Here is a 141,263-nt window from a genome sequence, read left to right on the forward strand (position 1 = left end):
CATAAGACCATTTTATACCGACTGCACTGAGATGTTGCCCCAGTTGTAAATCAGATTATTATTAATACATAGTCTGGATTCAGTATCTTGTTGGATTGATCAGTTTACCTATCCTTGGAACAAATGTATACTGCTTTATTACTATAGATTTATAACAGGGGATTGATATCTGCTAGTGTATCTATTATCTGCCTATAGTAGGTCTTTTATATTTTCAATAGCCAAACTGTGAAAGGAGCTGAAATGCCCTTGAACAGACGAATGGATAAAGAAGATGTGGTCCATTTATACAATGGAATATTACTCAGCCATCAGAGAGGATGAATACCTATCACTTGCATCGACATGGATGGAACTAGAGGTTACTATGCCAAGTGAACTAAGTCAATCAGAGGAAAACAACTATCATATGGTTTTACTCATATGTGGAAGATAAAAATTAGCACAGAGGATCATAGAGGAAGGGAGGGAAAGCTATAATGGGAAGCAATCAGGGAGGGAGACAAACCATGACAGACTCTTGACTCTGGGAAACAAACTGAGGGTTGCGAAAGACGAGGTGGGTTGAGGGATGGGGTAACTGGGTAACGGCCATTAAAGGGGGCATGTGACGTGATGAGCACTGGGTGTTATAAGCAACGAATGCATCATTGAACACTACACCAAAAACTAATGATGTACTACTGTATGTTGGCAAATTGAATTTATTTTTTATTTTTTTAAAGACTTTATTTATTTATTTGACAGAGATCACAAGTAGGCAGAGAGGCAGGCAGAGAGAGAGAGAGGGGGAAGCAGGCTCCCCACCGAGCAGAGAGCCCGATGTGGGGCTCGATCCCAGCACCTTGGGATCATGACCAGAGCCGAAGGCAGAGGCCTTAACCCACCAGGCGCCCTGGCTAATTGAATTTAAATAAATGTAAACTAAAATAAAATAGATAAGTTATTTTCTGCCCAGAAAGCAAAAGCTCTTTTTTATCATGAAAGTTTCTTATTAACTCTCTAGGTTTTGAGATACTCTCAATGATTTTTATTAAAAGCTTCTTATTAAAAACAAAGGTAAAGCTCATTACTCCTTCTTTCTACTGTATTTGAAAGCTGTTCCTGAAATTATGTCGTGCCTATAGATTCTTAAGCCTTATGGTTATGTTTTCTTTTCCCTGATGTCATTTTTGCTGGCCAGATTGAGCATAAAAACGAGCTTAGGATGCCTTTCACAGCTAAACTATCTTTGAATTTCAAGATCCTCTCTAGTCAAAACAAATATATGTTTATGATATAAAAAAGAGGGGTAACTAAAAACAGCTGCATATGCTTGACATTCAGCAGGTATCTGATTAGATCACAACATTATGGAGCTGTCCAACTGGCAGACACACCTTGTTTTATCAAGCTTCACGCTGGCATTTCACAGATACTGTATTTCTTATAAATTGCAGGTTTGTGGCAACCCTTTGTACAGCAAGTCTATTGGCGCCATTTCTCCAACAGCATTTGTTCACCTGTGTCTCTTCACATATTGGCAATTCCCACAATACTTTATACTTCTACCTTATTATTATATTTATTATGGTGATCTGTAATCTGTGATGTTACCAGTGTAATTGTTCTGGGGTGCCAGGAGCTGCACCCATATAAGATGGTGAACTTAATCAATAAATGTGTGTGTTCTGATTGCTCCATCGACTGACCTTTCCCCCATCTCTTTTTTTATCCTCCAGGTTCCTATTCCCTGAGACACAACCATATTGAAATTAGGCCAATTAATAGCCTTACATTGGCCTCAAAGTGGTCAAGTGTTCTGAGAGTTACACATGTCTCATTTTACATCAAAAGCTAGAAATGGTGTAGTATAATGAGGAAGGCATGTCTAAAACCAAGACAGGCTGAAAGACTGGCCTCCTGTGCCAAACTGTTGGCCAAGTTGTAGACAAGAAGGGAAAGTTCTCGAAGGACATGAAAAGTGCTACTCCAGCAAACACATGGATGATAAGAAAGTGAAATGGCGCCATTGCTGATACGGAGAAAGTCTCAGTGGTCTGGAAAGAAGATCAAACCAGACACAATACTCCCTTCAGCTAACACCTCACCAAGAGCAAGATGCCAACGCTCTTCAATACTGTGAAGACTGAGAAAGATACAGAAGGTACAGAAGAAAAGACTGAAACTAGCAGCGGTTGATTGGGTAGGTTAAGGAAAGAGGCCGTCTCCATAACATACAGGAGCAAGGTGAGGCAGCAGGTTCTGATGGGGAAGCTATAGTAAATTCTCCAGAAGATTGAGCTAAGAGAATTAATGATGGTGGCCACCCTAAACAGCAGAATTTCAAAGTAGACAAAGCAGCCTTCTATCTAAAAGATGCCATTTAGGACTTTCCTACCTAGAGAGGAGAAGTCAATGCCTAAGCTTAATGCTTCAAAGTACAGGCTGACTCTCTTGTTGGGGGCTACTGCAGCCAGTGAATTTAAGTTGAAGTCAAGGCTTATTTATAATCCTGAGAATTCTAGGGCTTGTTAAAATTAGGCTAAATCTACTCTGTCTGGGTTTGTAAGCGGTACAAAGCCTGCATCTTTTTACAACATGCTTTACTGAATATTAAAGCCCACTGTTGAGACTTACTGTTTAGAAAAAAATTCCTCTAGGGGCACCTCGTTGGCTCAGTGGGTTAAACCCTCTGCCTTCAGCTCAGGTCATGATCCCAGAGTTCTGGGATCGAGCCCCGCATCAGGCTCTCTGCTCAGCAGGAGCCTGCTTCACCCTCTCTCTCTCTGCCTGCCTCTCTGCCTAGTTGTGATTTCTGTCTGTCAAATAAATAAATAAAATCTTAAAAAAGAAAAAAGAAAAGAATTCCTTTCAAAATATGACTGCTCACTGACAATGCCCCTTGTCACTCAAGAGCTCTGATGGAAGACGACAAGATCAAGCTTGTTTTCAGGCCTGTTGACACAACATCCATTCTGTAGTCCATGGTTGAAGGAAAACGCTTGAATTCAAGTCTTATTATTTTGGAACTACATTTTGTAAAGCTAGAGCTGCCATACATAGTGATTCCTCTGATGGCTCTGGGCAAAGTAAATTGAACACCTTCTGGAAAAGATTCACCATTCTGGGAGCCATTCAGAACATTTGAGTTTCATGGGAAGAGGTCAAAATACTAACATTCACAGAAGTTTGGGAGAAATTAGTTCCAACAAATGGATGACCTCGACGGCTTCAAGACTTCAGTGGTGGTGGAAATGGCAAGAAGAGAAGAATTAGAAGTGGAGCCTTAGCACGTGACTGTGTTCCTGCAATCTCATGACCAAACTGTGACAGACAAGGACTTGCTTCTGAAGGATGAGTCAAAGAAAGTAAGCAGGAACCTACTCCTGAAGAGGATGCTGTGAAGACTGTTGACATGAGAACGAGGGATTGAGAGTCTTACAGTGACTTAGTTAATAAAGCCGTGGCAGGGTTTGCAAGGATTGACTCCAATTGCGACAGAAGTTCTATTGTGGGTAAAATGCTATCAAACAGCATCACATGCTATGGAGAAAGCAATTGTGAGAGGAAGATGGGGCGAACTTTATTGTGGTCTTATCTTAGGAAATGGCCAGAGCCAGCCCAGCCTTGAGCAACTACTACCCTGATTAGTCAGCCGCCGTCAACACCAAAGCAAGACCCTCCCCCAGCAAGAAGATGATGACAGAATTGTGGTCAGCACTGAGTAATGCACAGAAACATTGAATCAGTAGGTTGTACACCTGAACCTACTATAACATTGTTAATTTTACTCTACAGGGGCTCCCAGGGGTTTTCCCAAAGCGGAGTTAAACTGGGGGTAATTGCAGTTCTCGGGGTGTAGGTAGGGCTGCATCTCGACTGGGCTTGACTTTGCCCATAAGTCAACAAGGGCTCAAGAGGTCCCATCACACAAGAAGTGGTTAACCACATTGCAGTTGCTGAGGGTAAATCACCTTTATCCCTGGACTTGCAAGCATCTGGAAGGGAATTTGGGGCTCCTCATCCAGGAATTCAGTTGCCTGGAACTGATGGATGATAAGTTATAGTGCTGAGGTTTGCAGTGTGGGGAGGGTGTCGGCGGGGCAGGTGGAATAGCCCCCGGAATGGAGACCAGCGAACTCAGGGCAGAGAGGAGCCCTGTCTGCAACCACAACACCCACCCTCCTTCGTTAAGGAAAAGGCACCTGAACGGAAGAGGAGGACCTGAACTGCCTTGACAGATCAGAGGGCTGCGACCTGCTGGCCTCCCCTGGTGGCTGAGACTGGAGACAACCAACCTCCCTCCCAACTCCCAAACTCCCGGGCCTCCAGGACCGAACCTGCTGGAGGCCCGGCTCTCCTGCACCTGCTCGGAAAGAGATGAGACCCCAGGGGCACAGGGATCCAGGACCCACAGAGCTCTCCACATAGACCAAGGCCAGCAAGAGCGGAAAGAAGAAACGATTGTTCTTCGCTGTCCTTTCACCCCGGCGAATTGGCCCTGGGAAGCCTCCTGTGAGCGCAGAACCCAAAAGCTCCGCTTTGGGAAAAGGACGGGATACAACACAGCAAGAAGGCTCAGGGCTGCCTTCGCCCTCGGGAGGCAGGTGGGCGCGGGGAACCTGCCTCTGAGCCTGGAGCAGCACCTCCCTCCTGCGGGGGGAGCATCCCCCTTACAGTTTCCCCAGCCCTGGCAGGGGCAGCAGCTGCTTCCCACTCACGTCCTCAGCTCTCTCTGCTCCTCATCTGACGTTTAGCCCCGGGTCCTGGGTCCCCTTGTCCAGGATCAGTCACAGCAGCCCTCGCCCTGTGTCAGCTCCGTGGTGCTTCCCGGCTGTTAGTGCACCAGTCATTCCAGTCTCTTTCTTTGCTCCCTAGGCCTAGGGTTACCAGCTGCTTCCTGGGGTTGCTGCCTCCGCTAATCCTTAACATTGTCATGTTGCCATGTTAATAACCTTGTCATGATGAAGTGATTCTCAATATTAAATTCACCCTGTGCAAGGAACTGGGGTAGTTTCTGCCTCCTAGTTGGACTCTGACCAGCAGACACCATCTGTTAGACTCACTGCACAAACACAGTGCTGGAGAAACAGTGTGTTTCTAGATCATTGTCCCTCGCTCCGCATCTATGTAAGGTGCTGCATAGTCCCACTGGCCTACAGATTAGGGCCTGCCTGGAGAGCCATGAGGAGGCGCAATGTTTGGCAGCGACTGAGGAGGAAATCTCATGCAACAGTTTTACTGAGACTAAGATCTGCTGTAATTTGTAGGTACACAGATGAAGAAGAGAAACATAACCTTGCTTGTCTAGAAAGGAAATGGATTTTAAGTATTTACTTATTACTGATAGCCAAGTGCCTTGGAGACTACAAATTGTTTGGCTTGGATATCTTTATAAGCTAGAGATTCAACTTTAAACACTGGATAATCAATTGAATACATTTTAAATAGGAATAGTTCATGATCAGGTGTTCTCACTTTCCTAATTTCCCTTAGTAATTAGCCGGTGACAGTACTTTCAAAACTGGACAATCCTCACTGGGAAGCATATACTCTGAAAAAGGTCAGTTTTCTCCACCAGAGCCAGACTCTGGCCTATGGCTAACCTATTAACTAGACAAGCAACAAAGGCCAAAGGACAGTCATCACTTCAACCTACATCTTCTAGTTTCAGATTAGAGTGTAAGGAGGAGGCAGAGCGAAGCAATGTGATCAACCAAACATTCTGGGGGTGCCTCTCACGGCAAAACAAACAGTTTCTGAAAAACATATTTCCTTCCAAACAGTGTTTGACCCACAGAAAGTCTGGGAAATCTTCAAAAACATGAAGATGAAGATGAAAAGTAATCAAGAAAATACCATAACTGGGCGCCTGGGCGCCTCAGTTGGTTAGGCAACTGCCTTCAGCTCAGGTCATGATTCTGGAGTCCTGGGATCGAGTCCCACATCGGGCTCCCTGCTCGGCAGGGAGTCTTCTTCTCCCACTGACCTTTCTCCTCTCATGCTCTCTCTCAAATAAATAAATAAAATCTTTTAAAAAAGAAAATACCGTAACCAACAAAATGAAACAAAACAAAACAAAAAACCTCAGATGGTTTCACTAGGGCACTTCACAAAACTGTTGGGGTACAAACAGTTCCAATACTATGTAACTTGTTTCAGTTGATAGGAAATGAGAGAAAACTTCCAAGTTCTTTTAATGAACAGGTATAATATTAATACCCAAACCCAATAAAGTTAGCATATGCACAAAAAGAAAATCTCAGACCAACATGTTCTGAAAACCAATGTAAAAATCTGAAATAAAATGTTAGTCAATATTGAGAAAATAAAACGTTACCCAATATTAACCTGCCACGAAGAAGCAGGGTCTACACTAGAAATAGAACAATGATTCAGTATTAGGAGAGCTATTAATATCACACCAAATTAAGAGTTCCAAGGAGGAAAAAAGCCCCACATGATTACATGATCACCTCCACTGATGCTGAAAACGCCTCGGACAAAATTCACCCATTTTTAAGAAAAACCCTTGAGAAAATAATAGAAGAATTAATTATTCCTTAGCATGATTAAAAAATATGTAATTTAATCCTAATGCCAAGATCTTAATGTGGAAACCCTGAAAGCATTTGCACTAATGGCAGAAACAATGCAAGCATGCCTGTTATTTTCATTACGTATAAAACATCTTCCTGATAGACTAAAGAGAGCAATTATAGGTGTAAGAACTGGAAAAGAAGATAGACAACTATATTTACAGGTGACATAGAGTATATAGGGAAAGCTCTAGAGATACACCAGAACAGAAGCCAACAGCCACCCTTGGCTACTTACATTTAAATTAATTCATCAGATAAAATAAATTTAAAAAAATTCTGTTTCCTCAGTCACACATTTCAGGATATTTCTGCGAAGGAAATTTCCATTATGCAATGCTGCCCTAGTGAATCAATGATAAAACTAATTCAAATAAACCAGAATACAATTCAGCAAGTTAATATAAAATTAACATGTAAAAATAACACCATTTCTGGGATGCCTGGATGCCTCTGTCCGTTGAGCATCCGGCTCTTGGTTTCAGCTCAGATCATGATCTCATGGGTGGTGCGATCAAGCCCCACGTTAGGCTCTGAGCTCAGTGCCTGTTCTGCTTGAAAGATTCTCTCCTTCTGTCCCTCCCACTCCTTGCTTGCTCTCTCTCTCTCAAATCAGTCAATAAATCTTTTAAGAAATTTAAAAAAATATCATTTCTATACCCAAATAATTACTAGTTAGGGGATATAATGCATTAGGAGACCTCACTTAAAAAAAACAAAAACAAAAACAACAAAATCTTAGCAAAAACTTAAAACACTACTGAAAGACAGAGTAGCCTTCAACAAATGGAAAGACAACCCTCCTTCTCGATTAGGATGTCACATCACCATCAAGAACTGAGTTCTCCCCAAGTTATTTGTTTCAATGTATATGTCCATTGAGGCATTTTATTTGCATGTATGCATTACATCCCTAGAAAAAGAATCCCAGGAGTTTTCCTCCTGTTGGTTTTCATCTTGCTTCTTCCTGGTCCACGACACCAACTTGAGGTTGTCAGGACAATGGAACCAAACTGGTGGGACAGGAGAAGTTTATTCTGCCACTTTTCTAGATCTTTCAGTTTTACATCAAATCGAGAGTTGATGACTCCACACTTGTTTAACCTGCCTGTGAGGGTCACAACAATTTTCTCAGTGCTGTGGTCAACAGTGGTTTCAAATTCAGCCATGTAACCACTCTTCGTCATCACAGCTGGAAACCAGACGATGACTTGGGGGCTTGGCCTAATAAGAACGTGGCGTTTGCCTCTTCTCGGCTCTGTTAATGCCCTTGAGAGCATCAGCCAGGACATTCATGGCACCATTATGGCAGCAGGGAAACTGGAGGAAAGAGTTCCTGAACCATTTGCAAATTTAATGGATCCCAATAAAAATATCCAGCGAGCTTCCTCATGGAGCTCGAAAAGTTTACCATTAAGTTAATAAGGAAAATACAGAAGAGAAAACCTTCAAGGGAAACTGGCCCCCTGGTTAAAACATACAATGGAACATCTCTAATCAACAGTATGTTACTGGCGCATGAGTAGACAGCCAGACAGTGGGCCGAATGGAAATTTCACAGTTACAACTACCTATAGGAGTCTAGCCCAAGATAAAAGTGGTATTTCACATCCTGGAGAAAAAGGTTTTCATAAAACCTTTTGAGTCAATTATATACCTATCTGGAGAAAACTAAAATTAGATCTATTCTTCATGCCATACACAAGAATAAACTTGGAGCTATAAATTGACTTTCCAAACTTTACTGTTTGCATGCAACAATCTCTAAATTAAAAAAAAAAAAAAAAACTTCAAAAAATAACAATGACTAATCCAGGAGGCAAATACTGGACCTGAGAGGCTGTGACTCAGGAGCGTGAACTCTCAGGGACTCCTCTTGGGACCGGGCGCCTCCCTGCCTTTGCTCAGTCCCTTCCTCAGCCCGGGACACCCTCTCCCTTGCCACCTCGAGAAAACTTGCTCCAGACTAACCTTCATAGGGCAGTTCTCTTTTCCGAAGGTTAGTCTTGAGCAACCCAGCAATTGCACTACTGGGTGTTTACCCGAAGGAGACGAAAGCATCGCTTCGAAGGGGTGCGCGCACCCTGATGGTCAGAGCAGCATTATTTGCAGTTACCGAACTATGGGAACACCCAAGTCCCATCCACTGATGAACGGATAAGGAGGAAAGGCCGTACACACACACACGATGGAATACTACTCAGCCGCAAAAAAGAATGAAAACTTGCCATTTGCCACCACCCGGATGGAGCTAGAGAGTCTAATGCGGGCGCTATCAGTCCGTCAGAGAAAGACAAATACCGTATGATTTCACTCGCCTGTGGAATTTAAGAAACAAAACACAGCAACCAGGCGGGGCGGGAGGGCCAAGAACAGGCTCTGAAGTCTGGCGAACACACTGACGGTCACTGGCCACCGAGAGGAGGTGGGTGGGGGATGGGGGCATAGGGGGCGGGGGGTTAGGGGGGCACTTGGGATGAAACGTGGGGGTTGTATGAAGTGCCGAATCACGGACTTTCACATCTGAAACTATTATGACACTGAACCCACCGCTGCTCTGAGGCGGAGCAGCGGGAAGAGAGCCCACGAGTTAAGGGGTCTTCTCTGCGCACTGTCACCCGGCAGCGTCGAGGCGGTGAGGACACGGAGCAGACACGGAGCACGGCCGCACTCGGACCCGTCGTCTAACCTCCCAGTTACCCCGAACCCCCGGTCCCGAGTCGCCAGGACCCTGAGGTGGGCTCCTGGGACACCGGCTCCGGGACCGCTTCTGCGCGCGGCGGGCTCAGGCGGCGCCGGGGAAGCGCAGGTGCCGACCGCCCCCAGGTTCCCGCGCAGCCGGGCCACGCCCACCGCCTGCGCGCATGCGCCCCTAGGGGACCGGCCGCCCGCGCGGGGGAGCCTGACCCACGACAAGGTCGCCTCTCGACCCTTGTCCTGACTCCCGGGAGCGCTAATCCCGCGTTTTCCCCATGGCGAGTTTTCCAGTCCACTTCTTGGTCCACTCGTATGGGAGCCGGCCATGCCCAGGTCCCCCGGACGTCCCCGAGCCACCTCCTGCGCGTCCTTCCATCCAAGACAGCCAGGAGTTCCCGAGTGTCAACTCTGGAATAAAGGACACCAGAAGGCAGAGTGGGGAGACGAAGTGGCCGAGTGGTTAAGGCGATGGACTGCTAATCCATTGTGCTTTGCACGCGTGGGTTCAAGTCCCACCTTCGTCGCTTGTATGCTTTTGCTGTGACAGATGCATGAATAATTTCGAACGTCTCCTCCTGGCATTTCCACCTGGGGACACGCTCCCTCCAGGTATCTGTTCAGGGCACGTCTGGCCGGCTCAGTGGATAGACCCCAACCCCTGGGAGCCAGGGGTTCCAGACCCACTTTGGTGTCCAGATTACTTATATCAATAAAATTTTTTTTAAAAAGGAGAAGGAGGAAAAAAAGGAGAAAGAAAATCTGTTCAGTGTCCTGAGTTTCAGCTGGAGAAGGTTATCTTCATCTTTATTGACTATATGACCTCTGCTGCTCACCCCTTCCTTCCTTAAGGGTATATTCCTGCATTAGTGACATTTAATTTTTTAGAGCAGACTTTGCAGATTATTCCTCAATTTTACCCAATCGAATCTATTCTTTTGATATGTAGCGTACTCCTTGAAGGGCTTTTGTTTTTAACCTATTCAGAATTAGGAGAATTAATTGGTCAAATCTTTTTAGCAATCTGCCAGATTGGCCGGTTTCCAAATTTGTTGTTTACAATGTTACCACTGATACTTGAGTAAGCCAGATTTTCCAGGATAACAGAAATTTCGTTTTTTATATTTATATAACAATCAAATATAGGTTTTAGATTGATAGATGTTTGAGATCTATCCATTCAGGAACATGATTGGAATTTTTTTCCCTCCTCAAATGTCAAGTAGTTTGTGCAATTACATTGCCTTCTGTTTAAAAACTATGATCCTTAAGATCATAGTCCTGATTAAGACCCTTGTCCTGACTAGTAAATTAAGATAATTTACTAAAAATATTTTTCTAAAATCTTCTTTTAAAAAAAGGTAAAGGCATTTTGTTATAGCAATTTAAAAACACACTGAAAACTGTAAATAACATAAAAATATTCTCCGACTCATCTCAGAGCTTCAGGACTGTCCTCTAGCGGCTGGCCCAGCCCTCACACCTCCTCTCTGCTGGCTTTTTCCAGTCCCTCTCCTCGGGTAAGGATTCTATCTTCAGGAAACAAACTTCGTACGTAGCACCTCTTCCGCATCCCCTAGTACAGTAACCACAGAAAACCTCATAGCCCTGCCTGTGAATATATTTAGCATTTTGGGTTATTTATAATGAAGAGAAATGGCGAGTGGGTGAGAGCAACACGTGCAATCCTGACACCTCCTCGAGGTGAGCCCGAGCTCATTTCCCTCTGTGACCTCTGCTGTCCTCCTTCAGGACCCACAGGCTTGTCCTCCGAGAGCTGGTCAAGACTCTCAGCTTCCTCTGCTCTACACAGATCTGGGAAGACTCCAAGCTTATGAAATACTCCGTTCTGGAGCCCTCGGGCACCCATAATACTATGAGGAAAATAAACTTTAAAAAAATGTCCAGTATAACATACTAACGGAGGTAGGTTATTAAAGCTGTGTGGACATGGTATAATGAAGTCAAAAAGAAGTAGGTAATTACCAGTGTTAACGAACAGAATAAAATACCCACATTCGTGCATAAACAAAACTGAAAAGAGATTGTTAGAAATGGAGGGAAAGGCTATATCAATTCTAAGATTTTGTACTATAAACATTGGTAATAAATAAGAAAGTATCAGCTATTTTTCAAGATGGCTTCATCAGACACACTATTGCTAGAACCATACACTGTACACACATGCCTATAATTAATTCTAATTTCAGAAGTTAAGAACTAAATTCTTCATTTAAATTAATGTAAAGCCAGATTATTTTGTGTTCTTTGATAATAAAGACACTGATTGCATTGTGGAGGTACCAGAGCACTCACAAATGATGTCTAAAAAATAATAATAATAACCCATAAACTGGTTTCAAACTTGGTTTATTTATTCATTTAAAAAGATACATTTCCGGGGGCATCTGAGTGGCTCAGTTGGTTAAGCATCTGCCTACGGCTTAGGTCACTGTTGCAGGATCCTGGGATTGAACTCCACATCAGGCTCCCTGCTCAGGGGGGAGCCTGCTTTTCTCTCTCCCCCTGCTTGTGCCCTCTCTCTTTCATTATCTTTCTCTCAAATAAATAAATAAAAATATTAAAAAAACTAAAAATAAAAAGATACATTCACATGCTTAGTAAATCAGAACATACAGAATGATATAAAATGAACTTCTGCCGACTAGGCCTCCATTTACCTGCTTTTCCTCAAACCAGGAAACCATTCTTACAGTTTATCTTTTATTTTTCCAAAGATTATTCATGTATATAACATCAAATTAAATATAGTTTATTCCATTTGATACTATTACTCTGGAATTGCTTTTCTTTCATTGACTAAAATCTCCCATGGGTGTCACACCCTATCTGTGCTTTTGAACTTGCTCATTCTTTCATAAATTTCATAAAATCCCTTTGGAAGGATGGCTATTTATGCATGCAGGGACGCTTTCAAATAACTAGAAAAATAAACTCTTTGGCTGGATATTTAAGGTGTTTCTTAAAAAACAACTCTGCAATGTGTAGTATGTTTCTACAGGCAGTCTCACATAAACAATTATTATGGGATCAGGTCCTAGAAGTAGCATTACAGCGTCAAATGGTAAATGCTCTCGTAATTTTGGTAAACTTGGCCAAATTGTTTTCTCACTTCTTTCTCCTGGAGTCTTGGCAGTGAAGGAGCTATATTCTCTCCCAACATGAGAATTTAAGCTACGTCTCCTTGAGGGGGTCAGGATGGAAAACATGATGGCTGAGTCCCTGGTCATTGTCTCTGTGTCAGCTCAGGGCCCAAGTTCCTCAGTTTCTTGTATGAGAACAAGTTTCATTCCATCTTTAACATATTTGTAACATGTTCACGTTACCTGTACCCATTTTATTTTTAAACACAGCACAGGAAACTAGCTATTTCAAACTTCCTTACTGAAAGGATCAATGACAAAGCAGACATTTTTCTAGTTTCAGTAAGTGTGCCAAACATTCAATCCCATGTCTGTCTCTGTGAATCAGCACGAACGGGCTGATAATTGTATAGCCAAGAGTTAGAAATTCTTGAATATCTAATATGAAAGAATAATTCTCTAACAAGGAATTCAGGCATAATAAAATCAAACAGTCTATCGAATAAAAGAAAAGAAAACAAAGCATCAGCAGGAGAACACTGTGAGCAGCTCTTATCTCAGGGGCGTTGTGGTAGAGAACCTTGGATTTCTGCAGGTAGTGGGTATGCTTGTGGTGCCTACGGAGAACACGTACCATGTAGACACTGGCCCAGCCCATGAGACCCAGAAAGAGGTTGTCACGCAGGGCCATGAGCATGAGAAAAATCCACTTCATCATCTGGCTTGCTGGTAGGAAATAACAGTAGCCGTCCATCTCACCAATTTGTGATCTGTTTAGGCTATTGATGTTTTTGATGTAATACAGTAAGTTTATGCTGACCAAGGAATTGAGTACCCAAAAGAAGAGGAAAAAGGGAAGGATGCACCATGTAGATGTTGGCTTGAAGCTGGCACGCGCAGAGGCTCTGGGGCTGATGGTGATGGCGTGGACCCCTGTCAGGAAGCTGGTGGTGCAGATCGAGAGACCCCGGGCCACCCGCTCCAGGTACACAAAGATTTTACAGGCTGTACCATCCAGTAAGTTTCTCCAGTCAAAAGTTAATATTGTTTTTAGTGTTACCTTGGAAAAAAGGATTATGATATTTGTAAAAGCCAAGTGGATGAGAATTAGATGTGTAGATTTCTTTTTAGTGTCCCAAAAGAAAATGAACATGTAATTCACAGCAACAAAGACGTTCCCCACAATGCCAGGTCCACTGAGAAAGAGAAATGCTGGTCTTTTGATATTGTTCACAACCATTTCTTATCTCATGGGCAGAAATGTCTGAATCTGGCAAGCAACCTTTGAAGAAAGCAACAGTAATGATGATATATATCTGCAAAGAATAGTTCATATCAAAGGGCTTTTCTACTGTATATAGGACGGTCAGGGTACATGTAATGGAGCAGAATTTTGCGCCAAGAACTCTATTCCTTTCCCCGGGAGCACTCTTTGTAGGTTATTCTATGTAGTTACAAATGCAATATCGGGAACAAGAATACAAAAACCTAAATTTGCGATCTAGATTTTGGTTTCTGGCTCCCTTCATGCCAGCAAAGACAACCTATGTGCTCAATAGTTTATGTATCCCAGATAGGTTCAATCTCAGCATGTGCGGAATTGAACTAAAAGTCCCCCAAACTGATGTCACCCCGTGTTTTCTACTTTCTCGTGTGATATTACCATCAGCCAACTCCACAAAAGTCTGGTTCTTCATAACTCCCCACCTCCCCACACCCCACAACAGAGACTTAATAACCCCTCTTGCTTCCACGTCGTTCAGAGCTCCGAAGTGAGCCTGTCTCCTCTGTCACCGTGCCCCTTCTTTTGTTCAGCATCCAACACACACCGCAGTTTAATTAGTATGACAATTTCCTGGTTTGCCTCCTGATTATTCCAATTTCTGTATCTCTGAGGCATACACTTTAATATTCCCAAACTTGTCTTTTAAAGCCCAAAATGATTCTGTGAGTTCATTGCTTACAAGTTTTCAGTGGGTTTTCCCAGTTCTCAACATCAAATCAAACTGCATAGCTTTTTGAGATAGGACCCTCATCTTTTAAAGCCTAAGACCTCCAGAAACAGAGTGTGGGCTGCACAAACTCAAATCTGATGTGGCGTAGCCTGGGCAAGGGTCTGGAGGGACCTTGGATTGCTGCCTGCAAGGGTCATTATAGGAGGTCTGAGTCTCACTGAGGAATCGGAGGAGACTCTGTGGGAAGCCTGGATAGGTCTAGGAGGTGTTACTACTTCCCTGGGGTGTAGGGGGATAGGAAAGACAATTAACAAGGAACTGGGAGCTGTCAGGAAATGAGGGCAGTTTCTGAATTAGGGATCCCTAATAATGGTGAAGGGAAGCAAAGCGAGGAGGGGCATCTCCCGTAAGAAAAGAGAAATCGCTAAAACCAAGGGTTGTAATGGCCTTTCACCACTCCTGAATAACCCCGGAGAAACAATGTTTTCAGGTAATTTAGCAGTCAGCTTTACCCATCTCTGTTTTCCCAACCTGGTTAACAACAGAACGGACTCCATCGTTACCAGTCCAAGCCCGCTGACAACCTGTTAGGCCTGGATAGAAACTTGTTACTCTTTCATCATTAACCTAAATGATCTCATTTTTCACCTAGAGTTTATATGAAACTGCTGACAATTTTCCTCAAATGAAAGAAACCAGGATGTTTGATTTAACTTCCAGGATTTACATGGATTCTATACACTTGAGAAGCCTTTCCACTCTGCCCCAGACCCTCCCAAAGTTGTAAAAATTTAATGGCCTATATTCAATACTCCTCTGTATGAAACGTTTCCCCTTTTTCCAGCCTTCTTTCCATCCTCCCCAGATTTCAAATCTTGAATCCGAATTGGGACCACTTTCTGTATCACCTAATAAACCACAGCTCTTTCTTTCCGACTGAATAATAGGAACAGTGCCAGAGCGGGGAGGGATGATACTCTCCCAGATTACTTTTTGCAAATGGTCAAGTAAACTATTTAAAAGACATGCTTTACACTCAGACAGTTGGGTGACGCCCATTCCGGATCAAACCCATACCAGCTGGGCCAAGGTCTGTGCCTCCCTCTCAGCCTGTTTTCTCCACAAAGAAATGAGAAGAGTGCTTCCTGCTAGGGAAGACCATGGGAAAGGGAAAGTGGGCAGCCTCTGGGTCCTCACAGGCTGGCGATGCAAAAGTAGGGATTTGCCAACAGCCCCTGTCACTTTAATCCTCATGGCTACTAACGGGGCCCCACCCAGCTGGCCTGTGCTGGGGGAAGTTGGCTTACATGGATGGTGGTAATATTAGGGTCCGGAGGCTTAAGGACAGATGCAGGAGAAACCTTCCATTTACACACGTGCACGTGGGGGATTTGGAACACACTGGGGAAGACAAAGCTGGCTCATTGGCCAAACACAGGAATGCACCAAATGAGGGCTACAGATTTTATCACTGTGAAAGATGCTGACACAGGCGTAATGCAGGGGCCACGGAGGCTGAAGCAGACAGAGCTGCTCCTGGGAACTGGAAACGCTCTGACCCTTCTCGATTTCCGGATAAAGAATGTGGGCCCTTTCTCTGAGAGGTCACCCCAGAGCTCTCCCACGGGACCACATCCGGCACTCAGGACACAGTGCTCCCCCATGTCTGGAGGCACATTTGGGGGACTGGTCCACATCACCTCTCTGCCCCGGGGACATACCTTTGCAAGATCAGGAGGCCACAGGCTCAGGCTCACAGACCATGAACTGCCTTCCTTAGTCAGAGAAGCAAGTCCCTGCATCTGAGGGAAGTTCCTCTGGCACAGGGAGTGAGACTAGGATAGGTCAGGTGTGCTCACCTGCTCCCTGCCACGCAGCCCAGCCCTTTGTCCCTCCTTCTGGCAGGTGAACCCCACACCCCAAGCCATATTTGTACCCTCTGGATCTGACGAGCTCTTGGCTAATAGGCACTGAAAGCAAGACCTCACTTTGCAAAGTTGTCAGCCTGTCAGGGAGGAGAAAACCCTGGGCAGGATCTCAGTCCCTGAAGTACAGCTTTCCCTGTCCCTCCACAATTCCAGCAAGTGTTTGGCTCAGAAGTGTTGTCAGTCTTAATTAGGTTTAATTATATTCCCAGGAAGGATGTGCGGTGGGGAAATGAGCGATTAGCGAGGCTTCCAGATCCAACCTTTCCTGTTTCTCTGATCCTCCTCACCGTCCCTAAGTCCCAAGGCTGTGAATCCGAATGGGGACCTGCTCCCAAACACATGGAAGTCACTTTCCTTTCTTTCTCAAGGTTTTCTTTATGTGCAGGGATATAACAAAGGGGATGGCTGGAGATTGTTTTCTGAGCACATCACCAGCGTGGATCTGGAGAAGACAAGAATCACCACGATCCTCCTGTGCACGTGGGGTTTTGGTGGGGAAATGGTTTTCCTCCTACCCTCTGAGTTCCAAGCTGGGAACTCTGTGATTCAAGACAGACGGACAAGGGAAAACCAGGCAAGCATGTATTGTCCCTTATTCCTCATGTACACGTAGAAGACAGAGAAAACGGAGCCACTCTCTGAGGTGGCTTGGAACTTAGGCTAAACACCATTGTAATAAGGAAGGGTATGGGAGAGAATAATTTTCCAGTAGTGAGGGAATATAGGATCCCCACAGACACAGAAAGCACAACACAGTTTCAGCAGATTAAAGAGAAGGTGATCTTATCAGATGCTTTGTAGTGCAATTCATAATACAAAAGAATAAAAGATTTTAAAGAAACCAGAAAAAAGATTTCGGAGGAAAGGATGCACAGACTGATAATGATTTCTTAGAAGCAAAATATAAAAGTCTGAAGTGACAAGATGTATTTTGAAACTGCTGAGGGAAAAAAATGCTGTCAACCCAGAGGGTTATACAAAGTAAATTTATCCTTCAAGAATGAGGATAAAATAAATATCATGGGAGATGAAGTAAAACAGAGCAATGTCGCCACTGACAAGCTTTACTAAGGAATGTTCAAGTTCACTCTTTGAGAATTACCCAAAAAAAGATATATATATATATATATGTATATGTGTGTGTGTATATCTATATATATCTAGGAGAGTTATACTGTAGGAGAAAAAACCTGGTAAATAGATAAACATAAGCAAACATTGCCAGTATAAGACGGTAGTGATGATGACAAATGATGTCTCCTTTGTTGATTAAGAAGGTAGGAATTAAAATACTGGCTAAGAATAGTTTAAGAGGCAGAAGCAATTAGATGTAAAGTGTGTTAAAGTGCTGTAGTTCTTGGAGGAGGTTATGAAGCAGCTTGACTTTAGGCTCTGTAAAGTCAACTATGCACAATGAAATTATCCATAATGAGCCCACAAAGAACTGAAAAAATGTATACCACATGGCCGAATGGAGGAGAAGAAAAGTAAAATAAACGGGGAATCGGCAAAACCAAAAATCTAATAAAAAAAAGACAAAGAAAAAGAAATGAGAAACACAAATATGGGAAAAATGCAGATCAAGGAGATGTTGAACACAAATCCAAGGATATCTGTACATCCTCCTATAACGACACATTAATGCTGGAGCAGCTTTATCCAGGAACCACCAGATCTCTAGAAACAAAGTTATAGGCTAAAGAAGTCTAATTTGTCAGTCAAGAAGTAGAGGGAGAACATTCCAGAGGAACCAAATAATGGTCTCTCCTATCAGTGAAAGATATGAAGCGTCTTTTCTAATATTCGGGTTTCTGCTAAAGGATTCTGAGTAGGGGCTCAGGGAAGCAGGACTGGTTAATGTTTTTTTTTTTTAATTTCTTTTTTTAAAATTAACATATAATGTATTGTTAGCCCCAGGGGTATAGCTCTGTGAATCATCAGGCTTACACACTTCACAGCACTCACCATAGCCCATACCCTCCCCAATGTCCATCACCCAGCCACCCTCTCCTTACCCCCCTCCTCCCAGCAACCCTCAGTTTGTTTTATGAGATTAAGAGTCTCTTATGGTTTGTCTCCCTCCTGATCCCATCTTGTTTCTTTTCTTTTCTTTCTTTCTTTCTTTCTTTTTTTTTTTTTTTGGTTAATGTTTCTGAGATGGGATTAGTAATTAGGGGAAGCCAGCATTAAATTAAGTAAGAACTGAGTGCAATCATGAGTCTAAGGTGGTTTAGCAATTGGGTATTCCCAGTAACAGATATGTCAAAACTGGTTTGGGGCATCATGGTATGAAAGTAGTAGTCATTTCAAGGGGTGGCATTTACAGTGTTTTCCCACTGCTCCATGACCTTGGAGGAAAGGGTGCTACCTGTTTACTTTACAGCCTGTTTTATCTGTGTATATTCTCTCAGCCTGATAAACGTGAATTTTTTTTTTTTTCTTTTTCAGCATGAGCTGACTTTCACTCTTTCAGTCTGGGAGAGATTTTACGCTTTCTTTTTATTTTTTAATGTGTTTTTAAAAAGATTTTGTTTATTTGACAGAGAGAGAGATCACAAGTAGGCAGAGAGGCAGGCAGAGAGAGGGGGAAGCAGGCTCCCTGCTGAGCAGAGAGCCCAATGTGGGGGCTAGATCCCAGGACCCTGAGATCAGGACCTAAGCCAAAGGCGAGGCTTTAACCCACTGAGCCACCCAGGCACCCTGAGATTTTACACTTTCAAACATCAAACATTTATATAATGCTTCACAAATGTTAAATAATTTAATTTTACTACCATTGTTTTATTGCTGAGAAAGTAACAAGTAAGTAAATCACTTTCCTAAGGTCTGAAAGCTAGCAATTAATGGAAGTAGACATCAAACGCAGGAAAATTAATTCCAGAGCCCATAGATCAAACTATTAATCTTTGCTGCCTATGAATATTGGGTTATAGGAAAGCAGGTATAAATACTGCTATTTTCCCTCTTCAAGGAGCCTGCACAAGCCTCTGGAATATGCATTGATTCGTGCAGCCTGCATTCTGTTCTTCCTTAAATGATGGAAGCAAGAGGCTTTGAAAAGTTATGAAAATATATACAAACTCTCTTTCCAATATCCTGCAGATCACATATAAGTGTGTAGCTTTGACACATCTGAAGAAACACTCAAGTCATTCTAGGTGGGTTGGGTTCTCCAACTCATTCAGTTTGATATTTGTAAGCGATCACAAATCAACTCAAATCTCTCTCCAAACTGGCTCACAAACTCTTCTCTTGGTAACAGGCACTTTTAGGACCATACCCATATGTCTCATTCCATAAAGTTTCATAAACAGTTCGGTGGGCATTTCCTAGCCGCACTGTGCTGGGAAACGGCGATCCTGGATGCAGAGGAGCAGCTCCTCTCGGGGCTCCACCGTGGAGGGAAGGAAGGAAACAGGTAAGCAGACGTGCCAACAGGGCCCAGGGAGTTCAGGGAAAGTCACCAGGCAGTCTGCTGTGGGAAGGGGGGCGGCAGAGGACGAGACCATCTCAGCATTGCCAGTTCGTGCATATATCTGGGCAGGGGAGTGAACGTCACTCAGGAACAAATTTGGTAAGAAGGACAAACACGTTTAGACAGAGGGTTGACTTGGGAAGCCATTTAGGGTTTGTAGACAGTGAAGCAAAAGGAAGAGATTCAGGCGTCCAAGCTCATCCTGACTGTAATACAGAAAGAAGATTAACGGGAAGAGTGATACCATTTATAACGTGGTTTTATAAATCACAGCCTGAGCTATGGGGGAACTTGGCCTTCAGGGTGGGGCATTTCTGATGAAGAAAGTCACTAAATTTGAGGACAGGGACGAGGGTGCGTCAGTAAGATGTGTGTCTTTGGTTGGATCCGATGCAGCCCGAGCTCTGCCTCTGACGGTTTGCTGGGGGAGCGTGGGAACAGCCTAAGCAGGAGAAAAAAAATCTGCTCCCACTTGACTCCACCTAGGTGGAAAGTCGGGAGCACAAATGTTACCAGAGTCAGCACCCCCTCAAGGCAAGGGGTCTGGGCTTTCCTATTGCCCTTGGAGGGAGAGGAGTAAGCCACATAGCCTGCCTCCCGAAACTACCCTCCTTTAGCCCAGTATAGTTCTTTGGAGAAACAACTGTGAGCCCAGTGTTCACGGTCTCAGGGCGAGGAGTGTGCAGGCTGGTAGAGTGGACCGAGAGGGACCGAGAGGGGGCGCCAGCACAGCCCCAGCGAGATCGTTGACTGGGTCCGAGCAGCGAGGGAGCCTCTAAAATGACGTTCAGCAGGATAGCTTAGACACGGACGGACGGAGTGATGTTGCCTTTGCCCAGCTGTTGCTTGGGAAGAATGTTGTCACGTGAAATGTATACATGAGAGGTATAGGGTTAGAAGGACCTGTTTGATCGGCGGGTGGATGGAATATATGAGAGAGGTCATGGCCGAATGTTTACACTGTAGTTCTCACCGTGGCCACATCACTGAAACAGGGGGAAAGAAGAAAGAGCAAAGAATGAGATCAGAGACTTACACGTGAGAGAACCATGTATATTTATTTACAAACTTCAGAACTGGAAGTGTTCTTTGCCCTGGAGTAGACACAGAAAAGCCATGGACCTAAATTATGTCATCTTTACTTATTTGTGTCTCTCAACAGTTCTTCTTAGCTCCGTGCATGACGTCGGAACCTGATTTGGAGTAAGATCACCCAGGGAATAATCTTGCTTTCGCTTCTTAGACCTGGAGTTGGGGGGAACCTCTTCCTATTGGTGGGACATGGAGATACTTTGCTCATGAGACCTGGGCGGGAAGGGGGGGTGGGAACCCTGTGGACCTTATCGTTATCCATTTGGCGACATCTGTACCATGTCGTCTTTCAGAGCCTCATGGGTCCTTGGCTCTTTGTCTATATAAACATCACCAGAGTGAGCTCTCCCTTCAGAGCTCCAGGTTTCAAAGAAACTCCAGCCCCAAGATCAGAACAACTCAGACTGCTCTCATGCTCATGACCTGTTTTTTCCTCTTTTACTGGGCACATTTCATTTTCTCCTTCTGCATAGGCTCCTTCTTGACAAATAATTACACCATATTAAATATTTTTTTAAAGCTTTTATCTATTTGTCAGAAAGAGAGAGAGAGAGCGCAAGCAGGGAGAGCAGCAGGCAGAGGCAGAGGGAGAAGCAGGCTCCCCGCTGAGCAGGGAACCTGGTGTAGGACTTGATTCCAGGACCCTGGGATCATGACCTGGGCAGAAGGCAGACACTTAACTGACTGAGCCACCCAGGTGTCCCCACCATGTTAAATATTAAATTATCTCTGACATTTTGTTACCCTGGTCTCAGCTCCTTTCTGATGATCTGCAGGGATGCCCACCTGGCTCACAGCTGGAGTGCTCACTGAGAAATTGGGGAAACTGCTTTTTATATTGGTTCCTTTTGTAGCTAAAGGTACATCACATAGCACTATTTTTTTTGCCCAGCACAAATTCTGTCCAGCATAAATTAGAAGTGTACTGTAGAACTAGTAGGCTAATCTGGGTCTTCCGAGAAGCAAACAGCAAGACGCAATGAAATGTGCAGAGATGTGGTGAGGGCAAATGCCTTCAAGAAAATAGGGAGGAAGCCAGGAAAGTCGAAGAGCCAGCTGTGTGATCCTGAGTGAAGGACAGATAGTAGAATTTGGGTGGAAGCATCCTAGATCATCTTCCAGACTAAGAAGAGTTGAACAAGGGAGTTCTGTAGCTAAATTTGGCCATGAGCAGATCCTTGGGACACTTCCAAACTCACTTCAAGAGACTAACACAACTTTGATACCAAAATCAGAAAAAGAAAATTGCAAGATAAGAAAATCACAGGTTAACATTGCTTGTGAATGTAGATGCAACAATTATAAAGAAAATATTAGCAAACGGAGAACAACAATATATAAAAAGGATAACATTTATTCCAGGAATACCAGAAGGGCTTATTATTCAATAAATCAAGGAATATAATGAATCTCATAAAAACAATGAAAGGAGAAAGTACAAACATTCATTTTAATAGAGCCCTAAACACACTCAACAAAAACCAATACCCAGTCATTAAAAATATAAATAAAGGGGCACCTGGGTGGCTCAGTGGTTTAAGCCTCTGCCTTCGGCTCAGGTCATGATCTCAGGGACTCAGGTCATGCTCTCAGGGTCCCGGGATAGAGCTCCTTATCAGGCTCTCTGCTCAGTGGGGAACCTGCTTCCCTTCCTCTCTCTCTTCCTGCCTCTCTGCCTACTTGTGATCCCTCTCTCTGTGTCAAATAAATAAATAAAATCTTTAAAAAATATATAAATAAAACTTCCCAGGAAAATTATAACAGAAGGTAAGTTTCTTCATATGATGGAGATTAACTACAGGAAAATCACAGTTAACATCATATTCAATGCAGAAATTTTTAAATGCTTATCTCTGAGGTTAGAAATGAGACAGACGTTTATCATCATCATTTCTACGCAGCATTTTTCTGGAGATTCTAGCCATTGTGAGAAGGTAAAAAAAGAAAGAAAGAAAAGAAAATGGAATGAAATAAATAAAATATTTTTTTAGTCATCATTAATGACATTATGTGTGCAGAAAACTTGAAAGAGTGAAAAAGAAATAAAACTAGCAAGTTCAGTATGTGGAAGGTCAATTTAAAACTAATTGCCTTCTACATATTCACAATAAATAATGGAAAATTTTACTAAAAACTTAAAAATCAAAACTATAAGAAAAAAATAAAGAAGTCACTTATGCTTTCTCCATTGAAAACTATAAAACATTGGTATACATTAAAGCTGAATAAATGTATAAGAATCCCATGTTCATGGAAAGAAAAACTCATTATGTTTAAAGTGTCAATTCTCTTCAAATTCTACTTTTTAAAAATTGAAGTATACGTCAATGAGAGAATCACTGAACTCCACCTCTGAAAGGAATAATATACTATACCTTAATTAACTGAATGCAAATAAAATGAAATTTAAAAAATGAAGTGTAGTTGGCACAAACTGTTACATTAGTTTCAGGTGTAAACATAGTAATTTCACAACTCCATGTCAGATCCTGGGCTCACCATGAGTGTAGCTACCATCTGTCACTGTAAAACACTGTTATAACACCATCAAGTATATTTCCTATGCTTTGCCTTTTATTTCCATGACTTACTCATTTTATACCTGGAAGCCTGTATCTCTCACTCCCCTTGACCCGTGTTGCCTAACTTCCCATCCAGCTCCCCTCTGGCATCCAGTAGTTTCCTCTCATTATTTCTGTACCTGTTTCTGGTTTTTGTGTGTTTGTTCATTTGTTTTGTCTTTTAGGTTCTACTTATACGTGAACTCACATGGTATTTGTCTTTCTCTGTCTGATATAAATCACCTAGCGTAATACCCTCTAGAAGACCATCCATGTTGTCACAAATGCCAAGATTTCATTCTTTTTTATGGATCAGTAATATTCACACACACACCCTTCCCCTTCTTTATCCACTCTTCTAATGATGGACACTTAGGTTGCTTCCATATCCTGGCTTTTGTAAATATTGCTACAATAAGTGTAGCAGTGCACGTATCTTCCTCAAATCATTCTTTTTTTAAATTTTTTTTTCTTTTTTTTACAGATTGAGAGAGAGAGAGAGAGAGAGATTACAAGTAGGCAGAGCAGCAGCCAGAGAGGGGAGGAAGCAGGCTCCCTGCCAAGCAGAGAGCCCGATACAGGGCTCGATCCCAGGACCCTGAGATCACGACCTGAGCTGAAGGCAGAGGCTTAACACACTGAGCCACCCAGGCGCCCCCTCAAATCATTCTTAAGTTGCAGTGCAATTTGGATTAATATTCCAGAGTGTGTGTATAGACTGGTAAGCTTATCCAAAGGGGAAGGGGCAGAGGGAGAGGGAGAAGCAGACTTCCCACTAAGCAGGAGGCTCCATCCCAGGACCCTAAGATCATGACCTGGAAGAATTTAAAGAGTAGAGGAAATACTTTCCCTCCACTTCACCGGGAATCCATGGAATCTATGTGAAACCCCAGACCTGCAACCAATGGCATGACTCCCAGTGGAAGGAGAGGTGGAGGGACACACATGTAGGTGCAGAGAGGTATGAGCAGAGCCTAGGGGACACAGGAGTGGTGATGAGGGGGAACACACTGAAAGAGAGACTGACCAGAAGAACACATATCAAACAGGGGAAGGGAGCCCTGGTTGGGAGTGAGGAGCTTATGCTCTTGTGTCAGAGTCTCTGGGATCCTGCTCCATTCAGCCATTTACTCACTACTTATGAGTGTTGGAGAAAAAGAATTAGAAACAAAATCTCCTGCCTACCCACAAGATGTAACTATAAAAGTAAAAGGGAAGGAAAACGCTTATTATCTAAAAATATTCAACCTTAATGTGATGTGCATCATAGCCAAACTACTAAAGAGATTGCAAGAACAGGAAAAGAAAAAAGCTCATTTTTTTAGTATAGCCAAGCAGATACAACACATTACATACATGTTCTCATGTAACTTGTCCTCAAATCAGAAGTCTTGACAGCACCACTTGTCACACACAGTGCATCCTACATTCATCTGGTTTGGGTGACACTGTGTAAATGAATTAGCTTTATCCAAAGAGATAAGAAGTTTCTTGATCTTGATGATGGGACATAGATTTGCCATTAGGAGTCAGGTCCTCCTGGAAGTGGGGTTCCTAATCTCCCATAGAAACTTGGGGTCAGGGACACTATCTCCTTTCAGAATTATGTAGCAGAAAGTGACACACAGCTCCTTGAAAAAAATACTCTTGGGTTGCAAAATCGGTAAGAGCCTTATTTATATAAAAAAAATTAGCTGCATCTCAAAGGGGCTGAGGAAAAATCTATAAGTTTTTGTTTGTTTGTTTGTCTTTAAAGAAAACACTCCAAGGAAAGGCAGTGTGAGATATCTCTCTTTTGCACCAGGGAACTTTACTGATTTTTTTCTTTTACCTTTAGAAGTCTTATTGGGCAACTCAGGCATATCGTCTATGCGTGCAGATCCTCATTCAAAAGTGGAGATTAAAATAGTACTCGCCTCAAAGGGATTTTTTTTTTCATGTGTTATACAAGTATTTTTAGCAGGTTGTCAGTACAGCTGTAGGTAATGCTAAAGAAGACAATATTCAGTGACACTTGTTCGAGGTGGTAAGGCAGACTTTGTTCAGGACCACTGTGGACGGTAGAGGGAAACGCTGCAATGGGATCCTACAGTGATGGAGGGGGACACTGGGCTCAATTCAGAACACAGCAGGGGCAAGTGGAAACTTAGAGCCAAGTGGCAACAAGGAGGGTCAGAGCAGAATTTAAAAATTACTACCAGAAAACCTCACAGGTTAGGATTCTGTCTTTACTTGACCCATCAGGATTCTTACTGAGGACAGGCCAGGGTGCTTGGATATCACCTGGGAGGTGACAGGGGACCAGGAACCTGAGCAGATTGGAGGCGGGGATTTGGGTCAGGCTGACTTGGCAGGGTTCTTGCTAAAACTAGATCTTGCGAGAGAGCACACATAGGAGTCTAGGAGAAGTTTGAGGAGGCTGATTCATTTTTGTTCAAGTAAAGAATTTTTGACAGTGATAGGGATACCTCCCCCAGAACACGAGGGGAAATCTTGCCTTTTCAGACTCACACATTGCTGCTATGATTTCATGAAAAATGATTCTAATCTCACCTCTAAGCTCAACCCTTTGCTCATTTTTATCTCGATTCCTTTGCATCAGGGATGGGAAAGTTCATTCTTGGGGTAGAAAGTTAGTCTAGATAATAGAAGCTGGGGTTAATGACGTTTTGTGTGGCAAAGCTTCTGACCCGTGACAACAAAAGAGGAGTCCTTCCAGTTTTCCAGTGTGTCTGAGTCTGTTAGGCTTCTGCCTTCTGCTGGGGTCATGATCCCTGTCTGGGCTCCCTGCTCAGCAGGGAGCCTGCTTCTCCCTCTGTCTCTCTCTCTGCCCCTACCTAGGCTTCTGCTCCCTCTCAAATCAAAGATAAAATCTTTTAAAAACACAAAAACAAACAGAAAAACCAACGGCTTGCAGGAAAGATCTCTAAACCCTGAAGTCAGCGGAATACGTCACCCCAAAATATGCCGCTTTGGTATATTAAGGCTGTTGAGCTGTGGGCACTTGGGAAATACGAAAGCAAGGAGAGGTGTCCTCAAACCCCCATCCCCAATCTGCTTAAGGACAGATTCTTCTGAAGGAACTCAATTGTCATAAATTATCTCCCTGGGAGTTTCATCAACCAGGGAAGATTGGCTCTCGTCACAGGAGAGGAGAGAGGAAATGGACACCATACTCAGGCAAACTTGGTCACAAATTATCATACCTCCCAATTATGCATCTAAGGCCCATCCATCTTTCTTAGAAATCATCTGCCTTCTCCTAAAAGGCCAACGCCCCCAGTACCCTTGCTGCAGTACAATGGTGTTTAGTCCAAGTTCCAAGCCACCTCAGAGAGTGGCTCCGTTTTCTCTGGGAATCTTCTACGTGTACATGAGGAATAAGGGACAATACATGCTTGCCTGGTTTTCCCTTGTCCGTCTGTCTTGAATCACAGAGTTCCCAGCTTGGAACTCAGAGGGTAGGAGGAAAACCATTTCCCCACCAAAACCCCACGTGCACAGGAGGATCGTGGTGATTCTTGTCTTCTCCAGATCCACGCTGGTGATGTGCTCAGAAAACAATCTCCAGCCATCCCCTTTGTTATATCCCTGCACATAAAGAAAACCTTGAGAAAGAAAGGAAAGTGACTTCCATGTGTTTGGGAGCAGGTCCCCATTTGGATTCACAGCCTTGGGACTTAGGGACAGTGAGGAGGATCAGAAAAACAGGAAAGGTTGGATCTGGAAGCCTCGCTAATCGCTCATTTCCCCACCGCACATCCTTCCTGGGAATATAATTAAACCTAATTAAGACTGACAACACTTCTGAGCCAAACACTTGCTGGAATTGTGGAGGGACAGGGAAAGCTGTACTTCAGGGACTGAGATCCTGCCCAGGGTTTTCTCCTCCCTGACAGGCTGACAACTTTGCAAAGTGAAGTCTTGCTTTCAGTGCCTATTAGCCAAGAGCTCGTCAGATCCAGAGGGTACAAATATGGCTTGGGGTGTGGGGTTCACCTGCCAGAAGGAGGGACAAAGGGCTGGGCTGCTTGACAGGGAGCAGGTGAGCACATCTGACCTATCCTAGTCTCACTCCCTGTGCCAGAGGAACTTCCCTCAGATGCAGGGACTTGCTTCTCTCTTTGACTAAGGAAGGCAGTTCGTGAGAGGGTCTGTGAGCCTGAGCCTGTGGCCTCCTGATCTTGCAAAGGTATGTCCCCGGGACAGAGAGATGATTGGGACCAGTGCCCCAAATGTGCCTCCAGACATGGGGGAGCACTGTGTCCTGAGTGCAGGATGTGGTCCCGTGGGAGAGCTCTGGGGTGACCTCTCAGAGAAAGGGCCCACATTCTTTATCCGGAAATCGAGAAGGGTCAGAGCGTTTCCAGTTCCCAGGAGCAGCTCTGTCTGCTTCAGCCTCCGTGGCCCCTGCATTACGCCTGTGTCAGCATCTCTCACGGTGATAAAATCTGTAGCCCTCATTTGGTGCATTCCTGTGTTTGGCCAATGAGCCAGCTTTGTCTTCCCCAGTGTGTTCCAAATCCCCCAAGTGCACGTGTGTAAATGGAAGGTTTCTCCTGCATCTGTCCTTAAGCCTCCGGACCCTAATATTACCAGCATCCATGTAAGCCAACTCCCCCCAGCACAGGCCAGCTGGGTGGGGCCCCGTTAGTAGCCATGAGGATTAAAGTGACAGGGGCTGTTGGCAAATCCCTACTTTTGCATCGCCAGCCTGTGAGGACCCAGAGGCCGCCCACTTTCCCTTTACCATCGTCTTCCTAGCAGGAAGCACTCTTCTCATTTCTTTGTGGAGAAAACAGGCTGAGAGGGACGCACAGAGTTGGCCCAGCTGGTAGTTGTTGGATCCAGAATGGGCGTCACCCAACTACCTGAGTGTAAAGCATGTCTTTCAAATAGTTTACTTGACCATTTGCAAAAAGTAATCTGGGAGAGTGTCATCCCTCCCCGCTCTGACACTGTTCCTTTTGCATCTTTCTGTATTTTCGGAGTCATTAATATCTTTGAATATAGTTTTTTAAAGATGAATAAAAATTAATTTTGAAAATAACGTGTGGCTTGTTTCGAGACACATTTGTTAGTGCCCTGACTTTGCCAGTATCCCAGCCTCATACTGGTGTCCCGTCAGAGAGCTACACAATAATTCGGTTTCTACAATTATTTGAGTAGGAAATTTGGCCTGTATTTTTCTTAAATTTTTTTTCTTAAATTTTTTTCTTAAATTTTCTTAATCTGGAACCCAAATACGTATTTGGGTAGAATTCATCATTCTGGCCATAAGATATGTCCTCAAACTCTTTTGAAAAATACTGGATGCTCTTTTACTGATTTCACTTCTTTTATAATACAAAATCTTTGAATTGATCTACACAGTTCCCATCCCATTTTTAAGAATGCCTGTACCATATCTGTTTGATTGCCCTTGTAGACATTTGAGTTTTTACTTCTCTACTAAACTTCCCGTTGGTTTTGTGTCAACACAGTTTTAAATAACTTATTTAGGTTATTACATTATATTGTAATATATACAGGAGCTTAGCTTCCTGATGCAACTGTGCGTGCTTAAAGCCAGACTCTGCTATTTATCTTAGTCGCATAACTTTCCGATGACATCTTTTTCTGTCATAGAGAACAGGACACAATCAGCACTCCCTGAACTGGTCACTGGTCATCGACCCAAAAGGAAGGGATGGGAGAGCTCAGAAATGAAAGTAAGAATAGCATTTTAAAGTTAATTATGAAGAAGAGATTATTGAGCAGTAAAAATAGCAGGTATCCAGATGAACACGGAGACGTGTGACTGGTGACAACACTTGGTTGGGATCGTGGGTCAGTCGGGTCCTCCAGAGAAACCGGACCCGTAGGAAGCATCTGTATCTGTGCATCTGTGTCTCTCTGAAGCGATAGCAGTGGGCTCCCTCCCTCGTGGAGGCAGGCACGTCCCACATTCTGCTGCGCGCAGCTGGACACCAGGAAGCTGGACACCAGGAAGCCGGTGGGATAGCTACTGTGAGTCCCAAGGCCCGAGAACCAGGGGTTCCTTATTTAAGTAGCCAAGTCTGAGGGCCCGAGAAGCAGGAGCTCCCAGGTCAGAGGGCCGGAGAAGATGGACTGGCTAGCTGACGAGGAGAGAAAGAACACACCCTTCCTTTGCCTTTTTGTGCCATTAGGCCCCTGATGGGTGGACGAGAGCGCGTCCCTACTCCGTCTACTGAGCACATGCTAATCTCTTGAAGAAACACCCTCATGGACAAATTCAGTTTTACCAGCGATCTGGTCATCCGTCCATCAGTCAAGTTGACACGCAACATTGCCATCACGGACAGCCTGGCATTTCGGTTCTCGAATAAGTGCTGTGCTGTGCTTCCCTCGGAAAAGTTAGATGAGTTGAGAAATTGAAATTGAAAGTAAATTCTGCAGAAAGTAATTTCTTCTGCAGAAAGTAATTTCAAGTTGAGAAACACATGGTGAAATGGTCCCCCACGGACAGGAGCGGGAGGTAGGAAGCAGAGGCTGGGAATACCGATGTGTAGCGCTCCCCGACATGGCTGGGAGCCCCATCAGCTCTGGCTCGCCTCTCATTCACAGTTTTGTTACCAGGAAAGCAGAGTAGGAAGGGAAAGTCGGCATCGATTTGGCCTATGAAATCTTATGTAAGTTTTGAAGTAATGATAACTGAAAATGTCTCAGATTTGGTGAAATACAAACTTCTAGATTCAAAAAGCTAAGAGAATTCTAAGCAGTATAGACTCAAGAATGTTTATATCCAGATCCAATTTGTAAAAATGAAAATGAAATATTTTGAAAACAGGCAGTTAAACAATATATTCCCACAATTCTTTCTTTTTTAAAGATCTTATTTATTAATTTGACAGAGAGAGAGATCACAAGTAGGCAGAGAGGCAGGCAGAGGGAGAGGTGGAAGCAGGCTCCCTGCCGAGCAGAGAGCCCTGTGCGGGGCTCAACCCCAGGAGCCTGACATAAGGGTCTAAGCCAAAGGCAGAGGCTTAACCCACTGAGCCACCCAGGCACCCCTATTCCCACAATTCTTAAATGACAGTGGATTTCTCAGAGGAAACCATGGACTGGAGACGAGATTTTATTGACCATCCGACCCTATTAAGTTCCTCCTCTGCTGGTGATCCAGGGAGAACTTCGGGTCTCCAAGAAGTATTGTCACTTCAGCCAATGACCATGAATCTCTGCAAAGATTTATTCTATCCCTTTATCCACTCCTCAGTCACCATAGTGAATGAGTGTAGGTCCCTCTGGGGGTGCCTGGGGAGGGGGGAAGATCTCAGTGTATGTTCTTGGCATTGTGCTACGGTTTCTTCATGAGAATCTATGTTTCCCATCATTCAAGGGGCTCTGGGTCACGGAACTGGCTCAAGTCTGGGAATGATTAAGGATCCCTGATTATCCTTGATGTCTGAGTGATTTATATTATGTAAGTCAAGTTTATATTCACAAGGCCTCGAATTTTCTCCTTTTCCAGACCAAGTAAGACTTTAGTAGACCTCTTGTATACATCGGTTCTACAGAACCATAACCAATGAGTCAATGCAAAGGTCTCTGTGGGTCAGACTGTTTCATTAACGTCAATTGGGGAATCATGCTGCGCTTATTTCTGGTGATTAAGTGACATCACTTGGCACCTGTCTTTCTGGGTTCAAGTTATTCCGACCGCACTTAGGCATTCTAGTTCAGTGGTAGTAACTCCCGATGTAATTTTGTATGTGTCGGAAGAACTCCCACAAAGCTCTTCTAGGATGCTGGGCTACACTCATGCGTTTCTTTGTCATAGCTATGGTGAGAGGCATGTGTTGTGGAACCCTTTGGTTTGGATGAACGGATCCTACATAATAAATACTTTAGAATTCCAATAATCTCAAAGCTTTCATAACTTCCTCTACATATACTAAGGATTTCTTAATATTTCCACTTCATTTAGTATAGACCACATTTGGGTTCATCTTTCTGTCATCCTGCCTCTCAAAATACTTGAGCCATTCCCAGCCACTTAAATGAAAATCCTGAATTCACAATCTCTGCTGAGTGGATCTGTCTCAATACATTTTTAACTCAATATTCTTTTTTTTTTTTAAGATTTTATTTATTTATTTGACAGACAGCGATCACAAGTAGCAGAGAGGCAGGCAGAGAGAGGGTGAAGCAGGCTCCCTGTTGAGCAGAGAGCCTGATTTGGGTCTCGATCCCAGGACCCTGGGATCATGACCTGAGCTGAAGGCCGAGGCTTTAACCCACTGAGCCACCCAGGTGCCCCTAACTCAATATTCTTTTAAACTTGGTCCTACATCCTTCAGGTCCATTTCCATACACACATCTCTAGCTTGAAACAACCTGTCTCTTAACTGTTTCTGAAATACAGATGGAATATTTTCTGAAATACACACGGCTTTGCTCTAAAACCTCTCCTGCTCTAAAATCTATTCCAGGATTTTGATCTCTCCATACAGGATTTTGAACTATCATAGTTATGCTTACCATACTTGGATCATCTATAGCATCAGTCCCTAATGGAAAATCTGCCCCTTCATGTTTGCACCTATCTAATTGTAACGTGTCATACTAAATTTAATGAAGGCTATAAATGTAGTCATGAATTGACAAGAATTAAGGGGGATACAAGCATGGTTAATGACAGCATAACAATGGGTAAACTTCAGTTGCGAAAACTTCTAATACACAAATGTCCTGCTTTCTCAAGACAACAAACGGAAACAAAACCTTGTTTTCCAGTGAAAACTAGATAGCTAATGAGAGACTCAGATATTTGAAAAGGACAGGGTAGGATCTAACTGGGATCTTATTTCTTGTTTACTTATTTTTATCCCATCTTATTTCCTTGCATAAATAAAGTTCATAATTATTGAATAAACGTGTAAATGAATTAATGTCCAATTACCAAACAAGGTGTAGCAAGCAAGTGGGGAAGCTGATTCTTGTCCACAATTCTTATTGTATCAACCATAAGGAAATGCAAGTAAAACACATGCATGAACAGAAGAAAGGAAAATAGGACAGGAGGTGAAATGGCAAGAAGGATTTTGGAAAATGAGAGAAATTTTCTCTTCTCCTTCCCCTTCTCTTTAGTATGTGCCACACCGAGCATGGAGTCCAACCTAGGGCTTGAACTCACAACCCTGAGATCAAGACGTGAGGTGAGATCAAAAGTTGGATGATTAACCAAGTGAGACAAAATTTTAAATGAGACCTATGGGCTGCTTTGGCCAATTGCCAAGAACAAATATTTAAGGGTCCATGATAGCTTAAAAACTAATATTTGGCAACTGTCTAAATTGATCAAACCACCGTAAGAAATCTGTTCATTTCCCCACTTCTTGTTGATACTAGAAATACTAAGAGTGTCACAGCGCATGGTGATGATTCTTTCTCTAAAAGGGACAGTCTACTTGAATGACTTTCAGTGAAGAAATCCCCATGTTCACATAGTTTCGTAGATGAGTGAACTACGGAGACATAACAAACTACTACACATTTAATGACTAATAACACAAATTTATTATCTCATAGTTTCAGCAGACTAGGAATGTGGTGTAGGTGTATCTTCTACTTAGTGTCTCAGCAGACCAAATTCAGTGTCACTAAGGCTGCAGTTTCATCTGAGGCTCTTCTAGGCACACTCAACTGTGGGCAAACTTCTGTTCCTTGTTGTTTTAGAACTCAGACTCTTGGTTGCTAAAGGCACCATTCTTGCTACATGACCCTCTTCAGAAGCAGTTCATAATATAGCTGTTTATTTTCTTCAAAGCCAGCAGGAGAGCCCCTCTCCCTCTAAAGATGTCTCTTTTGGACCCTTGTTCAGGGTGCTCACCTGATTAGGTCAGACCCATCCAGGATCACCAGTCACCCTCTTTGTCACTGTTTTGTTTAGGTTTTTTCTCACAATCATAAACATAACTCTGGAATCCAGCTAGACTTGCAGGGGAGTAAGGAAAGTATGGAACCCATAGAATTGCAGCGAGAGCACAAAGATTGTAAGATGTTTCGAGCAGATGGGTGAAGAGTTGCTCTCCTGAGCTATAGAAGGAATAATCTGGTGGTTAAGATAAAACACAAGTCAAATTTATTAGGTTTGTCCACAGTGAGCAGTCACAGTCTTCTTGCTGCTTGTGCCCCTTCTGGGACCCAAAGCACTCCATGACGTCCACAATATTCCTGCCCTCTTCCATCTTGCTCAAGACCACATGCTTGGCATCGCACTCAGTCTTGGCCATGCAGATGGAAACCTGGGAACCGTTCATGTTGGGTCCAAGTCTGTCATGGATGAGATGTTAGGACCCACCAGCTTCAGGATGAGATTCTCATCATTAAACTTCTCCCCACAGATGGCGTTACAGCCAGCAGCACTGTGGCAGGTGAAGTCACCACCCAGGCACATACATCCCAAAATAATCCTGTGAAAGCAGGAAACTTTATAACCAAATCCTTTCTCTCCATGGCTCAGAGCACGAAAGTTTTCGCTGTCTTTGGAATTTTGTCTGCAAACACAATGAAGGACAGTTGGTCCAAGGGCTTGCTGCCCAGGGTGACACTGAAGAACACAGTGGAGTTGACCGTGGCTGGGCCACCCAGGTGGCTCCAGCAGGCAGCAACTGCAAGGCCTAATCTCTCTTTTTTTATTATTATTAACTTAGGAGCTTTAATTACATCTGAAATATCCCTTCCACTTTGTCATGTAATGTAATCCAACCAGGGTAGTGTAGGGGCCATAGGCAGATTGTCCAAGATGTACCACAGTCACATACTGACATACTGAATTGAAGCTATTAGGGAAACAGACCCTCTGCAGTCTCCCTGAAAGAAGGCAATACATCTTTCATATGAAAGATACTTACTCTGTACTAAGAAGTAAAAAGACATTTTTGTACCAGAGATGGAAAATTTAAGAGCGGATAAGGTTGTATTTACAACCCAGTTATGTTTTTCACTAATCTGCTATCTCAGTCCAAATTCCACTTAGAATTCCTTACTCAGTAAAGCTCCCAAACATTTGTTTTCTTTCTCCTGTCAATTCCTCAAAAATGTATTGTTTCTTTGTCTAAAAAGTATAAAAACCACCTGTCTTGGTCATTTCTTAAGTTCTCCATTTCATTATTGGTCCTCCAGGCAAATGTAATAGAACTTTGTGGGTTTTTTTTCTCCTGTTAATCTGTCTCACATCAATTTAACTCTTAAACCAGATGGAAGACCTTGAAAAGTAGAGGAAGAATTTTTCCTTCCCCTCAAGGAGAGAAGATTATATGAGGTCTGCACACCAGAGAAAAAGGAACCACAGGGGTCATCACAGAATTCTGGCTGTATCCCTTATTATAGTTCCTCTTTCTCTAGTTTATTGTTTTCAAATCAAGTAATCTAAATCTCAAAATATATTTTGGTGGCAGTGTTGGAAGCATAAGAGATAGGAAGTAGGGCTGGTTGTCTATTTTCCCCCTGAAAGAAGCCAGCCGCAGACAGAAAAACGAATCTCTTCAGTCAGGACAGTCAAGACTCTGGGATGGTGAGGGGAACGGAGCAACGGGAGATACTCCTGGCTTACTACTGCTCAGGTTTTTGTCTTTCCTCAGGAGGGTGGTATTATAGATATGTACAGTTTGCAGAGATTCCTTGAGCTGTATGTGTAAGCTATATATGGTTCTCCTCATGTATGTTTTACCTCAATGAAAATAAAACGTGAATCATCTGGACTATGGAAATTCTTTCTGAGCATTCATATGCCTAAAGACGATCGCTGCTGAAGGAAGACGCTATGTGTCATGTAAATGTGTTTTCATCAAAATAATAAAATTCTGGCTCCTTAATGTTACTTATTCTTCAGGCTCCTATAACAGGCTATTACAAAACCCTGAGTGGTAACATACAACCGAGTGGTCAGTAAAATACACTAGGTCTCAGAAATTCCTCACCTGAAAACTGGGGCTGGAGTAGTGACATCATGACCTTTACAAAGGATATCGGGAGAAATGTGCCAGAACACATGGATCACTGCCCAGTACCTGTAATCACTTACTAATTTCACACAAATGAATAAAGACCATTCCATGATTGACAGATTAGAACTCTGGACCCTGATTCTGACAATGAGATAAAGGTTGAAACTTTATGAATCCGATGAAATGGATTCTTCCCAAATGTTGGGCAGGTCATTGAGAGGATGTGGTCACTGGCTGACTCGTGAGCTGGACCCTGCCAACAGGAGCTCTTCACTCCCTCCCCTGTCTTTGGAATATGGGTTCTGTAAGCCGTCCCTGCTTCTAGAAGCCACCCCGAGGACACAGCTTTGAGATAGTGAGATGGTGTTTCGACACCCTCGAGACATTGTATGTGACCGAACCCAGTTAGGACCTCCTCTGTATGAACTTCTAAGAGTTGGCAGGCAAGCGCAGGGGTCGACTTGTCTTCGGCCACCAAAGACAAGCCTAGTATGTAAATTCTTTTGCTAATTAAAAGTGCCACCTACCAACCTAGAGAGGGCTGCCGCTGCCTCTTTCTTCAGTCTCTCCCTGCTCTCCTCAGAGGGGCCAGTTTCAGATTACACTCAGGAAGTTCTGGAAGTCTCAAACTAACACCAAACTCTTGTTTGTTTCCAGACACACTGCGGTTTCCCTGAAACACGTGTCAGTTCTGCACACGACCACACCATTGAACTGAAAACAGTATTAGCTGTGACTAGTCCTGCCCCTTGATTCCGTCCCATCCCGGGGACGGTTAAGATAAAACTGTGTGCCAGAGAGAAAAGTGTACATGAAACTTTGAACAGCTGAAATCAGTGTGAAGAAAGAGGCTGGGACTTGTAACTGAGAGAAAGGACACAGTTTTGTGATACCAGGTTCATTAGTGAGAAGACTCGATTCATTATTGCAAAGTATTTAAATCCTAAAGATACTCCTGAAGATATGCATTTGGGAGGTTTGGAGTTTTCCCTTGTTACCTCTCACCTTTATCAATCACTTTTGGAGGCTATGTGGTAACACAGCCAGGATGGAGACAAGAGGAGAGTGGGTGTATTTCTTGAAGAATAAACAAAATAGGGGCGCCTGGGTGGCTCAGCAGGTTAAGGCCTCTGCCTTCAGCTCGGGTCATGATCCCGGGGTGCTGGGATCGAGCCCCGCATCGGGCTCTCTGCTTAGCTGGGAGCCTGCTTCCTCCTCTCTCTCTGCCTGCCTCTCTGCCTGCTTGTAATCTCTATCTGTCAAATAAATAAATCTTTAAAAAAAAAAGAATAAACAAAATAAAAATCAAGAAATACAGAGTGAGAAGAGGGGTAGAAAGAAAACCACTTCCTTGGAGCTTTATGCTATTGTAGTCACTACCTATCCCAAAGAATTCATAGAATGCTCAGTGGTAGAAACAATTTCAGAGTTGTAATTTAGGTACCTGCTATCACTCGGGCTAGGACTCGAACCCTGTGTTTAAAAGGCAGACAAAGTAACGTCTGAGGAGTGTCTCCCTGCTCTCAACCCAGCCAACTTCTCCTCACATACATCCCAGGAAAAATAGGGACATACTGCAGAAAAACCACAGCGCTGTAGCAGATGGTGCAGGAAAATTTCTTGGCAGAGGTGGACAGCTTCCTTGTGGAGAGGGGGCAAATGAGATGTAGTGTGGCCCACTTGGTAAGTCGGAAGGGTCTGCCCTGTGGTATGGCCATTCTCACCTTGTATCACTGGGATCTGCACAATCAGGAAGGGGGTTTTGCTCCTATTACCAGAAACACATGTTCTCAACAAAGGGAGAGCATGGGCCCAGAGGTTGGGCAGGAGACAAGTGCAGGGTGTAAGTTCTATCTTAAAATGACAGTAATGAGGAAATCTATGCTAGAGGTGAAAGAACTTACGGATGAGATTCAAATATGGATTTAAAATAAACCTAATACAAATTCACAAAGTCATAAAGGAAGGAGACAGAAACGTGATGCTGGAATAAATAGTCAGAGACACTACATCTGCATAAGCAATGAATGATTTTTTTGAAAACTCAACAGACAATCAGATAAGACCATGGGTGCTACACCTGAAGACCAAATGAGTCAACTAGAACATTAAGTCAAAGAACAATCTTAGCAGGAATCACAAAGGTATCAAGAGGTAGAAACTAACATAACTTTCCAAAACCCAACAACGAATGAGTACCAGAAGACTAAAAAGCAAGTAAGTAGAGAGAAAACATTTAAAGAAGCAGCGCTCCTGTCCTTGGGCCTCTGGCCGCTGATGGCCCTGGATCTGGAGGTGGCCTCCCTCCTTGCCTGGGTGTAATCTTGGAATCTGGGCCATGGGCAGTGTCTGACCTCGGGGCTATCCAGAAGAGCCAAGAATTCCGCAACCTACACCCTCTTCCTCCAAGGCTCTGATAATTCCAGAAGGCCAAGGGTCACAGGTATACTTCAGTTCACTCTAGAAAGAAATACAAGCCAAAGGACAATCATGACTTGTGTCCTCAGGAGAAAATGAGGTTGGTGCACTGTTCTGGCTCCGAGAAGTTCCATGGGCGCAGCAGGCCATGGGGTGACTCGGTGCCCTGCTGCTCTCTCCCAAACTGGCCTGTCAGTGATCTTTGGGGAGAACTGGATCAGGCAAATAGAAATAAAGTGTGAGATGATCAAAGCAGATGGCACCCTGGCAAGACAAAAGAGAGGAAAACTAATGAAGACAAAGAAGTTAGAGTTGGCAGAAGTATCAGCTGTCTCCTGGGTCTTCTCCGTGACTGAAGAAAAATTTTCGAAAAACATTGATAAAAAAAAAAAAAACTTTATAAGGAAATTAATTGGGTTGGGGCGCCTGGGTGGCTCAGTGGGCTAAGCCTCTGCCTTTGGCTCAGGTCATGATCTCAGGGTCTTAGGATCGAGTCCTGGAGTCCCGCATCGGGCTCTCTGCTCAGCAGGGAGCCGGCTTCCTCCTCTCTCTCTGCCTGCCTCTCTGCCTACTTGTGATCTCTCTCTGTCAAATAAATAAATAAAATCTTTAAAAAAAAAAAAGAAAATTAATTGGGTTGATGAACCATCTTTCAAAGGAGTTGCCATTTCAAATTCCTCCTTCTCAATCCTTCTGAAAAGTCCAAACCTTCTAAAGCTAAGGACATACACAAGAGAGACACGCAAAGCATTCACTTGCCAGCATTGCCCTTTTCAGAGAAATCTTGTGAGAAACTCAGCAAGCAGGGGCACTGGTCTGTAAAGAATTTGGAGTCAGCAGCTTGCACTGATGTGTCAAATCTTTGAAGGACTCCGTGCTTAGTTATAGGAGAATATAGAGATTTCAAAATCACAAACCAGATACAGTAGCAATGACCCGGACTTGGGGTACAATCCAGTGTTAGGTACAATCCGCATATTGAAATAAATACCTTGGCAAAAATGCTGACTTCTGTCGCCTAACTGGGCTCTGGGGCTCCCTGAACAATAGACATTGACAGGTGGCAGAAGGCAAGGTTTTGTTGGGGCTTCTGTTGGAGCGGGAGGGAGGCAGCACAGAGGAGTCATCAGGCTGGCTCTGGGGGCTCAGGAAGCGCTTTAAAGAGGGCTTGTGGGAATATAGAGGAGGGGACCGCTTGGCTCCCACGTGCTTAAATGTCTTTGAGCTTCTTCTTGTGTCATATGTCTAATTAGCATGTGACATCTCCACCTTTCCGGTGACTTCTTAGTATTATAATGAGCGAGAACTTGGGTGAAAAGTCAGCGCTGTCCTCGGTCTTGGGGCAGACTGGTTTGGTCTCATCTCTACCACTCTTCACAATCAAGAACCCTCTTTCAGTCAGCGTCCTCCCTCCGCATTCCTGCAACACAGGCTACTCAAGGGTGTGGACTCTTAGCTTTTTCTCTTGATGGAGCAGCCAAGAAATGCTGGATTTTGTGGTTGGGGATCAGGGGACCTGAGCGCAGTCTCCACTCTGTCTCACTTATGAGAAAGCAAATTCTGTGGGACTTGTCAAAGAAAATGTCAGGCAATTACCTCTGTGAAAGTCAACTACAGGAAATTAATATGAATGTCACTCAAATCACTTGTCAGACCACAGAGTAGATTATGCAATTTGCAATAGAGTCCATATATATACGTTAGGTAAAAATACGGATGAGAACTAGAGTTCTGAACTTTATGGTGTTAAGCAAGTCACAGATTAGTCTACAGATAGAATTCAGGTGGCAGTGGTTCTCACGTAACAGATGGGAAGGATGAAAAATTTAGTAACCTGAGCCAAAGTTAACAAGTCATCAGAAGGCCCCCAAATGTATATTAGTTGTCATTTAAATATAGTTACATTGATTAAATAGGCAAGAAGATTGTGGCTTCTCTTTTTGATTCTGAAAGTGTGAAGAGAGAAAAGTTCTCTCTAACTCTTATTTACTTGGTGCCACAATTGCTTCTTTTTCCCACTTATGAAATGGTAATAAACCTAGTGATTCAGTAATAGTTCCAAAGACAATGGTATTAAGTGACAGGTGTAAAGATTCTATCGGCCTACCATTACAACATGTGAGAGCTATCCCTGAGGAAAGTCCATAGCAGCTGAATCCAAACCTTACCACCATAAGTAGTCTGAAAGGAAGAGTTAAAGACATATAAGGAAGCTTGTTGGTGAGAGATATGAGAGAACATGAAAAAACTCTCAGCTGAGAACATCTAGAAAAGCGACAGTTGTAACCACCCAGAGAGCCAGTTAGAGTGAATCTCTATAAGGACTGAAACTCTTATTTGCCTTTGGTATCCTAGGGCCTTACATAAATCTGACACTGAATAATTATTAAATAGAAACTTGGGGGCGCCTGGGTGGCTCAGTGGGCTAAAGCCTCTCCCTTCGGCTCAGGTCATGATCCCAGGGTCCTGGGATCGAGCCCCACATCGGGCTCTCTGCTCCACGGGGAGCCTGCTTCCTCCTGTCTCTCTGCCTAGCTGTGATTTCTCTCTGTCAAATAAATAAAAAAAATATTAAAAAAAAAAAAAAGAAACTTGGTGAATAAGTCTTGTTCTTATTTGTTAGGATATTTTACATACCCATTGTCCTAACTTGTCTTCTGTAACTATAGCTTCATGGTGTGCCTTCTGTTTACCAATGAACTTGAGCTTAAGTATGAATATATAATCATGTTTGTCAACATAACTAAGCATCTTACTACATATGACCTACATGGCCTAGACAAGGGCAGTAGAATGTCAGTAAAATAAAAGTCAGTAAAATGACTGGAATATAAATTACATGCGGGTCATCTACTGTGTAAAATGGTGCTACTTTTAGTAATGTTTAAATAATGACCTTTGTTTGGAGTCTGAGTTCTCACTGATGTAATTTATTATTCTTAGGGAAATTGGATTGAGAAAGGGAAAGTATATTACACTATGGAAATGAAGAAAGAACAGAAGTTTGAAGTCTAGAATGTAGGTCACTCTGTGGAGGGTGTGACCCCAAGACCATTGCACTGAGTTCAAAAATTAGTGAACTAATCTATTCAGTTGATTTCAAGATGAAGGGAAGTACTCTGGTGAGTATCAAGGAATTGATTCTTTGGGAAATTTGGGGGTTCAGTTTGAACAATTCTTTTCCACAATGAAGTGTGTGAACTTTGATTTAAAGTCTTATTATAGTCCTATATCAGGGGACCCAGCTGTAAATGAATATAAGATGTTATTTCTTTAAGAGGAGAACATGTTTTCTTGAAAGTGATATATTGAGTCTAAATCACGGTTTGAGTTTGAGGGCAGTGAGAAATTATTACTACCCAAAGGTAGATGTTTTAGAGAAATCAGTCAAGATTTTTTAAACTGTCAAGGTACAAAGCAAGCAGTTGGATGGTAATGGGAATCACACCATTGCAACATTAAGTGAGTAGGATATCGAAAGAGGAATGTCTAGTAACCATAATCATTTTAACCTAAATTGTAAATTTTAACCCAAACCCATTTACCCAAAATGTAAAGTGAGTGCTAGTTTAAGTGCACTCTCTCTTTCACAAAGGACTGATTTCTCTTCTCACATATTCAAGAAAATCATTATTTTTATTCATCTTTGTAAAAGAATTTCATTTGGGGTAAAAAAATAAAAAAACAGGCATTCTATAAATAACTATAGAATAATTGAAAGAATGAATGTAATGGGGCAAACTGCCTTAAAATTTAAAGGTATCAAATTCAGCACAGCAAATCTGAAATGTGTATTAGTTCGGTGCGTACATATTTATGTGGATTTAAAATGGGGTTTACAGATATCAACTAATGACCCCTGGTAAAAACTTTGAATTTAACCCTAAGTTTTGGTAAGCTAATAAACTCACCTAATACAAACTTCTTGTGCCCCTGAAAAAATTGATGTTATGTAATCGAATCAGCAGAATTTAAAGAGATTCGGAGTATTCTCAAAATTTGCAGAGATTCTGGTAGCTGCAAAGACTCCTTGTTAGAGCATATGGTCTCCCCATCCCCTCAGTAATAGTAATATCCAGCTTTCAAAAAATAGTGAGAAGAGGAAAACTCCAAAACATGAATTTTTCTAACTGAATTTCATTAAAAGCTAAATGAAAACGAGATCAGTTACGTAGAGTAGTTTTGCAAAGTAGAACAAAGGAAAAAGAAAATGTCCCAAATTTCCTTCAGGTGACCAGTCTTTCTTACAACCAAGTGATATCACGGAGTTTTAAGCAATCAACAAACCCTGCACACAAACTGTTCCAGCTGTTTCATTTATGCAAGCGATTGGTGGGGAATTACACCTTCTCAGGAAACAATTTTAAGCAAAGTAAAACGGAGAATTTGATTCTATTTCTTCTTATACTAAAAGATGGAAAGACCTTACACGTAGGCGGCTCGTTGGTCTAGGGGTATGATTCTCGCTTCGGGTGCGAGAGGTCCCGGGTTCAAATCCCGGACGAGCCCGCTCCCTTTTCAACCAACTGGATTTACAGAATCGAGGAAGAAATTTAAAAAAGTATTTTCCCAAATATTCTTGCCAAAAACACTGGGCTTTCACCATATGCACAAAGGCTCCGCCCTCGGAAGAGCACCGCACGCACGCACGCCGGCGTCCCCCGTACGGCTAGACACCTGCCCCAGAGCCCCGCGCATCCCTTCTCGGCCGCAGGGAGGAAGGGCGGGGGCGTGGCCGGCGAGCGCGCACGCGCGTGCGCACACCTGACGCGGGGGAGGCGCGAGGGTAGGCGCCAGGCCGGATCCTCCCTCCGGGGACCGGGCCGGAAGTGGGTTTTCCGCGCCCAACTGGCGCCGCGGGGAGCGTTCTCCGGCTAGCGCCGCCGCCGCTCCAGCCACCGTGCCTGCTCGCGGTCCGAGGCTGGGAGAGCTCGCCTCTTTCTCGCGCGCGCGCTCTCTCCCCACTTCCCTCTCTTTCTCTCTCCGTACCTTTGTTCCTGCCTCTCTCTCCCTCCCTTTGTCCCTTCCTTTCCCTGCGCCTCCCGGGTGGGCGCTCGTTCATTTGCTCCGTCGGCGAATGAATGTTCAGCGGCTGCTGCGTGTCAGCCTGTGCCCCGTGCTAGGGACGTGGGGGTGGGCGAGGAATAAAAAAGCTTTCTTTTCTCCGGAATTTAGTAACTAAATAGTTACCATTTTCATGCGTCCTAGGAAGGAAGGACAGACTTCCATAAACGCCGGGAGAACCTGGGAGTATTGCCGGCCAGGGTTTGCACACCCGAGATTAAAACCAGAGGGGACTCCTTACCCCATGCCCGAGACTCCCCAGTGCTGTCCCCTCTCCCCGAGAAGAAGCCCTCACTTAGGAATTGTTGAAAATGCTCAGGTAAAGTCACGAATACAACTTAAAAGGAAAAAAAAAAAGATGGAGAGGAAGGTATTAATCCAGTTACTCTGTTCATGCCAGCTAAATTAAGATACTTCCTTAGAATAACTGCAGTTTTGTGACCAACGCTGAGAGTGGACACACACACACACACACACACACACACACACACACATCCCACTGCAATTTCTTTCAAAGCTCAACTGGCCCAGCTCATCTTAGTATTCTGAAAGTGTGTGATCTTTTCTACCTTTCCTTGTTTTGGTCAATTTTGGAGACCTAATTAGCACTGAAGATGCAGGTCCTTAATCAGAAGCGGTGTATAATATATTGTCTCTTTATACATGAATTATGAATTTATAATTCATTTGGAAATACAATTTTCTAACAAAGTGGATGGTGTCACTCATTAAGCTTGAAATTCAAAAGGAACTTCCTTCAAACTTTGTCCTTCAAGAATTTTCTTAGGAGGCAGGAAGTCAATTTTATGCCATCTAAGCCAGAAACTGAATAATCCTTCTTCAAGACATTTTATTATCCCAAGAAGGAGAAGCTAAAGATACGGTTTTATAGTAAATGGCACCGGCAAGTCCACATTCAATAAATTGGACTCATAATCTCAGTTTCCAGTTATTTTTAGGGCTTAATTATAAGTATTACCAGCAACCAAAGGTCACTAGACATCTATAGTAAGTGTCTAATATGAAAGAGATTAAAGTGAACTAAAAAAATAGAGGAAAATATTATGCAGAGAGAAGAAATCTTCTCAGGAAAGTTATTACAGAGAGAAAGAATGCTGTACAAAACAAAGCAATTACAAAAAAGCCTCTTAACACTAAAATTGTGAGAGTAGAAATGAAAAACTTAATGGAATAGCTGGAATAAATGTGAAGGACATCTTCCAGAATATGGAGTAAAAATATAAAGGGAAACTCCAGCAGTCATGCTGCCTAGTACATACCCAAGTGAGTTGAAACTTATGACTACACAAAAACCTGCACACAAATGCTTATAGCAGCTTATTCATAATTGTGAAAACTTGGAACCAGTCAAAATGTCCTTCAATAAATGATTGGATGGGGTGGACCCCTGGGTGGCTCAACTGGTTAAGCGTCCAACTCTTGGTTTGGGCTCGGGGCATGATCTCAGAGTCCTGGGATTGAGCCCTGAGTCAGGATCTGAGCACAGTGTAGAGTCTGGATGAGAATCGCTCTCCATCTACCTACATCCCTCCCCCTATCTCTCTCTATCTCTCTATTTCTCTAAAATCTATCTCTCTAAAATAAATAAATAAAATCTTAAAAAAATAAGTGAATGGATAATCAAACTGGTACATCCATTCGATGGAATATTATTTAGTAAGAAAAAGAAATTAAAAAAAATAAAAGAAAAAAGAAAAAGAAATAAGCTATCAGGCCACAAAAAGGCATGAAAGAACCTTAAAAGCATATTGTTAAGTGAAAAACAAAACTACTCTGAAAAGGGTAGGGAGGGATATAGGAATAAAGAGATGGAGCACAGGCCAGTGAAATTATTCTATATCATACAGTAATGATGGACACATGCCATTATATCTTTGTCAAAACCCATAGAATCTGCAAAACAAAGTGTGAGGCTTAATGCAAATTATGGGTTTTAGTTTCATTGGTTCATCAGTTGTAACAAATGTAACACAATAATGTAAGATGTAAATAATAGGAGAAACTGTAAGAGAAGGGAGAGGGTATGTGGGAACTCTGTACTTTCTATACATTTTTCTGTAAATCTAGAACTGGCTTTAAAAATAAGTCTATTAAAAATAGTAAGAGGAAAAAAGTGGGGCAGGGAAGAAAGAAAGAAAAAAGAAGAGGAAACATCTTGGAGGCTTAAAATCCGAGCTAAAAGAAATTTCAGGGAAAAAGGATCAAAAATAGAGAACGCATATATGAGAAAATCAACAACAAAAAAGTAAGTTAATTTTCCAAACTGAAATATATGATTTTCCAAATTTAATGAAATAATAGAGCTCTCAGAACAATGAATGAAAATAGAAACATATGATGGCTTACCTTTCAGACATTTAGGAACACTGGGGATAGAGAAATTATCCTGGAGGAGAGAAAAACTAATTACAAATGAAGTATCAGTAATTAGAATGACTTAATTCTCAAATGAATTAAGTAATACTCCCCAACCCAGCATTCCATACCCAACAACATTTAGTCAATGTTAGAGAAACATAAAAGATATTCTCCAGTGCCCAAATACTCAAAACCCTTATTTCCAATGAACTCTTTTTCACAAAGCTACTCTACAATGTACCTACCAGAAGGAGGAGGCAAATTAAGATAGAAAAAGATTTAAGATACGGGATATCTACCACCAGAGGCAGGGGAAGAAAATGTACAGGATCTGGTGAAGACATCATGATGAAAACTGTATAGCAACTCCAGAAATCATTAATTTCTTTCCCTTTTTTTATGGCAAAACTTACATGGTTATTTGTGGCAACTTGGAAAAAACAATCCTAATGTTCAGGAAAGGTGACTCCTTTTTGTGTAATGGATAATCAATAGAAAATACTAAACTTGGGAAAATCAATAAGTAGAAATAAAAGCATGTGTATTAGAATATAATTTTGTCTTTGTAACAAAGACCCCAAGGAAGCAGATGTTACTCAACTCTCACATAATTGTCTGAAGGTATATTCAATCCCAGGGGGGTGCTTTGGCCCCATGGTGTTGGTTCCAGTATTCTGCCTCACGGCTCCCTCTTTCCTATGGTGTTGCTTTGTATGTCATGGCTCCTTCATTCTTATGGTGTTGTTTCTTCCAGCAAGCAGCAAGAGTCGGAAGAGAGAAGTGGATCATATTTCTTTCCTCTTCGGGGCATAACCTGCAAGCTTCACAAACCATTACTCTCGAATGCACTAGTGTAGAAACTGGTCATTGTGGCCACGCTTAGCTATTAAGGAAAGTTGTGCATTATATTCTTCTCATGGGTAGCTGTGAGCCCTACTAAATGTCCATTTCTTGGAAGAAAGGAACAAATACTGATGGACAACTAGCCCTCTCTGCCATAGCACAAGATTTGGAGATAGGATGCTGGTAAAAACAAAACAACACAAACAAAAAGCCAAAAAGCAAAAATCTTTGCCTCCCTTAAGGGAGAATAAGAGGAAGAAGACCACTTCTTCATGTACACATATTTTTGAAGTACTTAAAATTTTAAAACATGTGTGGTTAACTTTGATCCAAAAAATGTTAATTAAAAAAATAAGCTTTGAGCTGAGAACCAAGGTATGGATAAAAAAAAAAACAAAAAAAAAAAAAACCCAAAAACTATCCAGGTTCAAATGAGGAAGGGCAAGAGTACGCCATGAGGGAAAAGGTTTTGTTGGAAAGACAGAAAATAGGTTCTTCTTGACACAAAAATCAGGAATTGGGGGCACCTTTTGGCTCAGTCGCTTAAGCTGAAGGCTGCCTTCAGCTCTGGTCATGATCTCAGAGTCCAGGGATGGAGTCCGCATGGGGGACCCACTCAGTGGGAAGTCTGCTTCTCCCTCTCCCTCTGACCCTCTTCCCTGCTTTTGCTCTTCTGTCCCAAATAAATGGATAAAATCTTAAACAACAACAACAACAGAATCAGTAATTGGACGAGTGGGTGAAGCTGAGCCTGAAGCTCTAAGCAGGTCAATCGCAAGCACTAAAATAGAAGGATTTTTTCTCAAGTAAGAAGAGAGAATGGTTCTTTGATCCGTTCCTGCAGGATTTCACCCATGTTCCCTGTTGTTCACCCCATGATTCATCTGCTTGGGCTTCAGGGAAAAAAATCTTCACGGCCACCTTCCTTCTCAGATTTACGGATGCTCCTACTCAGTCACTCAAATGCTTCAGCACTCGCCACAGTGATTCTTCACGTTTGTCTAGATCCTGCGAGATCTCCTGCCTTTGCTCAGGCCCCTTCCTCAGCGTGGGACACCCCTCTCCTGGCCTCCTCTGGAAAACTTCCTCTGCCAGACCCACCTTTAACATGACCTTCGCTCCCCAGGCATTCATGATTCATTCTGATCAGAATCCAGCCCTACCCATGTTCATTTATGTGCGTTTTATTCATTCCGTGAAACAAGTCAAAAATCTTTTAAAAAGCAGTTGAAATAGTTTTTTTCCCATCCTTTCCCCCAAATAATTTTCTCGTTGGCAGTGAATCTTTTAACACATTTAGCACCGCATTCCTGGAAAATCGAATGGAAGTTGGGCAACCTGCCCCAAGAAAATCACCCAAGAGGCACAGAGGTGTCTGCGGGGACAGCAGAACCCACCGCTGCTCTGAGGCGGAGCAGCGGGAAGAGAGCCCACGAGTTAAGGGGTCTTCTCTGCGCACTGTCACCCGGCAGCGTCGAGGCGGTGAGGACACGGAGCAGACACGGAGCACGGCCGCACTCGGACCCGTCGTCTAACCTCCCAGACTAAGTTACCCCGAATCCCCGGTCCCGAGTCGCCAGGGCCCTGAGGTGGGCTCCTGGGACACCCGCTCCGGGACGCGTCTGCGCGCGGCGGGCTCAGGCGGCGCCGGGTAAGCGCAGGTGCCGACCGCCCCCAGGTTCCCGCGCAGCCGGGCCACGCCCACCGCCTGCGCGCATGCGCCCCTAGGGGACCGGCCGCCCGCGCCGGGGAGCCTGACTCCCGGCAAGGTGCTGCTGCTGTCGCCTCTCGACCCTTGTCCTGACTCCTGGGAGCGCTCAACCCGTCTTTTCCCCCACGGCGAGTTTTCCAGTCCACTCCTTGATCCACTCGTATGGGAGCCGGCCATGCCCAGGCCCCCCGGACGTCCCCGAGCCACCTCCTGCGCGTCCTTCCATCCAAGACAGCCAGGAGTTCCCGAGTGTCAACTCTGGAATAAGGTACTTAGAAAGATTGGCGTGCCGTGACGAGGTGGCCGAGTGGTTAAGGCGATGGACTGCTAATCCATTGTGCTCTGCACGCGTGGGTTCGAATCCCACCTTCGTCGGCTAGATATTTTAGTAAGGACGAACGGGAAGAAATTAAGCCCATTTGCCGGAAAAGTTGACTTCGCGGCTCCTTCCCTTCCCTACTTTCAGACTCTCACAATGGTAAACTGGATTCTCCCCATTATGGTTGGTCGGGTGCTGATTGTCTGTGTGGGCGCTTTTATGTGATTAATCGAGTCCCTTCTGGTCTGCTTCCTTTCTGGTGCCTGCGAAAGGAGGGGGTGGAGCGGGGGAAGGAGGAGAGAAAGTGAAAGATAGATGAGGTTAAAAAAATGTCTAGAAGTCACAGATCTTGCCCTTTATTAACGCGCGGAGGCTATTATTTTCTACCTCTTATATGTAGATCTACAATTCAACTGGAACTAATATTTTTAGTGGGACGAAAAATCAATCGGAATATCTATTGATCTGTCATTGATCTAGAGATAAATATATTCATTTTCGTATTCAAATAATCAAACACCACTGTCTAAAAGACTTACTTTTCGCCCCCCTTTGCTCTACAAAATCACCTTTGCCATTTATATCAAATGTCCACGTGTGTGTGGTGCTTTTCAGGTTCCTACTGTCTTCCTCTGCATAGTTTACAATACCCCACTGTTCTATGTACTATAACATTGTGATAAGTCTTGACCCCTTGTTCCTATTCAAGACTGGCCTGTTCTCAATAGTCTTTTTGTATTTCCTTAAATATTTTAGAATCGTTTTGTAAATTTCTGCCCCAGAAAAGGGAAGGCTGGTGTAATTTTGTTTGAATCCGTAGATTAATTTGAATATAATAGACATTAGCTATTGAATTGGACAATGCATATTATACCCTTCAATTATTTATGTCTTTTCTATCTCAATAGTGTCTTATACGATTTTTCTTCATGGAAATATAGGCCATAGATTATTTTAGATATTTGTATTTAAGTATCTAAATTATGCTATCAAATATGGTATATATAAATATGCTATGCCATATGCTATTATTTTTGAAATTTTGTTTATTAATTCATTTAAATCCAATTTATTTTTATATGCTAGTCTTAGAAAAGCTGATATTTGTTCATCGCGTGGATGCGGATTTGAGGAGAAGCAGGCCACTGTCAGAAATGTCATGTTAGGGGGCACCTGGGTGGCTCAGTGGGTTAGACCTCTGCCCTCGGCTCAGGTCATAATCTCAGGGTCCTGGGATCGAGCCCCACATCAGGCTCAGCAGGAAGCCTGCTTCCCCGACCCCCACCTCTCTCTGCCTGCCTCTCTGCCTACTTGTGATCTCTCTCTCTCTCTCTGTCAAATAAATAAATAAAATCTTAAAAAAAAAAGAAATGTCATGTTAGGAAAAGCTGACCCCCTCTTCAGGGGATGAGGATACGCATGTGTGTTGAGGTCATCAGACCCCTGGGAAAGCTCCGTGTTAGTGTGTGCGCTCTCCCATACTAGCAGTACCAAGAGGAGCATAGCCCAACATTTCACCACCACACCGGTGCACACAATTCTAGGGAAAGAAATAGCAGGGTGGGGAATTTGAAACTGAGATGGGACATTTGTTTTTGAGAGAGAAAAGAGTTTACTGAAAGGCACTCTCAGTAAGCTTGTGAACATTCAGGACAGGAGTCAACCCTGAGTTAATTTCTGGCACTATGAGGGGGGTGAGTGCTGAGGAGGGAAGAGCATTGCTCCTTACGGTGAAGGAACCACCTTCGCTTTACACCTGTAAGCTTTATTTTGAATAAATCTGTTGGCACCATTATAGAGAAGTCTCTCCACCTCAAAGACTCAATCATCCACTCACTAGGTGAAGTTTCCTGTGATACATGCACTTTGCTGCAGTTATAAAACTGATGAAGAAACATTAATGAGTTCACTGAATGTTGACGATATAAAAGTAGATGACGTGAACCTTCTATCTGAATTCCTGGACTTCCAGTGCTCCGTAGCAGGAACACATAGCATCCTTCTCGGAGACATTCTCATCCCCCAAAGCTCATTGCAAACTTCTTGGATCTTCAGCAGAAGAGCCAAAACAAACCTAAGGAGTTGCTGCCTCTGGCCCTTCTGCTTTTTCAAGGTGGGGCTGAAGCTTCTCCGGCCCCACCAGGCTTGCCCTCTTGATGAATGAGGGATCTGTAGCAGCGGTTCTCACTCACGGGTTACTTTTCCCCATCGGGACATTCGGCAACGTCTGGAGACATTTTTGGTTGTCACAACTAGAGAGGAACCCTCTGGTGGGTAAAGGCCAGGAATCCTGCCAGCGAACAGGACTGGCTCCAACATCAAATAATTTTCCAGCACAAAGTACTATTAGTATCAAAGTTGAGAAATCTTGACATGTGATAGATATATTAATATAATGCACACATGTGTATAATAATGTAATACTATGTGTGCACATATGTATATGTAGAGAAATGTACATCAAATGGTCACAATTTGACTCTGTCTCTGAGATCAATACCCAAGTCCTTATGTCAGCGCTCGAGACCCTCCATGCTCTTAACTCAATACTCCTCGGAGTGAGGCTTTGATCTCTCTCACCCGTGTCCTGTGATTTCCTACCTAACCCATTTCTCAGGATGTTTGTGCAAGCTGGACTGCTCCTTTTGCCTTGACGGATTTATATTTTTTCAAAGACCATTTCCAGATTTACCCTCTGTAGAATGACTATGGAGAAAAGGGACTGATTATTTACTTCTCAACTTTGAGTTTGGTTCTGCGTTCTGTAACGTGTGGTGCTTCATCATGGACCCAGCGGATTAGACATCTGCCCGGTGCACCGCTTTGGGGGATATTTCTTCAACGAGCCCATTTCCCACTCCCCTGGGTGCAGTTAATCCACTTCTATCAAATATATACGGAGATGTGTAGAACCCTTCCTAGCTTACTAGACCCCTGAAGAGTCATGGTAATTTGTTCTCAATGCACTATCTTCTGATAACATGAGAACTTCTCCAGAGATTTCTTCCTTCAGGCAGAAAATACGCCGGTCAAAATGAGCTGCGTGCTGACACCCTGCAGTGTCCTCCTGCCCTTCCGCCGTCCTCGGCTCCGTAGTTAACGCCGACCGCCGTGGGAGGCCTTTTCCCATCCCCCAGATTAAGACACCTCGTGAAAAGTTCTCAGGGACCCTTGTAATTCCTTAGGCACGTCTGAGAATTACAGTTAAATGTCCCCAGGCACTTGTTTAATATTCATCCCCCATGATATGTGTCTCCCTTTCTCCTTAAGGGCCTGGGCCATGTCCCACCCTGCGGAGTGTCTGTGGTATCGAGACTGGTACGTAATGGACTTCTAAAGAAATAGTAAATGAAAAAGTGACTTCCAGAATAGAATTTTTGTGTACTGAGTCTGGGTACATATGTACATGGGTCTAGGTCGGGCGTCTTGTCAAGTTCAGAGAGCAGAAACAGTCCTTGTGTATAGTCCTTGAATAGCAAAACCCAGAAATCCAGGAGCTCGCACCCCTCGTGGCATTTGTGAGGCTCACGTGATGGCAAGTCTAGAGCCAGGGTTAACGGCTTCTGAACACACTGATTCTGAAGAGCCGCACGTTCATGAAAGGACAAAACACGGATACTGCTACACACAGTTACCCAGATACAAATCAGGCATTCATCTAATCAAGGACCTCTACGGTGGTTGCCACTGATAAAATGATAGAGGCACACAATGACGCTGCCATACAGCAACAGACAGGCACAGACAGCGTATCTCATCCACTCATCCTGTATTAATGTCCTGCATCCTCACTAAGCGGTTCTCCCAGACGTGGGTCTGGGCTGGGCAATCTTGGGCACAGTGAGGTGACCCAGAACAGCTCTCAGGAAGTTCTTTCTGGTAGGTGATACAGACCGCGACCCCATAGATCCTAACACAGACACAAAGTCATGCTGTTGAGACACAACTTGAACCATACACAGTACTACTGAAAGACAGAAACACACAGACCCAGAGTGGTACAGGGACAGAGGAACCCCCACAGACACACATGTGAGAAACAGATGTGCGAGCAAACAGACACGATCACACCCACACACATTAAATAAGGCCTGGAGGTCTAAGAGGGCCCAGACATGGTGAGAAGCACTTCTGAATCAAATGTGGGTCACATTCTCATTAAAAAATATCTGATACAGGGGCGCCGTAGTGGCTCAGTGGGTTAAAGCCTCTGCCTTCGGCTCAGGTTGTGATCCCAGGGTCCTGGGATCGAGCCCCACATCGGGCTCTCTGCTCAGCAAGGGAGCCTGCTTCCTCCTCTCTCTCTGCCTGCCTCTCTGCTTACTTGTGATCTCTGTCTATCAAATAAATAAATAAAATCTTTAAAAATATATATATCTGATACAATTATGATCTCCACTTAAAGTTTAATAAATCCAGGGCACAAAGAACTTAAACTTTCCCAAGGTCACTAGCTGATAAATGGCTTGGATGTTTAGGATTTTTACCTGTTTGGTCTGCCTTATCCTCTGTTCTAAACTCTCCCTTTTTCCCTGAGGCTCTCGTGAGGCCTCCTCCTCCTCAGGAATCAGGTCTAAGAGGCCTTCCAAGACCCCATATTTAAAAATCCAACATTGCCTTGCTTTGTTATCTCCAAGAACCCATGAGTATTTGAAACTACTCTGTATCCTTTTCTTGTGTATGTAGCTGGCTGTCTTACATGGGCTGGTGAAATTCCTACCTTACTTTGATTAGCTTTTTCATGGAAAATCCAATCAAAGGAGAGAGTAGTCAAGACAGGTGTGATAGGATGTAGGTAAAAGGTGTGATTTCACCTGCTCCAATAAAAGGGCAGCTTGGCACCAGACTCCTTTACATGTAGCTCGCAGTCTTCAGAACTGGATGCCTGAAGGAGCTCCTCAGTATAAGAAGTGAGTTTTAATCCTCGCATTCTTTCTATACCTTATTAGAAGTCACCTCAGTGAGTAATATGTGTTTACCAATGGTGGCATTTGTTTTAAAAAAATAAACACAATGAGTAGATGATCTGGAAGTACCGAATTATCTCACACCATCCCTTCCCTAATGGAATTCTTGTACCCCTTCAACCTTGAGCATATTTTAGAGAAAACATTAATAATAGGGGAGTCTCCTTAAAAATATAAATGACTCTGCCACGTTGTAGAACCATTTAAAGTTAGGTTGAGTGTTATTTGTTGATGAGGGCTAAAATAGAAAGTCACAGAAACATGGGCTGTATTTCATGGACCTCAAAATCTTATGAGGCAGTGACATCGTGAGCAAAAAGGATATAAAGAATGCATAATTGCATGTAGAGATAAATACTACTTAATTCAATAAAAAGAAAATCGACCCTTTTTCAAAACATTTTTGGAATGGAACATATAGCCTGCCTTTGCTCAATGTTGTCAATCATACTTAACTTTGCTCAGTGTTACCAATCATACTTAACTTTGCTCAGTGTTATCAATCATACTTAACTTTGCTCAGTGTTACCAATCATACTTAACTTGCGACTCCAGTTAGCTTTTTTTTTTTAACTCCTCAATTTTGGTTTAAGCACTGAACTCTCATCCTGCCACATAATGGGCATTAAGCCATCTGAAAAGGCTTGAAAGAATCCCAAATAGTAATAGGACACTCGGTCTTTCTTGATGGTGTAACCCTCATTGGTCTGTATATCTCCACAATATAATGATAAAACATATAATGATAAAATATAATGATAAAACACAATATAATGATAAAACATTTCACAGTTCCTGAAAATGCTTCAGAGCCATAAAAGCGAAATGGGTATCTTGTTATTAGTGAAGAGTATGTCTGGATCCCACCCTAGGGCAGGGCTTGTTGCCAGGAGGACCCACCATGTGATTAGAGGGTTGAAAATTTCAGTCCTAACCCCCACCTCTGGGGAGAGGAGTGCGGCTGGAAGTTGAATCAGACAATGGCCAGTGACGTAGTCAGTCATCTGTGCAATGAAACCTGCATGAAAACCTAAAAGGACTGGGTTTAAAGAGCTTCTAGACTGGTGAACGTGCGGAGATGCAGAGTTGTGGTTTGACACGGATAGTCCTTGCCCTTTCTCCACGCCTTGACCTATATATCTCTTCGTCTGGCTGTTCATTCATGTCCTGCATCACGTCCTTTAATAAACTGGTGATGTTGTTTCCCTGAGTTCTGTGAGCCATTCTAGCAAATTGAAAGAGGAGGAGGGTCCTGCAAACCACCAGTCAGAAGCACAGGTAACAGCTTGGGACTCACGGCTGACATCTCATAGCGGCAGTCTTTTTTTTTTTTCTTTAATATTTTATTTTTTTATTTGTAGGCAGAGAGGCAGGCAGAGAGAGAAAGAGAGAGAAAGAGAGAGACAGGAGGAAGCAGGCTCCCTGCTGAGCAGAGAGCCCGCTGCGGGGCTCGATCCCAGGACCCTGAGATCATGACCTGAGCCAAAGGCAGCGGCTTTAACCCACTGAGCCACCCAGGCGCCCCTTACAGGGGCAGTTTTATAGGGAAAGTGAAACATGGAAAGTGCCTTTCAAGTCTTGACAGTTTTTTTTTTTTTAAATGGGTTTCTGTATCTTTACTTGGTTAGGGAGTTTTTTGTTTGTTTGTTTTAATTGTTGGAAAACAAGCTCTTTGCCACTGATTAAATTGAGGAGAAATGATCCCTTTAAAATATCATCATTCAATCTGTGACCATAATATAGGGAGAAATAAAACTGATGTTTGTACATCATTTTATATCCAGCAACCTCTCTAAGTTTATTAATTCAAATATACTCTCTAGTGTTATGTATATATTTTATGCATATGTTACAACATCATTTGGATACAAGAACATTCTCAGTCCTTCTCACTTACCACAATGGTAAATCCTTCTTTGTATTTACAGAAAAACTCAGAAAGGCATTGACTGACATGTCCTGTTCCCGTGGACGACTTCAAAATCCCTGTTGGACAATCTGCAAACCCAACTTCTGCTTCACTTGTCAGGCGTCTGGAGAGGGAGAACCAAGCATGGCTTCACTTGTCCTCGATGTCTTGACGTCGGTCATATTCGAAGGATCTGGACCTGGGAAGGCCGGTGGCTGAGATCCAGGCAAGGATGCTGGTGACCAGTGTGGTCTCCTGGATGCTAGATGTGAGTCCTCCATCCCTAACAGGGAGAGACAACTTCCATTATTTTTGCCCAGGTGGGGAGGGATCACTGTTCTTACTTAAAGGGCCCAGTGAGTGTGGAGAGAAGCTGCAGGATAGATATTTGAGGCTGAGGCAACTTATCCATGTATCCATGTATCCATTGCCTCTCGAGATGACATGTGGAGTTGTAGCTCACTACATTTCTCTGTGTGAGAGATGGTCGGTCACCTAAAAATGGGGGGGGTGGGGGTGGAGGAGAGACAGCTAAGATTATCAGCATCACACTTATGGCAAGTCAACCCCTGCTCCCCCCTCTAGAGTGGGAACTTGTAGCTGGAGAGGGGTTTGGAAATGGGAGAGACTAGGGTCCTGGCTACGATGTCTGAGCCTATTCTGTGTGTAAGTTCTTAATGTTGGCAGGTTTGTTCCTGGTTTTAGTGTCTGCCTCGGTGAGTCCGGTTGATTTGGCAGAACAACTCAATTTGGGGCCAGTTTGTGTGTGTGTGTGTGTGTGTGTGTGTGTGTGTGTTATGTTAGTCACCATTTTTTTAGCAGTGGTAGTGTATTATGCTGCAGTAGGAAACCAACATGTTTGTCTACCAGCTGCTCATTCATTTTCATGGCTGAGTAGAAATCTGGTGCACAAGTAGACCGCATCTTTTAGCCATCTCGTACTGATGAATGTTAGACTATTGGATGACTTTCTCTTTCCCTCCCTCCTTCCCCTCTCTCTGTCTCTCTCTAGGTTTCTCTTTCTCTCTCTTGGTGTTTTTTTTTTCTTTTGCCTGATTTCACTAGCTAGAATTTCTAGCACAACATTCAATAGAAGTAGGGACAGCGCACATAGCTATCTTATTCACAATCTTAGGGAGAAAACAGTGATTCCCTTTTAAGAATGGTGTTAGTTGAGTTTTTTGTAGATGCCTTTTAACAGGGTGAAGAACTTCTGTTCCTCGTTTGCTGAGAGTTGTTATCAGGAATGGATATTGCATTTTGTCACAAGCTTTTCTGCACCTATTGAAGGGATCATATGAATTTTTTTTCTTAGTTTATTGATGCAGTGTTTTACACTGATTGATTTCTCATGTTAAACCAACCCTATATTGGGGGGATACACTGGAATGTTTGATTATGCTGTGTTATTCTTTCAATATAGGAATCGATTTTAATTGCTAAATTTTGTTTAGAGTTTTTGCATCTGTGTTCGTGAAGGGTATTGGTCAGGAGTTTTCTTTGTTTGTAATGTATTTGTCTGGTTTTAGGAAGCAGGCTCTCCGAGGAGCAGAGAGCCAGACGTGGGGCTCGATCCCAGGACCCTGGGATCATGACCTGAGCCGAAGGCAGAGGCTTTAACGCACTGAGCCACCCAGGCGCCCCTTTGTCTGGTTTTAGTATCAAAATGGTGTCCCTGTATGGAAGGAGTGAGGATAGGGGTTTATGAACGTCTTCTTTAAGACGCCAGATAACAAGTGATTCAGGCTGTGCAGGTGTTGTGGGCTGTGCGGGCCGTGGGGGCTCTGCCATTGCTCCGGGGCAGCGAGAAAGTCGCCACAGGTAACTGAGTGAGCGCCACCGCTGTTCTTTAGAACCTGAATCTGCTGATGGGCTGATCTACCTACAGACTATTGCTGGCCAACCCCGGAGTCAGGAAGCATGTCTCCTTGAATCTAACACTTAATGAAAATTGCAAAGACGATCATAAAAGAAGAACAAGTTTGGGGGCCTATTAAGTAAATATGAATCCTTATCTTAAGCTATGGCAGTAAAGGGGATCAGTATTGGGCTAAAAATATACTGACATGTATATAGTCACCTGATTTGTGAGGAACAAATGGGCGTGTGCTCTGAGCAAAGGGTTGTCTTTACATAAATTGTGTTGGGTCAACCATATGTCTCTATGGAAATACCCATATGGAAAAGACTCTTAAAAATCAACAAATAAATGTTAAATAACCCAATAAAAAATACTCAAAGGTATGAATAATCTCCTCCACTTAATGACGTTCAAGGTACAGGAAGCATATGAAAAGGTATACAACATCATATACTCAGAAAAGAACCAGAAATTCAAATTAAAGCAACAAAATATCGCTGAACATCTTCCCAGAAGGACAAAAATCAATAAGCCTGACAAGATAAAGGCAAAGATAGGAAGCAATTAAAATCATTTTATACTGCTCACAGGAGACTGAATTGCTTGTGGCTCAGTGGATTGGGCCACTGCCTTCGACTTGGGTCATGATCTCGGGGTCCTGGGATCGAGCCCTGCGTCGGGCTCTCTGCTCTGCAGGGAGCCTGTTCCTCCTCTCTCTCTGCCTGCCTCTCTGCCTGCTTGTGATCTCTCTCTCTGTCAAATGAATAAATAAAATCTTAAAAAAAAATGTTTGTCAGTATTTATGAAAAGTAAATATATGACTATCTTACAAACTGTCAATTCTACTCCTAAAATTATGCCTGAAGTTAATGAATGCATAAGTTCGCCAAAAGACATATACAAAAATATTCATAGAGTTTATAATACCCCCCAAAACTAAAAGCAACTGAAAAGCAACGAAGGACATTAAATTGGAAAGTGTTAGCATTTCCTGAAATTGTCTTGTAAGCATTCTTAAAGTACAAATTAACACTTTAACCCTAATAAAATGTCACCATAACTTCCACGCCATTAGGAGGCAATCAGATACTTTAACATGTATATATATATATATTTTAAAGATTTTATTTATTTATTTGACTGAGAGAGAGATCACAAGCAGGCAGAGAGGCAGGCAGAGAGAGACGGAGAAGCAGACTCCCTGCTGAGCAGAGAGCCCTGTGCCTGGTGCGGGGCTCAATCCCAGGACCCTGATGAGATCATGACCTGAGCTGAAGGCAGAGGCTCAACCCACTGAGCCACTCGGGCACCCCAACATGTGTATATTATTTTTAATCAATAAAGGAATTTTATAATTTAAATCTACAAATTTCAAAGTATTGACTTTGTAACATAATTAATGTAAACATAAATTCAAAGATATTGTGGTTTGTTAATCCTCAGCTTGTTAATATTTTACATCAGATGGCCTTTTTTTTAATCAAGCATATAAATAAAAATATTTTAAAATGATATTTGAATCAAATAATGATGGAAAGCCCAGCCACCATGTTATACTACGGCCCTGGCCTGTTATCAGCATGGAGTAGGAGGAAACTGGCAAGGATGATTTTTGAGTTTACAAAAGTAGTTTGGAGGATCTGGTTCTACTTCTATGGAAGAAGCCATTCTGCCTCCTCCTGGGTTGTGTTCATGAGAGCATGAAGGACTGAGAGTGGGAAGGAATGGGAAGGAATGGGAACTCAGCACTAGCTCCCCAGAGCTGGGGACTATGGAGTTGAGGAAGGCCCTGAACACAGAACTTCATTCGTGGCCGTGGGATTATTGGGGTCAAGTGTAAGAGCACCTTTGTTCTCTTCTGCTGGACTGTGAGAGCAAGGACAATGCCTCTTCCCAGATGCCTGAAACAGTTCTTGACAAACAGGCACTTGGTCAACAGTTATTGTTTATTGCATCATCAAACACTATTTTTTTTTAAAGATTTAATTTATTTACTTGACAGAGCAGGTACAAGCAGGGCAAAGGGAGAGAGAGAAACAGACTCCCTGACACCTCCCCACCCCCACCACCACCAATGCGGGACTCGATCCCACCTCTCGGGGATCATGACCTGAGCCAAAGGCAGACACTTAACTGACTGAGCCGCCCATGCTCCCTGCACCATTATACACTATTACAGTTCTATAACAGTTATTCTCGATTATGCAGGTGCGTGTAGGTCAGGTGTGCAACTGACTAGATAAGGCAAATGAGGCTTAATGGGGGGGGCGCATCAGGCTCACTTTAAGGGGTTCCCAGTGTAGGAACAGTTTTGGCCTGGGGTTACCTTCCTCAGCTTACTAGCTAGGGCGCACCTGCAGGAAGTTTCAGCCACTCTGGTTACCAAGGAAGCGTTCTGGGCACCTGGCGGGCTTCGTGGGTTGGGCATCTGCTTCGGGCTCCAGTCATGGTCCCAGCGGAGTCCCAAATTGGACTCCCTGCTCCCCGGGAGCCTACTTTTCCCCTCCTTCTGCTTCTCCCCTCTCTGTGCTCTCTCTGTCAAATAAATAAAATCTTTAAAAAGTAAAAATAGACGAAAGGGTTCCAAGCTAGGTAATGAGAAAAGCAATGGGTAGAACCGTGAGAAGAACATGGCCATTGGCCATTTAAATTAAAGTGTGTCTCTGGTTGGGAGGGGGGGTAGTTCACGTTTATGTCTTTGTATGAAGAAGTTCCAGACGGCTACACAGGAAACGAGTAAGCGTGGTTCGCTGTTACTGATGGGGGAGCTGGGCGGTCGAGGACTATATTGGGAGCAGAAGTGCTTCTTGTGTCCTTTATGGATGCAGTTAGGAAACCCTCGCAAGGGACTGCCTCGGAGAAACTGCAACAGAACCAAGTTTTAGCTGCATTGTCCCAAACGGCCAGCAGGTGGCGAGAGCGTGCGACGCCGTGCCGCAGGTGGGCCGAAAGAGGGAGACTGGGCTTGGTGGCGTGATTTCTTTGCGTCTGCATTCCTCTGAACGAGGAAGAGATTCGTTAACCGGGCCGACTCCTTAAAAAAATTTTTTTGGGAGCAGGGCAGGGTGCAGGGGAGGCAGGTGGGGCAGGGACTGAGGCCGTGTTGAAGCACCCCCGGAATCTCCGGGGATTACCAGCATCCTGCCCACGCGGGCTGGCTCTCCCTGCTTCACTGGGCTGGAGGGGGACACCAGCTGTCATTTCAGTGTTGAGTATTGTCACAAACGTCCCAACAGATACAGAGGTAAACAAAACACCGGATTCTCGCACCGAAAGTAACTTAGAAGTGATCATTTGTAAAATCATCCAATGTCTGGTGGTTAAAACAACAATAAAAACTCCACAACCCTCAATTGTCTCAAATACATTTTTACAGTGATTTTATCTGAATTAGGATTCCGTTGGTTGCTATCTGTTTTAATTCCTAACACTTAACCAAATCTCCACATAGTCGAGTTTGCTCTTTGGGAGAGGACTGAGAAACAATAATCTGGATAATGGCAGTTCTCATTGTTCATGGATTGTCATTGTTTGTAGACCCTTTCTGTGAAAAGTCCCGGGAGAAGTTTTCTCTAAAAAACAAAAGTAATTTACTGATATTTTCATTCATATTCCATTCACATTAAGGTTAGCATCTTTAAGTTTAAAATTGAAACACTTTTGTTCTGAAAACCTTAGTTTTTTACACAATAAGCTAACAAACTTGTTTTCTGTATCCATAGACATATTAGGGAACATATTTTAACACTTTCATTATTCTGAATTAGGAACCAGAAGGAAAGAGAGAAGAAAAGAAGGTTTGAACCTAAAAACCTGACCTTGGGTGAGGTCAAGGTCAGACTTCAGTGGAAACAGACTTTTCAATCCCTTCTTCATTTTCAACTGATATTCACTAATATTCACTAATAATAGAACCTAGAAGTCACAATGTTGCAAAATAGCTTAAGAGAAAAGGCCTCGTCTAACGAGGTATAATGGAACACTCTTCTTCCAAGAAACATTTGTTTCTTGTTTTAAAAAGTCCTTCTTTCTAGTTATATTTTCCTATTTTATCTTCCAAAGGCCTTAGTGGTTTTCTATGTACATTTTGGATCTTCCCCCAACAACCATCCCATAACCAGTTGCCATGATCAATTTTTTTGAGCAGCCTATCTTTTCCTCACTAACCTGAAATCTCACCTCTCTCTTTTCTGAAGTTTCAAAAAAAATTAGATGTGATCCTTGGCTTCCTATCTGATTCACTTGGTCAATGTGTCCATCTCTCTGCAGTGCTCTGTAGTATTAGGTAAGTCTTTTATCGCTAAATCATATTCTTACTCTCATTGAGAGTTTCCTGGATTTTTAAAAATCACTTCACTCTTCAAATAAATGTTAGAATTAGCTTACAAATTCCAAAACTAACATTAGGATTTTGATTGGAATTATCTTGAAGAATTATACCAACTTTAGAAGAACTGACATCTCTATGCTATTTAATATTTCTTGTCCATGAACATATTACATCTTTTAATACCTTTAAATAAGAGTCTGATAGCATTGGATTTCTTAATCCTCCAATGCAGCTATTTGTGGTCATAGAAACATGCATATATATATATTTAATAATTTTTGAAAAAGTTTGTTGTTGGACAGAAACCCAGTTCATTTTTGTAAATTGAGAAATAATGACCAAAACCCAAAATTCACTCCTTTGCACATACTGCTTCTCCATAATGATGATGATTTGCCCATTTTGCATGTCTCAGTCATATTTTAAGAGCATGCAAAATCTTTTTAGTTATAGAAAATAGCTCATAATCCAGAATCCACTACTCTTCTCGTTCTACTGTGAGGCCATCTACATATTGTGTAACTTCTAGGGTTATATGGCACCAAGACACCCTAAATAAAATACTAAGGGAGAAGGAAAGAAAAACCAGTGATTAGATTAAATAGACAAATGTGTGAAATATCACAGGAGGAAATATGGGTAGACAGGACAGTTTTTCTCAACTCAGTTATCTAAAATCCATTTCACCAAGTAACTAATTCTTAAGAATTATTGAAACTTTATTCGTGTATTTATCAATTTTGTAATAACTTACATTCGTGTAGTTTAACTTGTATTTGAAGATTTCTGAGACTAAGTCGATTGGCTTTCAGTGTGTATTTTTTATGACAGCCTTTTAAAGAACACTCAGACTGTCTCTGTCCCATTGTCTGCCCATTCTCCTAAAAAGAGAAAGTGCAAGAGGGAAGAAGGAAAACAAAAACTTAAGACTGGGAAACAAAGGATTCCAAAGGCCTAAATCCAGACCTAAATCTTTACCACACATCTCTTAAGCCTGCTAATGAATCTAACTAAAGTTGCTTTAACTTTACCTAAAAAAATGAACCATTTTTGGTAAATCAATAGAATTTAATAGAGTCATCTCAGTGTCTACTGGCCAAGGCATTCCTCCTTTGAATACCAAAAACAAAAACAACAAAAAACACAAAAATCCAATAAACTGGACGGAGTGAGCCCTGAGATGCAAGGATGGAAAGTGAAGGTTGTTTGAGCTGATGATCAAATTCTGTACCTGAGGGACCTTTTCATTTCTGCCTCTCTGTTCTTTAACCAATGTGTTTTGGCAATGGTGGAAATTATAGCTACACGTTGTCACTTTTCAGGACCTATACGTCATCCAGCTTACCAAACTTACCAAACTCCTAGACACCACTTTCAATGAGGCTGCCATTCATGAAGTCTGCACTACACGCCGAGACTACTGAGTCCCACGGCCCTCTCTGCATTGCCTCACCTTTTCTCTATAATGTAGTGAAATGGGGGGAAATCGTGTTGTGAGATAGGAGGCATAAAGTATTCAGTAAGTTCATAGATAAGCTTGCTAGCAATGGCCTGAGAGTGAAACACACCAAATCTAGAATGAGCGTCTATCTCGGTGAAGTCCTGTATTTGCCTCATGAGGACAAAATGGATCCAAGAAGACTTGTCCTAGGATATGGGACACTTGGCAGTCTGTATCCGGAAATAAACCAAGGGCCCATCTGGGCCTGAAAATGACATCCGCCAAATTCCTTTCTGACGAAAATTCCGAGGAAAATTATAAACGTCATTCCCACAAGGATAGAACGCTCAAGTCGAGGACAATGGAAAGCAGCCCAGACCGCTGGAGAATGTTCCCCCCAAGGACTGCTGCGTGCCGGGCCGCAGGGGCTCTCCGCCAGGAATGGCCGCCGGTCTCCGCCCTGCTGGACCCGCGGGCGCGAACCAGCTACCGGCAGCCAATCGGGGCGCCAGGAGGGCGGGCGGCAAATTCAAACTGGCCGCGGCACCCTCGCGCCTAACGCTTTACTTCCGACAAACTGGGGAGTATTTGAATTTGCTTGATCTACCATTGTCACTTGATCCCGATGGTGATCAGAGCCAGTAGAAAAGGACCTCTTGATAACCCAAGGGACAGTGACAAAATCAGCTGTTACTTTGCACAAAGGAGTTGCAGACCTTTGGCAGGGCCTGGTAATGTTTTTGTCGTTTAGTTACCGGGACAAGAAAACTGTAACATTGTTTAGTGATTGCCGTATCTCTCAAACCTATTACTGCAAAATTCCAGGAGCGAGCACAAAATGGAAACAAGCGTCAGCTCTCTTTTTGAGAACATGGGTGGCTCTTAAAAGAGCCTTTAGATTTCAATTCGCAGCTAAGTCGCTGTTTACTTGGCGCTGGTGTACTTGGTGACGGCCTTGGTGCCCTCGGACACGGCGTGCTTGGCCAGCTCCCCGGGCAGCAGCAGGCGCACGGCCGTCTGGATCTCCCGGGACGTGATGGTCGAGCGCTTGTTGTAGTGCGCCAGGCGGGACGCCTCGCCCGCGATGCGCTCGAAGATGTCGTTGACGAACGAGTTCATGATGCCCATGGCCTTGGACGAGATGCCGGTGTCGGGGTGCACCTGCTTCAGCACCTTGTACACGTACACCGAGTAGCTCTCCTTGCGGCTGCGTTTGCGCTTCTTGCCGTCCTTCTTCTGCGCCTTGGTCACCGCCTTTTTGGAGCCCTTCTTCGGGGCCGGCGCCGACTTGGCTGGCTCGGGCATGACTCGGAAAAGTTCAGTCCTCCGGGAAGCAAGAAATGATACGAGGAAAGCGGAACCGACCCCATTTATATAGAAGCCCTTATGCAAATGAGGTGTAAATTACAGTCCTGTGTCTGATTGGTGGCCATTCAAGGCAACGTCAGAAGTTAGTGCTGCCCAATCAGAATGCAAGAATCCCAAAGTTGCTATTTTCATTGGTTAAAATGAAGCTGCAATCTCTACCAATGAGACATTTTCTTTCTCAAGCCCAATAAGGGTTATAAAAAGTGCTACCCTTACGCTTGTATTTTGGCGACTTATTGCAGTGCAAAAGTTTAAGATTAGGATGTCGGGCCGCGGGAAGCAGGGTGGCAAGGCGCGCGCCAAGGCCAAGACGCGCTCGTCGCGGGCGGGTCTGCAGTTCCCGGTGGGCCGCGTGCACCGCCTGCTCCGCAAGGGCAACTACTCGGAGCGGGTCGGGGCCGGCGCGCCCGTGTACCTGGCGGCCGTGCTCGAGTACCTGACGGCCGAGATCCTGGAGCTGGCGGGCAACGCGGCGCGCGACAACAAGAAGACGCGCATCATCCCGCGCCACCTGCAGCTGGCCATCCGCAACGACGAGGAGCTCAACAAGCTGCTGGGCCGCGTCACCATCGCGCAGGGCGGCGTGCTGCCCAACATCCAGGCCGTGCTGCTGCCCAAGAAGACCGAGAGCCACCACAAGGCCAAGGGCAAGTAGAAGACTGGCAGAGTGCGCAACCCAAATCTCTTGTCTAAACCCAAAGGCTCTTTTCAGGGCCGCCTATATTTTCTGGAAAAGAGCTTTAACATTTTCTATGCTAAGTGGGCAGAGAAGGTGAAACCTAGAAAAGCGGAGTGTCCGCCAACTTCTGTTCCGGGTTGAAAGCCCCCCTCTCTGTCTAGTCCAAAACTGTCATGTACGATAGATTTTGTCGCGTTTGAGATTTGCAGTAATTGTAAATACCTCATGGGTATTTCGTCTAATTGTTTGCGTAGTTAGTGTGCGTCCACAGGCAGCTATTAGCTTTTGTAAGTTGACATTTTTGGTGCACATCAGCTTCTCTGAGTTTAATGGGCCAGTGGCGTGAAGAAGCCGCACTGCTACCGGCCCGGCACGGTGGCCCTGCGCGAGATCCGGCGCTACCAGAAGTCCACCGAGCTGCTGATCCGCAAGCTGCCGTTCCAGCGGCTGGTGCGCGAGATCGCGCAGGACTTCAAGACCGACCTGCGCTTCCAGAGCTCGGCCGTCATGGCGCTGCAGGAGGCGTGCGAGGCCTACCTGGGGGGGGCTCTTCGAGGACACCAACCTCTGCGCCATCCACGCCAAGCGTCACCATCATGCTCGAGGACACCCGGGTCCCCTACAAGTTAATGGAGGCCCTCATTACAGGATAGCGCCCTCCCATCCAAAGGCTGTCAGGAGCCACACCGATGTTTCCTAACAGTACACATGCTCTGAAGCACGGCCCCCCATCACCTTCCATGTTGCCAAATGAATAAAACACTAGGATTACATTGGTAGGTAGGACACCATTCTGGAGCCCGAGAAAACTTTCTCACATCTGGGATGAACCTAAAATCTTCAGGGTTGTTGCCTCGGTAATTTCTGTCGCACCTTAACATTTAAGGGAAGTTTCCCGGAACTAGTGCAATTGAAATGTGAAATGTTGCTAATCCCGCAGGCTGTTCTGCCTTCCAGACTCACAGGAACGAGTGGAGTCGGGAAAATACTACAGAGAAGTCTGATGTGGTTTGACCAAGGGCTGCTTAGGAATGAAGTACAGTGTGTGGTGAGTTTCTGACAACCCCTGGCCCCTCTGAGCGGGCAGGGTTAGGGATGGAGGAAGGTCCCTTGACGAGCATCACACTTAAGCTTTGTTGCTGTTAGGGAATAAGGAAATAAGGAAAACCACTGCCAACTGGTTTTACTGCCCAGGATACAGAATCTTGCCTCCTACTCTCTGTTCACTGAACTCTAAAAACTGATGTCATCTCAAAGAGGGGAGAGGGGAGCGGAAAGCGTTCTTAGTTTTTTTTCTTCAGTGTCTTGGCTGCCCAGTGACATTTATGGAAATCCTTCTCAGAATAATATCTGAGGTGCATAAAATGCAAACATTACAAAAAACGTATCCCATTAGTTACTGATGTATTTTTAATAAAAATAAATTCGATAGGACTGACATGTGCCTAACTAGCGAACACGTTAACATGATACATGCTTGATGAGCCTAACGACTGCCATCACTAATCAGACGAGTAAATAACGGTTCAAGGTAATTTGGCAATTGTTATGAGAAAATGGGATTATCTGCGATTTCCACTGGGTGACAAGTACTGAGGTTTGTGGCCTAAATTCATTGTGAAGAGCAGTCAGGTAAATTATGTTTCCCCATCCCAACTCATGCAGTTTCTCCTCACTACCACGCACCCCCCACCATGCACTGACAATTTTTATCCTTGGAGATATTGTGGCGTATATTGACTCCAGCTTAAAAACCCTTGTTGTAAAATTTGATTGACCTACCCGTGACTTTTCAGCCTAATTATAATTTATCCCTGAAATCACCCCTTCCTATCTGGGATTTAACAAAGTCTATTAATATGTCATACTAATATTCATACCCTTGTCCCTATTTCTTGTACTTAAAACATAGCTCTTTTTTTTTTAAAGTAAACTACTTCTAGTCCAACTTTTTGGAATAAAAATCAACACTGATGACGGTATCTAACAATGAGAGGCACTCAGGTGCTCTCCCTCCCATAGTAAGATATTTGACTTTTCAATGGGCTTTTTAGAAGCTGTGTGACCCAAATGATTTTACTCATTATTCAGGTTCTGTCCTAAAGTATGTCTTCCAATTTTAGGGAAAGAAAAATGATTTTCCTCTACTCTTTTGAGTGTTTGGCTGCGATCTCTGTAATAAAAGACAGTTTTCCCAAGAGAAAAACACAGAGACTTTTATTAACATTGCTAAAGAACAAAAATTCAACTGAGTACATTTAAAGGTCAAATTAGTTTTATTCAATGATTGACAGAGCAGGTAGTATCCCACCAGCAACAGAAAGGCGTTCTGGGGAGCTATAGAAAAGAAAAAGGCTTTTAAAGGTGGAAAGGTGGCAGAAAAAGGAACCTATTAGCAGCTAAGAATGCATTGTTTCAGGCAAAGTCATCCTCCTAAAGGGGCGGGCCTATTGGGTGGATTATCTCACTAGCAGACTAGGTTAATTGCACTTGGCTAAAGGTTACATTCCTGGGTGGCGCCGGGATTCCAGGGGAATGAGATTGTGACTAGATTAGGTATTAAATCTTGGTTTGCTGATGTGGGGTTTACTCAAGTGACTCCATGTGGGGCTTGCAGTCTCCTTTCTACCATGTGTACCTCGTGTACAAATGGGAGCCACATTGCAGACAACCAGGAACCCCAAGGTGCCTTAAAAATACCGTTTAAATACTGTCTTCCACTTGTCAGGGACGAAGAATTCCTGTCCCCTTCATGGGTCCTTCCAGCTGCACTAAGAATCCAACTGACATGAGAAAGATTAACAGGAGAAAAGTCTAATTTAATAGCATGTGTACAGGGAATCCACACAGACCGGGAAATTCAAAGACAGGCAAAAGAAGGCTTGTATCTCATTCTGAACTAAGACGGCGTCTGAGATTTCGGAGGGAAGGGATGACCTTCATGAGGCAGTAAGAAGGGCAGGTGTTCCGTAATTAGATACTTGCCCCGCCATAGAGATGGGTCCCTCAGAAAATGTTTACCTCTGTTAATAATCCTCTTCTGGGAATGACCCCAATTTCGATTTTTCTATGTACCTATGGGATATGTCCCCCAGTAATGGGTCCGTGATTAAAGGAGCGAGACTGATAGAAGGCGAAGGTCAAGCAAAGCTTTATTCTGCGCCAAGCATCAAGAATCAGACCGAACGTTTGGGGCTCCACCTCTTACAAGAGAGGGCGACCCCTCTCAGTTTCACAGACTAGCTTATAAGGGCAAAGGCCATGTGGTTGGGCCTGGCGATGCACAGGTGGCCAATGAGATTGTAACACACAGAGGAAACTCCAAAGTCATGTTAGGTCACACATAAGTGACCAACTGAATTACAATTTGCCCTATAGTAGACATTTGACCTAGCAAATCACCTTGGTCAGAACTGGGGCCCAAAAGGCTCCCAAAGGGCGGGGCCCAACTCCTTGGTAGATAGGGAGACAGTATGCAACCCCCCACTGATCGGATGTCTCCACCTGGCCTGACCCACCCTTGTATCTGGGCTTTGTTACCTGGGGCTGGTTTCCGGGACTTGATTTTAAGTAAGTACGGTGGGGGAAGGGACGCAGGGACAGTTTAAGGGTTAAACAACAAGGTTTTTGTTTAACAGACGGATGGGGATGGAAGCGCTCTGGCTAAATAGGGCCTCACAGGGAGGGACAAAATTTTCTCTCGAGCCCACAGGGTCTTTATTGTCTTCAGCTCAGAATAATTTTGGCAAAAAGACCCATCTTTGGGGCTTCTTGCCCTAGGCCCTTATAAGGCCCACAAAAGGTGAGGGGAAGTTAGTTATGGGAAGGTTACCAGGAAAACAAGAATCAAGTTTATTAGGCAGATTTAAGTTGGGGCCCTCTCCACTGATAAAGGTCTAAAGCTGCCTAATGATGTTGCTGGATGAGCTGGGAGACCTGGGCCCTGAGGTCTGGACCCAACCCATATCAAAGATGTCGCTGAAGGCTCTTCGTCTCCTCACGAGAAAGAATTCAAGGGCAGACGCAACACAGTGTATGAGGGGTACACGCAGGAAAGTTTATTGAAGCAAGAGAACACTCGGGGTGTGAGAGAGCATGGTGAGCTCAAGAGGGAGAACTGTGCATCCTGGGGTTAGGGCTTCTGTCTTCCACGGACAGTTGTTAACCAACGGGCAGAATAGTCATTACTTGGGGCCGGAAGTAGGTCTCTTCACCGCCTCAGGGGTTTCCGGTCGTGGCACCGCCATCTTGGGCTTGCCTGGTGGGGTCCAGCTTCTGGCGGATGCTGCCGGGACCCGCCCCTGACCTTCCGCACAGCAGGCGGTGGCCTCCTCCTGGCTGGCCTCCAGGCATCCCATTAGAGCCTAAACTAACTGCCTACCCAGACACTGGGATTAACCTTTGTCCTTCCTGGTAGAGAGGGAAGGAGGGACAGCTTTGTAAATCTACTTCCTGCTTTTAGGCAAATAAGCGGGAAGACAGAGCGTTTCTTCTCTCTGCTTCATCTCAAATGCCTTCAGCTCAGAATCAATCTTATTATGTCAGGGTGGAATATTTTGGGGTGGCCTATTAAGCTATCTTTTAGTACCTAATGCAAATATTTGTATTTATTAGTACAGTATTAGGTCTGTATTAATTTTAAAAACCTGAAATCTGCATTGTATTTCTAAACGATACACAGAATATTTCTAAACAAAAGTTTTAAACAAAGGAAAGCTGTCTCTTTACAATATTTTTAAGGCTTTTTCTTCCCTAATGCTCTGGGTTAATGTAATTAAGCACTTTTTCTACTATTTGTAGATATTCATATATCCGTTACAGACAAGTTGAATGATCTACTCATTTCAAGTTCCATAGGCTTGATGAGGACTTTTTATAATAGTGCTGTTGGGTCCCCAATATTGGGTCCGTGATTAAAGGAGCGAGACATACAAAGCGAAAGTCAAGCAAAGCTTTATTTCGCGCCAAGCATCTAGAATTAAACCGACCATCAAACAGAAAGGTCAAGGCCACGCCTTACAGAGAGGACGACCCCTCCCTGCTTTCCAGACTAACCTTTATGGAGCAAAGGCCTTGTGGTTCGGCCTGGCCACACACAGGTGGCTAACTGAATTACAATTCACCCCACAGTAGCCATGGAAACTAGCCCATCACCTTGGTAGCTAGGAGACAGTATGCGCCCCCACTGATTGAATGTCTCCACCTGGCCTGACCCACCCTTGTACTTGGACTTTGTTACGTGGGACTGGTTTCCAGGACTTGTTTTTAAGTTCCCCTGGGTTGGGGGGGCAAAGTCAATTTAAGTTTTACAATAAAATGGCAGTTCAACCGGGATGGGGCTTCTCTGGCTGAATAGGCCCTTACATAAGGGAAAAAAAAAATCAATGTTTTTTTAAGATTTTATTTATTTATTTGACAAAGAGAGACATAGTGAGAGAGAGAGAGCTCAAGCAGGGGGAGTGGGAGAGGGAGAAAGCAGGCTTCCCTCGGAGCAGGGAGCCTGATGCGGGGCTCCATCCCAGGACCCTGGAATCATTACGTGAGCTGAAGGCAGACCCCTAAAGACTGAGCCACCCAGGTGCCCCAAGAAAACGATTTTATTGTTCAATAAGCATAAAGCCAGAATACTAGGCTCATCACTGGCAATCTTCTAAAGAGATGGCAAAGACAAAGGAAGCTCACTTTTTTAGAGCTAATCGGATACAACCCTTTACATCAGGTAGGATTTGCAATGTAATCTCAGATACCAGCTGAAGTTAAATTTCCTTTTCAAGAAACTGCCAAATACTGTTCTCTTTGATGATTACATTTCAAAATAAAGGAGTCAAAGATCCTTGAGGAAAGTTCCTGAGTTAAGAGGCTGGCGGAAGATTTATTTAGCCATCAGAAGGATTTACATACATTTAGAAAGGATAGAGAAAAATTCTGAAAGAGAAAAAGGTAATAGAGGGACCTTCAGAGAAAAGTCAGTCTCTTATCTTCCATTTGTATTTGCCCTTAAACTAACCTATGCTATCCCTCCCCTCTATTAAAATATACTGATTTTGCCTCCCACTATCTGAATCAGTTTTGTTTCTTCAAGTGTTTGGCAAGTTTCCTTTTATTGCAACATAAATGCGGGGAAAAATCTCAATATTTTAATGACATTTAGAAATTCTTTTTATTTATTTTATGAAATGTAAAGGGAATACTTGGGAAATACTGTAATGCGACATCTCTAAAGAAAGACATTGAAATAAAGGATAGCAAGAAAGTAATTGGATAACAAGGCGATTCCGTGCTAATGCTGAAAATAGTGACTAAAACTTCTCAGAATTTAAGCAATATTGTATATGTATTTATACTATATATTTAACTAAGTGTATCATTGTATTTATATTTGTTTATTATATATTTAACTAAGTATATAATATTAAGTATATTCTTTTAATAAAGAATTTCCTAGGGGTGTCTGGGTGGCTCAGTCAGTTAAGCTGCTGCCTTCAGCTCAGGTCATAATCCTGGGGTCCTGGGATTGAGCCCCATCAGTGGGGAGTCTGCTTCCTCCTCTATCTGCTGCTCCCCTTGCTTGTGCTCCTTCTCTCTCTGACCAACAAATAAATAAAATCTCAAAAAAATAATAAATAAATATTTTCTTAGAAAGAACAAAGTATACTTTCTTTTCCCTGAATTTGAAATTTCTACTTGTTTGTTTGACAAATTAATTGCTCTTATACTTAATGAAAGTTTTAGAAAATTTTTTTAATTTATATTTATCTAGGAAAAAAAAAACCACTACTGAGATACACTGAAAGACCTAATCTGATGGAGAGATTCAGTATTTTTCAGGTTAGGAGGACACAATATTCCAAAGCTAATAAATTTACCATAATAAATGTACAGCCAAATACTAAGATATTTTTCAATGTTTCAAATAATTATAATACTTCAGCAGTACACACAGACTGATCAACAGAACAGTGAAAATTCAAGAAATAATTTTAAATGAACTATTCCATATATAAATAATTAATTTCCTCAAACCAGTGGAGAAAATGTATGTTATACTGATTAGCCAGCCGGTTAACTTTTTTAAAAAATTAATGCTCTATACAAGAAACCAGGTCTGGATTATTATAGTTTAAAAATGTTTTTTAAATGGTTCTATCATTACGAGTAAAATATAATAGGAACTGTTGTTGAAAAGGAAAATTGGTATCCCTTTGGCAGTGGAAGAGAATTTAACCATATCCCTGGAAGATCTTTAAATTCTCTATTCTATTAGCACATCGAGTTCCACTTCTAGGAAGTTAGTGTTTGGAACATATTCCCCCCCCCCTTAACAAGGAGAAAACCTTTACAAAATGGTATAATCTTATGCAAATACTGTTAGTAAAAGAAAATGCATGCATGTATGAGCAGATAACAGCAATTTTATTCTTTTTCAAACGTATCCTCTACAGTGTTAAAGTTGTGTTGCTTCACGAGTATGGGACAAGAGAAAAGAAACAAAGAGCCTTAGGTCTTGAGGCTACAGTCGGTGAACAAAAGCGAGCACCCTGGCAGCTCCTTTCCTGATCCCCTCCTCCAACCCAGAGGGACTTCCCGCCACAGCTCTTCCGGTTTTCACTCCGGTCCGCAGAGGCTACCGATAAAAAGGAGCTGCGCGGCCTGGAGACAATTTTGTGCTTTCACTCTTATCGAGATGTCAGGTCGTGGCAAGGGCGGGAAGGGTCTGGGCAAGGGGGGCGCCAAGCGCCACCGCAAGGTGCTGCGCGACAACATCCAGGGCATCACCAAGCCCGCCATCCGGCGGCTGGCCCGGCGCGGCGGCGTCAAGCGCATCTCCGGCCTCATCTACGAGGAGACCCGCGGGGTGCTCAAGGTCTTCCTGGAGAACGTGATCCGCGACGCCGTCACCTACACGGAGCACGCCAAGCGCAAGACGGTCACGGCCATGGACGTGGTCTACGCGCTCAAGCGCCAGGGCCGCACCCTCTACGGCTTTGGGGGCTAAAGACCAAAGTAAAGTAACCTTGGATTTTTGTTACTCATGAAAAAGGCCCTTTTTAGGGCCCCCAAGTTTTCCCTGGAAGAGCTTTAGTGCTTGGCTACAAACAGGTCGTTTCGGTAGAGCTGCTGTGTAAGTATACCGCTGCTCACTAGGTTACTTCTTAATGCCGTCAAAGTGACCGGACGCCCAGGTACCCTGAATCCCTGCTGACCAACCTTTTTTCGCTCTGACAGGAATCGCATGTAATCTGGATCATTAGTCTAACCAAGTTTCAAGATTCTAGAGGTCTTAGATCTAAAGAACCATACCCAACGCTAATTTTGAGTTTAGACCTTAATGTCAGTTAAGAGAGTAAGCAAAACGGTGAGACCCACACATCGGGAACCTTAGTCCCGCAGAGTCCTAGCGAGGGTCTTGAAAATGTATCCCTCCTCTACACTGTAGAACCTAGACTTACGTATGCATCTCTATGCTGGAAATTTAAATTGCTGTATTTCCCATTACAAACCACACTACTATGGGCGTTGTACACACAGCTGTACCCTTCTCTGGTTGCAGATGGGGGAAGGGGGGCATTACTTGGTAAGGAGGTCTGCATATTCAACATGAAACGAGCGACTTGCATTCTGGGGTTGTTTTTGGTTTATACCTCCATACTCCACAAGTACTTACTGAGTAATTTTTTGCGTTTCTCTGATTATAATAAAGTTACTCAGTTTCTTACAAAGCTTTTTGGCTATTTTGGAGTCACGTTTAACAATGTTGGGTTTATAGTTTTAGTAGTTTTTGCAAATACCGTCTGTTCACATAAGGGTTATTTCCCTCTCCCTTAATTCGCCAAAGACTGCAGGCATAAGTAGGCCAAAAAATTGAGGCTGCTTATCTCATTATTTGGGTTGGAGAGTAAGGCTTTTCTGAAATTACTGGTAACAGACTGGTCTTCCTATTTTCTTAATAAGCGATGATCGATTAACCAAAAGCCTAAAATTTGCAAGGCACTGTAATAGACAAAGGTAGAGTGAAAGAGAAGAAACCATGCCTATAATAATTAATTCGAATTTGTGTTAAATGTTTTCCACGGATTCTCATGTAATAATCTTGAGATAGGTTTTATATGAACCTGACAGCCATCAACCAAGTCACAAATGTTGTATTCTACAACCCAGACCTGTTAATATTTTTAACCACTCTCTGGGTAGCTAGAGAAGCCATCACAGAGAGTGGGTTGCAGTCCTGGTCCTTCCTATGGTGCAGAACTGAGGAAGAGTTTCCGGACAGGTCCAAGATGTGCCTCTGACTAGCCCAATCTGATCCAATTATTCCAGTTTCTTCTACGGTAGGTCTGACTGTGGGCCTGAGAAAGTCACTTGTTCTCTCTCTGTTCACACAGATTTCGTACTGGAGAGCACCGAATTTAGCAGCTGAAATAACGAAGTTCAGATCAGTGTTCTTGTACAAATAGGCAAACAATTGCATAGACTTTACTTTGCTCAAATTCTCAGAGGCACAGGTTTCCACTTGTTACTTATGTGCCTTGTTTTTCCCCATTATGCCATCTACCACTTACTAGCTCTCTAGCTCTATGTATGACAAACTAGTAAACTAGCCGCGTTATCTTTTTTGTGAGCTCCAATATTCCATTTCTTTAGTCGGGAGAAAAGCTGTTAATCTTTTCCTTGTAGTCCCCTCCCCCGCCCATGGTCGGCCAAGGTCCAGATCCCGTGTGGGCTGGAGAGACCAACTTTGTAAAGCTTGAGAGCAACGCTCCGTCAATTTAATGCACCTTCCGCCATTAGCAACCGCCTGGGACATGAGATGGCTGCTGAGCGACAAGGCAGACTTTGGTTAATCGCTAGGAACTAAACTTACTAATACATAAACGCAAATTAGAACTGCAACGGAGAAAGGCCACAAGACCCAGGCAGTTAGGATTTAAACAGGAAGCCACTCTCACACACACCCAAAGGATCCACTTTCGCGCCAGAGACGGGAATTCTTTTGTGCTCACACACAGCACACACTTGCCTTAACGTCCGTTAAGGGTCCTGTTTACAACACACGGCGACACACACTCCGCGCGGCACATCCGGTTCCTTCCAGCCAAAGGCAGTTAACGAGCACAGAGCGCGATACTCAGCCATGAAACCCGCATACCGCCTCGGGGTAACTGCCTGGAACTGAAAACTCGATCCCGGCCGGGTATTTGCAGCTCTCTTACCGACAACTTAGTGGCTCTGAAAAGAGCCTTTGGGTTAAGTTTAAATATTCTTACTTGGCGGGTTTACTTGGCGCTGGTGTACTTGGTGACGGCCTTGGTGCCCTCGGACACGGCGTGCTTGGCCAGCTCCCCGGGCAGCAGCAGGCGCACGGCCGTCTGGATCTCCCGGGACGTGATGGTCGAGCGCTTGTTGTAGTGCGCCAGGCGGGACGCCTCGCCCGCGATGCGCTCGAAGATGTCGTTGACGAACGAGTTCATGATGCCCATGGCCTTGGACGAGATGCCGGTGTCGGGGTGCACCTGCTTCAGCACCTTGTACACGTACACCGAGTAGCTCTCCTTGCGGCTGCGTTTGCGCTTCTTGCCGTCCTTCTTCTGCGCCTTGGTTACCGCCTTCTTGGAGCCCTTCTTCGGGGCCGGAGCGGACTTGGCAGGCTCTGGCATGATCCGGAAAAGACGCCAAAAACGCTCAAGCTAAAGATAAAAAAATGAAAAAAGAATGTGAGCCCAGTGCGACTAGTCCTTTTTATACAGAAACTGTATGCAAATAAGGTGTAAATTACAGTCCTGTGCCTGATTGGTGGCCATTCAAGGCAACGTCAGAAGTTAGTGCTGCCCAATCAGAACGCAGGGATCCCAGAGCTGCACTTCCATTGGTTAAGATGAAGCTGCAATCTTGACCAATGAGAAACCTTCTTTTTCGCGCTCAACTGGGGTTATAAAGGGCGCTCGGGCTGTGCTTTAGTCTCGGCAGTTTGTTCTAGTGTGCTTGAGGTCGCTATGTCTGGACGCGGGAAGCAGGGTGGCAAGGCGCGCGCCAAGGCCAAGACGCGCTCGTCGCGGGCGGGTCTGCAGTTCCCGGTGGGCCGCGTGCACCGCCTGCTCCGCAAGGGCAACTACTCGGAGCGGGTCGGGGCCGGCGCGCCCGTGTACCTGGCGGCCGTGCTCGAGTACCTGACGGCCGAGATCCTGGAGCTGGCGGGCAACGCGGCGCGCGACAACAAGAAGACGCGCATCATCCCGCGCCACCTGCAGTTGGCCATCCGCAACGACGAGGAGCTCAACAAGCTGCTGGGCCGCGTCACCATCGCGCAGGGCGGCGTGCTGCCCAACATCCAGGCCGTGCTGCTGCCCAAGAAGACCGAGAGCCACCACAAGACCAAATAAGGAAGAACGAGGTTAGGGACATTGAAAACCAAAGGCTCTTTTCAGAGCCACCTACCACTTCAAAGAAAAAGCTGCTACACTTGACCTGTAGTTTTGTTTTGTGGGGGGTGAGTAATACTGTCAAGTGTTCTAGGAGGAGCAACCCGACTGGTAATCCTAGATGTAGTTTGATTTACAGAAAAGCTAATAGGTTCAGGAACGTTTGCTCTATAGTTAGAAAAGAAACCAAACGGGCAACTCCCTGAGCCCATTTTAAGGAGGGTCATACCAACTACTGGTTTTTGGCGGCTGAAAGTAAAGCTAGAATGCATTGACTATTGTCCCAGGATAAGAATTATTTTCAGTACAGTATAGTTCTCGGAAAAGACAGCCTGACTTAAGTGGTCCATCCAACTACAATTTTCACCAGATGTGGGGATTGTTAGTGGTCATTTCCATTTTCTTTGATTTCATTTTGAAGAGAGTCTGATATTGATTAAAGACACAGAACATACAGAATCCCACATTAGTAAATCCTTCGTCCTATATCTTTGGGACACATGTATTTGCTTAATTCACTCATCTCAGGACACAACAGTGGTTGCAATCTACAATATCTGCCTCTGGGAGCTACTTCCAGGCAGGGGAGACAAACACAATAGGTAAGGTGATAAGTGTCCTATGAAGAAAAGAGAAGCTACAGAGCCTAATGGGGACTCCTACTTTAGATAAAGGATAACTGATCAGAGACCTACATAAATCAAAAGGAGAGATGAGCCAGGTAGGTAGGAGGGGAAGAGAATTCCAAGTAGAGGGAACTGAAAATGCGAAGGCCTTAAGACAGAAAGCGTGTGGGTGAAGGCTTGGATGGGAAAGCGGGAGGTGGGGAACACAATATAGGACTTTGTAGGGTGTGTAAATGAATGTGTATGAGTGATCAGAAGCAATAGCACTCCTGAGCTCTGAGGTAATAAATTGGATAATACAAAACAGCTAGATGTGGAAATCTATGGACTCCAACCCAATTAAAAAACCAAAAAAAAAAAAAAAAGTACCAAAAGTAAAATTAACTTTATCATGTGGCTCACAAACAAAGATTTAGGAGCACACACTTCAATACACACAGATTTATTTGCTACTGAATGGGAGAAAATTTCCTCTGTCCGAGTTCTTCTAGCAGGTCTAAGAATTAAATTGACATGAAACAGATTAACAGGAGAAAAAAAGTTTTATTATATGCATGGGGAGGTCCAGTAATGAAATTGACACCTGAAAGAATGATCAAAGCAGGCAGTTTTTATACCTTTTAGACGAGAAAAAAAAAATTGTGAGGATTTGACAGGATAAAGAAAACATGTTTGGGAGCCTGAATTAGTTAAGATTTCTAATTAAAAGTTGAGTTGAAATAGATTAGTAAAGAAGTAACAAAGTTTGTTTCTACAGCTTTCTTGGCTCTCAATTTCGGATGTCTTTTACATCTCAGTCCTAGGAGAGTGACTTGAATAGAGATTTATTTCCTGCTTTCAGTGTGATGTCCTTGAGTCTGCTGTTTCCCGAGTAGCTCCCATTCAAGATAATCACAGTGCCATTGTGATACACTTTAGGACAGCCTGCCCTGGGCCCCTACACTACTCCTAGTCTTTGTGTGCAGAAGCCCTATTGAATAAAACAAGAGTAAAATGCAGGAGACCCAGGAAAAAGATTATGGTAGCCTAGCCACACAGGTCATGTCCTCTGGGAGCAGATGCCCAGATGGAGTTTGGGACACAAAATGTGATTAGGGGCCAACAGGTGTAAACGGAGGAAGAGGAACAAGAATGGGACAGAAGAGGATGGCAGACTGTGCTACAAGGCAGACAAACGTGGGAGCTCTGACACCTGGGTTGCCTACCAGTGATGCCCCATGCCAGGCAAAAACTCCCCTGGGCCAGTCTTTATAGCCCCACTTTGCTCTGTCGGGACTGTGGGCTGCCATGGACAAGGGTGTGACCTGGAGTGGGGCAAAGCGGGAGGTTGCTCAGCGGCTGCCCGGCGCTAGACCAGTCACTCTGCAACTGGGCTGCAAGTCATTCCTGGCAGGGGGACGGCGGGAGGGGGGGTGTGCGGGGAGACTCTGGACATTTTTATGCCTCTGACATACATTAACATGAATATAAGTATAAAAGTTATGTCAATGATGGTATTTGAAAAACTTACTTTTCAGCATATATAGCTAGTATTAACTACTTTCATTGGGGAATTCAAAAGGGATGTGTTTTCTTTTTAGAGAAATGAGAAAATCTACAGACTTTCTGAAAATCTTTAGTAAGGTTATAGACTCCTGTAAGAATCTTAGATGTTTCCATCCTTGCAAATGGAAGGTGACATAAAACAATTGTAAGGACTACGAGAGGAGCTTCCTTCCACTGGCCTGCTCTCCTTTCTCCAGATTCAACAAATCACTTCACGTATCCACTACTGGGAAAGAATCCAGCTTTGCAGCATTAGGTGAAAGCTCCGAAATGAATAGTTGAGTCCCAGACGACAGGAGAGGGAGCCATTAAAGAGAGGTTTTAAGGGTAGAATCCCCATGATGAGATCTGAGATTAGCACTCTTATAAGAAGAAACCAGAATACCTTCCCTTGCCCGCCGCCCCCCCGCCCCCAGCCCACAAACAAATCACGGGAGCACACGGGGAGATGGGGACCCCTACAAGCCAGGAGACAGGTCCTGAGCAGACACTGAATCTGACGGCACCTTGGTCTTGTACTTCCCAGACTCCAGAACTGTGAGAAATAACTGAGTGGCTGGGTGAACTGTGGAGATCCTGGGACATAGGGCCTCGACTCAGCCAGACCCAAAGGAGTCCACGAAGGTTCTCTTTCTTGTGCTGAGGAGGAGTTCAAGGACAGACAGGTACACAGGGGACACGTGACAGAAGCCGGAAATTTATCAAAGCGAAAAGTTACACTCTCGAGATATGAGAGCAGGCGGCTCAAGAGGGGAAGAGAGAGCTGTGTCCCCAGGGACTGGGTTTCTGTCTTTTTTGATCAGTTGTTAACGAAGAGGCAGAATAGTCATTAGTTGGGGCCGGAAGCAGGGTCTCCTCATTGCCTCAGGGGTTTCCGGTTGTGGCGCCGCCATCTTGGGCCTCCCTGGTGGGATCCGGCTTCTCACCGGTGCTGCTCTCAGACCTGCTTTTCACCTGCCCCTGACCTTCGGCTGTGGCCTCCTCCTTGCTGGCCTCCTCCTTGCTGGCCTCCAGGCATCCACTTAAAGCCTCACTATCTACTTTAACATTTGTTATTGAAGCCATCCAGCCTATGGTACTTGTCATACCCTCCAACTGAGTAGGACAAGAAAGTGCAATGTTATTTCTTTAATCCGAATCTCAATTTGTAAGAGATAAATCTATAAATCAGGGTATTATCTACCCCAACACACAGCCCACACATAACTGCCTTCTCTTAACTATCTGGTCTTATATACTTTGGTCTAAAGTGAGCAAAACTTGGGTGAGGTTGTTAAAAAGAAGATGTTGGAAGATTTTAGCAGGAGTATCACTATCAGATTTGCACTAACAAATACAAAATGAGAAAGCATAAAACTAGACTTAATTATTCAAGTAATGTTCACGGTAGCAGATTCCTGAAAATGGGGACCATAGTTAATACATGCTTTTTCCCCACGTTCCATTCCTTACCCCCTCATCTTCGTACCTATTACTAGATGGAGCTGTTGTAATGCATTGGGGATAAGGAACAATTGTAAGGTCAAATCTAATATTGAATATCAAATCAAATATTTATACCCCAAAGTAACTACATGATTCAGATAATTAATAAGGATAAAATGTCAGAAATGCATGTGGCTATGGATAATGAGGACGCTTGACTAAGGACAAAAGAATATACTTTATACCAGGCTGACATCTTTGACAGGGCTTCACCTACCAGGGAACCTCAGTCTCAGGTGTGCTATTCTAAGCACCTGATAGGAGTTTTGACTATTTACAGGAATGCCTGACTGATATCTAGATCCACAACTGGCCATGAATATATGAATTTAAGATCTCAAGCCTTCCTTGGAATAATACGAAGGAAAATACCAAAAGAACTCTGAGGGTAAAATTGCTTGTGCAAATGAATATTATTTGACCTATCCGAAGCCAGCCTTCTTTTCATGGTAGAATTGCTAAACTCATTGATATTTTTGTGGAGAGATTATTGCATCTCCTACTTTGTTTGCCCAAAAAGTTTACGAATTAATAAAATTATCCAACCAGAACTAGAAAGCATTGTCAGGGATCAGCCTGTCAGATTTGGTCCGGTACCACTACTGAATAAATCAGGAGGCTCCCCGAACATACTAGTCAGTCTCCAACATATCCTTTCAGTAGATCAGTTTACGTAAAGAGATAATATTAAAGTTTTTCCATCTCTCTCCCTGGGGGAAGGTGTACGGTGCTACAGTGGTCATTTTGCCCCACTCCACCCTCAAGAACTAACCCAGCACTGTTGTCCGAAGCACCTAGAAATCACAGTGAGCTGCCCCTCTTTCCCCCGTGAATCAGGTAGGGCAGTGTGGTGGTACCTGGCTTCCGCATCCGATCAAGCCTGCTGTAATCTACTCTTTGTCTCTTACTACCCAACCAGCGTTTGCACCAAGTGGAGAGAAGTAGAAACTTTAAGTTTGCAGAAAAGATCAAGAATTCAGCTGCAGACATATTCGATCTGAAACGTCTATGAGACATCCAGGGAAGAGGAGGGTCCAACCAAGAGGCTGAACATCACCTTTGGAGCTGGGGGTAGAGGTCTTGGCTGAAACCCCAGAGTGTGGGTACAACCAGATCTAATCCCCCAAGGAAGTGAGAGAAGGTAGAGAATGAGACCGAGATTTGAGTACTTGGAAACGGAAGCATGAAGCATTTTGGCTCTGCCGAGAAGCTTTATCTGGACAGCTGTCCAGGTACTTCTGAGCTCCCTTGCTTGCATTTCCTATGTATCCTCAAAATGCCGCAGGCGGCCCTAACCCGGGTATCCCCGTCCACACACAATAAAACCAGGCTTCTGTGCTTGACCGCCCGCTGCTGAGAGACGTTGCTTTCATAAAGCGTGGAATTGCATCTGTGCCCATAATTCATTCTGCGGCCAAGCGATATTCTCACAGAACCTACTAAAAGTGGGGTTGCGGGGGCGGGGGGGGGGGGGGACGTCCCGTGGAGCTTCCAGGCCACACGAGCAGCCCGCGCTCCTCTCCCGGATCCGGCCGCCCGAGAAGGCCCGAGAGAGAGAGGCCCCGAGGCGGCTGGAGCCCGGGCGGGCAGCGCGGGCTGCGGGCTGAGGCTGGCCCGGCCTCCCGGCCTCCAGGCCTCCGGCAGGTGCGCGCCTCGGGACCCGGGGACCCCCGCGAGGGGCAGGACGGCGCGCCAAGCTGACCCGTCTGGCCCCAGATGGGACCCGGGCAGGTTCCCCTCGCGGCCGCGCCTCTGCAACCGGGGACCAGGGGTCGGAGGCCGAAGCATTTGGAAACGCGGCGCGGGTGGGAGCGGCCGGGAGGGCGGTGGGTTTGTGCGGGGTCGAAGCCCAGGCGGGGACCCCCGGGGTCGGACAGGTCCATGCGGACAAACTCACTTCTCCGCTTGGGTTTGCTCGCCCGCAGGGCAGTCCTGGGCGGCGGCGGAGGACGCGGCAGCCCCCCGGGGGGCAGCTCCGGGAAAGGCCGCAGGACCCGCAGGCGGCTTCCGAGCGCCGCGGCAGGTGCTCCTGAGCGGGAGGCCGGCAGGCCCGCGGCGGGCGGCTCCCGGTGGCGCGCCGTGATCGTATAGTGGTTAGTACTCTGCGTTGTGGCCGCAGCAACCTCGGTTCGAATCCGAGTCACGGCAGGGCTCGCGGGCTCCGCGGCGCGACCCCCTTTTTCCAGCGCGCGTCTCCGGAACCCGAGGTGCCCTTCACCCCCTGCCCCGCCTCTGGCGTGCGTCTCTCTGTTTTGGGGCTTCTCCCCCCAACCACTCCCAAGTCCCACAGCCTTGGGGACGCCGGCTGGAAGTCCCAAGAAGAAACTGAGGCAATAAAAATAAACCTGGGAATCTTTTCCTTTTAACCGCGAGGGAGTGCCCGCCCGGGTTGATTGTGGCGATCTTTCCCAGCGCACGAAGGCCTGATTCTGCATCGCACGTGCCAGGTTCGTGGCGGGGCCAGGGAGGAGAAATTGTGAACCTCTGGAGAAAATGGGGAGAACTTTGGGGGGAAAATATTATGGCTCGGAAGCCTATCTAAGCTCTTCAGCTTCCGGAGCTGTTTAGAAAGGGGTAGGTGGACCGGGAAAGGTGGTGTGGCGAGACCCCGCCTTGCGGATTTTGAAGGCTCCGCAAATACTGTCTTCTGTCTTCTTTCTCATATTTTTAGCAACTTATTAAGAAATTTCAGCATGAAGATCAATCTCCAAAAGGCTTCCCTTCTGTAGGCTGGACTAGCCCCCATCCCTTCCCCGGTGGTCTGACACAGATTCTGAAACTCGCCCCCCGCAAACCTTCAGAGACCTTGAGCCTGGGCCGAAGTGTCTTATCCTTTGGACGTCATCCCTCTGCTGGCCCTAGAGGTTTCACTCCACTCATCGTGTTGTCCGTGGTCACGGGTATCACCTTTCATGTGTGTCCTTTCTCCTCCGTGTTCCATGGGCAAGGACAGGAATCAAGTACGTATTGACCCAGAAGGACCAGTTCCCGTTGATTCTTTTGCCACCAGTGAACAAGGAAAGTCTAATTTAGAACAGAGAGAAACCCCTGAATCTTGGAGTTCTCTAGAACACATTTCCTTCTGCTCTTACTGGCCTGAGGAGCAGAAGGAAGTCAGAGACTACCGCCCAGAGCCTACCTCTTCGTAAGAGGGTTAGGATCCTAAATCTGGCACCGAATTCACCTATAGCGACCCGTGAGTGATGGACTGAGGCAGACCAGCACTCTGGATTTGCTCAAAAAGGAGAGAGCTCGCTTGGCATGTACCCAGTGGTACTCGGCGCCAAGCACATGTCTATATTTCATATATATTGTGCAGCTTGGAATAAGCATCAGCAAATCTGGTATAAACTGAGCAGGGGAATTACATGAGAAAAACTTTGCATTTTCTAGGTGTCCTTTTATGAATGCACGAAGAGCGGTCTGGGAGCCTCCTGCACAAGCTGCCAGTGACCTTTGCCGAGAGAACGGTGCCCTCCTCTGTGGAACTCGTGATCTGGTTTCTACACTTCTCTGTGCCTCATCATCATCATGTCTCTGGGGATGTTAATGAGAATTACCACTTTTTGCAGCTGTTCTAAGACTTAAGGGCCTAAAATGCATAATGGCACTAGCTCACGGGGGCACAAACCAGAAACACGATCCAATAAGCCATTATTGTTATTGTTAAAACGAATAAGAAATCGCATTGCTACTTCTATGGAAGAAGTCTCCATGCAGCGGTGAGGTTGTAAACATGGGCACAAAACTAGCATCTTTTTTAAATGACTGCCATCTTGGGCTGTTTTGATGGTGACGTGCTCATTCCCACCATGGCTGGCAGAGTTTTGCCCATCCTCAGGACTAAGGCTTATTGCAGGATTTCAGCTAGTCTGTTTATGAAGCTGATCGTGGCCGAAATGTTTGCCATAATAGGCTATCAATGTGGGGAAGGCACAGAGAGAGGCCTTGGAGAAGGGCAGATCGTAAAAAGAATGGCCACAAGTCAGAGAATCAGGAAAAGGACAGATTTACGTTCAAGGAACTTTCTTTTAATATGAGCAGAAATCCAGAGAGAACAGGCCAAGCCAGGGGCCTGGGGGACTCATTTCTCCCCAGCGCCGCCATCTGTCTATACTCGGACCACACTTTAATCTCCTTTACACCAGCATGACTGCTCCTATTCTGGAAAGCTTTTCAACAGGAGAAACGAGGGGCTTTTCCTCCAGGACCTCACAAAGAACCTCAGTCGAGAAAGCTTGAGAAGTGGGAATGGGTGCTGGTCTGGGGGTAAGCCAGGAGGCGAGCAGAAGCTCCCAGCAATGGGCAATGGGAATCAAGCCGTCCTTCACTTGGTTAAGGAATAAAACTTGGATCTTAACCTCCAGGGGCCTCCAGAAGCATTCTTACTGCTCGGTGTCCTCCAGCCTCCTTAGTCTTCCCTCCGAGTGTGAGGCCCAGGGCAGACTCCTATGGGCAGAGGCTGGAAAAGGAGCAGGTCAGGTACAGCAGTCTTAACGAGAAGAGACAGAAATTGTGACTCATGTGGTTTCTGCCTCACAGCTCTTGGTAGACCTGTGGCTGAGGGTTTCTGGCAGTTCTCCTCCACTGCTTTCACCAAAATATCTAAAATCTTTGCTTTTCACCTTTTAGCCTGTGATCTACCAATAATTCATTTTTATGTATAAAGTATGGCTTTTGTTCCCAAATATGGATAATTGAGTCCGCAACACTTCAAGTTAATAGTTGACCTTGCTCTCTGCCCTGCCCTGCCACCTCGGTCAGACACGAGGGTTTCGTTATTTGCTTTGGTCTATATTGTGCCATCCATTCTGTTTCGCGGGTTTAGTTACACACATCTGCAAAAATGCCACATAGATTCGCTGTTATCCTTTGCGGCCCCTGTGATACTTACAAGAGAAAGCAGTTCTACCATCTTTTTCTTCTGTTTAAACATGACTTAGCTTGCCAAAGCTCTCTAGTCCTTCCCGGTATCAGAATCTGTTGGAATTCTGATTGAACCCTCACTTAATATATATTACAATTATAAAGAAACTTTGCATGTTTATTTTATAAAGCTCTTGCTCTCAGTAGTACGGTGTATCTCTCTGTTTACTTGAGCAGTTTCTGGCCTTCCCATAACATTTTATAACTCTTCCTGCATAAATATTATACATAATTTGTCAGACTGTTCCTTAGGTAAGTTTTTCAAGCCTTATTTTCTGTAGTGTTCAGAATTAAAATTATGAAGAGTGGCTAGCAAATGTGTTAAACTCATTTATTGATCTTAAACACTTACCGATTCTCTGTTTTCTCTGTAGATACCGTATCTTCTGCATCTAACAGTTCCTTATTTATTCCTTTTCCTTCCTTATCTACTCCCTCCCAGTTGTAAATCTTCCTCAGACTACGAACGCTCCTCCCACTTGGAGTGAGTAATGTTTTTATCAGCACAGTTTTCAGCAGATCTTATCATTTCAGCCCCAAATTCATCCCCCAGTTATGGATATTTCATTTGGGGCTGTCTACCCGCATCCGAGGTGCTCTCCACTTCTCACCTCCTCGAATTCATCTTCCCCAGATGTTCCTGACCTCGGACAATCTGGCTCCCTCGGAGCTGTGAACACACCAGGCTCCCGTCACCTTGGCCTCTCCGTTGCTCCTCTCCTGTGCTGCATTTTTAGCTCGTACTTTCTGTGTCTCCGGTATCCCTACCTCTCAACTGACATTTCATTTTTTACAGAGATCCCGGGGAAGAGGGTACTACAGGTAAATCATACAAGGCAATGTACATCTGAAAATGTCTCTCTTTTACGTTCCTACTCGATGGATACTCGGGTTTCCCAGAGAACCTAGGGCGGTTCAGCTGCTTTAAGATTGGAAACCACTGCTTTGTTGTCTTCTAGCTTCTGGTGTCAACCTCGACAAGTCCAGGCTATTCTGCTAACTGATCCTTTTTGTGACTTGTGTTTCTCTCCCCTCTCTGGAAGACTTTATGTTCTTTCCTGTTTCCTCAGTAGTCAAGGATCAGACTATTTTTCCCCATTTGACTGAATATTCAGTAATCCCCGACTGCCTAGAAATTTTCGTGTGTTTGTTTTTAGGATTCTGATATGTACCTGATTTTTTGAGGTTTGTCTTCCTTGCATTTTCCCTATTACTTACTTTAGAAGTAGTGTTATTTAGCTATTACACATCCTCGTCTTTTCCTCCACTATAATTTTTTTCTCCCTTTCAGCACTGTTTTTGCTTGATGTTCCAGAATACCACACATTTTCCGATCTGCTTGTTGAATTTTTCATTTCTGATCATGTGTTTTTTGTTTTACAGAAGTCTCTTTCCTTGTGTAGAGAGATACACCTGTTGCTTCCCTCTTCAATGCTCCGTCCCACCTCTCTGAGTACATCAGTTTATTCTCAGCCTTGTTCCATCCACGTAGCCCTTATCCTTCAAGTTGCTTTTTGTTCCTGTGGTTTTAGTGCCTTTCTGTCATATAGTCTTCAAATCTGTGACAATTCTGACTTTTCTATTCCTAGCTAAGATCAAGATACTGGAAAGGTGACTGGCAGCTCGGACCCGTTGATGGCACGCGTGTCCCGGGAGGGGGCGGGGAGTGGCATTGAAGTGGGCCGGGAAGGCTCAGTGTGTGTTGGCCCGGTTTCCGGCGCAGAACCGCAGCCCCTGGCCGCGTGCAGCGCCCCCAGGCCGGGCACCTGGGCTGGGTCCCGACCCCAGGCCCAGGCTGCACCTGCTAACCCTTACCCAATTCCCTCGCCCGGGTGGACAATCGTAGGAAATCCTGCAGGTGAGGCGCTCGCTCTCTCGGTGAGCAGATCTGCTTCTGGAGCCCGCAGGCTTCCCCGTGACCCTCGGGGCGACTGGACGTGGCAGGAGCAAGACAATTTTTCTGCGACGATCTGATGCTCCGTTCCTGCCGCTGAGCGGCGCAGGAAGGTGCGTCTCCCGAACGATCCGTAAGTCTGTGCTTCTATCAGCACTCCCAGAAAGCCTTTACTTGGGAAAAAAAAAAGAGAGAGAGAGAGAGAGAGAAGAAAAAGCACTGAAAATAAAACCCAAAACAAACCCGCTGTTTGCCTTCGAGCCGGAGAAGAAAAGGGAGCGCTGCCGTCACTGGTTCCACTGGGGATCGAACCCAGGACCTTCTGCGTGTAAAGCAGACGTGATAACCACTACACTATGGAACCGCAAGCTGACAAGTTGCTGCCTGGCCCCAGATACAAAAGCTTCTGGACAAACACGTCGAAAACTGTTTCTAAGTACCCAGTTGAGGAACAGGTGACTCTATTCAAACACGGGGAATCCTTAACTGCGTCCCGGGCGCGTCTCCCTGGCGCAGCGGCTGGAAAGAGCCTCCAGTAAAGCCATCTGCGAGCGCGCGAGAAAAACTTCGGTAAAACCGCGTTCGCGACGCGTGTCCCCTTCGGAGCGCTCCCCGACTGCCCCATACTCACCCCTTCTTTCCCAGGCCGGGTGTTTGGGGGCGCCTCCCGCGTGCCACCCCGTGCAGATGCTGCGGGTTAAAACCCCGCGGGTGCGCACTTTACACCGGAAGTCCCGGCGAAGCCGCGGCGCGGACGCATCTTTAGGTCCCGGACACCACACGCCGAGTGAGCAGCACTGTCCTGGGCTCCCTTTATTTGCCACTGGGTCAGAGCTGGGGTTCAGCTCAGGATATTTACGCATCAGGATGGGACACAAATACGTGTTTTCAACTCTTGGGGTTCAGAGCATGCCACCCCCAAAATATGCGTCTCTGGCATATTGATAATTTTGAGTTAAAGGCACTCAAAAACCAGCAGGTGGAAGAAAGCACTCTGGACCCTCCTTTTTCTTCCTGAAAGCAGCGGGTAGAGTACCCCGTGGAAGGAGCCCCTCCCTGCCCCAGGAGGAAGGAAGGCTTCTTATCGCCAGAGCCGGGCCTCTGGGCGGGGAGAAAACTAACCCTCATCTTCCCAGTCACTTGTCCACAGTTAACTGCCCTCCCCCCACACACACCCCTTTGTCTTGTCAATGGTTTCACCCCATTGGCTCGACCTACTATGTAGGCAGGGAGCTCTAACTGCTTCTTTGAGCCTTTGTTTATCCTGTGAGGGCCTCCCATCTATGTAAAAATTACTTAATGAAATGTCTGTGTGTTTCTCCTATTAATCTGTTTGATGTCCGTTTAATTCTTAGGCCTAGCCAGAAATGCTAAAAACGTAGAGGAGAAATTTTACCTCCTTTACACAATCTCTCTCTCTTCCTTCCTCGGGCACCGTATGTGTCTGACCATCTCCTTCAAACTCTGGGCCCCGCTCTCCGGAGCCTTAGTGAAGAGTGAGGAGCCTTTTGAAAGTCAAGTCACTGGTGAGTACCACTAGGCCCAGGAGGTCATGGGCCACATAACCCTTTTGTGTCACCCAAGGTCTTCTCACTTTACATTTTAGCTTAGGATAAAATTCCAGTAGACTTAGAAACGGATGAACTTGGGCAGTTATGCCAAATCCATGGTGGGCTAAGACCATGGTAGAAAGATCCAGTCGTGCACCTATTAAACATGACCTTGTAGGGTTTGTTTCCCAAGCTCTGGTGGTAAGGTGCAGGATTATAGGAGAGAGAAAAATAATCAAACTGACTCAGTGCAAAATAGAAATTCATAGGTTTTCTGGAACCAAGACGGATTTGCAGTTCTTACTGAAGACGACATATTAACAGATAAGATTATTTGCCACAAGCAAGAATTGGACTCATGCAAACCTGAAGTTCAGCACCTTGCCCATTCATCCATTCCAGCAACTTAGAATCTGTATTCTCATATCTTTCTTGGAAGAACCAAAATATTTGTTTATAGTTTGGGGAACCTGGGATTGACTTTATAGGTCCATGAAACATAGGCCGAGGCTTACAAGAATATAAACAAAAAAACAATCTAGGGAAGGTTATCTGATGGGAAATTCGTAAAATATAATTTGAACAATTGTTTTATTACAATATATTCTTTCCATGTTATGACTTATATGGAGCATTAGGAAAGAACTGGATTCTCCCTGACCTGCAGATAGATATTTTGATAGGAAAAATGTATGATTTTATTAAATACGTAATTGCATGAAAATGTGAAAAGGCCACAACACAAGCAACCACACAAGCAATCTTAGAGACCATTACCAAACCAAAGCTTTGAGAACCAGAAGATACAGTTTTAATAGATTGTCATATTACAAACAAACACGTTTATCTAGATGGATAATCTATATATTATCTAGATGGATACTCGGTACTACATTGATCAACATCTCAGATGTGAAAAAGAAAATGTACACAGCTTTTGTTTTTTAGAGAGAACGTTTTTTTAACTCAGTAACAGAGACAGACCCTTTAAGCATAACTTTAAAAGTACAAACCCTTGGGTGGAAGAGAGGAATCCTTAACAAAATCACGGATCTGTCATTAAGTTCCTCCACTGAGAAGTCAACAGACAGGTAACACATTGGGAGATGATATTGCAAGACCTAAATTCACAGCAGCCCAATGACCACGATACACAATATACCCCCTGTGCATCAAAGTGAAAGACAAACCAACCTCAATAAGGACATGGACTCATTATAAGAAAAGAGTCAGTGTCAGAAGACGGAGTGCCAGTAGCGAACAGACACATAAACAGATGCTCAGAGTCTTTAGAAACCACAAATGTGAATTAAAAACAACAACAACAGTGATGAGACTCATCACACATGTTAGATTACAAAGTAGAAAGCTGAATAGCGTCAAGCTTGGACAAGGCTGTGTGGACAGGGGGAGTGTGGGCTGGAGACTGGGATTAATTAGCCATTCCACTCCTACCTCCCAGTGAAATTTGCAAACACAGACTTAAAGGGTGGTGGGTGAAAAGGCGGTGTTATTTGGACTCGGGGACAGTGGAGGCAACCTGTGAGTGCACCATTGGGACAGAAGAGAGAAAACATCGTGAGTACCCGCCATGGGATTTTATATAGCAGTTAGGAGCCATGACTTAGGTAGACGTGGGATAATTTTGATAGCTCTTGAAGTCATAATGTTTTTAAAAGACATAAAAATATATAATATACCATTTATATAAATTTATAATATATGTGCATGCAATGTCAATTTTATAAAACATACATATTGAAATGATGTACAATAAGCAGATTAGCTTATTTAAAGAGAGGTATGGCAGCAGGACCTGGGGACAAAGGGAATGCATCAATCTTGAGGTGTTGTAAGAAAGGGCAACTAGGTCAGATACAGGGTAGAACTGGAAAAGCCAGAGATGTCCAGAGGAAGGCAGGTTTACGGAGGATCTGTCCCAAGTAAATCTCCTGTGTGATTTCTCACCCCAGTTTTCTTCTCACTTCTCTGTATCCTCCACTCAGTTTATCTGACTTGATGAAGACAGACATCAAGTCCGTTTTAACCCAGCAGGTCCACGAACAGAACTAGACTGTGCCTGAAGTTTCCTCCTGCCGGACTCCGTGCTGAGCCACACATCTGTGGAGCTCCAAGCTGTCCTTGAAAGAAAGGGCATGACATTGTCTGGTTTGGCCAAGTTGGAAGCATGGTTGCTGAAAATCTCTGCGTCCGCGTGTCCTCATCTCTGCTCGCTTTCTTGAGCCAAATTAGATAAAATTGAAGGAAGCATGATAGTCTTGTTCAAATACAATAAACTAGCTCAGAAGGTAGCACTGTGGGTGTGTAACCCGGCGGTAGTGGTTACATCATTGTTTTGTGGCGGGGGGTGGTTAGGGTAGGGGTTAGGGCGGATTATTTACACTTACTTTCTTTACCTCTGTCTAGAATACAAATTCTATAAGGAAAGCACACATTTGTGGACAACATGAGTGAATTAAAGCAGAAACCAAATTAAAAGGTGCTGCAATATCCAATATTTCCTCTAGATGGCAATAGTCACCATGAAATAGGAATTGAATCTCTTTTTTTTTTTTTTAATTTGGAATTTTTAAAACCTTGCATTGAAGAATGCATTTCTTAAATGCTGAAGTTTCTGTTTTAGTAAAATCTCAGAAACACAGCTATCTTTCCTTTGCCACAAAATCAAGTAAATTTCTGGCAAATTGTTACATTTCACAGAAGATGGTATAAATATGATATAACTGAACATGAATGCAAAAAGGGGCTCTGTGGCTTAGCTGGTCAAAGCGCCTGTCTAGTAAACAGGAGATCCTGGGTTCGAATCCCAGCGGGGCCTTCTTTGTTTTGTTTTCTATTTTCAACAGTGTCCTTGCCCTGGAAGACGTTGGAGCAGCCTTGAAGAATTTATATGATAGGTAAAGCCTACGTTCAATTGTTATACCATCAGGGGAGAGTCTCTTGCTAGACAATTGCATCCCATCATGAGGGTTGGGATGAAGGGAAAATGAGTCACATTTCTGTAGGTGGTCAAAGCGATGGCTTTGCTGATGATAGGGAAGACCAGGTTAGGCACCGAGCACCAGTTAACTTGCCGCAGGTGATAGCAACATCTCACACTCTGTCTTGGAACTTCAGCCTCCAATCTCTGATTCTGTGATGGCCAACATTTTCAGCGAAATGACGGAGTCTGGTTGTCAGGGTCAGACCAAGAAGTAAGAAGCTTCTTCATGGAGTCCGGTGTGCGTCGGACTCATGGTTTATGAGGACAAGTAAGGGGGTGCGGGGGACACTTACACTCTCACCACTCGTTTTGGGCAACCCCAAGAGCTGCCATCCTTGTGCATCAGACAAGCCACTGCGTTTGAAGGACAAGACTGGAGCTCAATGCCATTTTGAAGAAATAAATCACAAATGGACAATCACGTACTTGAATCCTAGGTGATACCGTAGTTCGTGAGCTAAAACACATGTGTAGCATTGCCCCACGCACTGGGCTCTTCCATCTTATGTAAAGAGATTTCAAAGGTTATGACCGGAGTTCCTGGAGAATCACTGTCTCTAACCTGGTCCTGCCCCGTGCCTGAAATCCCACCTACACTCCAGAGTAAACTTGGTTTCATCTTCCTTTTACTCCTAGCAGTTCTGCCCCTCCCAACTTCCAGAGGGATGAGAACAGAAAGATGGCAGCAAAGGGTGACGATACCATCCAAATCTGCCACTTGGGCATACGGATTATTGCAAGCTGAAAGCAAGTGAGAAGAACCAGATTCCCAAAAAGTTCTCTGCCCCCACCCCCAACCTGCCTAGAAGCAGGACAGAGGTTCACAAAAAGGTCCCTCCTCCCCTCTCTACCAGAAAAGACAAAGGTTAATCCCCAGAGACAACTTCAGAGCTGACCTGCCTGGAAATGAAATTACAAACTTTACTAACTTTTATCTCTGCCCTTGGCCTGACTCTGCCTTCTTTTGTTCCATCATTTCACTACTGATTTGTAGTCCTTTGTTAAAGGTGCTACACGAGCTGGACTTCTGAGGCACTTGGACAGTTACCCGTCTTTCCTGGGGTGTCTCCGACCTATACCAGTAAATGTGTTAACAAATTCAGTTTGTTTTCCTCTTCTTCAGTGAAGATCTCAGAAAGGCAGAAGGCAGATCGTCTTTCCTCCCCCATCAGTTACAAGCCTCATGTAACTTTAATACTGCAGTATTCTCTCTCAGCAGAAACTAAATCCAGGGAAGGTTGAAAATACCATCAGACCTACAGATCATATATTAAAGTGTTATTCCTGCCCTCTACCTACCAAAAACTCCATCAGGGAGGAACACATATGCTATTGGGTACCTGTCAATCCTTGTCTAAATCATGAAGCGAACAACCAGGAGCCAAATTTGCCTCTATAACACTGCTGGTTGCCCCAAACTCACAACAGATGAAAGGGAGGCTCCTCCATAATTAATACCATTATTAATATATCCCCAGACCACCACCCTCTGCCCCTGCAGCCTGGGTGGTGGATAAAAAAGCTGAGTCCTCTCTCCTATGTCTTTGGCCAAACTTAGGAAGAGGAGGAAGGAAGTTAGGAGAAACGACAGAACATATAACATTTTAAGTTTTGTAAGAAAACAGATTCAGTAAAGATTTTTTAATATAGTGGGCTGACATGAAATCTTCCTAGAAAGATAATGACTAAAACAAATTCAAGAAAACAAGACAGGCCGATCAAAATAAACAAATAAAAAGGCTGCACACAATAGGAAAAATATTTGAAAATAAGTCTATCTGACAGTTCATAAGCAGTTGCCTTGGGTTTAAACAGATTTATAAATCAAATCTTGAAATATGGTTGTTAATGGTTGGTTCGTTTATTTCTGTACATGCTGGAACAGACAGATTATTTCTCTTACATCTCCAGAGTCCCCTGTTCCTTGCTTTTATGCTTCGATGGGCCAGTCCATTCATCTGGGGCAACAGTCAGAAGTTTGGTATTCCAAGGGTTCTTTACACTGGAAAGCTGCTGTTGAAAAGCACTGTAGGGGCACCTGGGTGGCTCAGTGGATTAAGCCGCTGCCTTCGGCTCAGGTCATGATCTCAGGGTCCTGGGATCGAGCCCCGCATCGGGCTCTCTGCTCTGCAGGGAGCCTGCTTCCTCCTCTCTCTCTGCCTGCCTCTCTGCCTACTTGTGATCTCTCTCTCTGTCAAATAAATACATAAAATCTTTAAAAAAAAAAAAAAAAAACAGAAAAGCACTGTAAACAACTGAATAAACTATGACTCAGAGATTTAAGTACCTAAATTACAAACTTGGAATGCTTATTCTGTTATAAACAATTCCAACACAAGTCTTTACAATTGCTACTGATTAATTAATTTGACAGTAACAAAGGGGAACACAACCCATGTTGGGGACAGCTTGGTAATAGTATGAAATTAGTTCCAACCTTGTAGATTCCTGAAGCCAGTCCTGAAATACAGTGTCAAAGTGTTCCAGGATGGTGAAGAGCATAATGAAGGACCGAATTTGAAAATCATATTTATTTATCCTCATTTATAATACCTGAGTTTTAAAAGCCATGAACTATATTAAAATCTAGGAAGGTTTGCTTCATTTTGATGTGTCTGTTTCTTTGGTTTACTGCTTCTTGCCTTCCCCATAACATGACAGGGTCCCTTTTGGTTTTCCCTTCTTGGAGAGCAAATATTCTATATTTTAGAGAGATCCTTTTTTAGTTTAAGCTGACTGTGCTGTCTTTAATCATTCAAGACAACAAAGGTTTCCTCACATAGGAATGAGCTACAGTTCTTTACAATCATGTTACCTTCCATGCTTATTTCATTTTTAAAAAATTTTTTAAGGTTTTATTTATTTATTTGACAGAGAGACAGATCACAAGTAGGCAGAGAGGCAGGCAGAGAGAGAGGGAAGCAGGCTCCCCACTGAGCAGAGAGCCCGATGATGATGTGGGGCTCAAGCCACTCAGGTGCCCCTCCATGCTTATTTTAAAATGTTTTACTGGGGGTGCCTGGGTGGCTCAGTGGGTTAAAGCCTCTGCCTTTGGCTCGGGTCATGGTCTCAGGGTCCTGGGATCGAGCCCCGCATCGGGCTCCGAGCCTGCTTCCTCCTGCCTCTCTGCCTGCTTGTGATCTCTGTCTGTCAAATAAATAAATAAAATCTTTAAAAAAATAAATAAATAAAATGTTTTACTGCAACATTGAAACAAGTAGCCAAGTATTTTCTCCTGCAACCATGATCCGATTCTTCTCCTGAGTGTTCCAAACGGCCTCACGACTTTTAATTTTTGTCCTCCCCAAATGAAATCCTAAATGTACAATAAAACTTTCAAGATATCTTTTCCACCTACAACTGTCTTTGAGACTTCCTGGGAGGTACCTAGAAAATCATAAAGATTTCTCCTTTCACCAGACAAAAAGAGAGATGCTGGAAAGAACCTGGGCTGTTTGATATGTTACTATAGATAAGTTGCACAAGAAGACTTGAAAATCAGAAAAAGGAGAAGAAGGAGGAAGGAGAAGAGAAGAAGAAAGGCTTAGTCTTCCCTAAGTCAAATTTGCTTGGATAAAATGTTAATATACATATTGCAGAAGCTTTACACCAAATGGGAAGTTCCCAGAGATTCATCAGTTCTCTTACTGTCCATGAGATGTTTCTATCAACATATAAATTCCTGGTGTTGTTTGGCTGATAATAGACAACAGGGGTAGAGTGTAATCAGTCATAATCCCAGCTATTTCTTTTATGTAAACTCAGTCGCAACTTCACTTCTTTAATTTGAATCTAGCATCTTCTGGGCTACTGAGTTTTAATTGGGGACTTACATTACTTTTTATTAATAAGTCATTAATGTATAAATATGTAGAACCTACTCCCGACTTACCAAGCCTCTTTGCTTCATACTGCTGACATAGTTCTTTGATATTTCTACTATGTGACTTGTACCTTTGTGGCGTAGGATGTCTCAGGATTAGCATATGTACATTTCAAGACTTTTTCCCTGTGGGAAATTATGTTTACTCACTTCTATAAATTAAATGCAGTGTTTTCTACCTTCTTTGAAAATATGATAGGTCATTATGTCTACAGCTATTTTATCTAGAACTTCTTTTGGATTGGCTTTGTTATGTTGTTTTGCATGGCACAGAAACAACCAGAATTCCTTGTTAGTGGCATTATAGTTGTTATGAATTCTCATCAGCCCTCTTGCCTTGGAAAATTATAAGTAGTAAATCGATCACAACATTTAAAATCTTTTGTCATCGCTCTATATAGTCATTTTGATGGGAAAGGACTTGCAATCAGCTTCATCTTCAAAAAAGAGACCATCTCAAAGCTTCATAGGAAAGGATGACTAGGCCAGATACGCTTGCTTACACACTCCTGATGGTGTGGTTTCAACAACTTTAAGACCATGACCATCCTACTGAGTCTGGATTTCCAGAATTCTGCTCAAGAAGCCTGTGGGTTCATGAAACTGTGGTGGGGAAAGAAAATGACCCCGCCAGCAGAAAGATGCTTCCTCACCAATAGAAGAAAGAGAAGACGCTTTATGAAGTATTACCGTATTTACATGTATATAAGGTAGCACCAAAGTGATGACAAAAGTATAAACACTGACTCACTGTTTACAGCAAAGCTGAAGAAAGAATATTGACTTCTCTTTATCTCCTTGAGAAGCAAAGGGCTGCTCCTTGTAAGTCTCCTGTAAATCTCCTGAGAGCCCCCTGACCTAATTCTGGAGGTACATTCTTATATACCTAGAGGTTATTTGGTTCACAACCTTAGAGATACTCTGCATGGTAAAAACTGAAGACTGGACTTCATCCATAGAGACACTGATCTCTATTCTGAAGCCTGGAGTCAGGACTCAGATTTACTACAAGGAAACACTGCAAGGAAGGAGGTTCCGGGAGGGGGAGAAGGGCATTTTCCCTACATAATCAGAGAAAATAATTTCCATTTACCCTTATAATTGTTAACTCAAGATCTGGGGGAGCAAGAATGACAGAGGATTGACTGAGGGGTGACTGTCTATCTGGAATATTGTCTGTTTGTCTGGAATATTTGTTGATGCTGTTACAGAGTTCTATCTTCTAGATCTACCAAAAAGCTCTTTCTCTTTCCTCAGTCTATGCTGTGAATTGTAACAATTTGATAGACTTCGCTTTTGTGAGCTAAAACAATTGAAAATATCTTATTGTCTAACACCATGCTCATTTTTGCATCTCTGTGAGTCCTAGTTTTACCTTTTTTGAAAATTACCTTTGAATAAATCTATACATAATTTCCTCTGATCAACAGTGTGTTTTGGTGCTGCTACTTTAGTACGAGTGGAAATTCAGAGAAAGTGTTTTATTCACATTATAACAGAAAATTAAAGGCGCCCTGTTGCTGCCCTCTCACCAGCCCTACTTGTATACTTCGTGAGTCAGGGGTAAAATGGATTCAAAAGTTCAGCTTCAACTTCTGGCTAGCTGGACCAGTTCAATTGAAAATGGGCTCTGTTTCTATATATATTATAGAAGTATGCTGTTCGGTATATGCTGATCAACCCATACTTCCAAGATACTTCAAGTGAAAAGAGCACGATGCAAAATAGTGTGTACAATGTGACATTTTGTGTAACTAGAAAGCGAACATTTATATTCATATTTACATCTCCACGCATAAGGACATCAGGGAGCAAACGCGTGAAACTAAGAATAGGAGTTACATCTGGGAGACAGTGGTGAGCAGTGACCGGTGAAAAAGGGACAGGCTGGGGACACACCCATTTAGTTACCGACCACATGAAGCTATGACCTCATCCAAGAAAAACAAAACCCAGGGGGCTCATCGGGCTAGCATGAAGGTGTGGCAGGCCCGGTTCCTCGCGGCAGGTGTGCGGCTGAGATGTCCTGGCAGATTGTCAGCGAGCGGTCACGCTCAGGTTCCAGCGCGTTTCCGCATCCCGCGGCGGGGCTGCCCTTCATCCTCGAGGTCAGCAAAGGTCTGTCGAGTCCTTGCACAAATCTCTGAGTATAGTTTTTAATATACCATGGAGAAGTAGGTATCCTTTACTAATTTTTAAATAGGTTTCTCAGCCTTTCACTTTGACCTCGGCACTGCTCTCGACGAGAAGGGCGCAGCACTGAGCACACAGGCGAAGCCCCTGCTTTCTCGGGTGCACTGAGCATCTCCTACATCGCCGGCACCGCGCTTGAGACATTGCTTACGTTATTACGGAATCAGTACGGCTAATGTCACTTTGGTGACCCCAGACTCTAAAACAGGAGGAAGAACAGAGCGCGCTGGCAGCCTGCGAGGTCGTGCGCGGGCCAAGGACCAGCAGGTGGCAGAGGCCCGGGAGGATCTTGGGGCAGAACACGGCGGGCGCTAGGACCCGGGGCGGCCCGAAGCTCCCCCGCCCCCACCGCTTCCGCACCGCGTAGACAGCAACGCCGAACAGCGGGGTTGGAACCGGAGTTCTTAAACGTTCTAACGAGACCTGCGCGGCGCGGAACTGGGCGGCGAGCTGGCACCGTGCCCCGACGCGAGGAGGGAAGGGGCTGCGGCGGCGAGCGCCCCCCCACCCCGGGGACGGCAAAGCGGCCCCAGCGCCGCCCGCTCCTCCGGAAGCCTGCACGGGGTCACGACAAAGTCTCCGGAGCGCTGCGAGCGTTCTGTAACCCTCCTGATGCGTTCCGAAAGGCAGCGCCTCTCTCCCCGCCGGACGCCTGGACGCGGTTTCTTTTTTTAAAAAAGTGAAATTTCCGAACTCACCGCTCAGCAGCGGCGACTCTGGGCTCTCTGTCGCTGGGTGGGAGGCCGCAGAGTCCACGCGGACGTGGCGGAAAGAAAAGGAAAAACAGCGCGTATGTGGCCCGTACGGGGATCGAACCCGCGACCTTGGCGTTATTAGCACCACGCTCTAACCAACTGAGCTAACCGGCCTCGTTGGGGCAGGTCTTCTACTTACACATGTTAAAGTCATGCCCAGCCCAGCCCGGCCCACATTTCCCGCCCACCCCCCCCCCCGCTAAGAGGTTAAGATAAATGCTCTTTTTTTCTATAAAGAGAGAAAAAAGAGACTTTCCGGCGCCGACAGAGCGGGATGGGCTTCCTCCCGGGAAAACTGAGCCCTCAAACTGACGGCAGCCGCCGCTAGAAATCCCGAGCAGGGCTCCCTCTCCTGCACCGGGAGCGTCCCCAGCCCGGGAGGGGCCGCCGCCGCGCAGGCTCGCCGCTCCTGGGGTCCGTTCAGGGCAGGTCAGCTCCGCGGGGACTCTGGGGACCCGGACCCTGCAGCCCCCGCGGCCCGGCCTCCGCGGGTCCGCGCTCGCCCCGGGAGGAATCGCGAGCGGCGCGCGGAATCTGGAGCTGCAGTGCGGCTTGTGGACGCGTGGTGGCGCCCGAGGACAGGGCTGGCTTCGGCGGGGCTCGAGGACTGGGGGTCTGCCCGCTCCAGAGCGTCGGACTCCTCCGCGTCCCAAATGTGCTAAGACGTCCTAAATCCGAGACAAAAGAAGCCGAGACCAAGGCGAGTTCGGAGTTGGGGCCTTTATCTTTTCTCTGCTGGACGCTGCAACCCTCCCATGTCTCGTCTCAGCGCCCTTTGCTGCTTCTGAAGTTCGCAGAGCCGTTTTGTACAAACCTCTGTCTGAGCAAGCCTCGAAAGACACTTTTTCGCTCCTTTTTTTCTTTCGCAGAAAGGAGAGCTCTTGTCTTTCGACAAGGCAGATCAACTACTCATTTGCTTATCTTCCATTATGCCATTTATAAATTTGGTTTTTAATGTGAAAATAAAAGCTGTGAGATCATGTTCCTTGTATTTGGCGCGTTTCTTGGCGTCGGCACCCTCCGTGCGAACTCACAGCGGTCGGCACTTGCTTTGTCCTCTAGTAAAAATTCAGTGGAAGGTGAACTGAAAAATCAGATTTTTTGCTCTCCAGTCCCTTTTCTCTTTGCACTTTACTGCGGCTCCCTTAGCTTTCCAAACCCTGGGAGAGCTCTCCAGCTGAAGGGCCGGGCTCTTTGGGCTGCTGGGCAACCTCTTTGCTCTCCAGTCTTCCCTCGGCTATTTCTTTTGGCCGGGGGATCCCTCTCCTTCCAGGGAGCCTTGGAGAGCTTGCTCTCAGCTCCCAGTGCTGGCTCTTGGCAGTTGAATACAAAGTGCTGTGGACCGGCCTTGCCCCTGCGGGTGCCTCAATGAATATTTCTCTCCGCTTTGTGGCCTTTTCCCTCAGGCCCCTTTTGGCTTACTCTCCTCGGCAGAGACAATCAGCAGTGGTTTGGGCTGCATGGAATTCTCTGCTTGGGTCAAGCAGGCCAAGGTTTCTTCCATTTGCTCCTAATGGGGTCTTCACAGGTTTGTCTTCCTTTGCCCCTGTGCTCCTCTGCCCGGGATAAGGGTAACCAGAGGCCTCTTTTATCCTCTGAAGGCCTCCTTGTGGAATTTAGTTTCCTTTGATTCTTTTGTCTGGGTTCAGAAACCTGATATTCTGAAGCCTGTGGGCTTGCTTTAATCAGTGGTTGAGGGGGACACACTGTTGCAACTTCGCACGACCGAACCAAGCGTTTCCAGATTTCCAGGCCAAAATTGCTACTGAGACTAGTTCCCTTAAAATACATACGGTAACAGTCTAGCTGCTCTCCAAAAAGAAGCTGTTTGTGGTCGGACTCTGTGCCAGGTGATCTTCATGTCTGCATGTCGGATATCACCACACCGAACTGATACAAGGACCAGTGTAATGTGGGCTTGAACGGAACAGACCTGCCTATCAACGCGAATTTTACCTATAACTGGTCTTGGCTTCAGTACTGCATTAAAGAAAAGAATGTCCTGAAGGCTGCAGCAGTTCAGTGAAATATTACTGGAAAAGGAAACGAAAAGTAAAAATATCCTACAGTATCATGGGACAGGGAAAAAAAAGCCCATGTCATTAAATATAGGTAATATGTTTAATTTGTCCTATTGCATTTGTTTTTCTTTTGAAAAAATATTACATGTGTGTACTTTATGCAGACACAATAACGTAGTCTACAAAACCTAAATATACAATAGGAAGTTTAAGTTTCTGCATCAGAGGACAGAAACTTTATAAAAATATTGTGTTTCCTCACATATATTATTTGTTCAATTAGTCCTGCTTTTAGTTACTCAAGGCTGCCTTTACCTGGTCCTACTGTTTCTATTAAATAACAGTATCCAGCAGCAAACACCCATATTTTTATGTTACGGTAATAATGCAGATGTGTATAATCATACCTTTTGCATTTCGTCATTGTTTTGACCTGGTACGGCTGTGTCCTAGGTTGGGCCTCCAAAGACGGGGCGACACGAGCCCCCTGGGCTCGCCCGTGCTGGGAACGGCCAGGGAGCTCAGGGAGAGCTGCAGGGCGCCTTTCCCACCGCGAGGAGGCGCGGGCTGCCTCGTCCCCCAGAGCCCGGGACAGCCGGGCAAGAAGCCCGGGCAGAAGCCGCTGCGCGGAGAGCAGAGCGGTGGGAAGGAAGAGTCGCCCCCGCAGGTGCAGCGCGGGGGCCGCGGTCCCACCTGCTGCCGCCCGCGCCCCGCGCCGCGCTCTGGGCCCCCGAGAAGCGCGCACCCCCTGACGCCCCCGCAGCACCTGCTCCCCGGTGCCGGGGTTAGCGGATCGCGGTGAACATTTGTGCCTGCCAAGAAACAGGGGCTGGCGGCTGGGGTCCCTGCCACTCGGCTTGGGGGCGGGGGGGACACCTTCCGTGGAGACCCGACCCCGAAGACAGTGATCCTCCCCGCGCCCCGCTTCCCTCTCCTTGTCCCCGCACCTCCCCCGCCGCCCAAGGGCCTGGGACCCGCAGCGCAGGGCTCTCAGGAAAACTCGTTTCTAACAAACAAGAAGGGCGACGGCTTGACATTTTCCGTGGTTTGCAGATATAAGTTCCAATCTCTAAAATCTCTAAAATCAAGTTAAGTGCATTTCAGGAAAAACAAAAACAAAGAAACAGGCGCGTGTTTCCGCCCGGTTTCGAACCGGGGACCTTTCGCGTGTGAGGCGAACGTGATAACCACTACACTACGGAAACGCTGCGTTACCGCTGTCGCTTCAGAACCTCTGACCCCACGAGCGTCATTAAGGCGGTTTGCGTCCACAGGGCCCGGGCGCAGGCCCCAGGCCGGCTCAGGAAATGGCCGTTGTGCTGCGTTTCTCCCCCTCCTTTCTACTTATACGGAAGAAAACCCTCCTAACCGAGCGCAGGCTTCACCCAGGGCCCCAGTTCTTGCACCAGCTTCAGCCGTGAAAAGACTAGGCAGCATCCTGGAGTCCTGGGGGGTCAGACCTGTAATGACCTATAATATAAGTTTGTTTTTGTTGTTGTTGTTGTTTTATTTTTCATTTTTTAAAATTTCTTTTCAGCATGACAGTGTTCATTATTTTTGCACCACACCCAGTGCTCCATGCAACACGTGCCCTCACTAATACCCACCTGTTGTTGCTGTTCTAAAGCAAACCTTGACGGAGAGCATTGTATAAGCTTAAGGAGGACAGCGTAATGATTGGACTCATACACAGTCAAATGAGGACCACAACTGGAGACTTTGATCTCAAGACCTCCCCATGCTGTCTACGCTGTTTCTCAGCCTCTGCAATGGGGCCTGATACTCCTCTCTTGGTGACAGAATATGACTCTTTGGGAACCAGAATTGAGCGACTTGAGCTCAGGAGATGGTCAGAAGCCACAGTCTCTTCCTCTGCAGATAATTGATTAGAAACAGTCGTGGGGCTTCATCTCACCACCAGGCTCCTGAGACCCATACAGGAGCAAGTGAAGTGTTTCGAGAACACCATTCGCTGGCACAGAATGCAAATGCAAAAAGTCTTTGACCTCAAGGAACTCAGAGTCTGGAATTTGTCTTCCTTACAGAAGTAAGGTTTCTTCGTTCTACTGTTCAATTTACCGGAACTTAGAGCTGGTACAAACAAGAATCAAGAGAAGATTATCACCTCACGCTCGAATCTCATGCTCTCTCCATCATAGTTGAATAGGACACATGATATTAAAGCAAAAAAATGTATAATATAAGGTATTATGCCAACCAAATTGGCAATATTTGGCAACAAAATGTAATACCACTGTTACTCTTGATGAGACTCAGACTGAGAAACAGTCCTTCTAAATTTATTGTTAAAAAGTAAACTGACTCCAATAAAAATGAACTGATTTTTAGGTAAAAGATAAATTTTAATCTTGAGGAATGGGTAAGGCCAGGATAGTGAAACAGAAAAGGAAGAAATTGCATACTAATTTAATGATAGGTGGTCTGTATTTTAGTCAGAGATTTTGCTAAAAATTAGAAATATTGCAAACTTTATTTTCTGAAGCTTAGAAGAGGGGAACTATCACCTAGCTCAACCATATTTAGGGAAATTATTCTACACGTCCAGATTACAAGCCCCTAGTGCTAACTGGTAGAAGCAGACCTTCGACAGCCTTAGGAGGTTAGTGTCCTCTTGTCTGAGATGTTTGTAATGGCCTCGTTGGTACTTGTCTCGCTAAGTTCAGCTGATTCTCTCTAGGCCCTATCACTACCACCTGTCTCCTTTTTTGAAGGTCAGGTACAAAGTGTGACCCGTGTGGAGTTGTGATCCACATCAAAATAATTGCATGATTTCCCCCAATTTATATCGACAGATACCTGGCCAGTGTGAACGGGAGTGGATCTTAAGTGGATGGGATCAAGGCAGCAGCATGCAAAGTTGCATCAGACCAAGCTCACCGGCAGTCTCACTAGGCCGAGGGCCCCAAGTCAATGTTTTAACTCAAGGGCCTGGGAAGAGCTCTACATTCTCATTCATTAAAAAAGCATAATTAATAAATGATTAATATACGAACCAACACTATGAAATTGAAACGTCAGTTTTTCCTTAGTGTCTGCAGAGCAAACTAGGGGTGTAAGAAGATTGAAATTCTAGGATGAATTTATCATGGGCTTCTCCAGAGGACCGTTCACCAAGGTTGTGAGAAAGAAATTCACAAGGAGAGCCTCGGCATCCCCAAGTTGTTCTGCCAACTTGTTGTTTTCCTCAAGGCCAGAAGTTACAGGGGGACCTGCTGCCACGAGACTGGGACCCCTGAACATAGTGGATGTGATGGGGTCCCGGGATGAAAGGAACCAAATGCTGGCGATGAATTGCCAAAGACTAGCTGGGCATTGTTACAGACTCAAAATTCACATGTTTAAGCCCGAACCCCTAATGTGACTGTATTTGGAGATAGGAACTTTCAGGAGGTAAATAAGGTAAAATTACATCATAATGATGGGGCCTTCATCCAGTTGGACTAGTGTCCATAAGAAGACAAAGACATACCAGATATCGCTCCCCGAGTTCGCACAGAGGAAAGACCATGTGAGGACTCAGTGAGAAGAGAGCCATCTACAAGCCAGAGAGAGGTCTCATCAGAAACCATCTCTGCAGGCACCTGGATCTTGGACTTGATTTGTATGAGCGCCCATGCCAGAGCCCGTGTTGAAGATAGAGAAGTCCAGTTTCCCTTGAGAAAGACCATTGACATGTTACCAAAAATTGATACCCTTCTTCTTCCTAGCCTTTCCTAAAAGGACCTGTGTCCTTTTACCAAAGTGTGCATTAGGGAAAAGGAAATAGAATTTTCTGGCATTACTAGGAAATGACTCAGAGCTGGCATTAATTCCTAGAGGTACAAAGCATCACTGCTGTCCACCAGGCTAGGGACTCCATGAAGTCTGCTTCTGGTCCATTTCACTGTGGGCCCAGTGGGTCCCTAAACCTACCCTGAGATTATTTCCCTAACTCCAGACAATATCTTTAACATTGTTTCTTTTATTTATTTTGAGAGAGAGCATAGGGGGAGGTCCAGAGGCAGAGGGAGAGAGAATCCCAAGCAGACTCCTCCCTGAACATACAGCCAGAGGTGGGGCTGGATCCCAGGACCCTGAGACCATGACCTCAGCAGAAATCAAGAGTCGGACACTTGACCAGCTGAAACTTGCAGGTGCCCCTAACATTGTTTCTATGACTGATGGAGGAAATGCTAGTACCGCAAAAAAGGCCAAGCGGAAGCCACTAGAAATTCCTCTAACCATGGCAATAGTACACCAAAAGCCAAACTGGCAGGTTGCAGAGAGTAGTGACAACATCAGGGACTGGAAAGATACAAGGGCAGAGATTGCCGCCATATCTCCACTCAGCTTGCTTACTCAGCTGGAGAAGTCAAGTGCGCTATGGAGAATGACAGTGAGCACCTGCAAATTTATTTATTTATCAAGGATTTATTCTCATTGTATCTGCTCTTCAGGGGGCATGTCATTAGTAGGAAAAATTAACGGGTGCGCTGACGTCCAGTACACAGCCACCAATGTGGTGCATGCTGTTTTCTCTGTACTGAACCAGAAAACCCATCAGCAGCAGGGGGCTTTCATCTGGCTGAGCCAGCCATCCTCCTTACTGACCCAACCTCATGGGGAGATCAGCACTCCGGTCCCATGTCATAAATGAGTCACAGAGCCCCCTACCATGCTGCCATGCTCTGAAGTTGCAAGCTGATCATTGTCTCACATTCGGACATTTCGGGCAAACGTACATTATGCAAACCCTTCACAAGGGGAATAGACCTGCCTTTCCAGAACAGCTCAGTCTTATCGCCTCCTTCCCAGTTGTAGTCCACTCGGGCTGCCTGGCCCAGACGGCTGAAATGACAAGCACCTTACCTCTCCTTGTTCTGGGAGGTGGGAAGTCCAAGCTCAAGCCGGTGCAGATTCGGAGTCTGGTGAAAGTCTGCTTCCTGGACTCTTCGCTTCTGAAGACAGACTTCCCCCTGGGTCTTCACGTGAAGGAATAAGTCAAAGAACTCTCTACAGTCTCCTTGATGAGCGCCTTCTCCCATTCTTGGGGGCTCCCCCCTCATGACCTAATCACCTCCCAAACACCCCTCCTCCAAACTGCCCTCCCTCCAGACACCATCATCGGTTGGGATTAGGTTTCAAAATACCAATTCTGGAGGAGGACAGGCAGTCTACAGCCATCCCCCAAACATTCCCTTTCTTTTCTGACTTCAAACTCTGTTTGTCCAGAGTAAGAGGACACCCACGTCCTATGCAGGGAGACCAGGAGCACAAGGGGTCCCAGGCATGACTGGGATTACAGGTCACTGCTGACTGTCTCAGTTTTCTTTCCTCTCTCTCGTGAGAAGCATCTTTCTTCCTATATTGTTCAAAGAAATGATACTGAACCACGACGTTCAGTCTGGCGCTGAAAATAGTACAACATTTTGAGAGAAAATTATCCTGAGTTGATTCCGCACATCCAGACCTCCTGGGGTCTGCTGAGCCAGAAGGTCTGGAGAGGCAACAAGGAACCATCTTCTAAGATTTCTTTTTACCTCCTACTTCTTGAAACTGAGAAGGGATGTTGACTGAGAAAGTCTCTGGGACAAATTTTGAAATCAAAGACTCTTTAAAGAAAATTATAATAATTCACCAGGCCTTTCTCTACCAACTTTTCCCCTGTTGGACAGCGTCCACACGGGCTTCTCAGGGTTCCCTGTCCGGGGGGGGGGGTCAATCCTGGAGGGAAGAGAAAAGAACATCTCCTTGGGGGTGTTGATGGGGGCAAGAATGCGGCAGGTTCCCAGTGGCACAGAGTCTGAGAAGCCGTTTGAGATTGAAAAGAATCTCTGACAAAAGTTAAACTCCCCAGGATGAAGCAGGAAGGACGGGATGAGCTGTGACAGCTCCTGGATGGTGTCCTTTCATTTTTTTTAAAAAAATATTTCATTTATTTACTTTGGGAGAGAGAGCAGCAGAGAGCAAGGGACAGAATACCAAGCTGACTCCACACTGAATGCGGAGCCCGACCCCAGGACCCTGAGATCATGACCTGAACCGAAACCAAGAGTTGGCAGCTTAACCAATGGAGCCATGCAGGCACCCCTGGATGGTGTCCTTCCAAACAAATGGCTCCTTTCTCTGTTTTTTTCCATAGGGACTCCTGGATTGGTAGGGTAGAGGGACTAGGAGAAAATCAAGATCTAACTCAGAACCACAGACATTTCAAAGGAGCCTTTGATTTGTGGATGGATTCGATAGTCTTCATCGCAAGATTACTTCAGTCTCCAGAGGGTTCTGTCAAACCAATCAAACTGTCCCTTGGCTAGCCTTGGGTTGGTCTTGGGTCTGTTGCAGAGCTGTGGACTGGATAAATGGCAGAGCTGGGAATGGGGACTGGAGATTGCTACTGAGTTACTGCACTCAGTGCTCTTTGTTCCTAAAGCCAAGAAAGGATTTCCTGTAGAAACAACTCCTGGAAACTGTACATTGTAAGGAGGACTGTGCTCTGGCCCAGACAAAAAATACTACTTTCTCTGCAAAAATAAAATACACACACACACACACAAACAGATTTTGGAAGTTGTTACTCTTAGATCCAAAGCAGGAAGTTTAAGCTACTGAAATTCTGCGGTTTGGGACAAAATAGCCCAAGATTGCACTGTGGAGAGAGGACTTCTTCCACTTCTCCCAGAACACTCTAGAACAAATCAAGATGGCTCCCTCAACAAGCTTTGAAATCAGGTGCATTCCAAGTCTCCTTGGCCACTGGGACAGGCAAGAACCCCATTACAGAGCCTTCCTGCCTTGTTGACTCAGGCTTCTCCACTCACTACAGACTGACTCCAAATTGCAATTCGCTCTCTCTGGGGCTCCAGGTGAGGCCTCCTTCTGAGCCCTCCGGGTTGCTGGGTTCTGGAAAGGAAACTCTCCATCCAGCATTCCAGAGGGGGCCTCTGGTAAAAAGAGTTTCTGTCCCCTAACTCCTCATTTGTAGTGTTTTCTTGAGCTTTTATTTAATATTTTTTGGTAGGCACATTCAAAGTCCCAAACGGCAGGCAGTAACTTGCTCCCTCCTGCTCCTGAACAATTCCATCTCCTCCGTCTCCAGCCCCTCAACCGGTTACTGTTGTCAGGAGTTTCCTGAATATCCTCGAGATATTTTTTTGTAAAATGCATATATAATCTATCACAAATATACTTCCAGTGGTAGCATTCTATGCCGATCGCTCTGACCGTTGCTTTTATTTTAAAATATATATATGTACACCATGATTTTCCTCATTTTCCCTTCGATATGCATAGCACTCCACTCTTTAATTATGCCATGATTTATCTAATTAAATAATTCTGAAAAACTAGGTTTTTTTCCCGATGTTGGTATTAATGCTGGAGAGACTAGACTTCTGCACAGTATAACCTCTCATGTGTGCCAGTATGTGAAATACCGGCCGGTCCTGACAAATTGTCCTCCCCAGCAGCAGAGCCTGCCGGATATTCTGCGACGAGCGCGGCTGAGTAGGATACCGGCACACAGTACAACTCCTCACTTCACTGCCTGCCAACTATGAAGTAAAATCCTGAAAATCAAGGATTCTTGTGGTGCTGGAATATTGCTTTCTCTTCGAGAGCCTTGGGAGTGATTTCTTTCTGAGTCCCACTTAGAGTAAGCACGCCAAACGAGCAGAAGCAACCAGCATTGGTAAGACGGGACTGTGAGACCCAGGGCCATGGCCCAGTGTGAATCCTAGTGTCCAAAGAGCCCCCCCCCCCCTGTGTGCAGCTGTGATGGCCGAGTGGTTAAGGCGTTGGACTCGAAATCCAATGGGGTTTCCCGCGCAGGTTCAAATCCTGCTCACAGCGTTTGGTGGTCCTTTTTTCCATACAAGTTACAAAATCACGTTCCCACCAACAGATGTGTTTTCAACTTTTCATCTTATTCCGCAAACCGGGCTGTAGGAAGGCAGCTTCCTACGTCTCCGGAGCTCTGAACTAACCACCACCACCACACATCACACACACCCCGCGGTATATGCTGGCCCTGGTATCCTTCTGGAAGCCGCGCACCTGTGAATCGCCCGCCCCCCACACTCTGGCGCGCTGCTTCCTCAGGCCCCAGCGAGCAAAGCCCGAGACTTGGCGCTCAGGACAGTCTCTTCGTTCTGCCCTGGGATTATGAAATCTGGAGGCAGATCCCAGGGGCAAAGAGAACCAGGAAATTTTATTTTTAAAACTCTTTAATAAAAGACCTCCTGCTGATGATAGCAACGTTGGTAAGTTTCCTTAAAGACTTCTCTGGTGTTTAAAGAAAGGAAAAGGAAAAGCAAGCAAACAAAGCTAACACAGACTGGTAGGAAACATTAAGGTCTAGGATCGTAAAGATCCATTAGTATGTATGTGAGCCAAGTGCTCTTTAAAACATCGCACAGAAAGGAGGAGATCGAAGCAAGGAGACAAAGAACAATTTGGCCAAGGCAAGAAGCCTAGTGGGGCAGGTGACAGGTGCTCACTGGCTGGCCTGGGACCCCAGCTCCTGTGCTTCTTGCCCTCAGAGGAGGGGACCCGCGTCACTTAAAGATGCTCTTGTGTTTCCAGTGTCTATTCCGCCTGCACTGGGCGCTTTAATTTACTAGCCGATTTAGTTAATAATGGCTGGTACTCTTTAATTTTATAATTATAAATCCAAACTTCTAGGTTCCTATGTGAATTGAGTTCTTAAAATGTTTACCTTTTTTTGAATTCTTGCCACCCCATGGCTTAATTTGGGAAGGTGGGTGTTTCTGAATGTCTGTTCTGCTGCACGGAGTCTGAAATCATCTCGTCCAGCCCAAGTTTGGCTCTGGAGAGTGAGGTGGAAAACATATGATTAATAATCAGTAGTGTATTTTATTCCACTTTCCTGGCCATTATATGAAAATTGTAAATGATGCAAATGCATGTAAATGGTGATGTAAGTGACGACTAACAATTGATCCACACACATGGCCTCAGTATTAAGTACAGAAGAAAAATGCGATGCTGATGGACCAGGGAACCCACTGCATAAACTACTGAAGAGTTCACAGATAGAAAAAATAGAAACAAGCATGCACATAAACGGGAAAAAAAAGAGCAAGTGACATCGTGTCACACACATGATGTTTCAAGGCAGAAAATCCTTTCAGAAATGTGATTTTTTACTGGAATGTACTCATGCAAGTTAGCTAACCCCGATCAGTCTGCTTTACCGGAATCCGCAAGTCTTTTCTGTTCAGCTCGCTTCTCCCCCACGTCAGGAAGCAACTGGGTGATTCTAATGAATGATGAATAATTAACACCCTTTAGGCAGGAGGGCCAGTGGCGCAATGGATAACGCGTCTGACTACGGATCAGAAGATTCTAGGTTCGACTCCTGGCTGGCTCGAGCCTCCGCTTTTTCTTTTCTCACAAGAATGTCTTTCCGTGTTTCTTCAAGTTGGTAAGAGAAACAAACTCTCAAAGTGCTCTGGAAGGTAATTCATCCGACCTGGCTCCTCACCTCGGTGGCAGCCTTGGCCTTCGGGTAAGTGGGAGTAAGTGCTCAACGGCCCCTCTCCTGCACGTCCCTTTTGCCATACTGACAGGGACTGGAAGATCTTCGGAAAGACAGCTTCCAGAATCAAACGAGGTATATTATTCGGCCATAAAGAGGAATGTTGTCGTACATGGTACAACGTGGATGAACCCTGAGGACATCTGCTGGGTGGAAGAAGCCAGCTGCGTGCGAAAGGCCACTTGGTGTGATTCCACTTACAGGAAATGTCCAGAATGGGCCCCTGCACCGAGGGGGTGGCTCCCAGGAGCTGGGAAAGGTGGGAAGGTACAGAATTTGCTGGGGCTGATGGAAATGTTTTGCAGTTAGATAAGGGTGATTGTCGCACACTCTGGATGCACTAAAACCACTGAATTGTACATCTTTCCGTGAATTTTATGGTCTGTAAACTGTACCTTAATATTTAAAAATCAAAGAATCGTCAGAGAAAAAAACAAAACGAAACACTACAAACCAGATTTTCCTCGCGACGTTTTCCCGCGTTGGGCCGGACTCTCTCTCCCGCACACTTTCTGTCCCTGAGCGTCGATCCCGGAGGAGGGAAGGGACATGCCCTGGAGAAATGTTGGAGCAAGAAGGACCCGGCTGTGGACAAACGGGATCAGAGCCTTGCTTACACCCTCGACTCGCCGATCTCCGCAAAGATGCAAGTTGACACCCACGGAAACGACTCAGCCTCCCTGGCCCCGCCCCGCCCCGCCCGCCCCGCGAGGCCCCCCGCAGCGCCGCCCCCCAGAACCGACACCGGGAAACTGTTCAGGGTCGTAAAGGATCCCGGACAGAAGTGGAGCAGACGAGAGGCTGAGGATGCGAGGGAGACGAGGGACCGACAGCCTTCGGCTGGGGCTCTCCGAACAGGGGCCTCCTGGGGCGGGGCCGGGCGGGGCCGGGCGGGGCCGGGCGGGGGCGGGGGCGGCGCGGCGGGTGGGGGCGCCTGAGAAGCGAACGGAGGAGCTGAAGGAGTGGTGGGAGGGGGACCCGGACGAGTAAAAGTGACCTTCATGGGCCGATATACACGTCTTTATCCTACAAAAATGGGCTGGCGCTGGGCAGCGTGCGTCGTAAGGGGAGGGGGGAGCCGCCGCGCCTGCCACTCTGCCTGCTTGTGTTCTCTCTGTGTCAAATAAATAAGTAAAATTTTAAAAAAACACACATACACGCAAAACTTAATTCCAGAAAAAAAATGTGCGATTTCATATTCATGGATTTTTTTTAGTTGATTCCATGTTGGATTTTAATATTTGGCATAAAAAGCATTACAATTAATTACACTTGTTTATACTTTTTAACTATGGCTACTTAGAAAATTAAAATTACTTATTTTATAGTTTTATTGTGGTTATTGATGTGGTAACGCCAGTAAAGGGCAACCAGTTTGCCAGGATGCCATTCTTTCCGGCAGACTCTCTGGTGGTGTCCCTTTCCAAAGAATCTGGTTTTTACTTTAAAAAAAAAAAAAAATGCATTTATTCTTCTCCAAAAGCAATTCTTAGTGTGTGAAAACAAAAAAATTTTTTAACTTAATTTCTTTACCTGCCTTTTTTTTTTCTATGCAAGAGGGCTCAGTAAGTTGTCTGCTTATAAACAGAAGAACCTGGATTGCAGTTTGGTGAGGGTCTGTCTGCAGGCTTTGTCACTTTGAAAATGTTGGTTCCCAGTTTTGTTGCAGTTAGTTTGGTGAATTTATTCTTGAAGCAATCTGAGTTGCTCAATTGTTAAATGATGTGGAAGTTACTCAGTTATTACATGATGTGGAAGGCTAAAATCCTGACATTGACTTTACAGATGCCTTCAGTTTCAGAAGGTGGTGATAATAGAAGTTTTCAAAGAAGAGACAGAAAGACTGGGTGGAAGGTGTTAAAATTTGCATGAAAAAATCCCTCCTCACTGCTTAAGACTGAAGCACCGTAAACTATTACCTGAACACCAAAAAATTCAGAATTCTCCTCTGATGACAATGCCCCTCCCCTATGCAATGAGATTATCAGTGATTTTTTTTGCAATGATTGGAATATTTTGTCTTTGACCTCTGAATTTATCATCTGACAGCTTGTAATAAGAGCTCCAGCAGTTACTGGAAATGTTGATTTTGATTTTAAATGATCCCCACAACTGCTCTTAATTCTTTTTGCATCCTGGAAGAGTCGCCATAGGTGTGATTCAACCTCACACATCAATAGCTTAGTAAAAGCAACATATCCATCTCAGCCTAAATACTATTTGTCCCACAGGCTACCGTCCTAACACTATAAAAATGATGAGACGCTCATGAATGGGAGAAGAAACCATGCACCGTCAAGAGAAAAACTAATCAACAAAGTGGGATTCAGAGATGTCCTATGTAATGAAACAGTCAGAAAGGAAATTTCAAGTACCCATGAGTATCTTGTGAGAGTCTCTAGTGGAAAGTATAGACCACATACGTCAGGAGATGAGAAATTTTAGTAGATTGTTGGAAACTGAAAGTCAAATGGATATGCTAAATTTTAAAAAAAACATATACAGGGTAACAAGCTACAGGATGCTTTTAATGGTTTACCACGAAAAAAAAAAGATTAAAAAAAATCATTGAAGAGTTAGTGATTAATGTCAAGTGGTCTAATATATTTATAACTGAAATCCCAGAAGGCAAAGAAAGAGAGAATAGAAAATTTATTTGAAGGGATAATGACTGATTACTTCCTCAAAATAATGAAATCAAGCCACAGCCCCAAGACCATAGAACCCTAAGCATTTCATATGGGCGGGGGCACTATTTACCTCCAATACAAACTGCTGAAAACAAAGAAGAGAAAATACTGAAGGCAATGAAAGAAAAAAATACATATTATATATAGCTGGAAAAGATAAAAGTTACAGCAGACTTCTTACCAGAAATTACATATGTCATGAGACAAGGAAATGACACTTCCAAGTGATGAGAGACCAAAAAATCATAATAATTTTTAAAACTCCAAAAAACTGTTAACCCAGAATTCTCTACTAAGCAAAAAATTTTTTTAGAAATGAAGAAGATATGAAGATATGTCCAGACAAAATCTAGCAGACTTCCACCATAGGAAATGTGAGAAGGAATTCAAGAAGGAACAGGAGACAAAAGAGATATGAAGGACTGAATGTGCACAGAAATGGTTACAGTGCAGGCACACAGAAGGCATACATTCCCCAATTTTTTTTTAAGATTTTATTTATTTATTTGATAGAGAGAGATCACAAGTAGATAGAGAGGCAGGCAGAGAGAGCCCGCTGTGGGACTCGATCCCAGGACCCTGAGATCATGACCTGAGCCGAAGGCAGCGGCTTAACCCACTGAGCCACCCAGGCGCCCACATTCCCCAATTTTAATCACACTTGATAAGATCGACTACGTAAAGCAGAAGTAGTAACGTGCTGTACCGTAGACACGAAAAGAAACATGACAATGATAACACAAACCAGAGAGGGCTAGTCTCTCGCCCCACACGAGCAGCAGCCTGACGTGATTTAGCAGGGGACCTGGGCTAATTGTAGGTGTGTATAGAAAACCCTAGGGAAACCAGTCCAGGTCATTTTAAAAGACATGAAAAACAATAAGGCAATAGTGAAGATAAAATTAAACCATGTATCAACCAGAGAAAGGCAATTATCATATGATCTCCCTGATATGAAGGATTTGAGAGGCAACGTGGAGGTTTTGGAGGGTGGGGAAGGAGAAACAAGATGGGATGGGAGGGAGACGGGAGGGAGACAGACCGTAAGAGACTTTTAATATCAGGAAACAAACTGAGGGTGGCTGGGGGGGACGGGGGAGGAGAGGGTTGCTGGGTGATGGACATTGGCCAGGGTATGTGCTACGGTGAGTGCTGTGAAGTGTGTAAACCTGACGATTCACAAACCTGTGAATTCACAAACCTGTGAATAATACATTATATGTTATACATTATATAATACATACATTAGTTACATATACAATAATACAATACAATACAATAATTAGTATTAGAAAGTAATACCATAATACATTATATGTTAATTAAAATTTTTAAAAAATTAAAAATTAAACCATGTAAATGCTCATAAATTTCAAAGACAGGAAGAAAGATAAAGGAAAGAGAAACCTAGAAACAACTTAAGAAGACAGTGGATTTTAATAGCAATAGGTCAGTGATGACATTATAAATAGATTCCCTGAAGGCATCAATGGTAGAGTCTGTCAATTTCTGGATAATAAAAATTTGGACCCAGCTGCAATGCTGGAGCAAACCCCAGCTCTTAACAAGGGAATTCTAATCTCACTCCTACCGGGAGTGGGGTTCGAACCCACGCGGGCACACGCCCATTGGATCTTAAGTCCAACGCCTTCACCACTCGGCCATCCCGGTGGCACATGTAAACATTCTTGTCAAAATTACTAAATTAGAATTTATTAGAATTCTTGTCCCTGGAAGGTTATGAATATACCTGAGAAATCTGTGACCAGGCTTCCTGGAGGGGAAAAAAAAAAAACAAAAACCAACTAACAAAAATGTCTATGTTCAACAACTAATCACTAATTTGTACCATACATTACAATGGGTGTTAGGGAAAGACTAACACATCCCTGATCTTGCAGACTTGCATTAAAATGAGAAATATTATTAAAGAAAAAGCGCAAAAAGAAAGAAATACTTTGAAAGACAAAAAATAAAAGAAAAAGAATACTCACATTGTCAGATTCAACTCACTTTATCTCCGCTTATGCTCAAGGGAAGACCCTTGTCTTAGTGGATTTGGAAAGAAAACCAAAAAGGAAAGGGAGTGGAGTAAGAGACAGAGAGAACGCAGCCACATGAACTGTGCCTCTTAACTCTCCAAAAGGTGGTCTCTACCCTGCTCACTTCTCATCAGACAACACTGGTTTGCCTGCTGAATCTAAGCCCCCATTCCAAAGTCATTGAATCTGACTGTCCAGGTGAGGGTTTGGGGTCTGGAACCAGAGAACAGTCGATATTGAGACAAGCTACCCTTGGAGTAAGTTTAGAAAACCCCACCGCACACTTACGGAGTTTGGAGTTTAACACGTGATACTGGTTTAATAAGGACGTATCCTAACCAAGGGTTCTAACTCTCCACTAATGACATCTCTTTCCTGAGTACCTAGTATGTGCTAGGCACTGGGTCAGGTGCATATAATCTACTCAGGCAGTAGTAAGACGCTGTCCAGACACTTCAGTCGGGACTGAGATTAAGAACTTATTAAAACAGGTTCCAGATATGCATTCGGGGGTTTGTACTGAAAGTCTGTGGGGGCTTCTAGAATCCCCAACAGTGTTCTTTTTTTCCATATTCCTGCCAACCCTTGTTTGTTCTTATCTTTTTTATAATAACCGTTCTGACAGCTGTGAGGTGAGAGCTCGCGGGGGTTTGCATTTGCATTTCCCTGATGACAGCGATGTTGAGCATTGTTTCATGTGTCTGCTGGCCATCTGGATGTGTGCTTTGGACAGATGTCTCTTCAGATCCTCTGCCCACTTAGTTTGTTTGTTTGTTTGTTTGTTTGATATTAGTTGTGTGAGTTCTTTATGATTTTTTTTGGATATTCACCCCATATCAGACATATGGTCTGCAAATATTTTCTCGCGTTCCAAAAGTTGCCTTTTTATTTTGTTGATGATTTCCTTTGCTGTGCAGAAGATTTTAATTTGATGTAGTTCTGCCCGTTTATTTTTGCTTTTGTTGCCTCAATTATTCTGATTCTTAACACAGAGTAGAATTATCTATAGAATTTATAAAATATACTGAAGTAGAGAATGTAAATACCTAAATGTGAGAGGTAAAAATTAATAGAAATGTAGGTAGAGAAATGTCTTTGTGACCCAGAGGTCAGAGAGGACCTAAACAAAAATTCTAAGCACAAAGAGTTGGTATAGTTTACTTCATCCAGATCAAAATCATGTTCAATAAAGACCACAATGGAAAGGTCAGTGGACACGTGTGAGGAAAGTGGAAGATATCTGAAGTATTTAATGACAGCTTCATCCATCTCATGTAGTAAGAAGCCATGGAAATCAGCAAAATCAGGCAGAAAATTCAACATAAAATGGGTAAAGAATAGGACCAGGATGCTCATAAAAACCAAGATAAAGAAGAGTCTGAAAAGATTAACTGATTTAAAGCAATTGATATTATTAGTGCTGCATGAAAATGCAAAATAAAATGAGATATTACACTACCAACATAGAGTTTGAAGAATTAGAAGCTTGGATGCGCCCATTATTGCAGAAATGAGGATATCAGAACCCTGCTGACGGAAGTTCATGAGGAAGCAGCCATCCTGGAGAGCAGTCTAATAACTTTAACTCAAAATTAATCAGATCCAATGATCCAGATATTCTGCTGCTAGGTGTATATGATCCCCACTCCTCATCATCTCCCCCAAATCTCAGAAAGTCACAGATCGAGTCATATGCGGATATTAACTGCAGCATTATTTTTGGTCCTTCAGAATCAGGCTCAGCCATGCCCCCATCATTGATGATAGGTAATAGATGATCGGTAGTAGACCGGTAAGTGTGGTAAATGCATAATAATAAATATTATGATACCATGAGATGTAATAGACCAGATGTTCTTGTAACAACACTAGTGAACCCTAAAAAGAAAGGCTTTTTAAAAGATACCTAATGAAGTTCTTCCCTTCATTACAGGATTATTCTGCTCCCTGGTCTTCAAAATCCTACTGTTGCTCCCATGATTCGTCTTTTTGTCCTTATACATTTATGCCTTCAAACATCCCTAGTCCTCTTTCCAACATAGGTTGGGATAGAGAGAAAGCAAATGCTGTGCTTATTTTCCCATAATTATAATCAGGTCCATCTCTGGCTGACTATGATTTTTCATCACTATTGAACCCAAAGGGTTCCTAAAATTGTGGTGATAGGGAACCACCATTTATATTGGGATCAAAATACTAAAGAGGCTAGGGAAGAATTTTTTATGTCAGATTTCCCCATTTCTCATTTCACCACTGACCATTTCAATGTAATGAGGTCAAGCTAAAGCAATAAATGTCATTTAGGACATAATCAGAACTTCATTTGCAAGCTGTTTGCTACTTCTGATGACGCTTCCTAAATTCTGACACATGCTGACTGGGCTACCAGTATCCTTTGCCCATGAATTATTTTTTTCTGCCTTGTTTTTTAAACTTTCCCAAACCCATTCAGGAGATTTACTTCTTGCTGTCCATCTTTGCATGAGCACCCTCCCCCCCATCTTTCCTTTACAAACCTCAAGAAGGTGTCTTATTTAGGAGTGTTAATAGCAGGTGTGTGAATGACTCTCACCGCCACCAAGATCCCGACAGGCTGCCAACGGGAGAACAAACAAACAAACCAAAAAAAAAAAAAAAACAAAACATGGAAGAGGGTGTCCTGCCTGATGAGATTTCAATTCTCCAGATCCTTCAGCTTCCAAAAGAAAAGAGCCTGTGAGGTCGTTTATCCCCCTGGCAGGGAGAAGAACATTTGATAGGTTCCCTCCCCCAGGTAGTTAAAAGAAAGTGAGCCCAGCCTGTCCTGGAAAGAGGGTTTGTCCCCTGGAAAAGGCCACTGGTAGGGATCTGGCCATGTTCACTTCACCTGTGGCTCGCCATCGCGTGGTCCAGAGACAAGTGTCCTGGGCTCGCTAGTTGGTTCTGGCTCCTACAGGACAGTTTTCAACCACCAGAGAAGGGCAGGGCATTTCACACGGTCAGGGACAGCAGCCTATGACAGATTAAGACATTTCCCAGGAATCTGCCTAGAATCCCCCGCCCCCTCGTGTCTGCAAAGTAACTGAGGCTGTGGGGGAGACACCGGCCTGGCTATGGATTGTCCAGCTCCGATATCGTGGATGCTAAGAATGGGAACGTGTAGAGGGAAACAGCGCCTGCGGCAAGGATGCAACTTCAAGGGAAGGATAAATTAATTGGAGATTAATTTTAACTAATTCCGGAATGAAAGACCTCGAAGTGCTGTGGGTTTCCGTAGTGTAGTGGTTATCACGTTCGCCTAACACGCGAAAGGTCCCCGGTTCGAAACCGGGCGGAAACAGAGTGTATCACTTTTTCCATAAATTCTAAATTTTGTTCCCAACATTGTCTACCTCAATTTGCCTACTTTTCTGCCAAGTTTCAAGGTTCGTGCTCCCTTTGCAGCTCAAAACTCTAAGTTACAAGAATGACGTTACAGAGCAGGAGCAGAGCTGAGACGGGCTCCCTCTCCCCATCAACCGCTGATGAGGCTGCATCTCCCGGCGGCGTCGGAGAGGATTCTGCGCTGCGCGGCCGGGACCGCTGAGCGAGGCCTGGTCCGGCCTGGGGCAGGAGCGACGGGGACCAGCCCCAAGAGGGGAGCGTGGCTGGGGTGTGCAAGGCGGGTCACGAAGCCCGCTGCGGCCGAGCGAGCCGAGCGGAGAGTCGTTCCGGGGGAGGCCGACAGGTGGCGGAAAGGAGCCCACAGGTCAAGGGCCGCCTTCTTAGGCCATTGCTGCAGGACTGCGGCCTTCCCTCTGGTAAAACAGGAGGACGCTGGATTTCAAGCAGAGAAGTGACTCCGCGGGTCTGAAGCTTTTTAGAAGGACCCTCTGCCAGACCCGCTGTGTGGAGCGAACAATGGAAACAAGGACATCTGTGAGGTCCCTTTCATCTTGCTGCGGGTCAGAGAGAGAGGAGGCTTGGACAGGGTGGTAGCAGTTGAGTTGGTGAAACGCAGTTACAGTCTGGATGTATTTTAAAGACAGGGCAAAAGGAATTCCCAATAAAATGGATAGGAAGAGTGAAAAAAGTGGAGTCGGTAATGACTTTGAGGGTTTTCTTCGGGAAGGACGGAGTTGCCATTGACTGGAATGGGGTAGACTGGATGAAGCAGCTTTATGGGGGAGGAATGTGGGAGCTCTGTTTCAGACGTGCCGACGTGTAGATGTCTGGTATAAAACACCCGGGGTAATGCTAAGCAATCAGTTGACTATGCAAGCCTGGAGTTCAATGGAATGGTCTAGACTATAGACACAAGTTGGTGAGTTGTAGTCATTAAGCCATGAGGACAGATGAAATCACCAAGAAATGAGTGTTTATAAAGAAGAGGTCCAAGGACCAAACCCTGGGATATTCCATTATAGAAAAGGGTGGGTGAGAAGAGGGGAAACAGAGGATATTGGGAAGAAGAAGACAAGGAGGTAGAAAGACTACCAGGAATATGTCTTGAAAGTTAGATAAAGAAAATATTTTAAGAAGGATGAGTTGCCTATGGCCCTTAAGAAGTCAAGGACTTAGAAGTGATGATTAATTTTAGACATTTAGAGGCCATAGAGGAAAGGGAGGGAGGGAAGAAGGAAGGAAGGTCGAAGTAAAATGCTGAGAATATAAATTAACCACAAACTTATCAATAGCCACCAGAACTGATTTTAAACCAATTCAGTCTATCAATGATAATTGTTTTCAAGGCAATGAATCACCATCAACCCCTGCCTTCTGAAGTCAGCCGGTCAGAGACGGATTCACCTCAAGAAACAGGCCCTTTGAGTGCTAAACAAAGAAGAGCATCTCTCCCCAAAATCATGCTTCCGAAGAGTATACCAACCCACTCAGCCCCCCGAAGTCCTTGCTTCCGTGAGCCTCCTCCCCAAAAAACATCTTCCCTTGGCTCTCTCAAAGGGCCAGAGCCCACCCCGCCTAGCTCTCCCCCTAAGTGAGCTTTGGCTCCATATTTCAAGTTTTGAGTGATGGTTTCGTCATCCTTTAAAAATGCAACTTTGTCAAATCTGAAACATCTACCTTTCTTTTTTTTTTTTTGCTGGGATTTTATTTTTTTATTCATTTCTCATTTCTGATATCCTTGCGTATCCTGTACAATAATGTGGCCTTTACAGCCGCGTTATCTTGTCATAGATAGACTCGGGCGGGTGTTTGTCCTTCACACGGGTGTGTTAGTCAGATTCAGCAAACAAAATGCCAACATTGAAAACACCCTCTGACAGAAAGCTTCGCACACTCACTCCACAAATACTTACTGACTGGTCAGCTTAGGTTCAAAACTGTTGTCGATCTGAGAGATCCAGAAAAAAGAAAAACAAGAACTGTCTTTGTAGGAAGAAATTCTGGTGGGAGCAAACAGGTAAGGCTTTAAGCCACTTCTTCTCAAGATGGTGTTCCTTTTTCTTTCCTTCCCCCCACCCCCGCCTTGGAGAGGGGGACAGAGAAGGTGGGTGTCACTGCTGAGGACTAAGAAATAACGTGGACATTTAACCTCAGTTTTAAGTTGGAGAGCCTCTCCCCAATGCCTGCATCGAGTGCGGCAAAGCTAATTTTATTTAAACACAGGAACTAACGCCTTACTTGGACTGTCTGGGGATCAAATCCACAACGTCAGTGCTAGCGGCACCTTCTGCCCACCTGCGCTAACAGCCACCTGGCCAGACCCTCTTCCAACTTAGAAAGTAAAAAGTTGGGGTGCGCGCGAGGCTCAGTAGGTAAAGCATCTGCTTTTCGCTCAGGTCATGATCTCAGGGTCCTGGGATCGAGTCCCACGCTGGGCTCCTGCTCAGTGCGGAGTCAGCTTCTCCCTCTCCCTCTGCCCTGCTCTCTCTCTCTCTTACACACCCGTTCACTCTATCTCTCAAATAAATAAATACAATCTTAAAAAAAAAAAGTAAAAGTTTGTTGGCATTCTTGTGTTCTTTAAAACTAAAGGAAATCCTTCTCCTTTTCCAAAAGAGACTTTTTAAAGGGTGGTGAGACGGGGGCTGGGCTAAGGAGCAGAAAGAGGGAGATTGGGAAGCAGATGGGGCAGGACTGGGGCAGGGACAGTCGCCCAAGCAGAGAAAACAGAAGAGAAGAGAGGGCTGAGGACGTGCGAGGGGGAGTGAGGAAAGCGGAGCGAGAGGGCAGGGCCAGGGCCGGGTCCCGGGGTGTGTACTCTGGAGGACAGAAGGCAGAGCAGGCCTAGAAGCCGGGAGGCTGGGGGACAGAGGGATGGGAAATCCAGGCGCAGCGAGCCAGGGAGAAACGGATCTCAGGGCAGGTCTGCAGGCCTCCACACGCCCTCTCCCGCGTCGCTGCCCCGCTGTGGTGGCTCCCACAGACGCCTGTCCCAGGAGAAGCGTCGGGAAAGAACCCGAGCTCCTGGCCACAGGCTATAAGTGTGAAGGCCGCGCGGGGACCCGGGTGACGGCCGAGCAGAGCGCCCAGAGGCTTGCGCGGACGTCGGGGCACCATGGCCGGCAGCGCCGCCCTGTGGCTGGGTCCCCTGTTCCTGCTCTCCCTCGGGGCGCCCCCGGCTCCAGGTAGGAGGACGCCGAGGGTCAGGCAGGGTGTCCCAAGGGGGCCTGGCCTGACTCCTTCCGGGTCCGTGTCCCGCAGCCTCCCTCCTGAGGCGCCTGGGGGAGCACGTCCAGCGGGTTCAGGAGAGCTCGGGCCTGAGCCTGACTTCAGGCGCAGGGGCTGGGGCGCTCCCGAAACCGGGGTGGCTGGAGCAGCCGCTGGACCCCTTCAACGCGTCCGACAGGCGATCCTTCCTGCAGGTGAGGCCGGGAGAAGGGAGTCCCCCGTCCCCCGCCGCCCTCCTTCCCTAGCACTGCCCCCAGCCCCCACATCCCTGGTCCCACGGCTCATCCTCTGCCCTCTGTCCGCGCCCGGTGGCCCTCTGAAGAGAAAAACGGGACAGAAAGGGACACATAAATAAACACGTACCACCAAAAACATAAAGAAAGAGCCAGAAGGGAAGGAGGCTGAAGTGAACCGGGAAGAAAGGAGAGGTCAGGCCTCTCCAGCCTCTTTCTTCTTCCCCATCCCACCGTCAGCGGTACTGGGTGAATGACCGGCACTGGGCCAGCCCGCATGGCCCCGTGTTCCTGCATCTGGGGGGCGAGGGCAGCCTCGGGTCCGGCTCCGTGATGAGAGGTAAGAAGCGAGGATGGGGGGAGACGCCGCTGGGGAGCTGGTGGGGCAGGGGCGGCTTGCGGGCCCCCCAACCACACACTCTTCACAGGGCACCCCGCGGCGCTGGCCCCAGCCTGGGGGGCCCTGGTGATCGGCCTGGAGCACAGGTTTTACGGCCTGAGTGTGCCCGCTGGGGGCCTGGACGTGGCCCAGCTCGCCTTCCTGTCCAGCCGGCACGCGTGAGTGACTTGTCCTGGCGGGATGGCGGGTCCGTGGCTCAGCCTCCCTGCATCTTGTGGCCCCTGCTTCGTTGTGGCGCGGCCTGAAGCAGACCCCTGGGTCTCTGGTTCATGTTTTCTTCTCTTTTTCAGTGTCTTACACTTTCTCTCTGGAACTCTGGATCTCTGTCCTCCCTCTCTTTCTCTCAGGCACACTTGCCTCCCTCCCTGTGTCACTGCAGCCCGCGGGTCCAGACCCCGGCGACTGGTCCCCGGAGAACACAGCATCTCCCCTGGTCTTCAGCTTCTGCCCCAGCCCCACCGTGTCCTGTCCAGACCCGGCGAGGGTCACCCCCTCGCCAGCGTGTCTCACAGGTCGCTCCTCTCGCTTAGAGGAAACAGGCATTTTGCGGTGGCCCTGAGGTCGCTGTGAACCCTCCGACACCTCCACTTTCTCCCGCTCTCTGGGCTCCAGCTACGCAGAGGCCCTGCCGCTCTCCGGCCTTCGGAGCACGCTTCCCTCCCCAGGGAGGGGGCTACCCCCCCCCCCCTTTGTGCAGCTCCCTTCTCCCTCGCCCCCTCCCGGACTCCGTGACGGACCCTCCCGGTCCTACACCGGCTCCGCTGTTCTCCACTGCCCCCCGCAGGACTGATCTGTCCCTTTCCCACCCAGCGTCTCTCGGCCTTCCTTGGGCCTGCACCCCTCCCGGACCCCACCCTGGTGTTTCTTTCTCTCGGTCTCTCCATTTCCCACAAGCGATGCCGGTTTCTAGCGGACGAGGGATGCGCTCACTGTTTCCGAAAGTCCGGGAAGAAAGAAAAACACTTGGGATAGGAAAGAGGATGTGAGACGCATCCCAGAACCTCTCTTTTAATTGGGTCTGTCCTTCCTCCGGTGGCTTCACCCGCTCCAGCCTGGGACTCCAAGTCTTCCCGAGTGGCTCTCCCTCTCTGCTCGGACTTGTCAGATTTCCACTTAAAACGCCTCAGAGATTTTTCCTCCCCCACGTAGCCCGGAGGAGGGGCGGGTGGGGCCTCCCCTGGCCCAGGCTGAGAACGCGGGGCGCGGGGAGCCCTCACCCCCATCCCGGGAGAAGAGCCCAGGCGTCCAGCCACACCGCCCCCCCCCAGTCCCGTCTCTGGGTCCTCCCCCGCGCTGGGAGGGAATCTTCGGGGACTCCCGGCGAGGAGGGCCCACCGAGCCTCCCCTCTGCCCCCAGGCTGGCAGACGTGGCCTCGGCCCGCCTGGCACTCGCCCGCCTCTTCAACGTGTCCGCCTCCAGCCCCTGGATCTGCTTCGGAGGCTCCTACGCCGGCTCCCTGGCCGCCTGGGCCAGGCTGAAGGTCCCCGGGACTCTCGGGGCGGGCTGGGGGGTCCCCTTCGGAGGACAGGGGTACCCGGTCCCGGTTAGCTCCCCACCCCCCACGCACTCCTCTCCCCCCCGAGGAGCTTGTCACCAGAGTCACCAGAGGGTGGGGTCTTGCCTAAGACCGCAGGACGCGGGAGTGACGCGGGGGGCGGAGTGTGGGGTCCCCGGTCCCTGCGCCCGCAGGCTGACGGCTGTCCTCCCGCAGTTTCCCCATCTCATTTTCGCCTCGGTGGCCTCCTCCGCTCCGGTGCGGGCCGTGCTGGATTTCTCGGAGTATAACGAGGTCAGGACGGCGGGCGGAGGGTGCGGGAGGGGTCCTCGCGCGGGGAGCCCCCTCATTCCTTCTCCCGCGGCCCCCCTGCAGGTGGTGTCCAGAAGCCTGATGAGCACGGCTGTCGGCGGATCCCCCGAGGTAGGAGATGGGGCCAGTCCGAGGGGGTAGGGGGACGGGAGGCCTTGGAAGGTGGGGGCTAGAGGAAAAGGGGGAAGCTTGCAAGGTGCGGGGGTCTGAGGGCGGCCTGAGTCCCAGAAGGTGGGCTGACTTTAGAGCGCTGGACGGAGAGGTGCGGCTGGCACGGAAAAGCGGGGCGCCCCAGCAGGGGCGGGGCTGATGCGGGGCGGGGCCTGGGGGGGCGACACTCTCAAGGGGGTGAGGCTCCACACGGGGCTAGGCGGTGGAGGGCGACCCCATTAGGGGGGTGGGGTTCCGCGCGGGGCGGGTCCTATCAGGAGGGAGAGGCTAGCGGGGCGGGGCCGCGGGACGGCAGCCGCTGGGAGCACCGTCGGGGGCGCGGCCTCGGGTGGCCGTTGCGGGAAAGTGGAGCGCCCGGGAAGGACGCGGGTCGGGGGCCAGGAAAGGCGAGGCCCAGGCCCGAGTCTTCACCAACGCGGACCCTCGCTCCCCGCAGTGCCGGGCGGCGGCGTCCGCAGCCTTCGCGGAGGTGGAGCGGCGGCTGCGCGCGGGCCGGGAGGCTCGCGGGGCGCTGCGGGCGGAGCTGGGCGCCTGCTCGTCGCTGGGCCGCGCGGAGGACCAGGCGGAGCTGCTGGGGGCGCTGCAGGCGCTGGTCGGGGGCGCCGTGCAGTACGACGCGCAGGCGGGAGCGCCGCTGAGCGTGCGGCGGCTCTGCGGACTCCTCCTCGAAGGCTGGAGCAACCGCAGCCGCTCCGCGCCCTACCACGGGCTCCGGCGGGCAGTGCAGGTGAGCCGCCCTGCGCACGGCTTGGTGCGGGGGAGGGGGGACAGCCGGCATGGGTGCCTGCTCCTCCGCCAGACCTTGGGCCAGCGTGAACCCTTCTGAGCTGTAGTTCCCTCATCTGTGAAACAGGGATGAGACCTCCGGCCCCTCTAGGAGGTGCAGTGAAGTCCGCCAAGGGAAGCATGCAGTTTGCAGGTGTTAGCGACTGTGACTGTTGCCCATCTTGTTCTGTCCACTTCCCCGGGACTGCAACAGAGTCTAGCGCAGAGCAGAAGCTCAATTAGCATTTACAGAAGGAAGGAGGAAATGTAGTAGAGCCAGGGATTCCAGCCTCGGAATCCACAGCTACGAACAGCTCTTCCTTCTCCAGCGCTGTCTGGACCAAATGCTGTAAGAAGGGCTTCATGTATATTATTTCACTGAATCCTCGTGATAGTTCTAGGAGCTAGGCACTGTTTTTATCCCCACTTGCAGATGAGGAAACCGAGGTCCAGGAGATGATCACTTGCCCAGGGTCTCACAGCCATCTAGTACCTCTAACCCACAGGCACACAGGCACCACTCACTCTGACCCCTGACTCCAAGGAGAACTCTGCAGATCTTTGGACTTCTGACCTTTGACTCGCAAGGACCTATGTATGCTTTCTGGCCCTGGGCCCTGACTTGCTGCCTGGACAGGAGGAATGTATGTGTGTATATGTGTATATTGTCCCCTAGGTTGTCATGCCCAGCCTGGGCCAGCGGTGTCTAAGCTTCTCCCAAGCAGAGACAGTGGCGCGACTGAAGGTCACAGACCCCCAGGTGTCTGGTGTGGGTGACCGGCAGTGGTTGTACCAGACTTGTACAGAGTTCGGCTTCTGTGAGTGGCCCACCGCACCCTCACCCCCCAAAACAGCATTCTGTGCTGTGCCCAGACAAGCTGTCTCCTGGAGGGTCCGGACTGATTTTCATTTCGCTGGTACAACTGGCCAGACCGCTGTGCATCGTCTAGCCTGCGGGTGTGGGGCTAGAGGATAGACACTCCACTGGAGTGTGCACGTGCCCTGGGCCCTCACATAGCTTCTCTCACACAAGCCCACCACATGGGTGACCATCCCTCCAATCCGCACTTCATCCGTGTCCCTGTCCCAGGAGGGGCCCCACCATCTCCCGAATTACCGAATTACCGTCTAGAAACCCTGGCAGTGTTTCCCGTGCCTCCTTCCCTTTGTCCCCACAGCCTGTCAGTCCCTGAGCCCTGCCTGTTCACCTCAGCCCCTCTGTTTCCAGCTCTGCTGTCCTGGTGGAGGCCAGCCCCTCCTGCCTCCATCCCTGACCCAGCCTCCTCTCTGGTCTCCAGGTCTTCTTTTCACCCATAAAATCCAATTTCCTCGCCGCATTGAGAGAGATCTTTCTAAATACGACCTTGTCCTTCCTGTGCTCAAAACCCATAGGTCCTAGGGTGGGATGGCCAAAGAAAATACAGGATGTCCATGTCCAGTTACATTTGAATTTCAGATAAACAGTTTTTAGTGCATGACCCAAATATTGCATGGAACATACTTCTACTAAAAAAGTGTTTGTTTCTCTGAAATACGAATGTAGCGGAACATCCTGTAATTTCAATGCTAAATCTGAGTACCGTACCCCAGAGTTCAGATCCTTTCCACATCTCCTGAAGGCAATGAAGATATGGTTTAAAGCGAAGTTCTTGAAGTCCAATTCCATTGTTTCATAGCGATGCGATCTTGTACAAACTTGGGCAAATAACCTGAGCTCTCCACCTGGGCCTTAGTTTTCACATCTGCAAAGTGGGAATAATAACAGCGCTTCTCTCATAAGGTGGTTTCCGGAATTAAGGGAGGTAATATATGTCACATGCTAAGAATAACACTGGTATACAGCAGGTACTCCCCAAATACTTATCATCATTATTATGATGATGATGGCAAGACATTGCATATTTTGACCCCCTAATGTACCAGCTTTCTTGAAACCTCAGGAACTTGGCCTGTACTATTCGTTTGTCCTGGATTACTTGTCTTCCTCTCATCACCCCGTTCACTCCTCACAAGATCCTTCCTCCTCAGGAAGCCTTACCTGATTGCTGGAGCTAAGTCTGCCCCCTGGCCTACCGTTCCACCCCCTCCACAGTTCTGTGTTTCTCCCCCTAGCGCTTCCCACAGTCTTATCATACAGACTTTTTGGCCTGTTGCCCCGTCTGCACTGTGAGCCCCGTCACCTCGGAGCCTGGGACTATCTTGCTTGCTGCTGTGTTCCCAACATTGTTCACAATGCCTCTGAGCATACAAGAGGTGCTCAATAGATGGTGGAGAAAGGAATGAGTAAGCGTCAGGCTAAGGGAGTTCCATGAAGGCTGGAGGGTGGCAGGGGAGTTAGGGGATTTAAGCAAGGGTGGCGTGGTCCAGTTTGTGCTTTGAGCTCCTGTGTCCGTCCCCCCCCCCCCCCCCCAACCCCGCTGCCTGCCCGCAGGCTCCTCTCTTTATGAGGCTTTCTCTTTTCTGTCTTTGCCTTGTCTGGCTCACTCTTTCTAATTCCTGAAGGTTTTTTATCCCTGGCCGGATGCTTTCCTGGAGCCTGTCATGCTCCCTCTGGGATTCCTCCTACCCCAGGGCTTTCACAGACTCGACCATGAACTTACTGAAGGGAGGGTATGGAGCAGATTTGGTCATCACCGGAGAAAGCTCTAAAAGTGATTAGTAAAGGGGAGGGCTGTAGGCCCCAGGATGACAGACTCCTTCCACAGATGTCACCTGTGAGGACCCCAGATGCCCTTTCTCCCGGCTCCCCGCACTGCCCTCCCAGCTGGAGCTCTGCGAGCAGGTGTTCGGGCTCTCCACTTCATCCGTCGTGCAGGCTGTGGGCCAGACCAACGCGTACTATGGTGGCCAGAGCCCGGGGGCCACCCAGGTGCTGTTCATCAACGGTGAGCCGGGCATCAGACCCTGCCCCCTGCATCTGCACCTAGCCGGGGCGCAGCACACCATTCTTCCCTTTCTTGCCAGGGGACACAGACCCCTGGCATGTGCTGAGCGTAACAAAAGCCTTGGGACCCTCGGAGGCAGCCCTTCTCATCCCCGGTGCCTCCCACTGCATGGACATGGCCCCGGAGAGGCCCTCAGACTCCCCCAGCCTCCGCCTAGGGCGCCAGGTATGAGAGCCTCGGGCTGGGTCCCCGGCAAGCTCCTTTGCAATTGCTTTGCAGGTGCCTGCCCTCCGTGGCCAGAGTCTGACCTTCCCAGTTCTCCCCACAGAGCATCTCCCAGCAGCTGCAGATCTGGCTCGGGCTGGCAAAACAGAGCTTGGGGAGCAGTGGGGGCTGAGGGCCCATACCCTTGCCTCTCCCTGGGTAGCCACCTCGGTCCTGGATGGACTCACCAGAGGAAGCAAGCAGCTCATGGGGAAGGAGGCAATCTCCAGGAACTGGGCTTCAGCCCCTGTGTCCACAAACATGGCAGAAAGTGTTGTGGGATCCAGAGTTGTGTAAATATAAGCAGAGAATTATCCTCATGGTGAAGACTGGTTTTTTTCATTTCCTTTTTAAGGGAGCATTTTATTAATCATTTCATGGCTATCCTTTTTTGTTGCTTCAAGTATCTTCTGGAAAGCCACTTTGCAGCATAGAATTCTGGGCCGATCTCACATTGATTATTTTTTTCCTACTTCTGGAAACACCCTGATCTTGGTAGGAATCAAGTCAAGCTTGGTGGGAGCCCCTTCGGGCTGCTGTAAGAGAACACGCGATAGATGGGGTGGCTTAGGGACAGAGCTAGTCATTTCTCACGGTTCTGGAAACCGGAAGTGTGAGATCAAGGCACCAGGAAATCAGGTGTCTAGTGAGAACTCGCTCCCTGGTTCCTGCTCAGCTGTCTTCTCTCTGGGGCCCCATGTAACAGAAGGAATACTGGTGTTTTTAATACCAAATGTCAGAGCATTGCCATGCTGTGGCCCAAGTCCTGCTCAGACCCTGCTCAGACTTCAGGCCCCGAGCTGCCCCTGCCTCTCACTGTTCCTCTCAGGGCCCTTCCTTCCCCCTCGGCTCTGCCTTTGTCTCTGAGTCTTGTCCCTTCTCTGGATGTGGTCATTTCTGTCTCTCTGTGTCCCAGTCTGTCTCTCTTCGCTTCCTCTCTGATGGTCTCCCCTGCTGTCGGCTTCTGTCCCCCATCCTTGGTCTCTGGGTCACCTGAGTCACTTTCTTCCTCATCCTCTGTCTCTGCCTATTTCCCTCCCCCTCAGACTTGTCCTGTCTCCCTGAGGCCATCTCCGTTTGTGTCTCTGATATTCCTCCTCTCTGTTTCTCTCCCTGCCATTTAATCTTTGTCCTTCTCTCTCTCTCTCAGCCTTCCTTCCTAAGCCTTCACTCACCATCACTTCCCACCACCTGATGCCGCTCTGGCATCCTGATAGGGACGCCCCGGGTTTTGGGAGGGCAGGAACGAGCAAGTCAGGGAGACAGCATCTCTGGGAAGCTGCGAAGGGCAGAAGTAAAGACAGGTCAGGACAAGGGAGGGGGTAAGAGAAGCCACAGCCCACTCTCCTGTGAGGAGGTCCTTCCTTGCCTATCTTGACTTCGAACCCCAAAGTATGAGCTCTTTTTTCCCTCGCCTAGAGCTAACCCAGCCCTGCTCAGCAGGTGCTACCCTGTCCCACTTACTGACCTTGAACCATAGCCCGTTGTGCTGGGGTCTAGCCTCGGTGCATGTCCAGCATGTGCACCACAGTCTGACTCATCGTGGGCCTCAGCGCCTGAAAGGATGGGGTCCACGCTCAGCGCGTCACACACTTCCGATGCCGGCTGGATGCAGCTTCCCTCCATCTCCTTTGCAAACTTCCTTGCAACTTGACATCCGAATGCATTTGGGTTTGGGGTGAGGCTCTGTTCTCAAGCATTCTTGGCGCTCCCTCTGTGGGGCCTGTGGCGCTGGGCTGACCTATGGGGCGTACATTGTGGGGGTGCATTGTGGCTCTGGGGTGGCCAGAGTCCCCAGAATGGCTGCTGTAACTGGGCAGCCCACTGTTTTCTCCCAAGATGGTTCTGCAAACAGCATTACTGTCCCTATTACAAAAGGATGGAAAATTCTGAGCTGTTCTCCCTCCCCAGCCTCCTTGTCCCATTCTTGGTCCCTAGTATCTGTTCTTTTCCTGGCAACCACAGTGATGCTTTCAAAAGGTCAGTTGGGTCATGATACCTCTCTATAAAACCCTCAGATCGCTGCCTACTACAACCAGAATAAAGTCCGAATTCCTTCCCATGGCTACAAGGCCCTGCATACTTTGGCTTTGGAAGTCTTCTCTGAAATCCTTTCCTACTACTCTCCAGGCTGCAGGCCAACCACGTGGCCTCTTTGGTTACTTAAAATCTAGGGTCACTTCCTATCTCAAGCCCTCACATTAGCTGTTCCCTTTGCCCGGAGGCTGTTCCTTTTAATGACCTTTAAATGACTGTTTCCTTCTTAACATTCAGGCTGAACTCCAATGTCACTTCCTCCAAGAGGCCTTTCCTGACTGCTCCCAGGTCCCAGTCACTCCCCATCACATTACCTATTTTATGTACTTCCCAGCCACAAGCGCTATTTTCAGAATTGAATTCCAATGAAGATAAACAGTTTTGAGGAACGTAAAAGCATTATGTTCTGAAGACCCCTGGGTTGTTGCACGCAAATTCCATCCTTAAACATTAACGAGTGGGGTGTCTTTCCTGAGCGATCTGCTTTGGAGGTTTCTAATCAGGTGCCGATGCGGGCATAACCGTATCCCAAAGTGAGAGGTCCAGGGGCCTTGGGAAGATGCCCTGTCCAGGCACCCTCTCTAGACCGTACTGTCAACCGGACACAAAGCTCTCACATTGAATCTAGAGAAGAACAAAGGCGGAGGACTGGTAACGCCTGATCAAAAGATTTCCTATTAAGCTCCAATAATTAAGACAATGTGGTTTGGGCATTACATATAGACAGATTTACGGGGCAGGACCGAGTTCAGAAGTAGATACACACACACACACACACACACACACACACACACACACACGATCAATTAGTTTTCTACAAAGATGTCAGTGCTAATCACGGAGGAAGAACAGTCTTTAAAACAAGTGATTCCGGAACAGTTGAATAAATTATCGACCTTCTCTCAATCTCTTTTGCAAACTCCTTTGCAACTTGACGTCTGAATGGGGCTGGGTTCAGTCCTAAGCTGCTTTCTCTTCCTCAGCCTTCTGTGAGCTCCAGAGCTGGGGGTAGAAATGCAACCTCACCCCTACGATGCCATCCTCAAAAATTAATATAAGTGGGTCATAAATCTAAATGTAAAACTCAAACTATAAAATATCTAGGAAAAAAATAGAAAAATTATTTATGACCTTGTAGTAGGCAAGTACTTTTTTTTTTTTATATTTTATTTATTTGACAGAGAGAAATCACAAGCAGGCAGAGAGGCAGGAGGAAGCAGAGCAGAGAGCCCAAGGCAGGGCTCAATCCCAGGACCCTGAGATCATGACCCAAGCCGAAGGCAGAGCTTTAACCCACTGAGCCACGCAGGCACCCTGTAGGCAAGTACTTCTTAGGGGAGGAAAGAATAGCCTGAGATACACAAAAAGGGATAAAATGACATTATCAAAATGAAAACTTCTCATTAAAAAATTATCATTAAAAAACATTAAGAAAGGGAAAGACTGAAGGAAAACATATGCACTACATACATTCGGCAAAGGATCTGTGTCCAGATTAAAGAATTCCTGGAAATCAATTTTTTTAACTTTTTTTTAAAGATTTTATTTACTTATTTGACAGACAGCAATCACAAGTAGGCAGAGAAGCAGGCAGAGAGACCGGAGAAGCAGGCTCCCTGCCACGCACAGAGCCCGATGCAGGGCTCGATCCCTGGAAATCAATTTTTTAAAAAGAAAAGCCAGTAACAGGGGTGCCTGGGTGGCTCAGTGGGTTAAAGCCTCTGCTTTCGGCTCAGGTCATGATCCCAGGATCCTGGGATCAAGCCGCGATCAGGCTCTGGAGAGCCAGCTTCCTCCTCTCTCTCTCTCTCTGCCTGCCTCTCTGCCTACTTGTGATGTCTATGTGTCAGATAAAGTAAATAAGATCTTAAAAAAAAAAGAGAAGAAGAAAGAAAGAAAGAAAAGCTAAGCTAGTAACAAACGGTTAGGACAGAAAGCCCCGCTGGACGACTTTCGTCAGAATCTTTTCGGGTCAGAATTGGGATTTGAGAAAGATGCGCAAGAGGAGGTCTCGTTCATTCACACCAAATGTTAAACTCTCCTTTTTCCCATCCAAGGTGGGGAAGCGTGAATTGGGAAGACTGTGGGGATTGATTTCTATAATGTTCATCCTTCATGGGTTTTGTTTCGGTTCCTTTCGCCCTCCCCTCGCCCTCCTTCCTCCTTGCACGCCCCCCCCCCCCCCCCCCCCGGATTTGAAGAACCGGTGACGCCCTCGGTTTTTGTTTACATCTTCGCGGTAGGGGTGAATCCCTGTGGCAGGTGGTCGGTTAGTTCCGCTGGTTAGAGCCTGGTGCTCATGAAGCCAAGGTCGCCGGTTCGAGGCCCATTACCATTTTCTGCGCGCAGTTCCCAGGTACCAACCCGAGAACACTGCTGAACCGAAATACTTGTGAGGGCTGTTTTAACCCAACCTCTTGTTCTTCTTTTGTCTTGTTATTTTTTTTTTTAAAGTAACATACGAAAGCTAAAATGGAGAGTATTTTTAAAGGAAATTAAGTAGGGCAGGTACAGTTAGGTAAGAGGGAAATAGGAAGAGTTGGAGAATTTCCTATTTCGTGTTGGGGGAAAAAAAATGAAATGGTTTTGGCTTGTATTACTCTCTCAGCAGGAACTTTAAAAAAAGGGATCTTATCGCTGGCCGGTTAGCTCAGTTGGTTAGAGCGTGGTGCTAATAACGCCAAGGTCGCGGGTTCGATCCCCGTACGGGCCACAGCTTTTATTCAGACGCTTAATCTCTGAAAAAGTCGCCTCTTAATGTTGAATGTGAAATGCTCTAACCTTTTGCATCATTGATGGCGAGAATGTGTATAGTGGGAGGCCTTGCTCTAACCTTTTGCATCATTGATGGCGAGAATGTGTATAGTGGGAGGCCTTGGACGACTTGAGAACGGGGCGGGGGGGTGGGGATAACCTCCATCATGTTTCAAACAAAGCAGGTTCTGCCTGAACTGTGAGCATTAAAGAAGCTGCGAATGAATGCATGATTTAACGCTTGTTTTTAAACCTCTCCACTCTTTAGAATGCAATAATTAGCTGTTATTTTGTGTCTGGTAGATGCTGGAGACATATTGTTATGTGAAAAAAAGCAGAATCCAAAACAGTTTGTGTAAGATTCTGATTCTTCTATTTTAAAATCAGCTTTATTATGAGATGGTTTGCATACAATAAAATGCACGCAATTTAAGCATAGAATTTGACACATTTATACACACAAGTAACAACCACCGCAAAGTAGAAACCATTTCCATGATCCCCAAAAGCTCCCTGTGCTCTGTGGTACTAAGAGTAATGCCCTCCCCCAAAGACGACCACATCCTAACCCTTGAGGTCTACAAATATGCTAGTTTTCATGGCAAAAGGGACTTTGCACATGCAGTTAAGGATCTTAAAAGGAAGTGATTACCCTGAATTATCTGGATTGGGTCCGATGTAATCACAAGGGTCTGTGAGAAGAGTCAGGGTCATAGAAGGAGACGTGACCCAGAAGCAGAGGTTGGAGAGACGCAGGACTGCTCGCCAAAGAATCCCGGTGGAGTCTACAAGATGGGCAAAGCAAGGAAACAAATTTCCCTCTAGAGCTTCTGGGAGGAGCGCAGTGCTGCCGACCCATTTTGGACTGACTTCCAGGACTTTAAGACAGTAAGTTTATCTTCTTATAAGCCACTGAATTACTGGTGATTTGTTACAACTGCACTAGGAAACTAATACATACCCTTTCTGGTGAGTTATACCTTCATCCCAGCCCCGGGCAACTACAGATCTTCTTCCTGTCGTTTAGAATTTCTTTTCTGGAAATTCTTATAAATCATGGATGATATACCCTTGTGTTCCTGGCTTCTTGGATTCAGCACAATACTTCTGAGATTCATTCATGTGTCTTTATTCCGTTTGGCTTTATTCCGTTTTATTGCGGAGCCCTCCTCCATTGTAGGGATACATCACCATTTGCTTTCTATTCGCGGTGAATCGACATTTTCACTTCTAGCTATTATGAAGAGCACTGCGGTGAAGATTAATGGAACAGCCTTGGTGTGGACAAATGTTGCATTAGTCAGGGCTCCCCAGAAAAAGAGAGGGGGAGATTTTAAGGAATTGGCACAGGCCATTGTGAAGGTTGGCAAATACACATCTGTAGGGTAGATCAACAGAGTGGAAACCCAGAAAAGAATTGATGTTATAGCACCAGTCAAATGGCAGCCTGCTGTCAGAATTCTGTCTTCCTCAGGAGAGGAAGGTCTTTGTTCTTTTAAGGACCTCAACTGATTGGATGAGGCCCACCCACATTACAAAGGGTAATCTGCTTTATGCAAAGTCCACTGGTTTATTTTTTTTTAAAGATTTTATTTATTTATTTGACAGACAGAGATCACAAGTAGGCAGAGAGAGAGAGGAGGAAGCAGGCTCCCTGCTGAGCAGAGAGCCAGATGCGGGGCTCGATCCCAGGACCCTGGGATCATGACCTGAGCCGAAGGCAAAGGCTTAACCCACTGAGCCACCCAGGTGCCCCTGGTTTATTTTTTTTTTTTAAGATTTTATTTATTTGACAGAGAGAGAGCACAAGCAGGGTGAGCAGCAGGCAGAGGGAGAGGGAGAAGCAGAATCCCCGCTGAGCAGGGAGCCCAACACGGGGCTCAATCCCAGAACCCTGGGATCATGACCTAAGCTGAAGGCAGATGCTTAACCTACTGAGCCACCCAGATGCCCCAAAGTCCACTGGTTTAAATGTTAATCTCACCTGAAAAATATCTTCACAACAACATCTAAACTAATGTTTGACCAAGTATCTGGATACTGTGGCCTATCCATGTTGACACATAATGTTAACCATCACATATGTTTTTATTTCTTTTTTTTTTCTACCCATATTTTCATTTCTTTTGGGGTAAAATGCCTACGAGTGGAATTACTGGGTTTCTTGGTCAATATATATTTGACTTTATAAGAAACCACCAAGTGTTCTCCAAAATGGTAACACCATTTTACATTCCAAACAATACTTTATGAGAGTTCCATTTGCTCCGAACTTCTCCAACATTTGATATTGTCAGACTTTTAAATTTTAGACAGTCTACTGGATTTGAAGTATTATTTCATTGTGATGTTAATTTGCATTTGCTATAACTAACAATGAGTATTTTTTCATAGACTTATTGGCTATTTATATATCTTCTCATTTGAAGTGTGTGTTCAACTCTTTCATGCATGTTTTTCTTGGGTTTTGTTATTTAGTACTGAGTTATAAGAGTCCTTTATAGACTCTGGATACCTGTCCTTTCTTAGTTATGTATCTGAATATCCTCAGTCTGCAACTTGCCCTTTCATTTCCTTACTTTTGATGGAGAATATTTAATCAGATGTTTGTATTTTATACTACATACAAAGATATCCTAAGACATCTTTGCATTTTCCAGGGTCATGATGATCTTCTCCTATGTTTTTTTTCTCAGAATTACATAAATGAGTCCTTTGTTTAGATCTACATTCTATTTTAAATCGATTTTTACATGTACTATAACTTTTTTTGGAGACAATTTATTACACAGCAATAGATACACAGATACAGTATGCCACATCAAGAATAACACTACTATAAAAAAAAAGAATAACACTACTATAAAATATGTTAATAAAGAAAAATCATTATTTAACAATTTAAAATATATTTTTAAATTAACATATGATATATCATTTGCTTCAGAGGTACAGGTCTGTGAATCATCAGGTTTACACAATTCACAGCACTCGCCATAGCACATACCCTCCCCAATGTCCATCACCCAGCCACCCTCTCCCTGCCCCCCTCCAGCAACCCTCAGTTTGTTTCCTGAGATTAAGACTCTCTTATGGTTTGTCTCCCTCCCGATCCCATCTTTTTTCACTTTTTCCCTCCCTACTCCCCACGCCCTCCTGCCCTGCCTCTCAAATTCCTCCTATCAGAGAGAGCATATGATAATTGTCTTTCTCTAATTGACTTATTTCACTTAGCATAATACCCTCTAGTTCCATCGAAATCATTGCAAATGGCAGGATTTTGTTTCTTTTGTTGGCTGCATAGTATTCCATTGTATATATATCACATCTTCTTTATCCATTCATCTGTTGATTGACATCTAGGCTCCTTCCATAGTTTGGCTAAGGTGGACATTGCTGCTATAAACATTTGGGTACATGTGCCCCTTCAGATCACTACATTTGTATCCTTAGGGTAAATACCAAGTAGTGCGATTGCTGGGTCATAGGGTAGCTCTATTTTCAACTTTTTGAGGAACCTCCATGCTGTTTTCCAGAGTGGCTGCACCAGCTTGCATTCCCACCAGCAGTGTAGGAGGGTTCCCCTTTCTCTACATCCTCACCAACATCTGTTGTTTCCTGACTTGTTAATGTTAGTCATTCTAACTGGTGTGAGGTGGTATCTCACTGGTTTTGATTTGTATTTCCCTGATGCCGAGTGATGTTGAGCACTTTTTCATGTGTCTGTAACCAGGATGTGATCTATTCTGGAGAATGTTCCGTGTGCACTAGAGAACAATGTGTATTCTGTTGCTTTGAGATGGAATGTTCTAAATATATCTGTGATATCCATCTGATCCACAGTTTCATTTAAAGCTTTTATTTCCTTGTTGGTCTTTTGCTTAGATGGTCTGTCCATTTCAGTGAGGGGGGTGTTAAAGTACCCTACTATTATTGTATTATTGTTGATGTGTTTCTTTGATTTTGTTATTAATTGGTTTATATAATTCACTGCTCCCATGTTAGGGGCATAGATATTTAAAATTATTAGATATTCTTGTTGGACAGACACTTTAAGTATGATATAGTGTCTTTCCCCATCTCTCATTATAGTCTTTGGCTTAAAAATCTCATTTATCTGATATAAGGATTGCCACCCCAGCTTTCTTTTGATGTCCATTAGCATGGTAAATTGTTTTCCACCCCCTCACTTTAAATCTGGAGATGTCTTTGGGTCTAAAATGAGTTTGTTGCAGATAGCATATGGATGGGTCTTATTTTTTTAATCCATTCTAATACCCTATGTCTTTTGATTGGGATATTTAGCCCATTTACATTCAGGGTAACTATTGAAAGATATGATTTTAGTACCATTGTATTGCCTGTAACATGACTGTTACTGTATATTGTCTCTGTTTCTTTCTGGTCTGTTACTTTTAGGCTCTCTCTTCACTTTGAGGACCCCTTTCAATATTTCCTGTAGGGTTGGTTTGGTGTTTGCAGTTTCTTTTAGTTTTTGTTTGTCCCAGAAGCTTTTTATCTCTCCTTCTATTTTCAATGACAGCCTAACTGGGTATAGTATTCTTGGCTGCATATTTTTCTCATTTAGTGCTCTGAATATATCATGCCAGTCCTTCCTGGCTTGCCAGGTCTCTGTGGATAGGTCTGCTGCCAATCTAATATTTCTACCATTGTAGGTTACAGATCTCTTGTCCTGAACTGCTTTCGGGATTTTCTTTTTGTCACTGAGACTTGTAAGTTTTACTATTAGATGATGGGGTGTTGTTGGTCTTCTATATCACTAATTCTCTCTTCTACCTCATTATCCTAGCAATAAGAGCCTCCCCTCCCCCCCTTTTTTTTAAAGATTTGACTAATTCACTTGACAGAGAGTGAGAGAACACAAGCAGGGGGAGCAGTAGGAGAGGGAGAAGCAGGATCCTCACTGAGAAGGGAGCCGATATGGGGCTCAATCCCAGGACCCTGGGATCATGACCTGAACTGAAGGAGATGCTTAATCATCTGAGCCACCCGGGCACCCCAAGAGCCTCCATTTTTTATTGCACCTCATTAATAGCTTTTTTAATTTCAACTTGATTAGATTTTAGTTCTTTTATTTCTCCAGAAAGGGATTTCATTTCTCTGGAAAGTTATTCTCTAGTAACTTCCATGCTTGTTTCGAGCTCAGCTAACACCTTGATAACCGTCATTCTGAACTCTAGTTCTGACATATTACTAATGTCCATATTCATTAGGTCCCTAGCCATCAGTATTGCCTCTCATGTTTTTTGTTTTTGTTTTGTTTTGTTTTGTTTTGAGGTGAGTTTTTCTGCCTTGTCATTTTATCCTGATAAGAATAGGTGAATGAGAGAACAAAATATCAAAAAGGGTAGCAATGACCCCAGAAAAATTTACACTATCCAAATCAGAAAAGACCCGAAACTGGGGGGAGAGGAAAGGAGGGGGAAAAAAGATATGTAGATATGTGTATATATACACATATCTATATATCTACAGATATTATGCATGCATATATATGTGTTTGTGTGTGTGTGTGTGTGTGTGTGTGTGTGTGTGTGTGTATTAGACTGGTGAATAGAACAGCACCACACACTTGATTTTGGGTACATTTTGGTCTGTTAGAAGAAACTGCCTCCCATAATTTTAAAGAAAGAAAAACTTATATATACACACCAAAATAAGGGTAAACACGATGAAGGGATGGAATATGTCTGTAAAGATGAAAATTTAAAAAGATCCTAAAAAAGGAATTGATAAGATACGAAGTTGGTTGAAAAAAGAGGAAAGAATGTGTTCATGCTGGAGATTAGAACAAAGCCATGTGCTAGATGTAGGGTATATTTTGATCTATTAGAAGAAACTGTATCCCAAAATTTTAAGGAAAGAAAAACCTATATGTATACAAAAAATATGGTTAATACAATGAAGGGATAGAATATAATAACTATAACAATGAAAATTTTAAAAGATTTTTAAAAAGGTTTTGATTAGATAAAATAGTTTAAAATGTTAAAATAGGAAAGAGGAAAAGTTAAAACGTAGAATAACAAAAAAATTTTTTTTTTAATTTAACTTTGTAAGACTAAAGGATCATAGGGAAAAAGCGTGAGTTCTATGTGTTTCATCCCTGTATCTCTGGAATTCCGCAGTTCTTATTGATCAATGAGCTTGGTCTTGGCTGGATGGTCTTGCTAATCTTTTGGTATAGGGGCCTGCTGCCGTGATTCTCAGATGTCCTTGCTGGAGGCAGAATTACACTGCCCTTGCCAGGGGCCAGGCCAAGTAATCTGCGCAATTTCCATCTGGGGAGCTTTTGTTGCCTGAGCGCTTTCCATACCGCGTTGGAGGTCGGGAATGAAAATGGCGCCGCCAGCCTCCTGCCCAGTGGGAGTGAGAGCTCCAGGCCCCGCTCCTCAGTGCCCCCTCAGAGTTAAGCAGTCAGTCCCTCCAGTCTCCCCGGTCTTTAGCCACACTCTGAGCTCACCCAGCCTGTGACCGAGCATTTCTGTCTCTGGCGCACGGCCCCCTTTGGAGTCTCCAAACCCAGCAGATTCCTGCTGCACAGCTCCTCCTGGTGAGTCTCCCCGGACTTGCCACTTGTGGGGTCCCTGATCAAAGAGCAATAGCCCAACTGTGCCCTGGATCACGGTTAAAGGTAACCCCAGCTGAGAGCCACCCCTCGGCTCCATCTATGTAGCTGGCTTCCCCACTCTGATACCTGGGAGCTCTGCCGCACTCAGACGCCCCTGGTCTTTCTGTGACCTCGCGGGTCCTGAGACCACACTGTCCCCACGAGGGCTCCACCCCCACCCCACCCCACCCCCGCTTAGCCTCTGGAGTGACGTCCCTCAGTGGAGCAGACTCCTGAAAGTTCTGATTTTGTGCTCTGCTCCTTCCTGGGACCCGGTCCCTACCCCCACTCCCCACCCTGTCACCCCCACCGCACCCCACCGCGTCTCTCTTCCCACCACTTCAGATTCACTTCTTTGCAAGTCCTACCTTCTGGGAAGTGGCCGATTTTCTGTGCCTAGAATTGCTACTTTTCTTCTCTTCCATCTCCATTGTGTTTGTAGATGTTCAGAGTGGTTTGGTAACTATGTAGCTGGACTCCTGGTGATGAAGTTCTAGAACATAGGTGAGGTTTGGTGGGGTGAGGTCTGGAGCCGAGGACCAGGAAAGAATTCTTGAGACATCTTTGGTGCAAAATGGTGGTTTATTAAAGCACGGGGACAGGACCTATGGGCAGAAAGAGCTGCTGCCCTGGGGATGTGAGGAGTGGTTGGTTATATACACAGGAGTTGGGTAGGTGAGGACAAAGGGGGTGTTCAGAAGGGCTATCTGGGTAAAGAAGACTGTCAGGATATTGAAGTCCTGGTTATTATCAAGCCAAGGCCGTTTTTCCTCTAATGAGGCACTAACATAAAGACAATTGGGAGTTTCCTGGTGGAATGTCACATTCCTGCTATCAAGCATCCTTGTTAGTGAGATTTAGGTTTAGAAGAAATTTAACTTTATTTACTTTTCCTTCTACCTCAGCCTCCTTCAGTTTTGTTTATAGAGGGGAGGGCGACATTAGGGCTTGAGGAACTGAGTTATGTGCCTCTGGAAATTGGGCTATTGATAAGGTAACTTCTTTGTTGTGAATCTCAAGGACATTTGTAAACCAAGGGAGACTCCTGCCTTGCAGGATTGTGATCTCTGCAAGTTAACTGTTTGTTTTTCTTTTAGGGCAGCCAGGGGTGCCTGAGGAAAGTCACACATATTACGGAGGGGAGCGGGTGGAGAGGGGGTGCAAGGTGCCAGCTTTTGCTTTGTCCTCAGCCAGTCTCCTGCTCCCTCATCACTGGGACCCAATGATCTTTAGGCTTCCTACTCCTCTCCCCAAGGCTGAGTCTTAAAAAACAGCAGACTCCTGTTAGGACCAGAGTGCTGGTTGTAACGGTTCTGCTTAATGGACCTTACTCTGCATTGGAGCCCCCTTTGTGACATGTTACCTCACAGCCTTTGTCAATGTTCCCTGGAGACAAATGCATATTCCCTAGAGCAGGTTATAAATTGGGTAGATATCCATAAGGTTTACCTTCTTGACTACGCAGCCCTGCTTTTCAATATCCTTTCTTATTTTGGGTTCTCTTCACCTATCTTGTGCTGAAGGTGTCCTTTTAAAGTCTTTATTATTATTGTTCTGAAACCTATTTCTTGTGTCTTCCATAATTTTCATTTTATAAATGTAGTTGGTACATTCTTTAGTATGTAACTGTGTATAAGTGTTCTAACCTTATTGGGTTCATAGCCTTTAACATTCAAAACTGATCTCTTTTGCCATGTTTAATTTTGGGGTGCTTGAATTCAAAATTATCTCATGTCAAGATCACGAACCCCGATTTTTTTATGGTTTCCTCCTGGCATACCTTATCCTGTTTCTTTGTTTTCTTCTCTGAATAATTTTGCTTTGGATGTGTGTCTTAACATATTGTTATGTTTTGTTCTTTGAGCCAATTTGAAAACATTTTAACATATGACTTAAGCCTATTAATATATATGATATGAGTGATATATTTGTTCTTAACTCTGTCATATTTTTATCATTATAATGTATATTTCTTGTATTTCTTTTTTCTCATTTAAAAAGTTTCTTGTGACATCTAGGATGGTTTGAATTTTTGTACAAGCAGTTACCTTAATGCCCATGTTTCCCCCATTTATTTACCCTATCTAACTTGTTTTTCCCCAGTTTTGCTGTTGTTGTTTTCCATTCACCCTTGTTCACTGTCTATGTGGTCAGTACATTTATTTTGTTTCCTCTTTCCTTTCCTTTTTGTTTTTGTTCTTTTTTTTTTAAGATTTTATTTATTTATTTGACAGAGAAAGAGACCACAAGCAGGCAGAGAGACAGGCAGAGGAGAGGGAGAAGAAGGCTCCCTACTGAGCAGAGAGCCGGATGCGGGACTGGATCCCAGGATCCTGAGATCATGACCTGAGCTGATGTCTTTGGGAATGGGAGTCGGGGTCCACGAGGAAAAATTTCTGTGTCTTCAGATTTTTGTCTCCTTTGGTCTCGCAGGATTTTGAATCCACTTCTTCATTTTTCTTTTACCATCCAGTGTCCAAAGG

At 45.3% G+C, this 141,263-nt stretch overlaps 8 protein-coding genes, 2 long non-coding RNA genes and 13 other non-coding genes across 24 annotated transcripts; 15 read left to right on the forward strand and 8 right to left on the reverse strand.

Moving 5' to 3' along the window:
• Positions 1-9,720: 9,720 nt before the first annotated feature.
• On the forward strand, positions 9,721-9,802 carry TRNAS-GCU. The gene has a single exon. It is a non-coding gene; the product is annotated as a tRNA-Ser (tRNA).
• A 2,887-nt stretch (positions 9,803-12,689) lies between these two features.
• Positions 12,690-13,619, reverse strand: LOC123942259 (putative vomeronasal receptor-like protein 4). The gene has a single exon (XM_046006115.1). The coding sequence runs from the start codon at positions 13,617-13,619 to the stop codon at positions 12,690-12,692; it is 930 nt and encodes a 309-aa protein (XP_045862071.1).
• Positions 13,620-33,088: 19,469 nt separating this feature from the next.
• Positions 33,089-47,591, reverse strand: LOC123942414. Its single transcript, XR_006818420.1, has 3 exons — positions 47,467-47,591; positions 45,215-45,254; positions 33,089-33,829 (listed from the first exon to the last, which is right to left on the reverse strand). It is a non-coding gene; the product is annotated as an uncharacterized LOC123942414 (long non-coding RNA).
• On the forward strand, positions 42,221-42,292 carry TRNAP-CGG. The gene has a single exon. It is a non-coding gene; the product is annotated as a tRNA-Pro (tRNA).
• Positions 47,592-47,809: 218 nt separating the features above from the next.
• LOC123942411 lies at positions 47,810-57,548 on the forward strand. 2 transcript variants are annotated; one of them, XR_006818415.1, is made up of 3 exons: positions 47,810-48,048; positions 54,995-55,243; positions 56,829-57,548. It is a non-coding gene; the product is annotated as an uncharacterized LOC123942411 (long non-coding RNA). The 2 variants fall into 2 exon arrangements; XR_006818414.1 differs by having other exon boundaries at positions 55,096-55,243.
• Positions 48,074-48,155, forward strand: TRNAS-GCU. The gene has a single exon. It is a non-coding gene; the product is annotated as a tRNA-Ser (tRNA).
• A 5,965-nt stretch (positions 57,549-63,513) lies between the features above and the next one.
• On the reverse strand, positions 63,514-63,927 carry LOC123942393 (histone H2B type 1-K). The gene has a single exon (XM_046006302.1). The coding sequence runs from the start codon at positions 63,910-63,912 to the stop codon at positions 63,532-63,534; it is 381 nt and encodes a 126-aa protein (XP_045862258.1). The 5' UTR covers positions 63,913-63,927; the 3' UTR covers positions 63,514-63,531.
• A 295-nt stretch (positions 63,928-64,222) lies between these two features.
• On the forward strand, positions 64,223-64,650 carry LOC123942373 (histone H2A type 1-B). Its single transcript, XM_046006278.1, has one exon. The coding sequence runs from the start codon at positions 64,238-64,240 to the stop codon at positions 64,628-64,630; it is 393 nt and encodes a 130-aa protein (XP_045862234.1). The 5' UTR covers positions 64,223-64,237; the 3' UTR covers positions 64,631-64,650.
• Positions 64,651-64,879: 229 nt separating this feature from the next.
• Positions 64,880-65,354, forward strand: LOC123942261 (histone H3-5-like). The gene is given in 3 exon segments (XM_046006116.1): positions 64,880-64,890; positions 64,993-65,194; positions 65,196-65,354. Coding segments are annotated over 3 exon segments (372 nt in total).
• Positions 65,355-71,372: 6,018 nt separating this feature from the next.
• LOC123942400 (histone H4) lies at positions 71,373-73,356 on the forward strand. Its single transcript, XM_046006310.1, has one exon. It carries the CDS (start codon positions 72,339-72,341, stop codon positions 72,648-72,650), a length of 312 nt encoding a protein of 103 aa, XP_045862266.1. The 5' UTR covers positions 71,373-72,338; the 3' UTR covers positions 72,651-73,356.
• A 1,450-nt stretch (positions 73,357-74,806) lies between these two features.
• On the reverse strand, positions 74,807-75,324 carry LOC123942387 (histone H2B type 1-K). Its single transcript, XM_046006295.1, has one exon. It carries the CDS (start codon positions 75,307-75,309, stop codon positions 74,929-74,931), a length of 381 nt encoding a protein of 126 aa, XP_045862251.1. The 5' UTR covers positions 75,310-75,324; the 3' UTR covers positions 74,807-74,928.
• Positions 75,325-75,645: 321 nt separating this feature from the next.
• Positions 75,646-76,032, forward strand: LOC123942380 (histone H2A type 1-H-like). Its single transcript, XM_046006285.1, has one exon. The coding sequence runs from the start codon at positions 75,646-75,648 to the stop codon at positions 76,030-76,032; it is 387 nt and encodes a 128-aa protein (XP_045862241.1).
• A 5,771-nt stretch (positions 76,033-81,803) lies between these two features.
• On the forward strand, positions 81,804-81,875 carry TRNAH-GUG. Its single transcript has one exon. It is a non-coding gene; the product is annotated as a tRNA-His (tRNA).
• A 4,963-nt stretch (positions 81,876-86,838) lies between these two features.
• On the reverse strand, positions 86,839-86,911 carry TRNAV-UAC. Its single transcript has one exon. It is a non-coding gene; the product is annotated as a tRNA-Val (tRNA).
• A 3,951-nt stretch (positions 86,912-90,862) lies between these two features.
• On the forward strand, positions 90,863-90,936 carry TRNAT-AGU. The gene has a single exon. It is a non-coding gene; the product is annotated as a tRNA-Thr (tRNA).
• Positions 90,937-97,972: 7,036 nt separating this feature from the next.
• On the reverse strand, positions 97,973-98,046 carry TRNAI-AAU. Its single transcript has one exon. It is a non-coding gene; the product is annotated as a tRNA-Ile (tRNA).
• Positions 98,047-101,085: 3,039 nt separating this feature from the next.
• On the reverse strand, positions 101,086-101,158 carry TRNAV-CAC. Its single transcript has one exon. It is a non-coding gene; the product is annotated as a tRNA-Val (tRNA).
• Positions 101,159-107,720: 6,562 nt separating this feature from the next.
• TRNAS-CGA lies at positions 107,721-107,801 on the forward strand. Its single transcript has one exon. It is a non-coding gene; the product is annotated as a tRNA-Ser (tRNA).
• Positions 107,802-109,268: 1,467 nt separating this feature from the next.
• On the forward strand, positions 109,269-109,341 carry TRNAR-ACG. Its single transcript has one exon. It is a non-coding gene; the product is annotated as a tRNA-Arg (tRNA).
• Positions 109,342-113,787: 4,446 nt separating this feature from the next.
• On the reverse strand, positions 113,788-113,870 carry TRNAL-UAA. Its single transcript has one exon. It is a non-coding gene; the product is annotated as a tRNA-Leu (tRNA).
• Positions 113,871-117,487: 3,617 nt separating this feature from the next.
• TRNAV-AAC lies at positions 117,488-117,560 on the forward strand. Its single transcript has one exon. It is a non-coding gene; the product is annotated as a tRNA-Val (tRNA).
• Positions 117,561-120,719: 3,159 nt separating this feature from the next.
• On the forward strand, positions 120,720-127,491 carry PRSS16 (serine protease 16). The gene is made up of 12 exons (XM_046006117.1): positions 120,720-120,789; positions 120,866-121,026; positions 121,306-121,405; positions 121,494-121,623; positions 122,823-122,946; positions 123,178-123,255; positions 123,337-123,384; positions 123,881-124,171; positions 124,886-125,027; positions 126,915-127,094; positions 127,174-127,319; positions 127,423-127,491. The coding sequence occupies exons 1-12, from the start codon at positions 120,720-120,722 to the stop codon at positions 127,489-127,491; spliced, it is 1,539 nt and encodes a 512-aa protein (XP_045862073.1).
• Positions 127,492-132,034: 4,543 nt separating this feature from the next.
• TRNAI-AAU lies at positions 132,035-132,108 on the forward strand. The gene has a single exon. It is a non-coding gene; the product is annotated as a tRNA-Ile (tRNA).
• Positions 132,109-141,263: the final 9,155 nt, after the last annotated feature.

The sequence above is a fragment of the Meles meles genome, chromosome 5 (assembly GCF_922984935.1).
Source record: "Meles meles chromosome 5, mMelMel3.1 paternal haplotype, whole genome shotgun sequence".
NCBI lineage: Eukaryota > Metazoa > Chordata > Mammalia > Carnivora > Mustelidae > Meles > Meles meles.

Coding starts and splice junctions, on each gene's coding strand:
- LOC123942400 (XM_046006310.1), top strand. CDS start 72,339: ATGTCAGGTCGTGGCAAGGGCGGGAAGGGTCTGGGCAAGGGGGGCGCC.
- LOC123942380 (XM_046006285.1), top strand. CDS start 75,646: ATGTCTGGACGCGGGAAGCAGGGTGGCAAGGCGCGCGCCAAGGCCAAG.
- LOC123942387 (XM_046006295.1), bottom strand. CDS start 75,309: ATGCCAGAGCCTGCCAAGTCCGCTCCGGCCCCGAAGAAGGGCTCCAAG.
- PRSS16 (XM_046006117.1), top strand. CDS start 120,720: ATGGCCGGCAGCGCCGCCCTGTGGCTGGGTCCCCTGTTCCTGCTCTCC. Junction 121,027..121,305: donor ACAGGCGATCCTTCCTGCAG/GTGAGGCCGGGA, acceptor TCCCACCGTCAG/CGGTACTGGGTGAATGACCG. Junction 123,256..123,336: donor ATTTCTCGGAGTATAACGAG/GTCAGGACGGCG, acceptor GCCCCCCTGCAG/GTGGTGTCCAGAAGCCTGAT.
- LOC123942259 (XM_046006115.1), bottom strand. CDS start 13,619: ATGGTTGTGAACAATATCAAAAGACCAGCATTTCTCTTTCTCAGTGGA.
- LOC123942373 (XM_046006278.1), top strand. CDS start 64,238: ATGTCGGGCCGCGGGAAGCAGGGTGGCAAGGCGCGCGCCAAGGCCAAG.
- LOC123942393 (XM_046006302.1), bottom strand. CDS start 63,912: ATGCCCGAGCCAGCCAAGTCGGCGCCGGCCCCGAAGAAGGGCTCCAAA.